At 39.3% G+C, this 144,179-nt stretch overlaps 2 protein-coding genes and 1 long non-coding RNA gene across 5 annotated transcripts in view; 1 reads left to right on the forward strand and 2 right to left on the reverse strand.

Moving 5' to 3' along the window:
* Positions 1 to 12,267: 12,267 nt before the first annotated feature.
* On the reverse strand, positions 12,268 to 72,220 carry SHB (SH2 domain containing adaptor protein B). Its single transcript, XM_015615159.3, has 6 exons — positions 71,323 to 72,220; positions 56,459 to 56,576; positions 34,061 to 34,276; positions 27,809 to 27,980; positions 23,477 to 23,596; positions 12,268 to 15,163 (listed from the first exon to the last, which is right to left on the reverse strand). The coding sequence occupies exons 1-6, from the start codon at positions 71,905 to 71,907 to the stop codon at positions 14,980 to 14,982; spliced, it is 1,395 nt and encodes a 464-aa protein (XP_015470645.1). The 5' UTR covers positions 71,908 to 72,220; the 3' UTR covers positions 12,268 to 14,979.
* Positions 72,221 to 78,841: 6,621 nt separating this feature from the next.
* On the reverse strand, positions 78,842 to 83,337 carry LOC117243700. 2 transcript variants are annotated; one of them, XR_004495510.1, is made up of 3 exons: positions 83,279 to 83,337; positions 82,417 to 82,647; positions 78,842 to 82,249 (listed from the first exon to the last, which is right to left on the reverse strand). It is a non-coding gene; the product is annotated as an uncharacterized LOC117243700 (long non-coding RNA). The 2 variants fall into 2 exon arrangements; XR_004495509.1 differs by having other exon boundaries at positions 82,417 to 83,331.
* Positions 83,338 to 97,229: 13,892 nt separating this feature from the next.
* LNPEP (leucyl and cystinyl aminopeptidase) overlaps positions 97,230 to 144,179 on the forward strand; it is a 55,703-nt gene continuing 8,753 nt past the window's right edge. Inside the window, exons 1-11 of one of the 2 annotated variants that reach the window (XM_015615104.3) lie at positions 97,230 to 97,378; positions 117,587 to 117,693; positions 119,715 to 120,555; positions 122,903 to 123,041; positions 124,515 to 124,646; positions 126,884 to 127,004; positions 127,665 to 127,819; positions 128,571 to 128,684; positions 137,888 to 138,019; positions 141,006 to 141,137; positions 142,249 to 142,409. In XM_015615104.3, the coding sequence (XP_015470590.1) occupies positions 119,738 to 120,555; positions 122,903 to 123,041; positions 124,515 to 124,646; positions 126,884 to 127,004; positions 127,665 to 127,819; positions 128,571 to 128,684; positions 137,888 to 138,019; positions 141,006 to 141,137; positions 142,249 to 142,409 (1,904 nt within the window). In that variant the 5' untranslated portion in view covers positions 97,230 to 97,378; positions 117,587 to 117,693; positions 119,715 to 119,737. The remainder of the gene's footprint in view (positions 97,379 to 117,586; positions 117,694 to 119,714; positions 120,556 to 122,902; positions 123,042 to 124,514; positions 124,647 to 126,883; positions 127,005 to 127,664; positions 127,820 to 128,570; positions 128,685 to 137,887; positions 138,020 to 141,005; positions 141,138 to 142,248; positions 142,410 to 144,179) is intronic. The other variant, XM_015615103.3, reaches the window with a different exon arrangement.

Genomic DNA, 144,179 nt, shown 5'->3' on the forward strand with positions numbered 1-144,179 from the left:
GCTGCCCCCTCTTGATGGCAGCATAAACGTACTTTGCTGTCAGTGGTGGTTTCACTACAAAAGGATAACAAATTGGGAGTGACACCCCCTGCACTGACTGTATGATTCCCCTCTGGAAGGGGTAACCAAGCATGGGCTACTTACTCCTTGTAAAACAGTTAAGTGATAGCCATGCCACTCACAGAAAAACCTAGATGAAGTGGGCTTTCCCTGTAAAAGCGTGCAGTAATTAGGTAGATCCACATACCCTTTCTCCCTCACAACAGGGCATGAAAGGATGAGATGGCTAGAAGCCAAATTTACCTTCCTCAGTTGCTTTCTCTTCAGCTGCCTCTGCAGTTCCAGCAGTGCAATGGGGTTTGATGAAATTACAATAATGTAAATTTGACAAGGTGTTCTCATGTCTATTGGGATGCAGAAGGTTTTATGAGTTTTCCAGACTTGTGAGACATTTAATAGGGCAGGCATCACTCCCAGGAGAAGGTATTTTTAGTTCTGTAGAATAATGCACTACCTCCACTGCTCTGATTTATACCATACTCAAGCTATCTGAACTGTCATGCTTTTCTCTTGCATTATTGTTAACTGCACGACAGACCACATGGCGTTTGTCCAAAGTGCAGCAGCAGATGCACCTCGCCTTGGCCTCTATCTCTGGCTTATTATTTTACATCTGTTAGTTGTCATTCAGAGCTATTTCACATTTAAATGTATGTACTCATCAGGAGCTAATCACCAAAACTTGCCCAGAGTGCCATTCTAAAGAAATGGAAATGTTTGGACATGATACCCTTCCAAACAGATTATTTGCCATATTGCCATGAGGGAAATCTCACAAGGAAAAACTCTTATTTGACTACTCTGCATGAGTTTCAATTTAGTGCAATTTTTAGCTGTCATTTTCAAAATTTTTTGTACCTTTTCCTGTAACATCCCATCTTTGACATTTTCCTTCAAGTGCCAAATCTTGTGAAGCTCTCACAATATCCAGACTTCTCTGTTACATCACTGATGTACCTGCTTTAAAGAAGCTATTCTTAATTAAATCTTACTTTTCTACATCTTCAGTATATATGACTGTAACAATTCTTTGGCATACTGTAGTTTTCTAGGTGGATTCTAGAGTCTGAGTTTTTAAAGTAATATTATGCTGGATCCTTCCTAAATTCACAAAGGTCTCTGCCAAACAGGGAGACCTTGCAACAATCTTTCCTTAAACCACTTTTTCTACCTAACACTTTCAGATGTATATTTTTTATTCAGATTACCTTCCCAATTTTAAAAAGTCATTATTAGAGTTCTTTTATGAATGATTCATCTATTTTGATAGAAAATCTTAAGCTGGATGCTTTTCTATAATTGCAAATAACATTTTCATTGTTCAATATTTCACATCATTTTTTCCCCCATGATGCTTCCAATAATTTAAACTGTAAAAAATATTCCAGCAGAAAATGAACTGCAAGTAGCAGATTTTTGATGAAAAAGGAAAGAACCTATTGCTTTGTGAAAATTTCTTCTTGAAAACAGAATGTAAAAATGAAGACAGTTCCTTTTCCATAAAGAAGGCAACTTTCATCATCTGAACCAAATCACAGTCTTCAGTATGGAACGTATTCTTCATCAATATTTTTTAAATCAGTTCACAGCATCATAAAACCTCCCTAACATAAAGACATGCCCTCCAATATTTTAGTCAGTCACAGGACCAAATTCCACTTAAAATTATCACAGCTCAAAGCAAATCAAATGCATTATTTCTTTTCTTTCTACATGTGATTACATGTGATTTATTTCTACATGTGGGACACGGGCCATATTGAGTATTGAGTATGCCTGCATACTCAATGATTGACTCAAAAATAGATAATATCAAAAGAATTTTCCAATTTAAGATACTGTTGAACTTGAAACAACTGTTCTAAGTATTTCTGCTATGCTTGATGCTATCTGTGTGGAATGCTAGTGTAGAGTTTCCAAAAGATTTTCTGTCTGGAATTGACTCACTATGTAATAATAAAGATCTAATTGTAATTATAATATTGTGACACATTCTAATTCTGCAAAAGATCCTTAAAAGAGCCTGTTCCCATTGCATTGGGTAGCACTAGGTAACAAGGACCACAGGGTGAAATGCCCAACAAAGCAGCTCCAGAACTGGGAAATATTTCTTCCTGGCACAGGAAGTGCTGTCACTCTTTCCTTCTCAGCAGAATTGGAACTGTGAGGTGGGTGATGGAGTCAGCACTGGCACAGGAACCTCAGAGCTTCCTCTTGGGATCCAGGCCCTGAACTTTCAGCATATCCAGGGCTGTATTCCAGGTGAATCACAGCTTTGGAAGGCCCAACTAGCTCTGTAGCATCTCAAAGCAGCTGGGCAGTGGCCCAGGCCAAAGAAGGATGCTTGTTTGGCTTTGTGTATTCGTGTGGAAATGCTGCCTTCACAGGCCTGGTGGCAAAGGCCCCAGAAGAGAGTGGAGAGCAGAGACAGAAGCCCACAGAGGCAGGGCTAAGGTCTGAGCTTCAGGACACTGCCTGGCTGAGCACCCTCACCTGTGCCCGCCTGTGCTTCCTTCCTCAGAGGGAGCCCAGGGCTGTGGAGTATTCCCTGGCACTGGGAGGAGGCAGGTGGAGGCTGCCTGACTGAGAACATCTTCATCAAAGGAGGGATGTCAGGATGTGACTGAGGCAGGTAAGCCTGCCCACAGGAGGCTCACAAACAGCTGCTGGCTGTACCTCAGCAAAGGGCAACAGAGCCTGGGGAGAGAAAATCTGCTGCTTTGTTCTGCAACCTGGCAGCTGCTCCAAGGCACATCTCTGCTGAAAGCCTGGCCAGCTGTGTTTCCCTGGAGCAGAAGCAAAACCTGTAACCCAGTTCTCACTGCTACAGCTGCTGGCAGTCATGAGGGCTGACCTGCTGCAGCCAGTTAGAGAGCCAGGTCCCATCTCTGCTGCAGTCTTTGCATCTTTCAAAAAATGGCCTAGGGACAGAAGGCTCTTGGGCAAGCAGACCTGTGATGAAGACAATTCTAGGCCCTTTAGGAAGCAGAGGAACAAATCTTCATGACTGGGACAGGCAGGTCATAGTGGGTTGCTGCCCTACTCGCTGGGCTTGGGGAGGAAAGCACAGTGGAGAGTGGCCAGCAGTGCCAATTGTCAGCTGTGTGGAATCAAGAAAGGAGGTTTCAATGCCTCCTTCTCTGCTACGAGGAAAGGGAAAGTTTAGTGTGAGGGTCACCCTGGAATGGCAGAGGACAGGGCTTTCTGTAACACTGAAGGGGTGAATTGGAAGGAGATGGGATTCTGATTGCAGCTAGTGACACTGGACTCACAGACAAGCACGGTGAGTGGGTGTGGTTGGGAAAGCTGATTGGAGCCAAATTTCCTGGCAGCATCCCTTATAGGGCTGTTCTCTGTACTTACAGCTACAATGGTGTTGATAGCACACCTGTGTTTTGGTCATGCTGAGCAGGGCTCACACAGCATCAAGGCTCTTTATTCACACTCCATCCAATGGCCAGTAGGCTGGAGGTGGGTCAGAGTTAGGGAGCACACATAGCCAGGACAGCTGACTCAAACTAATCAAAGGAGATATTTCATGTTATATGATGTTGTACTTGGCAAAAAAATAGAAGGTAAGGATCATGGGAGGGATTTGTTATTAAGGCGTTGTCTTCCAAAGTACTCACTATATATAATACTGAGGCCCTCCTTCCCAGGACACCACCTGATGATGAAAAAGAGAGAATAAATATTTTTGCTTCACTATGCTTCCACACACAGCCTTTGGTTTTCTTCATTGAACTGACATTATCTTAACCCAGGAGCTCTTTCATCTTATTTTCTCCCCTGTTCTGTTTGTGGCCACTTAGCATCCAGCCAAGGTCAACCCACCACAATCCTTTTTGGCACCCAGCATGTGGATTGAAACAATGGGAGTTCTGAATGAGCATGTTACAGCTATAGCAGTTATTAATCTGCAGGTTTTTGTGTCTTCAAAGTTGGCTGTCTGCACTGAGTACCTCTTCATTTTGTTCAGCTTTGGAGCTTGTTAATACAATGTTGTGCACTTAACTATGCTGGGGAAGTTGTCTTGAAGAGAGAATGAGAGAATACACCTTCCTGTTTGCTGAGATTGATGTTGGTGGTTTTACTGCATGGGCTTTCAAGGTTCTTGTTCACCCTTATGTGACATATTTAATACTACTAACTGATATTTTTGGGTTTGTGGCAAAAGCACCCTATTCTGGGCAGTCCTGGAGGCCTCACGTATCCTTGGCATAGACTACCTGAGGACAGTGTACTTCAAGGGCCCAAAAGGGTACCAATGAGCTTTTGGTGTAGCCATGGTGAACATGGAGAAGATTAAACAGCTGACTGGCTTGTCTGGCCTCTCAGAACATTGTTCTGTTGTGGCCTTACTATGGGTGGGTGAAGGGCAGGCTGATTGCCACCATGACAGTGCACCAGCAGTGATACTGCAGCTACTGAGATTCTCTGGCTCCCACCTGCAGGCTGATTCACCCATTGCAGACCCAAAGAATGTTCAGCGCCTTTAAAATAGCCTCATACGGCCCATGCAGAAGTCTGGTGGAGGGTGAAAGCTAACAGGGGCTATTGTGTCCTGACTGAAGATGTCATGCTGCTGCTGAGTGCTGCTAGACTTGATAATGCTGGGGTCCCTATGCCAGCTGGAGTCAAGGACAGACAAGTGGTGTGCTGCAACAGATATTATCAATGTTTTTTTCTCAATTCCATTGGCAGAAGAAGCAAAAATTTGCTTTCATGTGACAAGGTGTTAATACACCAGGAATGAACCACACCAGGCTGGAAGCACAGTCCTAACATTTGTCACAGACTAATCAGAATGATGCAGTTACCAGAATGATGCCCCTGAACATTTATCATATGTCGATGATATCAACAGGAGGGATAAAAAAGCATGCTAGGTAAGCATCAGGGTTTATAGGGGTGAGAGTCTCTGATTTCATTTCTAAGGAATTAAGCGGCAGAGTCTCTAGAGTATGTTGAAGAGCTCAAGTCTAGGTTCTTTCAGTGCTGAGAAAAGAGTTTGGACTACCATTTAGAGAAAAGTGGGGCTAGTGAGCAGCAGAGCACCTGGGCTCCTGGAAAACAGCAGGATCTAGCACTCCTTTCCCCAGCCTCACCTTTTACAAGATGCATCTCTGCCAGTTGTACCTGCGCTGAGACTTGTTGGTTATGTCTGCTTCCTTGTTGAAGGTAGTTTTGCAACTATATCTCATTACTTGGCTGAACCTGGAGCCTCAAAGGGCCCTGCTGAAGTCTGCCTCACGAGGGAGCTGTGTTCCCATGAAAACTGAGCGAGCTGATTTCCCCCTGTACATCAGTCCCAGAGACCCAGAACGGGGTTGGAGGAAATCTCCCTTCCCGCTTCCTGCACTCCCTGTCTAAGGAGTGTGTCTCTACACAGTCTGCAGCTGTGTCCCATGGAGACATAGCAGCAGGGAACATGAGTGTTTAAAGTCGTGGGGGACAGGATAGGGGAAGCCTACGGAAAACAGGATCACTGCCTACCTGTGGGATGGATCCACTTCTGGAGCTGTTTCCTTATGCTTTATCTCTGTATTGAACAGGGCCCCACCTCAGGCAAAGCTGGGGTGTGTTCAGGCCTCACAAGGCTGGAGGACCTTCCTTGTCATACGGTAGTGCCTTGACCATCGAGACTTGCACAGTGTTGGGAGTTCTGGGCAGAGAGCACACAGCCCTATCCCCTTCTGCCCCTTCAGAGTCCTAGGGATTGCGCTGTCTGTCTGCCTGCATCAAGAACAAATAAGCTGGGAGTAGCCACAAAATTTAATTTTGCATCAAAATGTTGAAAATTTTTCTCAATTTTCCAAGAGTCAGACCAAAATATTTTATGGATTTCAGCTTTTCAAGTAAGTAGGCAAAAGGAGGAGAGGGAGGGAGGAAGGACGGAAGGACGGAAGGAAGGACAGATGGAAGGAAGGAAGGAAAGGAAGGAAAGGAAGGAAGGAAAGGAAGGAAAGGAAGGAAAGGAAGGAAGGAAAGGAAGGAAAGGAAGGAAAGGAAGGAAAGGAAGGAAAGGAAGGAAAGGAAGGAAAGGAAGGAAAGGAAGGAATCTGTAGAAACAAATATAAAAAGTGAAATGAGCACAAGCAGGCCCAACACATCTTCCATTTTCATTGTTGCTGCTGTAGAAATAACCAAAATTCTAGGATTCAGTAATAAGAAAACTCAATATGGAGAAAAATCATAATATTATGAACATTAAGTTGGGATTTAGCATAGATTTTTTTTAAAAAATTAAGAAATTGTAATAGTCCCCACTATAATTGCTCTGGGTTTGGTTAGCATGTCATTTCTCTAAAAGCAGGAAATTTTTGTTTTTCCCATGAGCCAGCCTCCTTCTCCAGACACTGGGTGGCAACAACTGTAAATGGAAGATGTAAAAACGGAAGGAAGGATGCACATGCAAGCACTCAGTATCTCAATGTGTGAAAAACAGAGCTGTTCAGCAACTTTGGCCATCCAACAATAATATCTCTTGCTGTCAAGCTCCATTTTCACATGATCTCTATAGAAACAAAACCTATGGCTGGAGCAGTATGCAGAGTTTGTCTCTCTGTTTTTTCTGGCGTGATTCTGAGCCAGCAAGTCAGCCTCAGTTCAGCAGTAAAACAGCAGGTGCATAGGGACGTAGAAAACCTGAGACTAAGCTCAAGAACAAAGGTGATGTGTCAGGATTAGGGTCAGAATCAATGCAATACAAGACAATGAATTAAACAAGTGGAGATACTACAGAGTTAACAGAGATAGGGGTCAGTAGTAAAGTCTGAGCTTAAAAGCAGCTTCCAAGTGCAAAAGGGGCATGCTCTCACCTTTAGTTTTCTTCACAAGATCTGTTAGTGACAAAGCAGACACTGGACTCTGCTACCTAAATTCTTTCATTCAGCCCTTTGAATCAGAATTATTCAGACAGTCACATGGTGGCAGCACAAAAGAGAAATAGGGGAAGGGAGTGTTTAATTTGTTTAACAGAGGTGAAGAACAGCCTTAATAGCAGTAAAAGTGGTGCAGCTAATGGCTGGAGGATGTCTGGGCCATAGTAATCATGAAACAATAGAATCAAGGAATGTGATATGGAGACCTACCAGCTTGGACTTCTGTGGGAATACTTTGGTCTAGTTGACAGAATTTCTTGGAAGGCACTTCAAAGTAGTTCAGGTGCTGGGGTGAGTCCAGAGAAGGGCAGTGAAGCTGAAGAAAGGTTTAGATGATAAATCCTATTAGGAGAGGCTGAGGGAGTTATGATTGTTTAGTCTGGAGAAAAGGAGGCTCAGGGTGACCTTACTGCTCTAAAAATCCCTGAAAGTTGTAGCTAGCTGGGGGTTGGCCTGTTCTCCTAGGCAATTAGTTACAGGAAGAGAGGACACAGCCTCAAGCTATGTCAGGGAGGTTCAGGCTGGATATCAGAAGGAATTTCTTTATGGAAAGGGTTGTCAAATATTGGCATAGGCTGCCCAGGCAGGTGCTGGAGTCACCATCCTTGGAGGTGTTCATGAAAGGACTGGACACAGGACATGGTACAATGGTCTAGTTAACAAGGTTGTGATCAGTCAAAGATTGGACTGAATGGTCCAGAGGTCTTTCCCAGACTAAAGCATTTTGTGATTCTGTGCATTGTTGAGGAAAAAAGGAATCTAGGCAGGCTAGAAATTTTTGAATAAAAAAATCTTAAAGGTGCAGAATTACCATCCCTAAATGCCAAAAGACGGAGGGGGATGTAAACCAGCCTGAACAAGAGAGTTTAAACTGTAATTCAGTAAAGAGTTTATGACCTTTGGAAGAAGTGGATCTCCACTCAGGAAGTTCCAAATCTGTATAGACAGAAAATTTAAAGGGCCAAAGCCCAACTAAAACTTAATTTGCTTACCACAGTAAAAGACAAAATGTTTCCATCAATACATCTGGTGAGCTGCACGACACAGATGAAGAACAGGCCTAGTAATCCAAAGGGGGAAAATTAACTATCTGCTACACCACTTAGACACACAGAAGTCTATGAGGCCAAATGGGATCCTCCCAAGGGTACTGAGGGAGTTGGTGGAAGAGCTCATTGAGCTCACTTTTAATCATTTAGCAGCAGTCCTGGCTATCCAGGGAGGTCCCAGGAGATTAGAAGCTGGCTAGCGTGATGCACTTCCACAAGGGCTGTATGGTGCTGGAGCACTATAGGCCAGTCAGCCTGGGGAAGGTCATGGAACAGATCACACTGAGTGCCGTCACACTGCACATATAAGACAACCAGGGATCAGGCCCAGCCAGCAAGGATCTAGGGAAGGCAGGTGCTACCTAACCAACCTGACCTGGTTGACAGGGTGACCCACTTAAAAGATGAGGGAAAGGCTTTGGATGTTGTCTATCTTGACTCCAGCAAAGCCTTTGACATTATCTCCCACAACATTCTCCTAAAGAAACTGGCCACTCATGACTTGGATGGGTACACTGCTTATTGGGTAACAAAGTGGCTGAATGGCCAGGTCCAGAGGGTGGTGGTGAATGGAGCTACATCCAGCCAGCAGTTGGTCACAAATGCTTTTTTTCCAGGGGGTCAGTACTGGAGCCAGTTTTGTTTAACAGCTAATTCACTGACCTGGATGAGGGAACTAAGCATACCTCAGTCATTCTGCAGACAACACCAAGCTGTGTGGGAGTGCTGCTCTGCTGGAGGGCAGGAAGGCTCTGCAGAGGGATCTGGACAGGCTGGATCAATGGGCCAAGGCCAAAGGTGTGAGGTTCAGTAAGGCCAAGTGTCAGGTCTTGCCCTGGGGTCACAACAACTCCACTCAGCACTACAGGCCAGGGCAGAGTGTCTGGAAATCTGCCCAGCAAAGGACCTGGGGGTGATATGGTCCATATCTGGCTGAACACAAAGCATCAGTGTGCCCTGGTGGCCAAGAAGGCCAATGGCACGCTGGCCTGTATCAGCAATAGGGTGACCAGCAGGAGCAGGGCAGGGATTGTCCCCCTGTACTTGGCACTGGTGAGGCCACACCTCAAGTTCTGCATCCAGTTCTGGGCCCCTCACATCAAAAATAACATTGAGGTGCTGGGGTGAGCCCTTCCAGAGAAGGGCAATGGAGCTGCTGGTGAGGGGTCTGGAGAACAAGCACTATGAAGAGCAGCTGATGGGACTGGGTGTGTTAAGCCTGGAGAAAAGGAGACTCAGGAAAACTTCAACTCTGCAACTACTGGGAAAGAGGCTTTAGTGAGGTGGGGGTCAGCCTTTTCTCCCAAAAAATGAGAGAATGAGAAGAAACAGCCTTAAGTTGCACCAGTAGTGGTTTAGACCATGTTAATATGGAAATAATTAGTTACTGAAAGGGCCATCAGTCATAAACCAGGCTGCTCAGTGGTTCACTGTCCTTGGAGATATTTAAAAGACATGGCATTCAAGGACATGGTTTAGTGGTGGATTTTGAAGGGTTAGGCTAAATGTTTGACTTGATAACCTAAATGATTCTATATAGATATGTTTATATGGAAATAAAAATAGCCTTAATGTGTAGACACAACAGACAGATGACAAGATTTTACAGGCTGCCCTCTCTTTGAATGGATCTAATTTCTGGAGGTAAATAATAAGATGATTTCAGAGGACAGTTTACCATATTTGTGCTGAAAGGAGATTATGAACAAACAATAAAAATCAAAGACATTTTTTACATGGCCCTTATTTTCACATAACTGGCAATACTCAGATTGAAACCATGGTCCATCCCGGCCATACAAAGTTATTAACTGGAATCCTTTTATTATAATAATTTAACACAATTTTATCACATAACTTCATATTTGAAAATAATTAGCAGCAATTAATTAATATGATATAGAGAGTTCAGGCCTGATTTCTGCAGTTAAAGTTAAAACAGAAGTGCACAGTTTAAATAAAGTATAAAGTCAGATCCAAAAACATTTTAGGCATGGATATGTGTGATGTCAACAATGAGAAACATGGCCTTCCTGTTCCACAGGGCAGTCCAGAAGTTGGTTTGATCAGCATAGTGGTTCCTAATGTTACTTCTTTGTTCTATGAGGTATACCACACAGTCTGGGAGAGAAGTCAGGAGGGTCAGGGTAGCAGTTCCAGCCTTACCATGTGTAGTCTCTAAGGATGTAGGTCCCTTGTATTTCTACCAGTGTATTCCTGAATTCTCCCTTTTTGCTCCCCCAGGTTTTGTTTGAGGTTTCTTCTGAATCTCTGGATTCTCATCAAGTTTCTTTAGTCTCTCCTCATAATCTCTTCATCTGGGTTACCTCTCGTACATGTCTTCTGTGCCTCTCTTGAGAGACTCTGGACAATATCCATTACAGAGTGCTAGAGAATGCTTGGTTCCTGTATTCAGATTCTCTCAGTATCTCACACTTGGCTCTTGCCTCACTGCCATTCACAGTCTGCCCTTTCTGAAAGTATCTCCACACTTTCTCCATGACACTTTTACAACTTTCACAGCAGTTAACACGCTGTTTACTTGTAAATAGTTACCTTATTCTTCTCTATTCTTTCATAGCTGAATTTCAGTCAGGCTCAGCACACATTACCTGACACAATCTAGCCATTGTTCTATAAACAATCCTGTAACTCTTCCTATATGTTAATTTCATATAATCATCATGTTTCAGTCATCCCCATGGCTTATGCAACTCCGTATCCAACCATCCTGTTGATATTTCTACTGTGGTTAGAACCACTGTTTCTTGGAGGCAGATGTGGGGAACGGGTTAATATAATCAACTTGCCAACAAGCTTCACCAAGCTTGTCGTGGAACTGTCAGCAGCAACAAATGCAGTTCAGGGACCCTGAAAACAAAGGCAATGTTTGGTCTACTCTTATCACTGAACTAAATACAAGGTGCAGAACACTGAAGTCACCACATTATCTCTAGATTGTGTATACCTGGTTCACAGAGGAAGCTCAAGGTTTGAGAGAGGAAATCACATGCTGCAGAAAATTGGATTGTACATGGTCATCCCTTGCAACATTTTTTTTTTCAGTAGGACTTCTATTTGCTTCATTTCAGATCAATAACTTTCTTTGCTTACTTTCTTCTTACCTTCTTACTGGGGCTTCCAGAAATAAGTAACAAAAGAAAGCAATGTGCACTATTTTATGTGGGATCATTGTGGATCATTGCAGATCATTAAAAAGAAAAAAACGTACAGAAACTTGAATCTCCTTTTTATTTCCTTCACCCCTTGCTCAGATCAGGAGTACACAGTTCTGTTCCAAATCGTTTTGTTTTACCCTCTCTATAGGGAGACAGTAGAGTAGTGTGTGGGATGAGGTCTTTAAATAATTAAAATTCTGTTAAGACCTTGCTTGTTTTGCTCAGGCACCACTTGAGGTACCACCTGAGGACAGCATGAATAACTTACATCAGCAGAGGACCGAGTCCACCAGAGCATAGCTTAGCAGAGCAGAAGTGTTGAAATGGAATCAGAGCCTGGATAAGATATCATTTGTGGACTCCACCAGCATTGCCACATGGTGTTTGTGTTGCCAGCTTGATACCAAGTGCAAAACCCAATGGGATGCTGAGGAGAAACACACAAATGTGTCATCCTCCAAGCAGTAACCATTTTCCTCAGGCCATATTCTTTGAGAAGCTGAAAATGTCTCTTTTGTACCTTTGCACTTAATTCAGCCCTGTGCTTTGCATCCTGTCTCTGAAGACTTCATTTCAATGTAAGACAATAATCTGTTATCAAGTACAGAAACCATGGTGATGATTGTACTTCCACAAACCTAAATGATTTTCCAATTATGGAAGGAGCTATGAAATGCAATCTTGGCCACTAAAGCTCTCCTACACATCCTACAGATGTTCACAGCTTTCACCATGCTGTGAGATACTCATCAAAATAGAAGCCTAATTAACACCTTTGACAAAGACTGCAAAAGGTGACTCACCAGTGTTATGCTGTTAGCAGCAATAACTGGATTCCTTGGACACCACCGGCAGTATCATTCACACATGCACCCATGTCAACCCTTGTAAAGGTGCACATTATCAAGAGAATTAGTCAGGGTAGAACTGAGACATATGATTCTCCGTACTCCAATTACAACCTAATGATTACTTTCACAACACAGTTAAGACACACAAACACAAGTTGTTCTGAAAGGCCACTTCAATTACTAGCTGCTCATGACAATCTGAGTACACAAGGACAATCAGAGGAAGAAAAGGGAGAGGTTTATATTTTTTTTTTAAAATAAACTTTTAATGTGCTATATAGGCATGATCACTACAAGATCTTCCACCTATACGCAATTCTACACACTGTTAACACACTGCATTTTCACTGTACATTAAAAAATCTGGGAAGAATATTCCTTCAATGGAAAAATATCATACAATCACTTAAATAAACAAAGACAACATTACAGTGCAAACAAAATCCTGGTTTATTTATTCTGCAATTACTGAGTACTTTCTAAAAGTCTTTTAGAAAAATAATAAAAAAACCTTCCCATGGACAACCAATACGTTCTGAGATGATTTCTTCTTGCTGAACCAAGAACCTTGATCTGATCTTTGAAGCTGTAATAAGCAGTATACTCCTCTGTATGATGCATATTCACATGATTCGTATGAAGCAATGGATCCCAACCAAAAATTTGCAGACAGCAATAAAATGGCACTTGCTGGCTTCGTCTGACTTTTGATCAGACCCATGACAAGAAAGGCCTGGTACAATAGTTATCCCCATGAATTAAAAACAAAGTGCTTAAGGAAGCCAGACAAGGCCTTGGTAAATGATGCTATTGGTTTCTACTAGTAATTGCTGTTAGACAGAGTAGGAGCATACTTTTTTTTTTCCCTTTTAAGAAGAAAAACAGGCCATGGAACAGCAATCATGCCAGATTCAACATGCAAAAGAAGAAATATGACATTTCTGTCCCAAAAGGCATGATAGTGTTGCTTGAGTCCACAAAGGCCAAGACACGAGACAGAGCAGATGTCACCTGATTCCTAATCTGTGTGAACTCTGCCACCTTCATAAGCTCCTACTCTGGTAAGAGAATATAATAACTTAAAAGTGCCTGTATGCTCTTGTCAGTTGGGTGATGTTAAGAGAAAAAATACTTCAGGAAAATAAAAAAAAGCAGGTAGGTGAGCACATGAAAAGGGGATGTTTGTTTTCACTTGGAGAGGAATGTTGTCTCTGTCCTCCATTGTGCCACCCTCCTTGGAAAACTGGAAAATTTTTCATTTCAATGCAGCTTCCAGTTCTGGGTGAGACAGACAGTTTGACCCACTACCACTGCTGCACAGAATGACACTGGGCTCTTCATATACATATGATCAACTTCTGTTCAATCTGCATTGGATGCCGTATAAAGAATAAGGCAGGCTTAAAAGGAAACAGAGTATTTAGCACCAGTGACAGTATATGGGTCATCCTTGAGGTTCTTACCAGATTAGACAATACCATGAAGCACTACTTTTACAGGCAGTAAGTGGTTATTCCATTACAATTTTCAGATTTGCACTTCTTTCTAAGCATACATTAAAAAATAGTAGTAGCTAAGAAAGCTGAATTAAATAGCACACAATTTCACAGTCCTATTGCTGTCTGTAAAATACATAACCTGCATATAACCAGTTTGCTACTATACCAGCTGATGGGTCAATGCACAACATTCTAGACATATGTGGGAGATGGCACAACACGAGGACTATAAGGCTATAGATTCCCGAGTTCCAGCTTGTGTACAATTATAATTTTTCACTTATCTCACTGAATGAGCACACAGAGCATGTAGAAAATATGTCCCAAGTGGATGGGCACTGAGTAGGCAGGACTAAGATACAGAGCAGCTTCCACAGTGCTTCTGGCTGACAGTGCCCGAAATACAGCAGGAGGCAGGCTTCTGCTCAAGGTGAAAAAGAGCACTTGCCAGAAGGTATGTGCCAATGAGGCTGTGTCTTAAGAATGCCTTGGCAGACCAGAAAAACAAATTCTGTTCTGCTACATACTGCAGTTCTCACAGCTGCTAAAGCCATCTTGTGGAAAGGCAGTGTGATACACATGTTAGCCTGCTACATCAGTAGGACAGCTGTTTGATCCAAATGAATGAGCAAGTGAAGATTTTGCCTACTAAAGCTTTATAAAAGCCTTTGACCACCCTCATGCATAAATACTAACCCACATATCAAAATTACTTATCCTAACTACTTAAAACATTATGGTGTAACTGCCCCAAACAGAATTAGCTGCCTGTACCTACAAATGAAACTTGCAAATGAAGACAGTAAACATTAAGAGATTATTGTACCAAAAAGGATAAAAATATATAACAAACTACTGTTTAATTACATCCCCTATTTGTAAGTAATTGACCATGATTTGCTCTCACAAAATTCTTTTAAGATTGTGTGTCTAACAGAAGTTCAATATTTGACTACCCCAAGAAACTGCATTAAAAAACCCCAAACCCATCAAGCTATGCGACCAGAGCCAGAGACTTGCTTGCTAAGCAGCTCCTTTTCAGGTCCATCAAGAACACCCTAGGGTCCCTCAGAGTAAGGTTACTCTTTCTCATGGAGAAGTTTCTCAGGGTAGCAAGAAAATAAAAGTTGTTTTTTTAATGCTGAGAAGAACTTGTTGATTCTTCTCAAAGGAAGAACTTTTGTTGGGAAGCACTTTCATTCACATGGAAGGTCTGGGAAGGTTATCTGCTCTCCCTGCACTAAAATAAGTATTCTTTTTCTTAGGCAGCAATACAGTTCTAGAGGCATGCTGCAGCACAAGTGTATCACACACACAGTCCCATAGACAACTCTGCAGAGAGCCCACATTCACAAGACTAAAGGCTGCCTCTCTCCATCATAGACTCAAGCTCTGAATTCTGTGCAACCCAGCTTATTTCTCACCTCCCATCCACAGGAAGGGGTGAGACTAGGTTATTAGAGAGTCCGTACAGCCACAGGGTAGAGCAAGGACAAGTGTTCTGCTCCTTTGATAGGCAGCTTTTTTGTAGTGTAGTAGTGGATGACTTCAGGAACACTGTCGAAGGGAGGGCTGTTCTGACCCAGGATGTATTTCTCTTTGGTTTTCGTCAGCTTCATATGCATAAAACCTTGACTGCTCCTGCAAGGAAAGCAAAGTGTAAGTTCATGCTTGTGCATAGGGAAGAGGGGCACAGTACCATGACAGGCTCTCCTTATGGAGGGAAAAGTAGGAGAACAAAATGCCAGTAGCTGCTGGATGGCAGGCCAAGACAGAGGCCAGACTCAGAGGTTTCCAACTGCGAGTTGCAAACCCCCATGGACAATTCACCACAAAGGAAGCCTAAGGTAGTATTTAGTTTTCAGCACCTGTGCTGCCTTGATCCACATGCAAGGCTGTCTCACACAAAGTGATCCAGAGGTGTGCCAGGAGACAACCCACTTCCTCCCCATGGCACCTCTCTCCAGACCCTTCAATATTTTCCTATGAACACTTATTTATCCATTACTTCTGGACCCAAATATCTTTGGGCCTCTCAGAATCTTGAGGGTCCCTTCATAGGAACAAGCAGGCCATGAACCTTGCTCAGCTAGACAAGACCTGTCCTGTTCTACCCTGTGGCTAGATGCCTCAGGGCAGATCTTACCCATTCCACCCTTGCTGCAACTGTCCAGACCACATCTCCATGTGTAACCTGGTGGCTTCAGGTGGGAAAACTTCTCCAGGTGATCATGTTCCCAAGGTTCATGGCATAATACTGCACTAGGCTGAGCACTATAATGAGCAAAGGCTGCTGTCCCATGGTCTTTCTGCAGGCACTCTCTTTGAGGGAAGGCTCATGATTAGGCAGGCAGGAGAAGAGTATCAGGGAACTCATGGAACTGCCCTGCCTGCTCTTGGCAAAGCAACCTGTCCAACGTAATTCCACCCAGATGGTAGCACCCACACTGCCGTACAGCACCAGAGGTAAAGCTGGCCTCAGCTCTTCCCAGAAGTGACTCTACAGTGCCTGCTGTCTTAACATAACAAATAGGCTAACACTTTAAAAGTATAGAGTTCAGCCAGGGCAACACAAGCACAAAGAACAGCTCCTACACGTCAACATGTTAAATGAGGGTTGGAAGGTTTTTACAGCTTGTTTGAGTAAATCCCCAACCTTCTGGCTCCAAGCCACTGTTTCTTCTAGGTGTGTCCAGGGATAGAGACAGCAGCGCTAAAACTGGAATTGGTTTGTGTCAGCAAAGAAACACAATTCAAGATGACACAGAAAGCTGCAGCAGGAAAACAAATTATGTTAAAACCATTTTCTCTAAAATCTGCCATATTCTAGTTAGCACGTGCAGTGTTCCCTTTTTAAGTGCCTGTATCATAACCAAGCTCATATCTTTCATGTGTATTCAATTCTCTGATGAAGAGAACCTTTCTGGTGACCAGAAACCACTCCAGGCACTGTAATTATGGCTCTACCTGTCTAAAATCTTGCTTTAAATATCAATTTCTTAGTGGGAAAATATATCTTTCAAGTCATAACTGATCTCTAAATTATTTCCTTTACATAAGAGTGACATCTTTAAATACTTACTATGAGGACAGATGTATTGCTGTCTTTTTTCAGTTCACTATGAATCTCCTTTGCTACAAAATGACTTAGAAGTGTGCAGACACATTAACTGAATCACAGGTGCATGCTAATTTAAGAAGTATGGCAAGGACAGGAGAACAAATTTTTAAGTGCATTTTAGTGCAGAAAAGGAAAAAGCACAAGCCTTTTTGAAGAGGAAGACAATGCACATAGTATGAACAAATTGCTACAAGCCATGTATTCATGACAGACAGCTGTTGCTTCCCCAAGAAGGACCTATGTATATATTCAGGTTTGTGTAGCACATAGTAATTGAGCTTACACAAAAAGAATTTCTGCTACATATCCTGACAGGTGAGCCTTCTGGAAGGCCACACTGTTTGTGAGGGTGAGGGAAGAAAGAATGTGAGTTATGAATAGTAGGCTAAAGGAACGTAGACAAGGCAAATCTATTGCTTCTGCCCTTGGGATGGAACAAACCCAAGCAGCAGTGCAAGGTGGGGCACAAGGGGCCAGAAAAGGAACTGCAGTAGGGAGGGCACATGATGGAAAGGAGAATGATTCAATAACCTGCCCATGAAGGCCTACTGCATCCCTAAGTTCCACAGCAAAGTGCAGCCAGCTGCTGGAAGATAGTGACTACTTCTACAGAGTGCTCATGAGGCTGCATCTGTAACTGGTGAGAGGGGTGTCCCATAATAAAAGAGATGTCAATACTGGAGCATATCCAGAGCAGGACCACTAAATGTGGTCTGGGGATGGGAATACCTCACATAGGAGAATAGACTTGAGGGAATTGTGCCAGTTTAGTCTCCAGGAGAAGAAAAAGTGAAACGGAGGGTGTCAGGTTGGAATCACCCACTGCCTAAAAGGAAGAGTTACAGAGAAAACAGAAATTTCTCAGTCAACAAAGCACAAACTGCAGGGGAGTTCCCACTGGACACAGGGACTTCTTCCTCGTAAGAGTCCTAGAGCCTGGGAACCAGGATAAGGCAGGTGAGAAGAGGTTTTCTAAAGCACTCAGCAACCTTATAAGCATGTACTGCTTGGAGCAGGGGATTGGACTAGACATCTGCAGAGGTCCATTCACACCTGGATCTCCCTGGGCAACTGGAAAGCATGTGAAACTGACTCCCAAGCTTAGCAGGATCTCACACACCACCTTTCTGTTCAGAAAGGAGGAGAACTGAGAGGTGAGAACATTCAGATACTTGTTACTGCTAGTGTTTGCAGCCAATACCACATTGTTAGCGACAGACCTCATTTCTAGCCTGGCTATTTTTCTGGATGTCTAGAAGTCTTTAAACCAAGCATTATTGCAGGCTTACTGGTGGATGAAAGCAAAGATTATGTTTTCAAGTATTTTCTGCCTTCACTCCCTTTCCTCTTTCATTTTCCAAAAATTACACTGTGAATGTACTATCTGCCCTTCCTGTTTCAAATGAACTGTGACTGGTTTCAAGTAGACGTATCAAAACATACAATTCTCATCTTCTATAATGTAGGACAAATTAAGCAGGAAGAAAGTCAACTTAGCAGCTTGAAATCATGCCCTCAAATTAAACACCTTCAACTGTAAACTACTCTGTGAAACTATTCGCATCTACACTAAGGATCCTTCTGTGGTCTCACCTACTCTATTTGTCCTGAAAGCCTGTCTCACAGTCTCCCCTCTTCTGGTATGCCTGGACTCAGATAATCAGTGCCTTTAATAACAGGTAAGGGCAAAATGCATCTGCACTTGACTAACAGCAGTGCTGCTAGGCCAATGACTAGAATTACAGGGACCATTTCAAAAAGGAACCTGGAAGTCATACTCCCACTTTCTCTCCTCCAAACACTTTCAACCTAAGCTCTGATTTTAGTATGCAAAGAGACCACTGAAATTTCAGGTAATGATGGGGAAAAAAGCTTCATGGTAGAAGTGATTGTAAGTAAGTTTCTGCTCAGTGTTTGAAGCACTGTTGGAGTCTACCTGAACAAGTGCCTGACTGAGTAGTCCTGATTTCGGAATGCCTGTTTTTCAGCTCAGCAATAACTATTAGAACCTGCCAGGCCCAAGGTTTTCAAAGAAAAGAACCTAAACAGTGATCCCCAGTTCACATATGTGAACACTGATGACAGCCTATGCCTTGAAGAGACAAGACATACACATTTTGCAAGAGAAGATGCTGGGACCTGAACTAAGGCATGTGGTATTGCTACTGTGTGAATTCTGAATCCCTTTGTGGTTTTTCAAATGTTGCAATAATTGTTCACCACATTTTCATTCAATTGAGGGAAAACAGTGACAAACCAGTGCTACTAGAGACAATATTCTATCTTTTCTTTCCTTTTTGCAACCATTCCCATGAGTTTCAAATACAGAAGAAAATTGCTAATTGCTGATCCCAACACCAAATTTCCTTGCAACTCTCAAGCACGGATGTTTACACAGACACAAACTTGACACATAACTAATAGTCAGACACATCTTGTTTAAAAAGTTTGGCAGCACAACCATAACACCAGGAGACTTTGAATTGCAACCTCCTCACATATTTTTTTTCAGTTTTCAAAACCCAGTGAGGACGGGAAAGGAATTGGGCAGACAGTTAATCAGAACATGCTTTTTTGATCTTACGCATGAAGTGTGATAAAAGCAGGTTTAATAAATATTAATTATATATTAAACCTAGTATTTTTTTCCAGGAAATACTAATGGCTTTGAAACATGATTCAGTGCTCACAATCAGAAAGTTTGGCCAAGTCTTCTGAACCCTGTTTTTGCTGAAGAAAGCTGTTTTTTTTGCTGTTTTGTCAGAACGTATTTTCTGCATTTATTTTGATGAAATGTCACTTGCACAAAGAAAAAAACAACAACTTTGCAAGTGCATCAGAAAAAAAAAATTCTAGCAAGGTAGGAAATATATGTTGTTAGTTTCCCATTCTGAAATGATTTTCCATTTAATAATTTTAACTTGTATTACATGCTGTTATTCTGAACAAAGCCTATAATGTTTCATGTCAATGTACAGCAGCAATAAAATAAAACCTCCTCTAAAAAATAAAGATTCACTACTTAACCCCAGACAATAAGAAAAAAATTGAAAAACCATTTACTGGAGACATTAAGTGACTGGCCTATGAACTGGTTTTTCCTGTTTCAGCTTTGCTTTTTCAAGCACATTATACACAGTACTACCATTCTACACCTGAGGGACACTGTCTCCATGATAAAATAAACAATGTCTCTTCCCCAACAAACAAGGTGTAGAAGTGTTCATTTGCACACAAGATGTGAAGATCACTACTGAGCCCAGGCTCCATTCTCTATAACCAGTTCCTATCTGCTGCTTTGAAGGTAGGGTGAATCTTTAGCTTGTTGGATTTTCCATAGAAGTGACAGAATCCATGGCCTCTGCTAATAGCCAGAACCCTACCATTATGGCCTAGTAGTAATACATTTCTAAATATTTTTATTCAATTGCTAATTTAGAGACATATCAAAAATCCCATGACCTCTTTGTAAAGTGTACTGACAGGAAGAAACTTGTAATTTTTACAGTATTACTAGAGTTACTTCTGAGAACAAAAACCAACAGAAAGGTGCAAGTCCAGCATTTATCCAGAACTATCCAAAGTTTATGTACTCAACTTTGGAAATCAGGATCACTTCTACAGACTGTAATGACAAAAAAACCCAAAAACCAAAAAACCAAAAAAACCACACCAAAAAACAACATAGCTTGCAGTTTCCTTTGCTATTCAGGGAAACCACATGCCTGTTTATGAGTCCGCAGGATCAGGATGTCAAAAGGCACCACCCTCTCTGAATTCAGCTCTGTACTTCCAGTGGCTATGATTGTGCAGAAACTATCTGACAGAACATAAAGCAATCCCTCTTACTGTTTTTGCTCACAGACTGCGCATTTAGTTAACTTGTGAGATAATCCTTATCTAAAATTAATAGTCACATTTCCCAAAAGTGAAATGTGAGTCAGGAAATGAAGTGGTGTGGGCACGGGTGCACGCTGCTGCAAGAGCCTTGGGAGGGGGAAATCCTGACTGAAAGGATTAGCTAGTACAGCCCAGCTGGTGCTTGGACTTCACTGAGCAAGACTGAAACGTGATAACCCCATCCTGAGATCCTGTTCTATTGCTACATCAGGAAGGCACCTCTGTGAGCTTGATGTTCACTGAAGTAATTGCTGGAACATTTACAAGTAAGAAGTGGCTCTCCCTCTGATTTGCACAACTACTTCTATCTTTTTCACCAGTCTGCTTGTCAGTAAAGAACCAATCTCAGACAAGGAATTTGAAACTAGGCATTTCAATAGCAGCCAGGAATTTCTGGTCATAGCACAGTTACCAGGAGTATAGGTCTCTAATTCTTACCCAGCCTTCTGTAATTATAATTGTGTTTAAGGAAAGAGTGGGTGAGTATGAGCGAGCCAAGTATCTACAACCCTGAAGGAGTAGAGAAAAGAGGAAACAAAGGGAAAAATCCAGGGCTGACAGACGAGATTCAAGAGGATGTACAGCTACCCCTCCTGCCTTTGGGATAATTTTGTTCTGGGAAAGCAGATCACATTCTATCCCTCTTCAGCTGTGCAGAATTTAAACAACACTGACAAAGAGGCTTAGCTCTTTGGATCCCAATCCATAGAAAGATGCTTTTAGCTTCAAACACTTGTCACCAACAATACCAATTCCTTGTTTCTAACTGAGATGAACAATATAAATGTGTACTTCAATAAGACCTTCTCTGATGCCCCCAGAGATAGCTAATCCACATGCAATTAAATTTCACTGGGCAAACTACAGCATCTCAAAGTGACAGACATTGACATGAACAATTAAACTACCTCAATAATTGTTTTATCCACAGATGAAGTTTAATTTAGCAATGAAGCTACTTTCATGCTCATTTCATTTTATTTGGAATGATAATTTTTGGAACTTGAATTAGACAAATATTTCACACAAAATTCGCCATGCAAGTTAAGCCTGTCTGGCCCTCTCAATGTCCACAGAACACAAAAAGGTTTCCTGCTACTGGAAAATATGCTCTTCAGAGTTGTCTCCATTATGCAATATTCAGTTACATAAAATGAAAATGAGCAAGTTCTACCATCTTTTCACTTTTCAAACACAGGTAAATATTTGGGTAGATTCTCATTGCTGTATTTTCAGAAACAATCTTTTGCTACAGGAGAAAAGAAAACCCAAAAACTAGAGTGAAGTAGTTTGGGTTTGGTTTTTGTTTTTGTTTTATTTTTAGAAAAAGCTTGTCACATGAAACAGAAGAATAGATTTTAAAGGAATGTTACTTAATCTCAGTACAAAATCAGGGCGTGATTCTTACTTTTCCCCTGAAGCAGAAATGAAACATTTAACCGGAAAAAAAAAAGCTGACTCACACATGGTAGTAAAGGTCCCTGAGAAGCACAAACACACCTAATAGAACATTGCAGTTCTGTGCTAAGAGACCACAAAAGGATACTAAAGGCATGAACTCAGCTGTCCAATACAGCAAAATATAATTTAACTGTCACCTTTCCCTCTGGAAGTTGTGGTCTGGCTGAATAACAAAAATCACTCAAATGATGCAAGACTTAAGTGAAATTATTTTTAAAAAAGGTCATATTCCAAGACTTTGAATTTAAGGGAAAATTTAAGCCTGAGGGAAAATTTATTCCAAAGCTTGTGCCAGTCATGCCTCAGTGTTTGAAAATGTCTAGAGGACCCCAATATTAGAGAATACACAGATCAAATTACAAGAGACAACAGGAACTGAACCACAATTTTAAAGTAGGTATGTTCCAGCTCAAGGCAAACCTCTTTATTACAGAGAGATCCCAAAAATAATAGCAGAGGAATAATGATTTAAAATACATTCCTACAAAATATTTTTCTTCTCAAATCCTAGAATGTAATTTTATACTTATTAAAAAAAGGATCAGCTTTGGTGCTGTTTATAAAACTGTTTGTTATAACCAGTTATCACCATCATCTCAGCAGTAAAATGTATTTTTCAGAACAGACCTGTGAAGAAATGGCATAAAAGCCAAACTGGCAGGAGTAATGCTAGTGAAAAGGGCAAGTCAGCTTGTACCCCAGACCTACTTGGAAGGCTAGGCTCCACATCAGACCCCATCCTTCAGGAAAGACAGAAAGGAAACACTTCTCTTTGCACCTGTATAGCCTATAGCAAGGTCAAGGGGCTTCTTCTACTCCTGCACAGAAAATCTTGACAATCTTCCTCAGCTAGAAAAGGAAATGAATTTATTATCCTGTCATGAGTGGGAGAGCTGGGCTAGATGATCTTTGATCCTCCCTTCCAGCCCCAACTGTTCTGCAAATCAGTTTTGTGGTATGTTGAAGACAACATCTGTAATGTACTCTGCTCAGTCTAAGCTACATAAAGCAAATTCAGAGCAGTGCTAAGACTGGAATACTGCTCATCTCCTAATTCTGTAGATGTTTCATCATTAATCTTGGGTTTTTTACTTCGAAGAACTGTAGCAAAGCTGTACAGCTTTACTCCAGTAAAGTGCACAAAACAAAAGGATTAAAATCTCCAAACAATACTGTTCAGCCTAAAGCAGAAGCAACAGGAGCATTTCAAACTAGAACCAGAAAAAAAACCCCAGTTAATCCAAGTTTATTTATTTAACTGGACACAAAATGAAGACTAAAAATCTCTTAACATTTCCAGATAGGAGGACACTAATTCAGTGACTGTAATTATGCATCATGCAATCCCAAACACTCTGGAGTCCTTCGGAGGTAAAACAGTACAACAACAAATAATGATCATCTTCTTATATGGCACCACAAAAGCTAGGGCATATAAATACATTTACTATGTTTTTCTGACAAGTACTTACTTCAGTGAAAGAGAATAGTCATGCTTGCTTGTTTGACTATTTCTTACAAGGTAGCTACACTCCTTACATAAACGTAACAGGTTTTCTGCATCTGTCCGACTGATTGCTCCATGATACCATCTAGAAAAAAGCAAAGAGGTTAATACACACACAAATATTCCCACATTGATACTGTTTTCACTGCTTAATTTTTTAAGGTATGAATTGTTACCAACAGCACATGGATACCTTTAAAATCTAATATATTATTGATGAAAAGCACTAGATGAAGTTATTACTAATTGTGGAGGCTTATAGTTCCTGTCAGCTGAGGGGAAAAACTCAGATCAGGAAACCACGCAATAGGATTGGTTTACATGCCTATGTAAGAAATTCTCACTTAGGGCAACACATTATAATCTGTTTTGGAAACAGATCCATGATATACACATTTTCTCTATTTCATTATATTGATATATCAGTTTTAAAACTAATAGACAAAATAAAAAACCAACAAAAGCAAAGAAACGGAAGATGGAAAATGGAGAATACAGACAGTTAATAATGAAAAACATTTGCTAAAATAAATCTTTTAAAAAGGAAAAGAGGAATAACATTGAAGATCTATCAAAAAGGCACATTCTAAACACAGCTGTGGCAACTCTGGAGCATTATATAAATCTCTAGTGGATCTGGGGAGTGGATGAGAACAACTGAGGGGGGAAAAAGAAAATTGGGAGAGGAGAGGGGGGTCCTTCATTAAACTAGCCAGTGCAGACAACGAAGCTTCTCAGTCCCTGCTGCTCTGTATCAGCTTTCAAAATCTCAGACTCCACAAGTAAGCACTTTGACCCTTCCCTAAGTTTCCAGAGCAATGAAATGTCTCTGTACTATGTCAAACATGTCTCTGAGGAAGATCTCTACCTCCCTGCAACTGCCAAGTGCACTTTGGAAAACTATTTGACACTACCACATTTGTCTAAGCAAGACAACGAACGCATCAGAAGCACTCTCTGTCTGTTCTTACCAGGAACTGTCGCTTGCTTTGTGTAAAATAATTTTATGCCATTTGCTCTTACTCTAAGAAAGATGCTCCAAGTAAAAGATAGGTGAATAAAGACTAGATAAATCCCTTTGACAGCAATCATGCTCTTAACTACCTTGTGCTGGTGTCTCCATTGTAAAATCCAATGAATGTGCAAAAAAAAATATGTTGGTGCCTAAATTAAAAATTCATTGTGTGCTTGATTAAAACTAAAGTCTGCATAAGAGTGAACTAAAAAGAGCTTATACTTTGTATATTCAAGACAGACTAGAAAGGGAGGCCCTGACAGCTTCATCACTTCACAAATAAGGTGGAGACACAGATGCAAATGATTTCAGGCAGTCTCCTCCTCATCTCCCATTAGATATTTGCTGGTGAAAGATATTTCTTAATAAGCAATTTAGAGACTAGATTGCCTTCTGAGTGTGACAGAATAATAGTAACACAAATGTGAATCAAGAAATGGATTTGGGAGAATTTAAAAACTTTTCCTCTTAGTTGCAATTATCTTTATTTTCTTTTCTCACCAAAGGGCCAAATAAAATAAAAGTGAAATATTACCTTACCAAAATAAAGGAGGTATTCAGAGACTCGGATATTCAGAGAGAAATAGAAAAAGAACACAGGGCTAGTTTGAGGAAGAAAAACCTGCTTTTCAGAGTTCAAAATAGAACAGTTGATAATATCAGATTCAGATGTGATGTCTGGAAGCTGTTGTGGCTACACCTGACAGTAAACAGCAGTATCCAGAAGTGTAATTGTTTGTGAGTCATATGCTCACGTAATTGGGACACTCTGATTGCTCCTGTTCCAGCTACCTAGTGCGATAAGCAAAGTGCAATAATCAGCTTTGAGTTCCTGAGTGATTTGCTGTTCAACTGTATTGGGTCTGTTTGTCCTGGGTGTGCTTATTTTTTAAATGTCAGCATATAAGCATTTGTGAACATCAGTGATGTGGCCTTAAAAAAGTGCAATGACAGCTTGTGAAAGACACCAGTGCAAAAGAACGGGATGTCTTCTAAGATACCCTGGAAAACACAGGCACACAATGTAAACCTGAAAGAAAATTCTAACATAATCACACACTTTGACCCTTAACAGGATCTCCTCCCAGGTTTGTAAGTAATCTGATTGTGGTTTACAGAATTCTCTTCCAGACATCCCTTACTTTGTCAATGGTCAGGTTTCAGCCACTGAGGGGCCACAACTCCACTGAAGACAGGAGAGCAGCAGCAACTATACAGTAAGTATAATAAGTTGTTACAGCTTATATAATACACTATTCTGTTTCTGAGTTAGAGCAAAACAGGAAACCAGATCTTGATTATAAGGCTGGGAGGGATTCACTTTCAATAAGACAATGGAAACAGCAGAACACGCTTTTTCTTTACACTGTTATTGAGGAAATAGAACAAATTACTTTGATTCCCCTGGGTCCATGAGTTAATAAGTTCATAGTTACAGATTCCTCAGTCACAAGTAACTTAAAATATTTTCTTAACATACTAACACACCTTGGTGTTTCTGCCTATTTAGAGAATATCCTAACTTACCCACTCACTTGCCAATTTGTGTGCATCCTTTCCTTTAGATCTTTCTGCAAAAACAGACTCCACTTTTGCAGAAAAAGCAGGAAGAGTTTGGCATATGTTGTGGAGATGTCTCACACTACTAAAACCAGAGTAATTTGAATTATTATGAATAATCAATGGTAAAATAAATGTAAACTCCTGCACTTTCTGATGCATCACTGTTAACTGTGCATGCATTTGAGGTTTGATCCATCATACTGAAGAATCAAAAATAACCTCATGTCATCTGAATACTTAAGAAGGAAAAACTAGACCTGCAGTTTTCAGTTGTAACATTTAATTGCAGTTGTACTACAAGACAGAATGATGCCATAATATATTTATGCATCAAGAATTAGGTAACAGAAACTCACCTTCCTGCAGCTTAAGTGTAAATTTTAAATGTATTTGGGACTGGGCGAGCATTTGGTGAGCTGGAACTTCCCAATTTGGAGAACCAAATTTACAGTCAAATTTACAGCTTTTTAGTTATTTAGTTATTTACCTATTAGCTATTACCTATTTAGTTATTTAGTTATTTACCTAACAACATCACATTCACAATAAAGGTTATTACTTCCTCTACTGGAGATAAACATACAATCAGTCAATGGGCAGATGGTTCAAAGGCTGAGGTTGATTAGATGAAACATAACAATATGCAAATGATATTATTATCTGTTTCAAACTTAAGTTTCCAAATACTGCTTGAAAAATAATATGTCAAAGGAAAGCAATTTCTGGATCTACCTCTTCTCAAACGCTAGGAGAGGATTCCCTCCTACTGAGGATTTGAAGTGAAAAGGATTGTTAATCCTCCCAATACCACTAGCATTAAGGAACAAAGTATTCTCACAAAGTTTATACTCACATCCATGCCATATTATGCCCTCCCTCTCCAGTGCAAATAAAGTCTGCCTCTAACCCACAATGATGGTTTCTGGAGTGGACTGACTTCAGGGACTCAAGACACAGTTTCTTCACTTTACTGCATGAATCCATTGGCTTCTCAATGCCCAGGAATATCAGTATAACTGTTGTAAATTGCTCCACATGAGGATTTTTCTCTGTGTAACAGGAATTCTTGTTCCTTCTCAGAGGCTGCACCTTTGGTATGATACAGGACAGCGGGTCATTCCATCACACAAGCCACTGTCCAAATTGTTCAAAGAAGGGCAAGAATGAGGCAGGATAGGGGCTACTCTTGTGGATACCAGACATTCACTACAGGGAGTTCTCCCAGAACCTGAATTTGGTGCTGATAGAAGTGCATCTAAAATACCACTCTCAAGTTTGACAACACAAGGGTAGAAATAACAATCTCCTTTCTGAAAGCTGTTTAAGTGGTCTGGAGAAGAATCACAGCAAATGCAAGGCAAATCTGATGTACTAGAAACATGCTCTGCAGCCACAAATATATGGAATTCATGCACCTTTAAAGAGAATTTGGTTAAATGTGATATACAACTTCTTTTTCCCTAATGCAGTATAAACAACAAAGTTGAAAATGGAGTAACTGCACACACTTGACAGATAAAATACCCTGTTCCTGAGATGAGTTTCCTGTTTAACACTATTTCGTTCTCCCACAAAAATTACTTACACTCCACGCGATTAGGAAGAGTAGGTCTTTGGGGATATAGAGGAGGGAAGTTGGACACTTCCTGGATCTGGACACTTGCTGCCCCTGTAAGTGGGGAGGCGAAGAGCTAAAGATCAATTACTGTGCTTACTTACATCTGCTTTTCCAGCTGAATAGTTGGATCTATTCTCTCTCCCAGGATCCCACAAAATTCTGGACTGCCATGTTTGATGGGTTTAAATCCTCCTCCGGGTGCTCTTAATTGCCTGTGCTGGTCACTTGAGGGAGAAGGAGATGTTTGCCGTTTCCCACTTCCATTAAACTGGGCTGCAAGACACACAGTAATTACCTTTCCAGGCAAGGTTAGCAAAGACCAAAAGAGTTATAGCAGTTAGAGAGGTTTTCACACCCCACAGAGAATAAACATATGCCCACTAGCATTAAGATGCGTTATCTACAAACTTACATGTATCACATAAAGTGCTTCTTACTATGCAGAGTACACAGTCCTAAAATTCTCTTGCTTTTCCAGTAATAAAATTCACACTCTTTTAAACCTTGTTACAATAACTACTGCTTATCTAGACATTTGATAATTTGATCCTCTAGAGATGATGCTGTTAAACAAGTAGCATTAACAAGCCTTCAGTCACCTGCCGTAATTCCAAAAGCAAGTGAGAACACCAGTTAGCCTCAGGTTATGTGGTATCATCCTAACAGAGATCAGGAGGCAAATCAGGCAGTGAACACCCATCTATCCATATCTGAAATGCTGTCAAGCAGCAAAGAATTAACAGTGCATCCACTCACATGCTACTGGCACAAAGCTTGTGCCTTTAAAGTCTAGGAAACAGAGACCAAAAAGAAATGCAGCCTTTCATAATTTCTCTCACTAACTACATTATTCAAAGAAAAGCAATACAACTTATTTTTCAAAACTGTAACTTATTAGAGCACTGCAACACCTGTAGCCAAGCACATACTAATGATGTCAATATCCTCATTCTACACTTGCAGATTCCACATAGCTACAATTAAAAAAAAATAGAAAATTAAAGGACAGAATGTTGACAGGAACAGTGAAAGAATCTACCCACATTGCTCTCTATGGGTCTATGGTCAAAAACTAACACTCCCAGCTGCAGATTACTGTATCTTAAGGTCACCTAGTGAGGATCAGACAAGAGAACCTTCATTGTCAGGAGGTAAAAATCACAGTGCTCACAAGCACAAACTGCTCAATCAGCCCCTATGTGAGTTTCAACAGCAATACTGGGGAAAAATGTTACAAGGAAAACTGAAGGCACTCCCTACAAAACTTATAGGCCTCATGCATTTAAAAGTGAATATACTGTAACACACAGCCAAGCAGGCACGCGGGTGGCAGCATTAAGTGTTTTAAAGCAGACAGCTGCAATGTTCAAGAAGATAATGCACAGTGATATGTTGGATGAGGAAAGTGTTTTGGAGCTGTTTCTCAAAAATTTATTTATGCTTTTGTCATGAAGCTTAGGACACTTCCACATCCTCCCTCTACTCAGAGAAAGTAGGCACAATTTTTATTATTGCAAACTTTGGGTAACTGTATTCAATCACATTCCTAAGTATCCATGGTGGAAATATGCTGATTCTTTCTTAATATAAACTCAGATTTAGCCTCATTATTGGATAATGAAAGCTGATTAGCGTAACAAAGAGAAACATTGCATGTGGGTACTTGCCTGTGACATATATGAGCAGTATTATTATTTTAACTCTAAGAAAAACACCCAGCTGTAACTTGGGTACTCTCTGAAAACCAGTGTGCTTATTGTCACCTTCTGAATATGAAACATCTTTCAGACTCAAAAAAATTCACAAAACAAACTCAGTTCTGATTGTTAACAGCTATATCTTTACAACACAGAATCACAGAACAGCTTGAGTTGGAAATGACGTTAATGATTATCTAGTTGCAACCCCCTAAGAGCAGGGAGATGCCACCACAGGCAGTGATTTCATCCACTAAACAACACTGTTCAGAGTCCCAACCAACCTGGCTTTGAACACTTCCAGGGAAGGGCCATCTACAATGTCACACAGGGCAACCTGTTCCAGTGCTTTACCATTGCTGACTAAACAATATCCTCCTAACATCTAATCTAAATCTCTCCTCTTTTAGTTTAAAAGCACTTCCTTTTTTTTTTTTTAAGCTCTATATGCTTGTGTAAAAAGTCACTAACATGATGGTAAGAGGCAGGAACTATTCTCCAAAAACAAGATGAAGTTAAACTGCAGATGCTTTTGAATGTTAGGGCTTTTTTCTCTGTTTAAAAAGTTCAGACATGTCTCCGGACTTCTTTTTTTTTTTCTTTTTTCTTTTCTTTTTTCTTTTTTTCCATTTGTTTGTGAATTAATTTGTCAGGAAGAAGCAGTCTTGAAGGGATATCCAGACAGATTAAAGTGACAAATATGATACTCAGCCAGGTACCTGCTCACCCAATGTTGTAATCAGGTCTGAGTTTTGGCTGCTATGAATCTTCTCTTAAACAAAGGTAAAGCATATTCAGCCACTGCAGTTATGGAACCAACTGCAATATCTGACACTTCCACAGTCTCCATGTGGCCTCTCTTCCACTGCTCTGTAATTTCTGCCATACTCCCGTGACAGCAGCATGCCAGAACTCCTTTGCTTTAAGTCCCTCAGGGTCCTAGGCAACACCTTTCCATGCAGAAGCAGTAGAAGTCAGAAAAAGTCTGGCGTTTTTAAGTCCTCCTTCCACGACCCCATCATCAGCGTTGGAAACTACTACCAAATGACACTCTTGACCATTGAGACACTCTTTTTAAGGGAGGGAAATATATATTGTAAAGCAATACTAAGATTTGCTTTACAGACTTCACAGACATATCTTTACCTGAAGGTTTTCTGTGTCCACATGGCAGTTTGAAGAGGGCAGATTTCTCATAAACTCTGTGGAAGCCAGCATCAGTGTGACATTCTTGAATGAGCTCTCCAATACCCATGTTATCTTCTACCTATCCAGTGGGCTCTCCCTGGTGTTATCTCCTTTTCTAGACAGACTTGTGTACCTGGAAGCTACTTTGTTCCTGTTACTTTGCCAGCCTCAATTCTGGGCAAACCAGTCTGCCCAGCTCAGCAGGAGCTCTAACAAGACCTGCTTGCTTCCCATAAAAGCCATCAAAAACACATTTTAGCTGTACAGCCTCCAATAAAACAACCATAAATTTGTTTGTGAAAGAACTCCAGCTGCAGAGAGTCAAAATGCTGCATTCAACTTCTGCTACAGAGTGACACGTCTTTTAGCACAGCAAAATCCATAGGCTACGTTGCTCCATCCACAGTGCCAGCATGACACCAGCTCCAGCCCCATCCTTTGGAGTCAGAGCACAGACACACTCAGCCTCAGCACATTTCAAATCTTGTGCACAGTTTCATTCTGACAAATCTCAAAGTCCAGGTTGGAGATAAACAGGTTTTAGCTCCAGCAACACATCTTGAAATCATGGCAGAAGAACAATTTTTTTCCCTTCAAAGACTGGCATGAGTAATTAGATTCATGGTAATTCCAGTGTTGCTTGCCATTTTGGTTTGTTTCTATGGTCTGTCACCTGACAAATCAAAAACATTTGCTGCATAAGTCTCCACATCTGCAAAAACAAATGTCTGCTGTTCCCTGCAGATGAATTTCTCAAATAGAAAAGTTTCAGCAGAGTTTCTCCATGTAACTGGGAGATGAAAACTGTAAGCCTGTAAAGTGGGACTTACCCATTGCTAAAATTTTTAGTAGTTCAACCAACATTGCACTTTTCAGAAAAACCCACCTCAGCTAAGAACCGAAAAAACCTTTTCCTGGGTTCCACTATGGAACCACCAAGTAAGACAGAAGAGCACTTCATACATCTCAGCATAGGGTCAATACTTCTTCATTGCAAACTTTCCACCATTTCAAACTTCAGACTTTCCTTATTTTAAACATTTACTACTCTTAGGACAAAGACAAATGCTAGAGACACCAGATGAAACAGCAGCTTGCAACTATGCTTGTAGCCAATCCTTAGACTTTTCTTTGTGAAACTAACTAATCTATAATGAATGGCAGATGTAATGAGAGAAATCTAATTAATCTCAAAAAGTGTTTACTCTTGTTTTTTTAAGTAAGAATTCTCCATGCTCAACTTGGAAGTAATCCAACCATATCATAATACCATATAATTAAACCTTTCTTTAGTCTATTAATTCTGTAAAGTAAGATTTTGCTCTGTGTGCTTTTGTAACTGCATAGTACTGAAGTATTACACATAAGCCAATCATAAAATCTTGTATTGAGCTGACCTTGTTAATTTACAATTACATTTAAAAACTGAAAAGTAGATATAAAGAAAAACATTGACAAAACTCAGATTCTTCATTTTAAAACAACTCAGAAACACCCTATTTCAGAATTTACCTGATAAAGACCAAAAAAGTGGACACAAAGATGAATACACAGGACAAACTCCAAAATAATTAAAACTTAATTGATTTCTTACAATATGACCAATATGTGAAGGATAATGTCTACGATTACATATGCACATATACAACATACATGTTTTTATATACATATATTTTTAAGACTGAACTTTTAAAACTAATAATCCCATCTCTCTAGCTGCTGTATTACTATTTGAGAAATTTGTGAAGAGTGATCTCACTGGCAGTAGATGTATACTGGTGCCACAGCTTGTATCTCAGCATCATTAAGCAATGAAGTTGCTGGTTTTTGAATAAAAAAATTACTTCTGGGTAGCACACAATCACCAACCTTGTGTGGGGAGCTACGTGACCAGATCAGGTTGTTTATGCAGTCATTTCTTCCCACAGAATGAAAAAAATATGAAGATGGAGACTGCAAGAGCTCCTTGAATAATTGTTTCCAATGCTTAACTGTTCTTGCAGAGAAAAAAGCAACTTGAGTCAGAACCTTCCCTGATTCATCTTCTATCTCATCTTCCCATCACACACCTGCTTATTTGTGAAGAAACTGGCTCCATCTTATTGAGGATCTCCTCACAGGCATTAGAAAGTGCCCATTAAGTCCCACCCAAAGTCTTCTGTTCTCCAGGCTAAGCAAGCCCAGTTCTCTCTTCACATGTGCTGTCATGTGCTGCAGTTTCTTGTCATTTTGTTGGCTGTGTGCTAACAAAAATGTTTATCAACATCCCTCTTATATCAGAATCCTGCCACAGCACTATGCATAGTGCAAGAAATATGAAGAGGAACAGTCACTTTGTTTGAGGAACAGTCACTTTGTTTCATCCACTAGTTTGCTCCTATTCAGACAGATTAACATGTTCTAGCTTTCATCATGATGAGGAGCATTGCTAGCCACATTTAGGCCACTTTCCCCCAGGACTCCTTAAGCCCCTTCTATCAAAGCTGTATCCCAGCAAGTCAACCAGACCTAGGTCCATATCATTGCAGGGGGTTAGTCTGCTCCCAATGCAAGTCTGTTCTCATTAGGTTTTGTAAGCCTATTGTCAGTCCATTTCTCAAGCCTGTTCAGGTTCCAGAATCTTTGCACACACTCTCCCCTCCCTTGGCTGCTATTCCAAGCTTGATAAGGAGCACTTCCTCTCCTTCTGCTCTTGGTTACTAAAAGGTATGCTACACAGGAAGGGTTCTTGAACATCATACTTGTAACCAGATTCCAGAAAGAGCATGAATCACTAACATTATCCATTGAGGTCAATGACTGATAGGTTTTTGCAGATCTCCTGGTCCACCCATCTGGTCTACAATATTCCAAACACAGCTGATGCCACAGCACAACATGCTGAAAGCTAAAGTCAACACAGATGACACCTACTGCTCTCTTTCCATTAAGAGATCTAGTAGTTTTAACACAGAAAGCAAACAGGTTTGTCAAGCAGGATTTACCCAGGGTAAATGCACACTAACTACTCGGTAATCATTGCTCTCAGGCTTCTTCCATGCTCACTCCCACAGCCACATCTCTTCCTGCCTCACCCCCAACACTTCATCACACTGTCCCTTTGAGAATCGCTCCACAATTTCAGGACCCTGCAAACCAGCTTCCTCATCTTAGAGATACTCAACAATAAACACTATCTACATCCCATCCATTAAAATGAAGTAGGGACAAGGAGTGTGAGAATCTGAAGTTTCAGTTATATGAAACAAATGCTAAGATGATTGACAACTGGTTAGCTGAAGTACCAAACAAACAGTGCAGTGTTCTGTATTTCTGCAGCAGGTAAAGATTTGAGATGACCCACATTTACTTTTCAGATATTTCTTCACACACACATACACATCAAAAGAGCATAAGTATTTGATTTACCCCAAAGTCAAATATGTAACTGTGAGAGAGAATTTTGAGGCTGGGATCTAGGAATCCTACCTGCCAAAGCTGGGATGGTGACTTTGTTCCACTCCCACGGCTGATCGTACTCATCTGCAGGCCTGTCATCATCCTGTGGCAATTTGCTTTCTCGTAAACGGCGACTCACCACACTTTCAGAATCAGATTCCACACCACTGCCTTCTGGTTCATAGGGTGTGTCGTAGAGCTGCATGTTTTTCTGATGGGACTTCATGCCTTCCTGCTGTTGAAATTCTGTTGGCAAGGAGGAAAATTGCATCAGAATCACTACTAACCATGTCTTATCATTACAGTCTATAATTTTAGAGCATTCAACTTCCACCCATTTCTTAATAGCCACATAATTATAGAGATGACAAGCTTGTACAAGACTTCTAAATTCTACCTCTACATTGGTAACTGGCTGGAAGCAAAAGTTTGCTCCAGTTAACAACCACAGCTTCATGCCTCCACCAACATTTCCCAGCTTGTGCAGAGCCAGATTGCAGGAAGCACACAATCCCTGCCAGCTGGTATAAAGCATACTCACAGTAACTCTGCGTAAGTTCACAAGAACACTGAAATTTGTGTATAGTTAGCTCTTCAGGAGGAGATGGTTCTGAAGTGAAATTTGAAGATATAAAGAACATAAAACAATAAATCCTACAGTACAATTGTATATACTGATAAAAAAAAATGGTCTTGCATTTATGTCTACAGAATATCAGCAAAAAATGAAGTAGGACTAGAGTAAGAACACTAAACAAAAGCATTAGAGTTTATGTCACATCAAGAGGGCTGTAACAGCAGCTCTCAGCTGCCTGAAAAGCAGTCAGAACCAAACCTTCTTGAGCAGAATCATAAGAAGCAGTAAGGAGAAACAGGCACAAGAGGTAGCTCAAGAGATCCAAGTGGTACACTGTGGGTTCCTTCTTCCCCTGGTGTGCAGTGCAGCCCTGGGAGAGGTTACCAGGTAGGTCATGGGAGGTATCTCCATTTTTTGGAGTTTACAGAGCCTTGCTCAAAGCCACGGTCCCTCCATCTACTGATACAAAACTAAGCAGAGAGAGTGATAGACCCAGTGGCTGTGCTACCATTCAAAGGGAGCCAGGGACAATGGAAAATGACAGGCTAACAGGCCAGAAAACTACTCAGCAGAGAAGGACTTTGGGATCCTGTATGACAGCAAGTTAAACACAAGGCAGCAATGCACCCTCACAGTAATGAGGCACAACCCAGCCTGGGGAGCATCAGTGTGTGGGACGCAGATTAAGAGATGTGATTCTTCACCTCTACTCAGCGCTGGTGAGGTCACATCTGGTCTGCTGGGTCCAGGTTTCACCTGCCCAGCACAAGAAAGATATAGAATACTGCAGGAAGTTTCAGCAAAAGGTTGCGAAGCTCAATAATGGGACTGAAGCACTTTTCAAATGAGGAGAGACTGAAAGAGTTCAGACTTGCCAGCTGGGAGAAAATAAGTTTTAGTGAGGAGATATTAATGCATATAAATACCTGATGGAGAAGATGATGAAGACAGACTTTTACTGACAGTGCCAAGTGACAGGCCAAGATATAACAAGCACAAAATATATAACAAGTCAAAATGTATTCAATTCCATCTGAACACTAGAAAACACATTTTGATTGTGATAATGGTCACACACCAAAACATATTGTCTGCAGAGGCTGTGAAGGATCCATCTTTGGAAATATTCAAGATCTGACTGGACATAGTTACGGGCAACCCATTCTAGCTGATCCTGCTTGAACAGGATTTTTTAATTTGATAATATCAAGAGGCCCCTTCCAACTTCAGATATTGTATGATTATACTGACCACTGCAACGATAAAATATGAACATCGATAATGTAGCAAATTGCAAAGTTTTGAAAAGACTCAGCGAGAGAACTTTTTAAGCTACAAATGAAGCAAAGATCTAGAGCAGTTCTCACTGTTACTACAACAAAAGTCATAAATCAATTCATTTATCAACAAAAATATTATAATCAAGTAATTTCTCCAAACCACTTCAAAGTGCAGTGTAAAGTCTGCAAAATGACAGTGCCCATACTCCTTGGAAAAAAATCATTTCATTTATACATTAAAAATCTGGTAAATTTGAAGACATACACACAGAAATGGATGGAGATGTAAATACACGCAAGATGATCCTGTTAATTTCTAATTATGAACAACCACATCAAGAAAAATTGAGAATTTTTTGAGAAAGAAATGTAACAGAAAGAACACCCAACTCTCTAGAATACTCTGGATCAAAAAGATAAATGTTTTATTTCCTCTAAAGTCGGAAAAGTGGTAGGTATCTTTTTCTCTTTCACTACTGTGGACCCAGTAAATGCTACACCAACAAATGTGAACTTCTGAGGAACAGAAGTCATGATTCACCCAAATCAGTTGTAAATGCCAAACACAAATTTGTGTGCCAAGTACAGCTATGCAATTGGCTCTTTGTGTGTAAGCACATTTCAATACAAGAACTCTTGCCTGATATTTTTCTTTTACCCAGAAGACCAAAGCATCAGACCATACAGAAAAGTTTACCAGTAAATAGAAGGTGGTTCATGTTCAGGGAGCATAATTAGAAAAATTATGAATATTTGATTCTAAAGCAGAAAAGATTTTCTAGGAAAAGCTACAACCTAGAGGGAGGGAAGTGCAGGGCCAGGAATTGGACTTAATGATCCTTGTGGATCCCTTCCAAATCAGCCTATTCTGTGATATATAAAAACATATGCATGTATGCACATACACTTACACATATCTCCAATCTCTTCTGTAAAGCTTCATATAAATATGCTTGAAAATTCACCTTTGACAGTATTTGTAAATAAAAGTAATTTTACTAAAGGCTAAATCAGAAAAAGTTCCTTTCAATAATGGCAGCACAACTGAATCTGTACCATAAGCAGTATTAGCATTATACACACTTACAGCTCTGTGCAAACTTGATATTCAAGAACCATATAGTAGAAGACAACAGAACATTTGTGATGAAGCATTTCTCATGGTAATTTTATAGCCTCTAACAGTGCCAGTTCTAAGGGCTAAAATAGTCTTCAGAATTATTAGGAAGTCAAAAACTATGTTAATTTAACTTTTCCTTTAGAAATTCATTTTTATGAACTATATAATTTGAATTCTTATTGCTGGTTAAAAGTACATTTGTATACAATTCAGCATTTAAGCTAATTGTTAACAGAAGAAGCAACTGGTGAAGTTTTGAGAGCACTAATTTTGCTAGCAGTCTGGAAGACTCCCACAGGTAATTCTTGTGAGATAATTCTCACAGATCAGAGATAATTACAGAATCAGGCTCCAGAAGTTTGGTCACCTGTGTAAAACCAAGAACCTGACCAGGACAGGTACAGAAACTGAGACAACACTATAAGATACAAGACTCAACTTGACATTGTTCTTCCCACTTGGTTGAACAATTCTGATACTCACATACAGAACAGAGCTCCACAGGACAAGCAGCCACATCAGCCACACCTTAACAGCCCTAAATAATTCAACAGGATTACACACAGATGCACTGTATTCCTGAAAATAGTTTGGAGAGAATTAGGGGATATATCATCAGGGAAGTAGAACAGCTATGAAGCCAACAAAAGGAAATGTTGAAAACATTACTACTTGATTACAGAACCCAACAGGTAAATTTCCAAAAGGACGCAACAGACTAAAACGCAACCAGATCATTCTATAATGGCTCAATGCCAACAGGTATTTCCTTCATCTCAAACTCAAGCATGGAGGAACAAGAGGTCAAACAATGTAGTTATGCTATTAAAAAAAGTTCTGGTAATATAAAAGCCCATTTCCCCGAATCAAGCACATCTGTAAATGTCACCAGGCAGTAATAAAGTCAATTCCATTTTACAGCCCCTTTTTAACATTTCTTTTGATGAAACACTAGACAAGCAAAATGCAGCAGTCCTATTGCCACAATCACGTAAGAAATGTCAGTTATATAATCAAAGACATTCCCTGAAGTTAAGGGCTTGCAAGAGTTTTTGCTCTCCTGCGTGGTGAAAGACAATGAAAAATTACTCTGGGCAGGTTGGGAAGCAAAGACAGGTTCCTGCATCACAGCACATCTTGCTCATCTACATCTAATATGCAGGAAGAGTCTTAACCTGCAAGAGACAAAATCACTAAGTTACATCAATTCCTTGATTTTTTCAACCTCTGCTATTCTATTGGGAAACCTTTTAAACAAATTACATGCAACAAATTACAGCATCAGTGGTAAGACAGACATAGGTGTTTCTTTATCAGTCTGACAGCAATCTGTAATTTATGCATGCTCCACTGAAAACCAGGGAAAACTATAGTGCAATATGATACAGTCACATTAACTTACAGATTGATCAACAGCAGCACAATAAAGCTGTTTTGACTTGTCAGAATGTCGGATTTCAAAGTGCATTGGCCCACACATATCAGGTACAAAAGCAACAAATCAGACCCCTCTCTATCTCAGCTACCACTTTCAAGACTGGTGCCAAATTAAAATGACAGTGCTACCAGCTCCTCAGCTGCTTTCTCTAGCCAAAAGCCTTGTCCTAGTAACACAAATCTGACTATGAAGGTCTCATGCTGGAAACAGTACTAAGATGTGAGGTCATCTAAAATCTAGCACTGAAATTGACTTTTAAGCAACGTAAAAGGGTGAGCAACACCTAAGCCTAGCAAGCCTAAGAGCAATACAGGACAGAGAACAGAATTCTGCTGAAGTGATTATTCAGGGGACATTTAGCTACACTCAGCTCCATTCAACAGCACAGAATTCACAGAGTTTATCCGGATACATTGCTGAATAAAGCTTCATCCTACTTCAGAAACCATGAAACAAAGTACTTGGAAATACTCCTAACTCCGACAAGCAGCTGTTTCTAGAAACCCTTTAATGTAAGTACAATGATTTTCAAGGTCATTTTTGCATGCAGTTGAATTTGTTCAAATACAATTATTTACAGGAAGCACAGTAGTTTCTCCATTCATTTATTTAGCACACATTAACCTGTAAACACTATGCTGGAATAAGATTGTACAGAAGACAGCTGTCAAGCTGTTAGCTTGAAGAATTTCTGTCCTCCTACCTCTGGATTCAGACTACAGGTCTCCTCCAGATGGTTGCTTCTCTTCTGCTCTCTTTCCAGAGGTCAGCATGTAAACAACTTCAGTCCTACTGACCTGGATTTAGTTTCCCACTAACCAAATAAAAACCACAACCTGCTATTAACTACACACCAAAGTGTAACCAGCCTGCAGTGAACACCTAAAACTGTGCTGCTGTTCTCACTGAGTGAATTTGTGTCACTCAGATCTACCAGATAATTCCCATGACAGGGATCTCAACACTAAAGTGACTTTGTCTGGAACTCACAACTTTTCAAGGCACACAGACAGACCAAACAGTTATCATCAGAAAGATAGAGGTATTTAATTAAAGCAAGCAAGCAAACAACTATACCCTGAACAGTCTACTTCTTGCATCTCTTCCCCTTATATACACAAAATTCCCCATAGGGAGAGGGAGAGGTTCTGCAATGAGAGAACAGGCTAACTTGTCTTCAACTAGGATAGTCAGAGCAGAATTATGAACAGCAGAACTTTTGGAATGGGGATTCAAACACTGTATATTCAAAAGCCCTAAAAGGGCAGTCCACAAAGTGTTTGGAGCTCTTGCTATAAACACACTGGCTTTCTGTGGATAAGTCTGGGGAAAATAAAATACCATATTAAAACCAAAAAAGGGTATGTGAGAGCGTAACTCAGGAATAAGGCCTGCTTGTGGACAACAGCCAGTTACAATCCTTGTAATCCCAGCTGTCATTGAAAACCAAAGCTATCAGTGGAAGCAGAAAGAAACTTGAAAATGCTCAGGTTCACATTGAGAGGCACTGGTAAATATCTGATGAATTTCCCACAACATCATCCTGACAGCCTGGCAATCTCTAGCAGGTAAAGGTCACATCAGGGCCAGATCTGATCACAGACAACAAAGTCCCATCTGCAGGAGTTCTTGCTATCAAGGAGTAAGCTTTTCTGAAATGGCCCAAATCTCTGCTCTTGAGGCTTCTAATGGAAAATCACTGAACTGGCAAGTAATCACACTGAAGGGCAGTGAGCAGTTAGCTCCAGGTGTATGGGTAGGCAACACATCAACCAGTAACTTGCCAGTTTGCCACAGGCATAAAACAGATTAATGCAAAGATCACCCTGATATGAACATTTGCTTCCATTGAATTAATTCCCAGATAAACAGGTCAAAATACTCAGTCAGCTGCTTACTTATCCAAGCCTCACTATTAACATTTCTTTCCACATCCATTTTGGAAAGACAGTCTGAAAGTATTTCAGGACTTGTGATGCAGAATTTTCATTTTATTACTGCAAAGGCTATTCACTAGAGAAGCTAAATTTTACCTCTGTTCAAATTTTGCCTCAGGTCACTAGAAATCAAACTGCTTTTTCCTCTGCTTCCAGATCCAGCTGGATGCTTCCAGCTGCTGGGACACAAGGGAACAGCAATTATATTCCAGTGGCAGGGAGGGCTGTTCTGCTTTGAGACTGCAGTAATTGCCACCCAATGGTAATTATCACAGGTTTTGCTGCAGAAAAAGCTGGATATGAGAAGATCTTCCTTCCCTCAACTTTTCTTCCAAACAGAAGCCAAGTGACTCAGAAGTGAGTTACTTTCCAGGAATGAACAGGCGTTTGTTCCCCTGTTCCCTGCGAGGGCTTGGCAAAACCGCATGATGTGAAAACCACCAACATCTTCACATTGCCTGCATCATGCCGGAAATACCACTGAAGTCCAACTATGACTCATTACCCCAGGAAGAAGCATTCAAAGCAACCTTACATTCCAACAAACCTGATAAAGAAAAGTTGTAAGGCCAGTCAGAGCAGGGCCAGGCAGGGAGAAGGCTGTTTATGTTAATTATCAATAAAATAGAAAAAAAATAAATTATATTTTCCGTAGAAGGTATGTACTGAAATAAAACAAGCAACCACTACCCTGCCCAAGAAGACAGGAAGCACACATTTGTCTTTGTGGGTGGGAAGGGTGAGGAAGAGGAGGGGTAGGTGTTGGTGGAGTCAAAGGATGCTGATTAAAAAAACAAAACACACGGGAAGAAAATGAAAATCCTAGCGGCCTGGAAGGACAGCAGTACTGCTTCTAAATGACATGAAAATTATCCTTGGAGATGTATTTCTCTTTTGGCAGAGGTAAATAAATAAAAAGATTAAATTTCATCAGCTCCCTGGAGGCAGAAATTTATTCTACAAAGCCTTCCCCCTCAACACCATATTTTCTGTAAGTAAGCAGTGATTCAGTGATTAAACTGTTTAACTGTCAGTTTAAAATTCTTGATTTCTGCAGACTTTGCCTCTTTGGAGGTGCTTTGATGCTTCTGACCTACTTATTCCTTGCACATTTTTCAGTAAGACACAGAAGAGGAGTAGGGATGCCCTTTTCATTTAGATGAGGGGACAAAGAATCCATAAAACTACCCTAGTCTGTACATTTACTGCTGCTTGACCAAGAGCCAACTCCAGATGCTGCTACAGCCAGTTACATCATACTGCTATAGCCCTGGCTTGTTTTGTAGGTTTTCTTGACCTGTCTGGAGTACTGACCTTTGGGATTCAAGGATCATTGTTTCATGGCCTAAACAGGGCAATCCAAGTGGCAACCAAAAAATTCAAGATCCTCATTCCATACATCAAAACTTCTAAGAAGTGCAAAAGAACATTCATTTCTTGTGGTAAGAGTGAATAGAAGCCCTCTGAGAAGCAGAGTGCTGTGCTGGGATTTCCATGTACACCAGTTAGTACAACGGGTCTCGTCAGCTCAGAACATGAACTACAGCGTCCCAAAAGATTTGCTTTATGATCAGCACAAACAGAATAAATTCTCTTTGAAAGTCATCCTAACACCAGAGTCTAAATGCCTGTTTTAAACAAGCTAAAACTGTCCCATGTCAGGACTGACAAGTTTGTAGAGAATATGACCATTTCCTGCAGTTAGATCAGTCCTGCTGCTCATGACTGCCATTGACAGCCCCCATGCCCTTGCCAGTGCTCTTCACCAACACAATACCTCACCCTCACAGGAATCACCTTGAGGGAGGACAGGAATGGAAGAAAACATTCATGATTTAAGTGTTCTTCAACACTCACACACAAGAAAGATACTTTATTGCATCATGTCTGCCTGTGAGAGTCTCTGTGTGCTGAAAGCTTACTTGAAACAGTATCAAATGAGATAAGCACCGATCATTTTTTTTTTTTTATGAAGTATAAATATATATGTTCATATACTTGGGATGATATTGCAAGGAATAACCAGATGTGAGCAAAAGGGAGTTTATATGACCAGGACAAAATAGGCAACTGTTTCCTGAGAGCAGGAGGTTTAACTATGAGAATTATGCAGAAGGGAGTTACCTTTTCTGCATGTAACTGACTTTGAGCACAGCCTCCTAGGGATGTGGAAGAGGGCAAAGAAGGATAAGCAGATAGAGGCCTCCCTCCAGACTTCCTCCCCACTATGCCTCGTGATACAAACAGTGGGAAGAAGTTCCCTACAGGTACAACTTACGTGGTACAGTAAGACTTCTGTAGCCACAAGAAATGCCGTATCTGATTTAACAAACTCAGATGAGATATATTCTCAGCCAGATGAGACATGTTATCTTCTTTTAGCCACCTGCTAGCATTTGCTGTATAGAAGAAAAGGCAGGGAGAAGAACTGCTATTTAATAATTCCTAGAACAGATTTATTCCACAGTGGAATGGAATGGCTATGTCATTGAGAGGAACATAGAAATGTGAATTGTGCATTGTTTTTGTCCAGTCTGTGAATGATTATGTCACCATGATAAAAAAAAAAACAAAAACCAAAAAACCAAAAAACCACTCAAAGACCCCCAATTGCCAGCTCAAAACACAGCCTAAAACTTCCCTGATGCCCATTATTTTAGTAAATTTTTATTAGCAATTTTTTAAAAGAAAAATGCTAAGAAACCAATGAGAAGCCAAAGTTTTAGAAGCAATGTCTGATGCATTTGCAAGAGCTCTTTCCCTCCATTTTCCCCAACCAGCATTCCGGGAAGAGCAGGAACTATCAGGAACTGTTTCCTCCTTTGGCAGGACTTAAAAGCCACACAGCATCTGCATGCTAAACCATCTGGTTTTTCTCCTGTTCACTGCAAGGAACAGCCACAGTGATTATTTGCCACAGTGATAATTTGCAATTTTCCAAGTGGCAAGTTGGAAGAAGCAGAGATCAGCCACCGTGGTTATTTACAATTTTCCCCACTTTTACATGCTTTCCCCAAGGGAAGTATTGTCCTAGTTGCAATCTTTCTGTTCTGTCATTCAAGCTCAGTTAGAGGGATAATGCAGGAACTCTGATCAGCACCTAAGCACATAATGAAGATGAATCACCACCTCTTGGACATACAAGCTTTCCAAATGTTAAATAACTCCAAATGTTAAACTTCAATGTAAATTTAAGTCCAGCACAGTCCTACACATGCATACCATAAGGATCATTAATGTAGATATAAAACATGGTCTGCAATTGCTGTTCAGCCCTGGGGAAAAAATGGTTTAATTTAGAATTCTACCTTCCCGTGATTAGATGAAGAAAGCCACTCAGTTGTCATTACATGCAACCATAGATTTTACTTATCACAATGCAAGGCCTTGCATGCATTAAGTGACAGCTGACAGCACAGAAAAAGTGAAATGAAAGGATACGAACAGTAAAATTACTGGGAAAATGTTTCAACTAATCCTCTTTGGCCTATCATCTCTTTACTCATTGTGTCAAGTAGAATCCAGCAAGGGACTGATAGGAGAAACTTGTGTCTAGCATTCGTAGCATTTTAAATACTCTGCACTGAGCTGTGCAGCTGCTAATACTCAGTACCTTGCCTGCGTTTGCAGATTCATCTGCAGTTATTATAGTGTCCATTCCTAGTTGAAAGCCCACTTGCAGAGTAACCTGTCAGTTACATGGTGTTGGGTTTTCCCCTCAGACAAGACTTATATAACAGTACAGAACACGCAGCAGTGCTCAAATGTATGCAGTATACAGTCTATCACATCATCACTCAAGAGCATTTGTGCTTACACTGACACATAACAGCAAATAAATCTGGTTAGCATTCAGCACAGGATCATTAAGAACAGGTGCTTTAAGAAAGCAAATGACAGTCATGTGCAATCAGCATCATAAATCAGTACTTTTTTTCAATTCTTGCAATGGAAGTATCACAAATTCAGAAGAGCAATATTTAATATCTTCCAATTAGGTCAAGTCAGAAAACGTCATGTTATAAAAATTCACTGCAATCATGATCCTGATGCATACAACTGAGTCAACACTTTCTGGTAAATTTTCCAGTAACAGTCTTACTTTCCAATAGGCATCTCTAAACCACCAAGCAACGTTTACAATGCACAAAACCACTCCCATGGAGACAAATGTGGAAGGCTGTATTTCTTGCTACATTTTTTGTTATTTGTTTTCAGAGACGGATACAAAAACATCCTTTAAATAACAGTTAGGAGAGGCTGTCTTTTGTTATACTTTATATTCTACCATGATGCCAGGATCTCAGTGATGATGCATGTCACAGCCAAAGGAAAGGGCAATAGTATGTGCTACTCAGCAAAAAATACAATACAAAATTAAGGGTATATATGAAATACATGGCCTTTTTTTAACTTCATCTCACTGTTCCCTTTCTATTTCAACTGAGGCAGCAGCACAGACACCTCCAAGACAATCTCAGGCTGCATTAGAGCCATAACTGCTGCTGCAGAGCTTGCTTAGAAAAAGCTCACACTCTTCTGTTTTGCAGTCCATCCCTGACAAGTTCAACTGTTGTTTGATGGTACAAAAGACAAGAGCCAGAACAGCACAAAACCCACTGCTTCATCACAGTAATTTTCAAATTATCCACTCCACAGAAAATGAATGCAGAACTGAAAGCAAGCCAAGTTCCTTCAGGCAAGCCTGATTTCCCCCAGGTTTACCTGTGCTGCTCTAATTGTTAGTGTAACCTTCCATAGCATCAGTTTTGCATGCCTACATCCTGTTTCATAAAACCAAGATTTATGTGGACTCTCCCACTTCAAGGCACTAACACACAAAACTGAGCAATGCACAACCTTGTTCAAGCTCAGATGAAGACTGAGTATTTCCATCTTCTATTTGCACATTGGTATTATTCAACAAATTTAGTCGTGGTAGCACAACACAGTCCAACCGGAAGCAGAAACTCAAAGAAGGCTTCTTAGCTCTTTACATGAGTAGGGATAACAAAGATTAATGCACATATCAGCACAACAACACATGCCAAAACCAGCTGAGGCTTACCTGACCTCAGCCAGAAAGAACTCCTGCAGACAACTGCCTCTAATTTAGCAGCCAGAATGGTAATGAACAGCTGGGTTTGCATAGATGTTTGAGCTCCTCCAAAAGAGCATTTTCAAGCAGAGTTCTTAATAGCCAGAAATCAGAGAAAGCTGTATGTTTTTTCCACCCAGTAAATAAAATGCAAAGAGCACAAAAATTGTGGTTCTCACCACTTCTCACTGAAGTTTTAAGTTCATTCTATGACACTGCTGTAAAGCCACATAAAACTGTTGGTAAACTTATGTGGGAAGATGTACAGTTTCTGTGGCAAAAGGAGACACAGAACTAACTGGTTGAATCCTCAACTCTTGTTTACTTTAAAGGACAAAAGAGCACTCATCTGGTTTGGGTTCCCTAACTGAAAAAGGAACAGGAGAAACTGTAGCTACTACATTACAGCTGATGTCAAAAACAGGCTTCATTTACTGTAGTAATGAAGTATTATTACTATAATGAATGTAGTAAATTTTGAATTTACTACAAAACGAAGGTTTCACTCATATTTTGCTACTAGGGATTTCCAGAGTCTGTATGCAAAACCAGCAGGCAAAAATTTAATTCATTTACTAGCAAGCTAAGCACAACAAAGAGGACAGAATATCAGAGCTGAAAGGCTATCTTGTTCCCTCAAAGAACTATTCTGTTTGCCTCATGCTTAACTAATACTTCCTGTACCAGCTTTTTTGACTTAACTCTTCTGTACAGTACAGATAAAACACCCAAAGTGATTTAAGTGAGAATAAAATATGAAAGAATTATTGAGAAAATTCTTCTGAAAAAAAATTCTCACTAGCTTTCTAGTGAAAATCTCTCTAGTTTTTTTAGACTCTCACTAATCTCCAAAAAGGACCTTTGAGTTGATCACAGCTAGCTGGGGAAAGGGTAGAAATTCCTTCTGACTTGACAGCACATGCAATGTCTACACTAGTTTCCTTTTAAAAACAATAAATCCAGGTTAGGCTAGAAATATCTCTTCCCAGGGCTGTCATCCAGTCATTAACATGCTGCTCTTAAATATTTTCACATTTCCTTTGGCCAAAAGCCTCTTTGCAAAAGATTAAGAGCAAAGAGAAAAGGAAAACAAAGGATAATTGAAGATACGTACAAGTGTGACAAAGGATTTTTGTATCACATTTTGTCCCAAGTGCATGTCTCATTTTTTCTTTTAGTATCACTATTACAGCTTCATATGACAAATCCCTGTAAAACTCATCAGCAACAGTCTATATCTCTCATACACTGCTGATCCTTCGCGTAACACATTCTCTGCATTCTGCTTTAGAGCAATGTTGCAAGAACCAATAGAGCTGGCACCAGTCTGAGAAGACTGAGAGCTGAACTGATAAGCTGGTAAAATGTATCTCTGATGTCCCCCTGCATAATTAAATTATACTCCATCCAGTCAGGCCCAAAAATGAGTTTACAGTGCTCCCTTCCTTTGCTGTGGCAGACCACAACAGTATCAGTCACCTATGCTTCCATCATACCTCCACCTGGAAAGCACCCAGAATTCCTGCCAGCAGAGTCCAGAAGTGCACAGACAGGCCAAGTGCAGTCTGGAATGCCATCTGTTCAGCCTCTCCTCCTTCCCCCCACAAAGTGAACAGCTGTCAAGAATCACACTCCCTTGCTGCAACAGCATGCTTTCAGCATGGATTCTGCCCATCTAGGGTTACCTCCACTAAACCAGAGTATTTGTGGATAAGCTCCTGCTCAAGCTACATTTCAGCAGACTGTTTTCTTGTGCCTGACAGTCACCTGTCTGGTCTTCCCAGAGATAAAGTTTAAAAGGATTAATATTGGGAACATACTGTCATGGTGGTGAAGATGGAAATCAACTGAGACTAAACTAACACAGGTTCCAATATTCTAGTCTGGGATATGCTGACTCTCACAGCCACTTCTCCCTTTCACAAATCAGTTGCAGGTTCATAAGATAAGCTAATTTAAACAAGATCTCAGGAAGCGGAAGTGATCTTATTCAATGTACTGCTTGAAGCAGGTTTTAGCTATGGAGTCAGACAAGGTTACTCACATTCCAGTTTCTCAGTCCAGTCTTGAAAAATTCCAGAGATGGAGACTACACAATCTCACTAGATAACCACCTCCACAATTTGACGGTCTTCATAGTAAGATTTTTTTTTTCCCTGTATTCAATGAACCTCTTAGTTTGTGTTCACTGCCTCTAAGCCTTTCCAAGCATCGAAAGAACAGATGGAACACTGATTAAATCAGAAGAAATCACAGTCTACAGTGGTCTGATGACAAGGGAAAATGCAGAGCAGTTTTGTTTTTTATTTACTTTGTTCAGTTTAAGGGCTTATACAACTCACACCAATCTCTACAGGACAGGCAGATGATCCCTTCATGGCCATATACATTCATGTTCAGGTGTGTTCTACCTTAAGAGAATCCTTTGCACCAAGATGAAGTACATCTTTTCTATTCCACTAAATGACCAGAGAAGTGACACCTTCAAATTCAACATATATGGTACTAGAGCGTAGGAGTTGGGGGAGGAGGGTAGAAGGGAGATGGGAGGGAGATTAAAAGGACTTGAACGGGTCAGCAAGACACCAAACGAGAAAAGAATAGCTCTTTCCCCTTTGTAACCAAAAGAATACCAATATTCCAATGAGTACTTTACTGAATTCTTTTCACTCTAGAGTCACAATTCTCATTTTTGTATTTCTCAAGAGACAGCTGCTGGAGCTCTAAAATTACAGATCCCCTCGGACCACACAGACCTCAATACTACTCAAACTGCTGCCAGAAGCTTCGCTGTCTTGAAGGGACAGGCAATTCACATCCTATATTAAAAGCACCATTGCTCTTAAGAAAAGCAGTTCAAAATCTTGAATCAGCTTTATCTGGGGACAAGAAGGATGAAGTAGAGCAAAGACCTGTGTTAACTGGTAGGTGAAAACAGACATAGAATCAAAGCAGCATAGTAAGAAACACAAACATAACTCTCTATGCCACAGGCAACACTGCATGCAAAGCAGATGTAGGCACCAAGCAAAAACCACCTGCATACATTACACATGCTGCTTGTATTAGGAAAGGAGAAAGATTTTGTCAAACTAACCATCTTAATCAAAATTTGCTTGAAATTACTTTTTCTTCTCAAGTCTTCCAAACTGCAGGCAAGGGTTAAACAGCATTTTGAGCTCACTGGTTTCTCCTTCCCAAATATCCAAGCATCCATTCCTTCACTTTGCTTTTTATGCAAGTTTATAGGCCAGATTCATCAGACAAGTGAGCAAGTAAATGGAATTAATGAAGTTACAGTCCTTCAACATGCACACTCAAGTAGTCTACTATAATTCTGATGTACCTTTCTAAAGTTTTTGACATCTTGCTTCCATTATTTTGGGCATAAACTTTGTCTTAATGAGAACAAGAGTCAACAAGCTGTGAAAAGCTCAATTTTTGTTCAAGCTTGTGATTCAAGTTTCACATTTAGTCCATTCTCAGACTATATCATATTAAAAGAGCAAGATGAAGGTGTTGAAACAGGGAAGAAACCCCACACACAAAACCAACATTAAATTAAACATGTAGTACTAAAAGTTAGAGAGAACACTTTAAATCTTTAACATAAAGAAAATGTATTAATTTTATGCATAGCTAGTTTCCAGCCCAGTGATGCACCTAGTTACAAAAACCACAACACATTGCAGTCTCTCACCATGAGAAACTAAGCTCTATGCTTTCTGGCTTTATCTTCTCACAATCACTCATGAAGACAGGAAGAGAACTACTGATGATTCTGGCAACTGGACATGCTTCTAAACTGGTAGGGTTTCACAGCACAGCTTTGCTCAGAGAACATAAGGACTTGTGTTGAAGCAGGTCCAGCACTATTTCAAACATCTCTCAATTCATGCACATTAGACCTAATGCCAAGGAAGAAGTTCTCTTCTGTAATTGTTTCTAGACAATTTATTTCCCTTAAATCCTTGCCCAATGGAATGTCTGTCCAAATTCCAAATGAAGTAAGAAACAACTTGAAATAGACGCTGAAGCCCAGGAGGTTTCTAATTAACATTACATCCAGCATACTTTTAAGAAGCACAGCTGTTCAGAGCATATGTCCTCACTTCTCATGAGCTGCAGGGAATTCTGCACTACAGGATAGCAGCGGGTGACAGTAACACTAGCACTTATGCTTCAAATGACAGGAATGCTCAGAACACATCAGACATCCCTCCTTTGTCACTTCTAGGAAGAGGTCCCCAAGATTTCCAGTGCTGCTCTATAGGAAACTCCCAACACATAAATAAAACCATCTCCTTACCAGTCACAAGCTCACTTCTGTGCTACTGATCTTCTTCAAAGCCTACCCAGTGGCTCTCCACATTGCAAATGCTGAGATGAGAGCACATACATACCGAATTTCAAGAGTAAAGCTTACCTTGCACTTTTCCACACTTTTAAAGGAAAAAAAAAAATCTTAAAACTTTTCTATTAGAAAACAGTACTACAGAATGGGGCCTACTCACATAGTCTGGAAACAGGATGATAATAGTGCTAGAGAGGAATTCACAGTACCACATGAGGAGCATTGACAATGGATATATTCTCATTTGGCCCTGATTTCCAGTCATGGCTAGCCTCATGGCTATTGTTATACCCTCAAAGACACACTAAGAATTGAAACACACTAATGTCGGAACAAGCGAGGGTGCTTAAAGTTTTTTGAAAATGATGCCAGCTGTTCAGCTTAGTGGACAAACACACTGCCTCTTCTGTGTTGGCTACAGCTGTTTGCCATGCTCAAGTACAGACAGACAGAAAATTTTGCAGAGTCACTACAGTGCTTAGAGATCTGGTCAGCTAGCTAGGCTCAGTGATTTTCAGTGAGCGAAAAATATTCTTCCTAAACTTCCCATACTGTATGTGCTACTCTAGGCATCCTAATCAAAGCCTTTATCAAAGCAGTTATCATTGATCTTCTTAAACTATTTGCAGTTGTAAACTTGGTGCCAACAAGCAACATGCCAGAGGCCAGCCAGTAAAGAATTTTACAAGATCTGACTCACCACCAATGTGCTGTAGTGACTATTCAGATGAAGTTACATGTCTGAACAAAAAAACAGCCTTTCTAGTTACAAGGGAAACTGACACCCAAGACCTTTTGAAGTAGGTGCAGGTTCATGGGAATGCTGTTTTCTCCATACTCCCAGCATTTCTGTGATAGCTTGCATGAAGACTGAGCTACTTCTCCCAGCATGTCCATGGGAAGTTCCCAATTAAGGTGCACTGTTTTTGCTAGGGTGCCTGTCATGCATTAGAGATTCCACTGTGATGCAACCATGGACTCTTATCTCAAGTCCCTAGAAAGAAGCACTGAAGTGCAGGAAGGCATTTACTCTTCTAGCACTAGGTCTGCACCTAGAGAGGACTCTCAACTGTCTGCATCCTCAGGGAAAGAGGGACAAGCACAAAATCTCTAAGTATGAGCTAGTTAGTTTTGCTCACTGCTGATCTACTGCACAGCCAGGACAATGCATATAGAGACAGGATGATAAATATAGAAAAAGAAGAAAGGAAGAGGATTCTAATGTTGTGAGCTTATGAACAAAGCTGTGATTTTTCTTTTAGAATTCTCTCTAATACCCCCTTGTTTAATTTTAAAAGGGCTCCTGCTGACAAAATGCTCACATTCACTAAAGCCCTTCTAGATGAAAACCCTGCCCTTCCTCATCACACACTTCCCTTAGTTTATCCTCACTTTTGCTAGTAGTGCAAATGCGTAATTGCTCAGTTTGATGAATGCAGTGAACAACACAGGCCAGGCAATAGGTATCCCTGTACCATGATCCTAATGCTCTAGAGCATCCCCAGGAACAGATTCCAGCTCTCCAGGTCCAGTACACACAGATCCTTCTGCCACATCACTCGCCTGCCCTGGAGCATGAACACAAGCCTATCTACCCAGTTTGAAACTTGAATTCAGCTTTCCATTTATGCACAGAAGCCTTTTTGTGACTTACTTAGATTTTCCAGTGTTCAAGCAGTAGTGGCAGCATGCTCCTATGTCGATTTGGGACTTATCAAATGCACAGTGAACACTTTCCCTGATCTCATGGGTTAGCACATCCCACCTACAAGATTTAACATGCCCAGTCCCCAGGACAAATGTGTAACTAGACTCTTATGAGAAATGCATCAATAACAAATGGAATTATTTCCTCCCGTAACACCTACTTCGGCTGTCCAAAAGGAGATATTTTATGCCCTGAGAAACCTCTGGAGTTACCCTGATCAGAACAGAGGCACAGTGTATATTTTATCACTAGAAGGCTATGACAACCTTCTTAAGTCTACACATAACATAGCATTTACTCCACGAAGAATACCACATGGTATGTTACATCTCAGGGAAACAAACTGTTTGCAGAAATGCCACCCATTTGAGTCTTCAGAATTCTGAGACACAAGAAGAGTGTTTTTTCCCTGGCCACCACAGCCTTGAGGCAGATGCATGAACTAGAGGCCAGAACCCCATAAATAGGCTGATGTCTCTGACACAGTTCTAAGTCAGACCTATAAAACCAAGGAAAAATGTGATGTACATCATGACTGTCTGGGTACAGACCTTCCTAGGAGGCATTCCTAGATCTCTAAGAAATCAAGGCACTGATGCACCACATGCTTAATTAGCCCTTCAAATCAATGTCCTAACTCAAGGGCTTAGCCTTCCCTATCTCTCCTTCCCTGACCATTCTACAGAAAAGATGCAATTCTTGAGCCAGAAAAAACAGAAGTGATTTTGCCAACACACATTTCTCAAGCTAGGCATCATATCTCAATAACGCTTTCTATTTTCTCTCCCACCAAACTGCCCCACCTCCACCCCTTACCCAGCCATTTTCCATGACATGGTTTAAAATTACTTTGAGACTTAAAATTACCTTAATTTTACTGTTAAGTAAGCTGAATTTTACACTATAGCATGTATCACGCTAGGTGCTTCATACTCAAGAGATCATAAGCTGTTCTGATCAGGGAAATGTTAGAGGTTACTCAGGGCATAAAATATCTCCTTTTGGAAGCAAGATGCTCTCCTCAAATCCAAGCACCAAGTAGGACAACAGATGCAGATTTATTATCTCATTCTTGTAACCAGTATTCATTATCATACCTTAAAATGACACAGTTCTTTGTGCAACAACTTGCCTACCAGTATATCTCCACCTGAATGATGATCCTAAACTGGATACTTCTCCAGAGGTAAGTTTTAGATGCACTCTATGATGCAGCACACAGAAGGCTGTGGTATAGACAGCGTTGATCTGGCATTTGATTGCAAATGTTTCATGCAATCTGAGCTCAGGTGTTAATTCCTTCTGAAAGGCAGAGATGCCTGGAAGAGCTATGTCAACATGCACAGCTGTCAGGAGAAAGAGGAAAGGCATGCCCATATGGCTATAGCAAGAATAGGGCCTTTATGACTTTTAGGGAATTTTAAAGGCAAAAAAATGCACCCATTTTCCCCAACCATAGCCATAGTCATATCCATGAACTGAGGAAACCTTTTCTTCTCTCAGGGAAAAGGAATTACCACAGGAAACAAACAGACCCCTCTCTGGGGAGATTTGACATTCAGTACAGGCTGATAGGAGAAAATACTCAAGTGGAACCTAACTTCTCTTCCTCTAGCATTCCCTGAGAGGAATGGATGACAGAGAAGCCTGGATGTTATGATCACAGCTTACTGACCTGACAGTGTTTCAGCCATTGACTTCTGTTCAAATGCAGCATCTTCAGCCACTGTTTCTCTGCAGAGGTCTCTCAAGCATAAAGAACATTCTACACCTGATCCAAGCAGTGATGCTTGGTTACAGTCCAGGTAAAGCAGCACAGGCTCCTTTCTGTGACAGGCCAGATGTCACTGCAGCAGCTACAGACTGATACAAGGGGAGAAGTAAGGTCCACCTACTACTCAGAAGCCTTAGAAATCAGAATTATAGCTATCTTTATTGCTGCTATGCATCCTTGATAGCCTAGATAGTCTAGAATCTCACTTCATGAATAGTCCAGGATACTTCACATCATACACCACAGAGAACTTTCCTTGTACTCATATAAGGACAGCAAATCTCCAAATAGGCTGTGGACAAGGCAAAGATACACCTGTTGCTGCGGCTTTGGGTGCACACCCAGCCAAGCTGAGACTCCCACCACACGGCACTTCAGGAACTGGATTACCAGGGATTCTCTCTCAACCTTTGGCATGGATTTCCTGAGGAAAGGACAGACATCTATGAATACCACCAATACGACAGCAGATGTGTTTGGCTGACAAGAGATGATAGCTTCTTATCAACATACATTATCAACACACTCTATCTTGGCCTCAGGTCAAGTCTTTCCTTGAGAAATCTTTCCAAACCTCGTCATAAAGCTTGCTCTTTTTTCCAGTCACCACAACAACAAATGTGGGGAGACAGTACTTTTGGGGGGCACTATCAGCAGAAGAAACTTCAAGCCTGACTGAATTTTAACCACAGATAGCATGGGAACAGATAGACTGTTCAATAATTAATTTAAATAAATCAACTCAGGGACTGCCTTTTCTTTTAAATTAAACATCGGCTCAGAGCAAACTGCCTGATAACTTCAACACCACAGAACTTTTAGGAAGAAAGAATAAACTCTGAATAAAAATATTAGTTACTTCAGACATCGTGAATTTCTCTTCAGATGTAAGTTTACTTTCTCACATTGAAATAATAGGATCTTATTTCATATGGATACCTGCTTTTGCCTAATTCTTTACTAATTCAAGGAGCACATAACACAAAAGTTTTAGGGTCATATTTCAGCTACCCTTACACAGGATTCCCAGAGTTCAAGAGTTAGGGTACACAGGTAAACATGGAATAACTGATAAAAAACTGTTTTATTTTATGTCTCTCCTACAGTGCATTCTGCTGGGTTATGCAAATTCCCCCTCTCTAGGATTAAGCTGCATTAAATGCAATCAGAAGGATTTAATCAGGTTAGTCAGGCTAAACAGATAGCCATCTGACATTCTTCTATTCATCAGACAACAAAAAACTAAGAAAATAACAAAGCAGTAAATATTTTGAAGCAAGTCAAACTTCAGTCAAAAGGTCTTCTTCAGAAGCAGCAGATACCTCATAGAACTCACAGGGTAAATAAAAGCAGAACCTTTAAAAACTCAAACAAGATGCCTTTGGATTTCCATTTATCAAGTAAAATGCAAAGGCAATAACTGAGCAATAAAAAATCCCCACACAGAAAAATATGTGCTTGAATACAGTCAACATAACCTGATGCCATGGAGGTTTATGGGGAGACCCTCTCTACACTAGGACAAGATGACTAGAAACTAAATATCCAGATCTCAAAATAATAAACATCTTTACAGGCATATCAGTCATCTTCTACTAGCTGAGTCACATGAATATTCAGAACACTTGCTCTATCATTATAATCAATTAAACCCTATTTTCAAAAGTGCCTTTAGCATTTTGAGAGCTCCTCATGTTTCCTTTATAATAACATGGAGCATATATAACAGCTTATCAGTTGCACCAAGCACGAATTATGCAAAAGGATGTCTTGTAATTGCAATGGCTCACAGACCTACTGTCCCTAACTGCAGCTAAGCCATCCAGTATCGTCCCCTATATATCTCATTTATTAAGGCTAACATGGAAAAGGAGAGAGAACAAACTCCAGTCCTAAATGCAAGAAGAAACAAGCCAATGCACTGCATACTTAATAGCTTAAATTACAACTGCTCATCACTGCTGTATGAAGAGCAAGAAAATATTTGGACTAATTTTATTTTCTGAGAAATTCCTTGACTTATAATGAATAGATTTACACTAATGAGAAATAATAGTTCCCAGCCTTTCTGTAAGGTACTGAAAACATCCAAAGAACTGTTTCCATGTCATTTCCTGTGTCTCTCTTCAGAAATGCTTTAAGAAAAGAAAAATAGGAACACTTGCATGAAAAAAGGATCTTTGCATCCAACAGCCTCATCTTCCCCCACTGATTAATCTTTCCTGAGGGCCCAAAACAGGAGCTGCCAATAGAAAAGGAAAGCATACAATCAACTTAACTGGGCATAAGAGTGACTTTTACCACAAAATGAGGAAAAACAGGACCTGCTGTACAAATCCAAGAAATGTACATTTGATCTGCACAAAGATATGTGTTGACTGGTCAATTTGTCAAATTAAAAACATATGGCCCCATACCTCAGAACATTTCACAGACTGCACAGCCAACAAGTAGGATATTGATCCTGATGAAGAAAATACACGGAAAATAGAGTTGCATACTGCCAGTACAAGGAGTTCCAACAGTCCAAAGGAGTACAACATCACTAGTAACCACTTCCCTACATAGACAGGAAAGGAAGGACACTACGAAAAACAGCAATTAAAGGCTCACAGGCATCCTATAGTGTCTAATTTTGACTATTGGTAAAAAAACCTCAGAGAAGCAAGGAAGGAAAGAAGGAAGCTACAGCAAGACGTAGCTCTGCAGCCCTCCTCCGACACCAAGAATTCTGAATCTGATTGAGGAAAAATGTCCATAAGCAAGCTGATCAGCTGTTTTTAAGTGGAATAACTCATACACAATGTCATACTTTGGCCATCTCAACCACATACACAGATGACAGCCTTCACGTTGCCAAGAGGAGCAATACACACTCCAACTCCCAGTGCTCTTATTTTTTTTATCTTGTCGCATGACAGTACAAAACTTCTATATTTAAAAGCGAGGTAGAGAGCAGTATCTTTAGGTATAAAGGCACATGCAGGAAAATGCAATGATTCCATGGCACTTGCTGCTGCCTACCTAAGCATCTTCAGAAACAGTTTTCCATGCCAAAGGATATTTCTGTTCCACAGCAGCTATAATATACACATGAGCTGCCATGCAACTGGAGCTCACACATGCAACTGTCTTTTCTTACCAGCCATTATTCTCTGGGCTTCGTATGGTTCCATATAGCCAGTGTTCTCCCCTCTGCCCATTCTGTTCAACTCACTTTTGGCATCAAACGGATCTGAGTAGTCATCAGCTATCAATACCTGAAAGACAGGAAGGTAACTGTTACTGAAGTCTCCAGTCAGATGTGCAAAGCAGAAGGCAATGACATCCTATCAGCAAATTAAAAACAGCTTCACATGGCTGTATCCCATACTGTCTTCAAAGCACAGTCTTTGTTCAGAGGATAAATACACAATTGCCATAGATCAGTTACTAAATGGTACTGAAATAGAAGTGTGCTCCTATTCATACTGGAAACCTCATAAAGGCAGACTCCACGTCAAAAAGATTTCTGACTAGCACAAGGAACAGAATAATCGGGATGGACAAATTAGAAACAGCCAACCAGTCAGCAAATTCAATCCAGTGCAATCTCTTTTTAGAGAAGTCTGCTAATATCCAGGAAAAAAATAGCACTCTTTCCATTGCACATACTTCATCTCCTCTGCTTTTAAGGTTTATGAGCTACAACTGAAAATATTTCTAGAAACTTTTAAAATAAGTATTTTAAGGCTACTCTTTTCACTGCATTAATAAGAAGCCTTTTAATTTTAGGTCTCACTTAAATCCTCGAACCTATCTGTGACACTCTTTCTCTCAAAATAACATTATTTGTACTTATATTTTGTGAACTGAGACAAGACACACCAATAAGAAATCTCACACTTGATCTTGCATTACTTTGCTTTCCTGACCACTGCAAAATCACTGTATGCTATGTAGGTCCTATATATATATTTTTTTTTTTCAGTCAATTAAGTCACAGGAATCATTCCTCCCTATAAAACTGAAGTGGTAGAGCTAATCTTTGTTTCTGGGATGTGACAAGGGGACTGGTGCAAAGGCAGAGATCCTCATGTGAGAAGTACTGCAGAGCACAGAGATGTAATCTACAGCAGGCAAAAGAGTCTGATGCAAACAAAGCAGGCAGAGACAGGCTTCAACATCAGAATCCCTACAAAATCCTAAGATTATTCAGGTGGGAAAGAACCACAAGAGATCACCCTGTCCAACTCATCACTCAAAGCAGGGCAAGCCTAAAGGGTTCTGCCCTGAAGGCTTACTTTATTTATGAGGGATTTTTCAACTGCATTACTGTACATTGTTAAGACCAGCACTAGTAAGACTAACAGCACAGTGCTATTCCAACAGCTTCAATCTTTTTAACAAAGAACCAGGAATACACTGCCAGCTAAGAGACTGAAGCTGCATCTGCTGCTGTCTCCTGCTGCCAGCATATCCCACCAGTCAGAGAAGAAAAACAGGACACACAAGTATTCACAGATCAAACACCTGCACAAGTGCCATGGAATAAATGAACACTCTATTAAGAAAGGCAGAGATCTCCTTTAAGATTAGGCAACAAAACATCTAACACACTTCAGAATCATTACTCGGGCACTATAAAATGGGCACATTGCAATTTTATACTACTTATTTTGCTTATTTTACTACCAAGACTGACGTTTTAATTTTATCTTTTCTGTGTTTTTCTCCACTCAAAGTGACTGGAAGCTTTTTTTTTTTTTTGATCAGAAATCACCAGACTGACATGGATCACACAGAGGGGAAAACATAATTCTTTCTTTCACTTGGCGTCCAAAATTACTCCCTCATTATTTCGAAAAACAGTTAACACAAAGGGGGAGAAAGTCCCCTCCCCCCTGTCTGGCAACATATGCCCAAGCAGCAAATCAAGTGACAGCAGCTGCACGCACTTGAGACAAAGACGACAATGTGCATCACGCAGCAGTAATTTCTCCTAGTCACAAGGGCAGTTTCATTTCCAAAAGTGATGCAGTTGAAATGCCATCTATGTCTTCTGCTCCAACCCTGTCAAGAAAAGAGCTGCTAGGTGCTAGCATGTGCCCTGTGCTGCTCTGCTTTGCAAGTGTTGACAGGTAATACTCGCCAATCCTTTGCATAACTGTACTAGAACATAAAACAGAAAGCGGACTTAGCATTGCTTTTTGACGTTTCTTCTTGCCCATTTGCCCAAAGTATACTAGGAGGAAAACGATACATAAAAGATTCTGTCAAACAAGACCACCCCCTAAAAAAGCCATCCAAGAAACTCCAAACTAAACAATGCTCTGCCACTGCACATCCCAAACAGACTTTTTAGCACTCACTCAGGCAAAAAGAGCAGCCTCTTCACCTTTTCTGAAACTGTGTATCTTATTACAAGTGGATTTACAATGCTGAGCTGTCAGAGGACTCTCCAGCTGACCATTACTCTTTCCATAAATACTACATTCAGTAATTCTCAGGCTAGATGTAGCAGCTGGCTAGTGCCAGAATTTGATTTCTTCTGTACTTGCTAACAGTTATAATTTCTCTATTTCTAGGAAGTTTCAAGTATTTCTACTTCTTTCAAAAAAAACCTCATTGCTTGAAAACCTCAAACGAGTATGATTACTGGTTCTATTGTAACATAGTTACTGTAAAAATGTAAAATTTACTTACTGTAAAATTGAACTCCTTTTGACAACCATATTTCAGAGGATTATTTTTCCTGTTTTCAGAGATCTCAACCAGAAAGAGTTTCTACTCTGCAAGTCTGTTTGCCATCTCCACATAAACTACTTTTACCTTAATGAGCTCACCTTCTAAGCCTCTATGCTTGCTTAGACAAAGTACAGACAAAATCTTTTGATGAAATAGAAGGTTCTGAGTACATGAATTTTCTAGTCATTTACACAATAAACAAAATACTTGCTTCATAACACATGGTATTAATACACTCTCCTCATACCCCTTTCTTGCTGTCCTCAAAAAAAAGCTTCCCAATGTTACATACAAGTTTTCTTCACAAATATCACAGGTGCATGCCTTGCATGTGCAGTGTGGCTTCTGCAGCTCATGATTTTGATCACCTCCATGCCACACAGGTAAGACCCACTGAGAGAACACCATGCTGTCACCTCTTCCCCACAAGCACACAGGAGCAGGTTCATCTGTGCGATAACCAGTGTACCCTTGTGTTCACCAGAGCTCATTAGCTTTCCAGAAAGAGGTATTTGCTGTGCATTTTGTTTTTTTCTATTTCTCCCAACAGCCTTTCAACCACTGCCCAGCAAGCTGGTCTGAGTCAGGCACTTGTTTTCTACAGTCCAGAGGCCAAGGCCAGCCCAGGAGATCCCAGGTTAGGGCAGGCATGCAGTGCCCCTTCCACAGCTTAGATTTAGTACACTTCCAAGGCAAGTGGCTAAACTCGTTCAGCTGGTCTACAAACTGCTCTTTCATGTTACTGACTGACAAACACTGGACAGGAAGTAGAAGATAATAAACAGTATCCATCATCTACCAAAGCATCCCTTCTAGAAGTCTCAGATTATCCAGGATACAAAGCTGTATTTGCCACATCTACCCTGGAGACAATTTGAGGAATAGCTACATGTTGAAATTTTGTAAGTACAACTAAGCTAAAGAGAGCATTCAGACATAGAGGCTGACCTTTGGAGCAGGACACTTTTAATTTGGCTCCCTGCTCTGCCAAATCCAGCCACCTTCCTCAGAGGTCCTATCTATCAAAATTAAAACACAGCTATCAGGAATCCCCAGAAGGCAGTCATTCAGATTCCAAATTAATGTCTAAATCAGCTGCATTTGTCAGGGCTATTGTCAAAGACCTGTGGCTTATCTTTTGACAGAATGCAAGATCTATATTCTGAGTGTGGACTGTGAGCTACCACAGCTACCGATTCCTGCTCTGTTCAAGCCTGTTCTGTGGCATCTCATACACATACGGGATTTGTATGGGAATACTATTTTCTGGTTTTGTACATGTAGTAGTACTATTTTGAGACATCAGTAACATCAAGCAAAAGAAGCTTTAACACAAATAAAAGTGCAATTATCAAAAGAAGTCTGTAAGGATTTAGAGAACACTCACAGGGACTCTTCCTAGCAGGTTGCTAGCTGAAAGTCAGAAGACAGAGAAAAAGAATACAGCTCAGTTACCAGACAAGTTAACAAATTAAAAACCATAACTAACTAAAAAGTTAATCATCAGATACAAGATCAAAAACCCAATAATCACTCCACCCCAAAGAAAATTAAATACAAGTTGAGAATGTGGTTGGTTTATCCCTCTATTATATATTAACTAAGTTGCAAGCTTCACTGTTGATGCATAGTCTTTGTTCTTATAGTCTTAAAAAAAGTCTGACAAATATTATCATATTAAGTACAAGTTTAAATGGGTATTTGCATATACAAAAGCATATTTTGCATATGCAGCCACAGGAAAAAACCAAAGAACACACCTAACTGCATAATTTCACAGGTATCTCTATTTGACTAAACCCAGCATTTTAAAGGGAATGAAATGGAGGGAAACAAATGGGAAGTCACCACACGGAAAAAATAGGGATAATCCCTTTTTTGAATTGAAAGGAAATGTAGAAGATCAAGCTATCTTTAATACAGCAACATCAGCACAGAACTGTTAGCTATTTCAGTAATTTAGTGGCTATTGTGATTAAAGACACACTGCTCTAGAAGAATCCAAGAGGAATTAGAATAAACAACATGTAGCAAAAAATATAAAAGATTTCTCCTGCCCACCAGGCCTTTGGAGAATTTATTAGGGGAGATATATTTTAAAGATTTATTTTTATTATTTCTTTTATTTATATATATTTAGATAATAGAATGGGTTTGGAAGGGACCTTAAAGATCCTCTAGTTGCAACCTCCTTGCCATGGGCAGACACATACTTAAACAACTGTATGAAGGCAGACCTTATATTCCTCTTTCAACTTTTGTGAGTTACAATTAAGCCCACCAGTATCACAGACAACAGCATGTGTCTGTCAGCAAAGATACAGAAGGGCACATAAAAACTGTGAATAGGTCTCTGAGAACATCAAAGTCAACACATTTAACACAATGTAATAAAAATTCTTCATCCTTCCTGAGAATTTGTATTCACAGAAGACCAGTCTCTAGCTACAGTACAAGATACTCTAGAATGGCCTGGGTTGGAAAAGACCTGAAGGACCATCTCGTTCCAACCCTTCTGCTATGGACAGGGACACCTTTAGATAGACCAGGTTGCTCAGAGCCCCATCCAACCTTCCCTTGTACACTTCCAGGGCTGGGGCATCCATAACTTCTCTGGGAAACCCGTGCCTGTGTCTCACCACCTTCACAGTGAAGAACTACTTTCTAAAATGTAATACAAATCTACTCTCATTTCAAAGCCATCCTCCCTTGCCCTATCACTAGATGTCCTTGTTAAAATCCCTCTCCAGATTTCTTGTAGGCTTCTTTCAGATATTGGAAGGCTCCATTTAGGTGACCCCAAAGCCTTCACTTCTCCAGGCTGTACAATCCCACTTCTCTCAGCCTTCCCTACTATGAGAGGTTAACCATCTAGTCATCATGCTGGCCAACAATGATTAATAATATTACATGGAGGGAGTTGTGTTGTTATTTTGTTTGATTGCTGTTATGTTGTATTGATTGGGGGGGTTTTATGGGGCTATGTTTGGTATTTTTTTATAACACTGTTTCATTTCATGGTATTTCTGATAAATGCCAAATTTCTCTCTCTGACCCCAAGCAACCTCCAGGTCCCACATCACAAACATGTCCTAAGCAGATGTTTCCTAAAAAATTGTATTGTCGTCTAATATTCAGGCAACTGCACATCAGAAACGTCACTGATGTTGAAGCCTGGACAAAAGTCAGCCTGCATACAGCAAGACTGTGAAGTTTGGTCTTGATTTGTTTTCCATATTAATGAAGACTTCCACTTAGGTTTTCTTCCATGAAGCACTGAATTCAAGAAAATGTTGGATAATCCTCCCTGTAGCTAAGTACTACTTTTATTAAAAAAAAATTCACAGTCTTGGAAAACTTGCTAACAGAGTGATCTGTACATGGTCGGGTTCCTGAAAGTATCAGGAAAAAATAAATCAAGGACTTTTAATATCTTGCTAACAAGTCAGAAATTTAGGGCATGATTCTAGAGGACTACCCCACAGATCAAGTGTGTACAGAGCCTTTCCTTCTAGTCTTAAATCTGAGTATTGGAAAGATCAGCACTAGCTCTCTGCTGCTGGAAGGAACCACACTTCCAGAGACTGACACACCTCATCTAGAAGGTAACTGATGGGAAATGTGGTGCCTAAGGTTTCTCAGAGAGTTGTGAACTGATCCCTATCAGTATCCGGAGGTACTGCGGGGGAAAAAAACCCAGTATTTAGTAACAGGATTTCAAGAGCTACTCCCCCACATAATACAAGGTTTAGTGCTCAGTGAAGGCGAATTGCTCTTCAGTTTTTACAAGTCCATACACCCACAGGGACAGAACTGAACTGCTAACAAGCTGATATAAATAATAGTTCTTGCTTTCTTGCCCCTCCATGTCTCTCCTCTATTCCCAGGCAGTAACTGAAGTCCCATCCCACATGTGTCACTGGTTCACATAGGGCAATGCAGAGACCACTCTTCACACAGCAGGCAAGGCAGCACTTCCAGCTCCTGATCAAAGTTTAAAAAGGCAGCTGTACCTGCTTTCCCCTCAGAAAGAAATAGGTGCTTCCTTGACTCATCCACTGGAGTATTTCAAATTTGAAAATACACCTTCAAGGATTTTTCAATAGATCTAAGAGTTATTGAAGGAAGGAGAGGCAGAACAATTAACAGGTATTGTTCCCTTCAGAAAACAAAGTTTTAAAAAAAAGTTTTAAAAAAAATTATCCCATCTAATGCCATTAGCAGAATATGTTTTGTAAAACAATTTTCCACACTTCCTGAACAATGCACAACTACTCCAAAACCACACCTTATGTCTGTTTCCGTGTAAACAGAGTGCTTAACAGTAACATTTACAAAAACAGTGACCTATCCAGGAAGATCTGCACCACAGTCCTTTCCTATCTCTTGCTAGAATCCATCATCATTCTGTTTCAACTGTTCAGTCTCATATCACTTCCTCCACCTCCAAACAGTGCCTAGCACACTGTTAGTTAAGGATACAACCACACTGACACGGGGCACCAAAAGAGTGAAAAGTCAAACCATATTCTTCACCAGACCACCAGGCAGTGGTCAGCACAAGAAAGGACACAAAGGTGTTCAGAGACAGAAACATCTCTCCTATCCTTTGTCTGGGGAGTAAAGAATCTTGTAAATACATACATTTCTTCAGTGACCCGAGCAAATACACTGGTAAACTGGCCACAAGAACAGATTGCAAACTAGGAGATTACATGCAAACTTGATGTTTAAAAAGAGAAACACAGCTTCATCTTTTTCCTTTCCAGATCCTCTCTCCTCATTAATCAGGCTAAAAATACGTACATGAGTTCCCATACCCTTTTTGCTGTGCCTAATTTCTCATTTACAGTTAGAATACCCTTTGAATCTCAATAAACTGGATAACCTTATTCAGCCTATAAAAGGTTTTACTTCCATATACACATTACAACAGCCCTAATGCTAACAGCTGGTGTGCAAGTTTACCTAAAGTTGGATATGTAAAATAGTGTAATACAGACCTCTTTCCTCATCTGGACAGTTATGAAGAAAAGTCTGGAAGTAATAGAATGTGTGCTATCGTGCAGTAGTAAGAAAGCTGCATTTATGGTGAGCCCACTATTGTGGCAGAATTGTGTAGTGCTGTTTTAGATGTGCTTGGAGTCTTGGTACTGCTGTGTTCACATGCAAACTTACCTAAACCAGCTCCTGTACCTGCCTATGAACATGTGAAAAATCAGAGGACAATCTACAGAAACAAGTACAATTCACTCCTTCTCGCTGATCCTCACCATCACCAGCTGATCACTCTTGACCAGCCATGCCCAGCTGTGTCCACATGCACTTAATCTAAACAGAGGCCTATTCATTTTTTCATGTTGTTGCAGAAGCTGCTGTACTCATATGCATTAGAGCCTATCATCAGACTAACCCCACATTCACTTAATGCACAAACTCATCTGCAGAATGGAGAAAAGCACTCCAGCATGGCAGATCAAGGTCCTGCACAAATGTCCTTACTGAAATGTGCTATTTTCACATATTAGAAGTCTGTTGCCAGCACAGACTTCATGGTGGTTTTTGAACATCAGTTACATGAAGATTTAGGATCCATGAGATCTCTGAGGACCTGCAGGAACCAGTGTCAGGGAAGGTTTACGTTGAACATTGGGAAAAGGTTCTTCTCTCAGAGGCTGGTTGGGCACTGGAACAGGCCCCAAAGAGACATGGTCACAGCACCCAGCCTGACAGAGCTCAAGAAGCGTTTGGACAACGCTCTCAGGCACATGGAGTGACTCTTGGAGACAGCGCTGTACAGGGCCAGGAGTTTGGCTCAGTGATCCTTGTGAGTCCCTTCCAGCTCAGTATTTTCTGTGAATTAAACCACACTTCTGTTCAAACCAAGGGTACTACCAAAAGTAGACCAAGTTGTCCAGGACCTTGCCCACATGAATTTTCAAAGTCTCCAGAGATGGAATGTCCACAACCTCTTCTTCAGCAATGCATATGTTTATGTATATGAATTAACAAATAATAACAGTAACTAAACATTACATATTCATCATATTTTTTCTATGTACATGTTTGTACATACATATAATGTATATTTCAGAACTTGATAAATAATTTCAACATAGGTAGCAAGAAAACCTAAATTCACTTAAATAAACTTGTAGACTGTTGTAGCAAGTTTGAGATCAGACAGCAGATGTGTACACCAGAGAGATATAAGACACACAGATTAGAGGATGTAATTAAGTAGGCATTTAGAATCCATTCATGGATATTACGGTTCCCATAAGATGGAAGACATTTAAGTGCTACACTGATGGACTACTCTGGACTCAGTTCAATAATTTAGAAAAATCCTTTCATAGGCAATACATGGTATCCATCATACAGTTTTTGCTTTTATTTAAACTCAGAACCTGTTAAGATATGTTGGCATTTTGACTCTTTTCACCTGTCTTCTTCTACCACTCATGAAAACTTCAACACTGCATTCATCTTTAGGTAATTTTTTTTTGTTTCACAATCCTTATCCAACAACAATTCACAAGCCTTATCCAACATTTAGCAATATACAGGTTACTGCTACCTTTTGAGGTTAAACAATACATTTTCTCCTTGCCTCCTACCCTTAGTGGTTTTATCATTCTGAATGCATTAACATAAAAGCACAAGGACAAAGAGCAATTATAGGGACATAGCTCACTGCTACTATTAACATTATTTGTTTAGCTAACACTTTTGTTAAGCTACTGCTTTTTCACAAGTGAAAATTTAATTTTTATAAGGAATCCTGCAGGATGCTCTTATGTGCCATAGCAATCTACAGATGAAAGAGTGATGCAGTAATGTTCTTGATCACTGGGTGACACGTGGGAGTGATTCACAGTGATTAGATACACAAGCTGCATGGAAAGAGGGGGAAAGGGGTGGAAACTGGACAAAGGTCCACCACCCTGCCACATTTCCTTATGGTTACTCACACTTAAGTATTAGCCTTTTTACAGAGTAACACCACAGGAAACGTGATTGGTTACAGTCTGCCAGTAAATAGTTCAATAAGCATATTTTAGTTCAGAACAGCAAGTCTGTCCCCTTGTTTGAACACAGCAGCTAAGGAATTTTCTTTCTTACAGTAAGAGATGCTTACTGTAAAGGTATACACAATACATTTTTCCAGAAGTCTACCTCTCCCTCCTTAAATCTCCATGTCTTCCAACTGCTTCCTGATAGTCTCTCTCTGTTTGGACCTCTTTGTACCCATAACTCTGACAATCTGGATAACTTCCAAAGCTGAGAGTGTTCCAAGCTATGCATACAGTGCAGATGCCGAGCATACTTGTAAGTGAACAGCCTACCACATCATTCCAAGAAAGCCCTGAATTCACTCAGACTCTAAAGGCTCAGGTCAAATCTGAATATCTTCCTGTTCACAAGTCTGCTCTAGTATCTTAATCACGAGACTGACAAAAGTGAAAAAAATTGCATTTCTAGCTGCATTACAGCTGCCCTGTAAGAACACAGATAAGCAGAAAAAACATAACTTGCTGCCTTTACATATAGCCTTGCCTAAGCAGTTCATGCAAGACCAGCAGCCATGACTATTTCTTTAGGTAAAGAGACATATACTAATGGGAACCGCATGCAGAGAAAGACTGTTTCACAGTCCAGCTCTGATCCAACTAGAACCAACTGCATGGAGAGGCAGCTTGACACTCTGCTGCAATGGATTAAACATGGGAATAAGACGCTGAGGTACATCTGTAGTTTAGGATCTCTAGAAATAATATTCTCTGATATAAATAACTGCAACACTGCTTAGATGTCTTTCAAGTGTTTTCTCAGTGCACCTTGAAATACCAGCTGAAAGATTCTGTTGAATCTTGGTATGTGGCTTGTATGATCTTTAACATACTAAAGATCAAATAAAATACAGACCTTCCATATACAGAAATAAGACAAGCATTTGCTCAACCCTAGAACAGTACTTTAACAATCTAAAGATATTAATAATGTTGTATGGAATCTAATCACTTTTATTCAAGATGTTAGAAGTTCAAAAAGCTAGACTACTTTGCTAGTCTAGTGCAAAGGCACTTGTTTCTTACACATAGTTTGTGCTCTCAGAACTTTATACATCAAGTCAGCAACTCCACTGTCCTGAACAGTTGCCTGATTGGTTGAACAGTTGCTTGCTTGATTGCTGCTGCCACACAACATTCACATGATTTTGTACTAGATCCACTCTGACTGCAGAATCAAGTTATTCTCTACTGCATCAGCTATGTCCTGTCTTGTCATTGAAATTTTTGTACTATTTGAAAGTAGCCAAGTGCTTGCTTGACAAAAGTAGCTAGAATGTCAGGCTTTAGGTTGAACTTTAAGCTGTATTTAATTTAAATTTAATTTATTTTAATTTAAACTGTAAGGTTATACTGTGTAAGTTGAACAGAGATTATAGTTATAGGAGGTAACAATAAGTACACTAATAATAATTAAACTGGACAAAGCTCTAATTTTAAATATTACTTAAAAAAATAATAGATCACAGCTTATGGAGTGCAACAACCATATTACAACATGGACTGCAGAACCAACTAAATATACAGCAAGCAGTTGGTAACAAAACAGCAAACCAGAAGTAAGAAGGCTCCAGACCCCAATGCCAGTGTTTGTCCAGACTCTCTTGTGAAGGATAGGGAGCTTGGATTTTAAGTGTATAATTGCCTAGGGATTTATTTGTTCAGAGTCCCTGTTTTGAGGCACTACCAGATACCATAAATGACCTGTGCCAACAAACCTATCTAATGGAGAAGAGAGATTAATGTCAAAAATTTCTTAAACACCTGCGGAAATGGATCTTGCAACTTGCAGCATCTTCTGCATCCGATATACAGAACTGTTGCATTGTTCTGTCTCCACTGAACAGAGATAGTGCAAAATGCTCCTCATTATGAAATACATGTCTTTTAAAGAGCAATATGCTATGAACCCAGCTTTTAAATCTTAACAACTTCCTGCGATGAAGTATGAAACAGCTTGTTTTGGGGAAGCATCCCAGGTTCTTCAGCTGCAAAACCTGGCAGAGAAATGGTTAGGATCAAACATGTCATAGGTAAAAACATATCTGAAGTATCCTCTCACACAGGCACTTCCCACCTTATTATTATTTCATGGATTTACACACACCACAATGCCACATAGAGGACAATCACTCAGGAAGACTTCAGATTATTTCTTTTGATCTCCATTCACAAGTGGTTTGCCTACTGAGTTGGTCTTAAACCATGTCCCACGTTTACTCTTACACAAACACAGGAGATGCCAGACTGATCCAGAATACAACCACAGGTTGTTTCAACTTGCCCACACTCCCTAGCTTCTCTATGGCAAGCAAGTTAAGCTCTCACAAGCCAGCACTAAAGATGGAAGCAAATAATTTCTTTATCCACCATACTGAAGGACTTGAACTGCTTCAGCCATGAATTCTAACTCACCCTGCTCTCCTTTAACTGAAGATAAACACTACAGCTGAAGTCCCTAAACCCACCTAATTGTACTACCTAAATAATAAAAAAAAAAACCTACCTAATAATTTGAATTCAAATTAATCTGGAAAAAGATTACTCTCACTGGGCATCTGTTGTAGAGGTTAGTCACCTCATTACTAAAAGGTGCATGGCAATTTGGGTTTGTCTGCTTCAGCTTTGGTCGGTATTTCTACTGCTGCACATCAAAACTTCCTGAATCCCAGATACATTACATCTCCGTGTTTACTTTACCAGCCTTTGTCTAAAATCTTGCAAAATATAATCATGTCTGCCACTGCTTTAAATCTCCACCCCCTTTATTCCATGAATCAGCTAGTTTACAATTTTCCTTTTCCTCTGGGAATTTCAGCTAACCCATCTGCCACTATCCCTACTTTGCCATTTGCCCTTTTTTAAGTAACCAAACCAAACAAGCACCTTCCTGAATCTCCTTCCCATTCCAGTAACTCTTTCAAGTATGACACACAATTGAGCTGTTAACCAAACTCTTTACAGACGATGAACCACAGAAGATATAAAATTGCTCACTGAATTTGCTGAAACCTCTACTTCTCACTTCTCCATCAACACATAAAGGAAAACAGCACTCTATCCTTGTAAATGAAATCAGGAGAAAAAAACCCAAAATACTGAAAAAGGGATGCTGGAATGAAACACAAACATTTAACAGGCATTACTGGATCATTAAACACTAACTTACCTCTATGAAGACAGAACTATACAGCATTAGTTTACTGATTTAATTCCTAAAGTGGTTACTAGCTTATACTATGTAACGCACAGATTTTTTTTAAATGTTTCAGATTTTTTTAAAATGTTTTTAGCACGTCAGTGAATTCTTTGAAACAGCAGACCTCTAGCTTTGGGGGGTTTTATTCCACCTTTACTGTCTTCCTTATTACATCTCTCTGAGAGAAGTTTATTTTCACTTGCTTTGCTCACTGCTGAAGTACAGACTCTGTTAACTAAACTCCCTATTTTTCTTCCTCACTGAATCACAGGTATAGAAGAGAAGCAGCTCTCTGCCGGACCACAGTGACCCCTGTTCACCTGTCAAACTCTCCATCTCAGGGCTGCGAAATAACAGAGATTTCACATCCATTGCTGGGATAAGATAACACAACTGAACAAAAGGCAAGCTATGTTGTCTCTAACATACAAATGCTGCTGCAGGTAGGCACAGTTGGCTTTTTGAGGCACAGGATGATTTTACTCCTCAAATATATTCAGATTTCCTGCTTGTCACATATAGTTCTCTCTCTCAATAATTGCAAAAAAACCTGAATATGACTGAGAATTTTTTCCTGCAAGTTTCAGAACCTGCTACAAGCGCTTGGGAGCAGCATACAGATTTATGACCATTACAAAGCAGCAGGTAACCTAGCAACAAATATGTATTTTCTGATTTGAAAATTGCTTCAGTAGGATCTAAAATTGAACAGTGATTTTAAAAAAAGAAAAAGAAAGACACATTTTTCCCTAAGCAGTTGCTTTTGCTGAAAGATGTTCCATAAAAGAAGATACCTGGTGTCAATGTGGGAAATTCAATGAAAACTGACTAAATTGTAACATATACTGTAAAACATAACGAGATGCTAACTTCTAATCAATCACTTCCACAAAAGAAGTTGCTTCCAGTCAGGAACACCTACTAAGACAATAGAATAAAATCCTAGACTTTTCAACCTATATCATCACTGTCACAAGCAGATTTCTTTGGAATTCCACCTGGACAGATATAATTTATCAAGTTGTCATGGAAGTGTGGCTCTGCAATCATGTTACACATTTAAACATGTACACACAGATCATTCAGACTGATAACATTCAGCACATACTTGAAATTCCCGTGATGTGACTACTATCCTGGAGTTGAAAATGCCAATTAACAAAATAGAGGAACATTTATTTACAATACATGAGAAAAACTGAACTATACTCACAAGTCCAACACAGGTGGGAGGATGTGCTGTGCTTAAAAAAACAAGCAATGCTATTCCCCTTCTAACCTGAGTTCCAAAGTCCAGCACTTTCCAGTGTTGTTTCTAGAATATTTTGCTAAAATTTTAAGAGAATTACCAGTAAAAGACAGGGTAACATTTGTAAGTGGGCAAGTATCTATGGAGTTTGCTTCACCTGCCAGCCAACACATGTATGGTGGAAGCATCATGGAAGTTGCCATGCCGTTGTAACACGGGACTTTGAACCTCCTCACCTTTGACACTAAACTAGAAGGCAAAAAAGTTTACAAAGAAACGACAAACTGCCTCCAAAAAACCAGTTTATTTTTGATATATGACTACCCCATACCACATGCAGTGGGGATGAGGCCTCAACTTAGGGTCCTAAGCACAAGGTTTTTCAAGGGCCTCTAGCACTCCTCAAACATTCCCCAACTAGTCACGGTCTGTTCTGCTCTGCATGTGTCATACCAAGAGCCTTGGTACCCATCATGAGGCTGGCAGTGAACTGTGCCTCAAAGCAGGGCCAGACACACCTGTGAACCTGCCCCATCAGGAGGAAGGTGAGCTCGAAAGCCAAAAGGCCAGGGCACCATCACTTCACGCGCTACTTCTGCACATGCCCTGCGATATTAAAAAGGGCCAGGCCACCCAATGAAGGATGGCTGAGAACAGCTAGATGTACAGTAGGTGATCCCCTCGCCAAAACCCTTCCAGGTGCTGACGTAGTCCCAGTACCTAGCCTAGAGGGGCGGGAAGGGGAGCACAAGACTTACTTTATCTTTCATGGCAGAGGGGGCAGCAGCCGTCGGCTGCTTGGAGCCCTTGTTGAGCTTCTTGCCCGCGCCGTCGCTGCCTCCACCGCCGCTCTCCACCTTGATCAGCCGGTGCTTGGGGGAGATGTACTTCACCTCGGGTGGCGTCGCCGGGCGGCGCTCGCTGTGGCTGCGGAAGAGGTGCGGGGAGCCGGTGGTGGGAGGCGTGGCGCAGCACGACGAGGAGGAGGAGGAGGAGGAAGCCTTGAGGGCTGCCTCGCCCAGGTCCTCGGGCGCCGAGTAGTCCGGGCGGCACATGGCGCGCAGCTTGCGCAGGGACGAGCCGGGCCCGCTGTAGGGGTCCTCGAAGTCGCGGTCCTTTTGGGCGCGGTAGGCGCGGAGCAGGTCGCTGGTGTCGTCGCGCAGACGGCGCCGCGAAAAGCCGGGCGAGGTGTGGTGGTGGAGGTGGAGGTGCGGCGGCCCCTCGGGGCGGGGCGCGCTGCCGGCACCGTTGCGCTTCTCCCGGTAGTCGGGCCGCGGGGGCTGCGGAGGGCTCTTGGTCTTGCTATTGCCCAGGCTGAAGTACTTGTTCAGCCATTTGGCCATCGTCTCTCCCGGTGGCGGCCTCAGCACCGCTGCGCGCTGCCCCCGGCGCCCCGCGCCCCAGCCCCGCTCGCCGCCCGCATGGAGGAGCGGGGCGGCGGGGCGGGCCGGGCGCCCCGCTCCGCGCACTCGCCGCTCTCCCGCTGCCAGCGGCTGGAAGGGCCCCGCCGAGCCCTCCGGCTTCCCGGCGGGAGGGAGCCGCTCCCGGCCCGAGCCAGGCGCTCGCCGTAGCTCCGCGCCCGCCCCCGCGGCTCCGGGTCTGCCGCGACCTCAGCCCCGCTGCTCCGCGCTGGCAGCGCAGCCCAGCCTGACCTCAGCACGCACCGGAGAGGCGGGGGACGCATCTGCATGCGGGGCCCGCCCACCGCCGCCGCCGGGCGGGGCCGCGCCAGGTGCCCGCGGGGCGGGGCCGAGGGGCCGGCCCTGCGCGGGGCGGTACCGGTGTAGGTACAGGTGCAGGTGTAGGGATAAGGGTAAGGGTAGATGTAGATGTAGATATGCTGGTGTAGGTGCCGGTGTAGGTGCCAGTGTAAGGTGCAGGTGTAGGTGCAGGTGCTGGTGTAGGTGGTGGTGCAGGTGTAGATGCCGGTGTAGGTGCTGGTACAGGTGTAGCCACAGGTGTAGCCACGCTTTGCGTTCCAGGGCTTCCCCGCTGCGCCCTCAAATGGGCTGGGGAGCAGAGCTGTCACCTTGAAGAGGACAGAGGAGCCTTTCCGTTCCTTTCCCAGGTGCCTCCGCCTGTCGTCTGGAGTGGCTGTGGTACCTGTAGCCACCACCTGCACAGTCTGAACGCTGAATTCTCTACTACCGCTACCCATGTGTCCTCCTTCCCATCTGTGGTGGGGTAGGAGGATTCCAGATGGCACCTAAAAAGGAACCAATCCCTGTTTTTGGCTAGGGTTGATGCTAAACAAACAGGATGTTGCATATTTTTTTGGTAGGTACCTTTCCCATGTGTGTTCCTAGGTAAGGGCTACAGTTAATCAAATGCAGAGATGATACTTGTGTGAATCATGCTGCTCAGCTTGTGTGTTGCCAGAAGGATCTGGGCCACCACAGTCACAATCACTTAGTATTGCTCTTCTAATCTTTCTCCATCTTCCCAAAGGTAAACATACACTACAGCAGGTTTTCCCAAGTTCTATCTGCCCAGCTGTGATAGTCTCACCTGTATCTTTACAGGTGAGACTTTATCATCATCCCAGTGCTGACTGGTCTGGTTTTAGGGAATGCTGGAGGCATTGAATGGATGTTCAAGTAAGGATAGGAATACTGGCATGCTGTATGGGAGATGGGCTCTCCAGGCCCATCTCTGGCCTCTGCCACAATCAAAAAGTTAAGCAGACAGAAGAACCACGCAGATAATAGCTTGACTTGTGGTGCTTCAATTGTCCATTATGATCAGTGACAGGAGACGTTTGTTCCAGTTTTGTTCTGTCTACATTGCATAGTGGAATGCAGTTTCAAATGAAGAATGAGGGAACGCCTCACAATTGCATTTTTAGAAATCTCTGCTAATCAGAATTCAGTCCTATCCATAAAAGCAATAAAAAGTTTTTCATTCCCTCAGTGCAGATTTGTGACAGTTTTCCAGAGCTATACCTGAAGCATTGTTTTCCCATTGCTTTATCAGGTCCATCAATGCAGAGAGATGGGCAAGGAGAACCCTTCTCATATAGTTAAAAATCTGCACAAGAACACTGCAGTTTCACTGGGAGCTGTGGACATGTTCCTAATATGATGTGCTGGTTTTGGCTCAGGAACAGTTAATTTTCTTCACAACAGCTGTAACAGAATTATTTGTGCTGGAAACAGCATTATTAATATGGGGGGGAGGGGGTTGTTACTGATGAGCAGTGCTTACACAGAGCCAAGGCCTTGTCTTCTCACGTTGCCCCAGCAGCAAGCAGACTGGGGGTGCACAAAAGCTTGGGATGACACAAGCCAGGACAGCTGACCTCAGTCAACTAGATGGATATTCCATATCATATGGCATCATGCTCAGCACATAAAACTGGAGGGAGAAGAAGGATGGGGGGGAGGGGGGGGTGTGATGTTCGAAGTGTTAATGTCTGTCTTCCCTGACGTGCTTTCTGCACAGAAGGGTGACCCAAAATTGGACTTGAGATGCAACCCTGTTTTGAAGATGAGAAAGGCAATATCATGTACTGTTTGGAGAAAGGTGTGAAGATGTCAGGCACAGTCATGTTTTGCACTGTTGTTTTTAATCATTTGGGAGTTAGAGCTCTTTTAACCTTTTTATAATCAGAATAGTGGAGGAAACAGAAGAGGAAACTTTTATCTACTTACCACTACAAGTCATCTGTGTATTGCCCTGTTGCATTTTGGCAAACACCTATTGGATCTCTGTTGGCTTTGTTGAAGCCCAACGTCAGTCTGTAGTGCATTTACACACCCACCGCCAGACATGAATTATGAGGGCAAAATGGACTTAGTTATACTCATGAGTTAATTGTCTTCATGAAATAAAGATGGAATGGATTTACATAGGAAGTTTTTATCTGGTTTTATTGACCCTTTCAACCTCACTCTAGGCTATACATTCCCTATAAGAAGACTCATTCTCTCTGAGTTTGGGCGCTATCCTTACATTTTGCTCAATGTAAGCATGTCTGTATGTTTTAATGAGCTCCTGAGAACAAACCTCCTCCCCTGTGAGTACAGGCTTGAATTGTAATTCCTTCCTGCAGCATTTTCATCAGCTTGTGTGGAAAGAAGGGTTGCAGGTCCCTTTACTATCATCAGCAAATTTTTCTTTTGACGCCCTTAGTGCTGGTCTCCTGTCTCTGCTCAGCATATTCATCCTGTCTGACTATAGTTTTGTGGGGTTTTTTTCCTCAGCCTGAGCCTGAGCAGTGTCGTGTTTCTTGACTGGCTAGTACCTCAGGATCTCTCAGGGGGTTGCAAGACTCCCAGTAGATGCTGATTCAGGAATGGTATATTCTAGACCCTTTGTATGAGAGCGATTTTTTGCCCTGAAGCAGATGAGTCCCAATTTCTTTAAAACTTCTCCTTACCCAGAAGTCTAGCAGTTCCCTAATTCCTGTTCTGCCAGTCATGGGAGGGGCAGGAAAGCCCCAGGAGAGCTCTAAACGCAGCCTGATAGTGTCCCTTGTGGCTCAGTGAGGAACCACGTTCTCTTCCCTGCATTGACAGGCAGTTTGTGAGGTGACAAGTCAGCAAAAGCACATCGATGCAGGGGAGCTTCTCTAATACTTCAGAATCTCTCTTAAGTTGCCTCCCAGCAGTGTGGGAGGATAGGAACTATAGATGTACTAGATAAACCTAGGAAAACCCAAACCTGGATAAATATCTACGAATGAGTACAGAATAATCTGTAAAACAGGCATAGCAGAGAAGTAAAATCAAGAATTGCATTGTCTCTCTAATCTCAGTGATTGTTCCAATATAAATCTGCAAGGTCCACAACACTTTTGCGTGTGCACAAGCTGTTTTCCAATCTGTCTGCTCAGGCAGGTTACATCTACACCTGTAGGACTCCCAAGTCCCTGCTCTTTGTCATGTCTTCTCATGTCATTTTCACATGGATTTCTGAAGGAATCAGGCTTTGTCTTTTTTGGAACTCTGATCACATTTTTGAGTTCTGGTTGGCAAGTTTCCAGCATATCTTTTTACCAAACGTAAGGATAAAATCGTGATAGTGAAAGTGAACTTTACCTGAGAAATAACAAATCATAAAATGTTATGATCTGAACAGAACATCTACTTCTTCTCAACCTGCATCTCTTGAAGTTCTTTTGCTAATTATTTTACTAATTCCCTAAGTTTGTTTCAGCTTAGGGAATTAGCAAAAAAGAGACTCTTACCTTTTGATAGAGGCATTTTATTGCACACAAGGCACTAATTTGTGCTAAGTGTTCATACTCCTTATCATATTAATTTAATTAAATAAGGAAGTTAAGGAGCATCTACTCTGGAATTTATAAGGTCTTGTTTCCTCTCATACTGATTTCCATGTGTAGTACAGGTTGCAGTGCATATCAAATTAGGATAAAGAAGAAAAAGTAGCAAGTAACATGTAAAGCAAAGTATTTTCTGTATTAATAAATACTCAAGCAGTGCTGCCAAGTCTAAATTTGCAGTTATCTTGCAGGAAAACAAGTCTAAAATTTTTACTATTGATCAACCCTTCACACTAAGGTATCCACAAGAAAGACAGAAAGCAGATAATGCTTCTGGTTAATACGGCTTTAGGCTAGGCAAAAAAATAAATCAAATGCATTCACCATGTTAAGAACAGCCATCACAAAACAGAGAAGTGTTCTCTTTCTTGAGGCACTTCTTTCTTGGTCACTGTTGTCGGGTAATTCAGAAAGGGTATGTATCATCCAGGACATATTTGGATTCCTCCTATTTGTGTATGTTGGATCGCACAAACCATACCCAGGTAATGATTAGAGATCCATTTGTTGTCTACAGGCTATCAAAATGCTGAATGTTTTCCTTCTTGTGCATACGTATGACTAAATATAGGATTATTAGGAAGTTCTGATTTTTCCTGTTTTCCAGTGTGACATCTTCCTGGAATTAGTTTATTCCCGAGTAAGGAGAAATTCTTATACTGTGAGCATGTGTTTGTTACTTAAGTCCAACCAATTTGTCCCATATTCTCATGCTGCAGGAAAAAAAACCTAACCAGGTTCCTCTTGAATTATACTTTTGTGATGATCTCTTTGCCTACTAGAACAAGTTCATATCAATCATCTTTAGTTTTCTTACATCACATGGGCTGTTCAAAATCAGATTTTGAAGGGTTTTGTCACCTACAGATATCCTGCAGAATTTGCAAAAGCAGCTTCATTAAGCCAGCTGGATTTAGAGTACAGGGTGCCTGCAGACATTCCGTTTGTCATTTGCTTGCATTTTTCAGTGGCTCTCTGGAAAGCTCTGGCTGAAGTAACCACTATGATCTGCATTACAGATTTGCTTTGAGCACAGGTTATGTGTTGTCATTGGAATGATGTAGTTCAGTGACAGCTACTCTTTGGACAATGGCAAATTCTGGCAAAGATACAGCTGTAACAGCACTGAGTTCCATGATCCCATGATCCATGGGTTTCAGATTTTGTCAAAGACCTTGAATTAGCCTGAGCTCAGCTGGATAAATGGGAGCTCTGTCATTTTGGTGCAAGCACTTTTCCTCGTTGTTTTTTGGTTGTGGGGGTTTTTTTTGTTTGTTTTTTCCTGCAATTGCACATGGCAATGTGCAACTATCTCAGGATTCTGACCTGTTTTCTCTGTGTTTCAGTGCAACACAGAACCTTTGGGTAGTAACAGGGGCTCTGCACAGTGAGGAGAAGTTGATCACTGGTACAGAGCAGTAATGAGATCTCCATTTTCAGAAATTGAGATCTCAAATAGAGAGGGCCCTGAATACCCCGATTTCGACTGGCCCAGCTTTCAGCAAGACAGTGGTCCAGAGATATCTGGAGGTTCTGTTCAACCTAAGGTGAAGCTGCTCCCCTATCCATATTCTTTCTAGTCCTTGTGTTCCTGTGCTGCATCAGGCAGGACACTGACCAAAAGCCCTCACTGGTGCTACAGGAGAATTTTCCATATGGATATGCCTGATTGCTATCCTACTGAGATGCCACTATTCAACATTAAATGGAGAATGGTTGTTCCATAATTCTTCTTATCAACTGCAACTGTAGGGACAAACAGACCCATTTGGAGAACCTCAGCAGAATGATGGAACTGGATTGTAATTACAATTAAAGAACTGTTTTTTAAAAACATCATTTTGTGATCAGAATAGTATAGAATTTTATGATCACAGTAGTGCAGGATTTTTTTTAACTGGTATCAGTGTAGCAAGATTTTATAAGTATCATAGCACCAAAATTGAAACCACATCTTAACTGATGTTTCCCAATCACCCGGACTCTCTGCAGACTGGGTGGTTGGCTTGCAGTGTAAATAAAACAATCATAATCTATAGTCAATCTTCAGAGGAAGCAGACAACAGAGGAGGAGTCCCTCACCACTAGAGGATTGTGGGTTTTGTTGTCCAGCAGCAGCTGTGGGCCAAGTCACACTTAGAGCTTGTACTTCTCCATTTACAGAGTGCTCTCTCTGTGTGATGTTACGTTTCATTTTTCTGTGATTGGGTCATCACAAGTTGTTTGTCCAGGTGCCTGAGACCTTCAAGGCTGTAAGGAGGTGAGAAGGTGGGCTGGAAGTTCCCAGGAAACTTGGGGATGAAATGGTAGTGGATAAGTCTGCCTGGTGTGTGGTATCTTCAAGACCTGATAAAGGGGAAGAAGGGAGCTGACACATGACTACTCAGTCACAGGAACAGCTCTTTGCCATATTAAATGGCATTAGTTGTGCTAATCATATTGCCATGTACCAGGAGCACAGAAATGCTGCACCAGAAACTGTGCAGGGAAAGAACAGACCCCTAGATTCAATAATGAGGGACATTTCTGATATAACACAGGAAAAGGTGCAAGATCCTGCTGGCAGTGGTCTTGTTGCATTGCTTTAGGTCCTTTTTTCAGGAACCATGATTTTGAAATCATTGCAGTTAAATTCCAGAGCCTTCTGATAATAAAATTTAAATTAATTAATAAAAAAAAATCCCCTTCGTTCTGAACTTATTTCTAGTTTCTGTGGATTAAATAGGTTTTCTAATTAGGAAACACATATGGTTTAAAGGGTTTCACATCATATTTTTGGAATGTGTGGAAAAAGCAATTTGGAGTCTCACAAAGAGCTCCCAGATTTGCTGAAAAATTGGAAAAAAATTCTCCATTCCTTTTAACTCTGGTTCCCACTAGGCTTGGGATACCTAATTACTTTTTCAAGATGATAATGAAGAAGAAATAATACTTTACAGGCATCAACCTGTGTACTTCTCAAGAAAATTTTCAGAATAATATCAGAACATGAGGATAATTCCTCATCATTTATTAATGACCAGCTTTCACTGGTCAGAGATTGGAAAGATTTCTTCATAATGAGCTTCTCAGCAGAGAAGTAGAACAGAAGCACAGACAGTTCTGCATGCTAAAAATCATTTCACTTCCTTAATAAATTGCAGGGAATTGAGGTATAACTCAAGTACAGAGACATCAGGAAACTAACACGTGCAGCCATAAACATTCCTCTGAAAAGCTGAAACAGACACTGCAGCACAATGAATACAGCCTCAGCAAATGGGCAAGTAATCAGACCTCTGAAATACATTAGTGGCAACTACCAGGACAAGAGATGTGAGAAATTTCATAATCTTCTTTTCAAACTGGTCTGTATGAAGTAGGAAGGAAGGTGATATTGAACACAGGCTTCCAACAAGCCATCCATATATCTGGTGTAGTAATTTAGTCTGGATTCTATGAAAACACAAAGCATCATTCTGTAATTAAAGGCTAAATCATAGCAAATGCAAGATATTAAGTTTCTGCATGCAACTTTGACTTTAACATTTCCAAATCTACAGTGCAGGCAGACTATTATGTTATCAGTTATGTTTTAACATTTCCCTGGTTCAAGCAGAACAACAAATTAATGACTCTCAGAAGTCTTGTCCTACCTCATTTTGATGAGGTTTTAGTTATCATAGAAAGAGGAACAGTTCTGCAGTTTTATTTTTCACATTGGCCATAAGTGTACTACTATTAGAAGATGGGCCTGCAGATTTTGCTGTTAATTTCTTGCTGTTTGTGGATCTAATGAAGAAGAACGCTATTCCAGATAATCTGTGTCAGGTGTTGCTTCATGCCTCTGAGATTCAGCAACAGTAATTTTCAACATGTTTGTCTGTCTTGGTGCTCTTCTGTGCAGTAAACAGCTCCTATGGTCCTTCTCTGGCCTACAAGTTCCCTGATTCACAGCTTTCCTGTCAGGTTCTGAATATCCATCAGGAACACAAACCGTGTTTGTAGCTCCTGATTGCAAACTGTATTGACAAAAAGGACTTTGTCTCTCTAACACCTGCATTTTCTACAAGTACATTTTGTAGGTTATTTTTCTTCTGTATCTTGTACAAAAGAGGAGAATGATCACTAACCAAATCAAATACTGAGGAGTTTCATATTAATCAAGCTCCTACAATGGAAACATACACACAATAGTTGCTGGAGCCTGAAATTCTCATTGTACAGAGGGAGATAGTTTGGTGACTTGTACACCAGCGCATGCTGCAAGACAACCAAGACAGCTCTGATTCTTTAATAAATTACTCCTATGCCTCGAGTCACTGTCCTCCTCTCTGACATTTCATCCCATTGGACTCAATGTAGGCTTAATTGCTCCCAATTAATGTCTACTGGCTTATGGATCTCCAAACGTGGCCATTTTACATAATGAGAGATTTTGCAATTGCCTTGTGAGTAATCCAGACACAGATTTGCATTTTAGCATGCTTGGAAACCATAAAAGGAGCTTTAAACAAAATCAGATTGTTCAAATGCAGTCCGATGGCTGACTTCTCAATTAGGATAATGTAACTCACACAAATAATATAACTCACCCAAATGCCAGGGATTTTTCTGCACACACCTATTATAGCCTTTACACTTGTATTTGGTCTGGCTGAGGTGGAGTTCATTTTCCCACAGCAGCCCTCCCGGTGCTGTGCTTTGCTTTAGGAGCTGAAAAGGTGTTGACAACACAGCATTGCCTTGGCTGCTGCTGAGCAGTGCTGGCACAGCACCAGCCTCTCTCTCCAGCACTCCACCCCACAGAGGCCAAAGGCTGGGGGTGGGCAGGATCCTGGGAGGGCATGTAGCTGGGACAGCCAACCCCAACTGAACAAAGGGGTATTCCACATCATAGGATGTCTGTCCAGGTACAAAACCTAAGGGGAAGGAGAAGGAAGGTGTGGCCTTCGTTGTTTGTGGTGTTTGTATTCTGGAGCATCTGCTGTGTTGAAGCCCTGCTTCTCAGGAAGAGGCTGGATATCATTCACTGGTGGGAAATAAAGAATAAAATCTTTCAGGTTTTCTTCCCCCCTTGCTTGCACATGTGCAAAATTCTCTTTTGCTTTATTAAACTGACTTTATCTTAGCTCATGAGCGTTTGTTTCCCATCTTCTTTTCTTTATGCTCCCACTGTGCTGAAGAGAATCATAGAGAAGGTTAGTTGGCTCCTGGGTCCCAGACAAGGTCAATCCACCATATCACTGTCCCCTTGAAGCCCCCAGAGTTCACCAAGTTTTTGAATATTCATAACCACAAAGAGACAAGAGACTGCTGATTATCCACTGAGGACTTCTTAACAATCCATCTTTGGCAAAGAAACCTTTTTCCTTTTTTTGAGAAAAAGTGTTGGTTAAAACATTCATTGTAAATTCAAATGGAGGATGTCTGTCAGCTGGTGTCTGTGATCGCTTTTAATAAAGAATAATGAAATGCAGTGTCCTTTTAAATATAAAAAAGTATTTTTAGGGTGTTGTATACTTTTCCACTGAAACATAAATGAAACTTTGGAAGAATTCAGATTAGACTTTCTTCTTCAACAGCAAAACATGAGGTATTGAATCATTTGAATAGTTTAGATTTGAAGGAACATTTAAAGGTTATCTAGTCCAACTCAGCCCTGCAACACACCTGAGCAGGGACATTCTTCAACTAGATCAAGCTGCTCAGAGCTCTGTCCAACCTGACCACTTCTGGAATGGACCAAAGCAAAAAAAGCAGAATTTGCAAAAAATTTCCTGAGGACTGCATCTCTTTAACTATCCCAATCCCCTATAAATTTTTATGTGGAACAGTAAGAAATGAGTACTACATCAGCTATTATAACTCAGCAAAATTCCATCTGTCAGTGCCACCATGCGCTTTGAAGGAACAGACCTACCAAAACTAGAGTTTATCTATATCTGCCTGTTGCTAGCCATAAGACATAATGCTCTGTGGAGAGAAACAATAAGAGTGTACATGCACTCTGCATTGCTCAAAAGCAAATAGTTTACTCATTCTTAGTTTCTCAAAGAATCGGTCGTTCATCTTCTTGAAGTGGAGAGTAGGTGCAACAGAAACTTTCGAGGTGAACTGACAGAGAAACTTTCTCTGCAGGCTGTGAATCTCATGGAGCCTTATGTGCACCACTGGTTCTGACATTACTAGATGTCTGCTGGCAAAAAGAAACAAAGAAAAATAGACTTTGCTACTGTTCCCACGTGTTGTTGCCCAGAGGAGACATTGTCACAACTGTGGCCATAATGCAGCTGCCTGGAAGAGGGGATCTCAAGTGCATACAGATGCTTCCTCACTTTTCAGTAGCCAGTGTGGTGGGTTGACTCTGGATGGATGCCGAGTGCCCATCAAAGCCACTCTATCATTTCCCAACTTCTCAACTGAAAAGAGAAGAGGGAACAGAACCAAAGGCTCATGTGTCAAGATAAGGTCAGGGAGAGATTACTCACTAATTACCATCAGAGATAAAATTGATTTGAGGAGATTTGTTTAAATAAAGACCTTAGAAACACCTTCCCTTGCACACCTCCCTCCCTACCAGCCCTACCTTCTCCCACTCAGCAGCACAAGGGAATGGGTGTTGTGGTCAGTTCAGCACATGTTTCTGCTGCTGCTCAGGGACAGGCATCCTTCCTCTGCTCCACTCTGATGCCCCCTCACAGAAGATAGCTCTCCATGAGCTTACCCAATGTGAGTCCATCTCACAGGCAACAGCTCTCCACAAACCACTTCCACAGGATGTAATCCTTCAGGCACAGCCTGCTACAACGTGGGTCTCCTACAGGATCGAAAGTCCTTCTAGGAAACCTGCTCCAGCACTGGATCTCCTCTCCACTGGTCTGGAGCTCCTTGCCAGGATGCTGTTCCAGCTGGGGCATCCCACAGAGTCACAGCCTGCTCTCAGGCATTCACCTGCACCAGCATGGGGCCCCTTCATGGGGTACAGGTGGATCTTTACATCCCCATGGATCTCCATGGGGTGCATGGGAACAGCTGATTTACCATGGTCTTCACCATGGCTTGCAGGAGAATGTCAGCCTTCTACCCTTCCATCTCCACCAACTTCAGTGCTTTCAGAATGGTTCCTCCTACATATTCTCATTCCTCTCACATATTCTCACCCCTCTCTTCTCTGTCCACAGTTACATCTGCACAATAACTTTTTTTTCCCTTCTTAAATATGTTATCAAAGAGGCATTACCACCATTTCTTATTGGCACAGCCTTGGTGAGCAGTGGGTCTGTCTTGGAGACATATGGCATTGGATCTGCCACACACAGGGGAAACTTCCAGCAGCATCTCACAGAAGTGATTGTACCTCCTGACTATCAAAGCTTGGCCACACAAACCCAGTACACGAGCATTAATTCATGAATCAAAACCAACGCATGCCTTTCCGTATCTCTTACCTTAGAGGTTTGGTGAAACACAGTCTCATGAAAATTCACTTGGAAAGGCTGGCCTTCTGTTATAAGGTAAACTGAACTTTACCATAGTGGTTACAGTACAAAGAACTGACGTTTTGGTTAATATTTAATAACAGTTTGTCCTTAGGTATAGTCTTTATTTTGTCCCATCTGCTGCTTGTCAGCTGCAATAATGTCAAACAAGGACACTTCCAAAGTAACACATCTCTGTAATTTGCAGTTCTTATGCTTGCCATGTAATGGGAATGCAAATGCCTTCATTGACCTTTCTTATTCCTTGATTCTTCCAGCTGGTACATTTATATAGTACAGTGTAGCACTTCTGCTCCCTGGTGAGTGATGAAAAGCTCTCAGGTATTTTCTTCTATCGGCCACTCTTTTTATGGACCAGAACACTGTACCTTGCCTCTGTGATCTCATGTTCTGAGAGGCTTTAGCTCGTGGGTTAATATGAGCTACCCCAGCTCAGCAGTGAGTGCCATAGTTGGTTAACAATTAGCTTGCTCAGGAAGAACAGATTGTCAGAAAGGCAGAGTGATAAATAGCCGGTGAAATCATCTCTGTCTTGTATATTGGGCAGATTTCCAGCTGCTTGAAAATAAGCAGTATGTGTGTTCATTCAGCTGTTAACTTGAACTGGAATTGTTAGCTTCTAACATGAAAATCTGGCTGCCTTTTGTATTAGCCAAGTGTAAATTCATTGGAGGATTAATAATGAGTGAAAATACTACCTCGTTATATGCATGTGAAATATTTACATTGCAGATTTAAAATTCTGAGTATTTTCTTTAGTTTTTATAAAACCCATATTATATTCATGAAAAACTCCACAAAATCATGGACAGTCATCTCACTGCAAGCTATTTTCTGAATTCAAACACAGACTTTTATAATACTTAACCACTAAGTCAATATGAGAGAAAAATATCAAGTACATTAAAGTGCATTAAACAAAATCACAGCAAATATTATGTAAGATGGCTGTTGCAGAGACACTTGACCCCCACCCATACCTTTGTTCATACTGACTAAGGAGAAACAGGCCTCATGCCCTATGGTGTGTGCTCTTAAGCTCCTGGCTCCTGTATAAAGGAGTGAAAACATCTCATAAAAACATTTAGAGAGACAGTTTCAAAACCCAAAAGTACAAGATAACTAAAGCACAGAACAAGACAGTACAGCTGAAATGAACACATCTGTCTTGTCTTTACTACTGATTAGCAGCCAACTACTTCACTCTGTAAATATGACTGTCAAAATGTGCCCAATTTGAGCTCTCCCTGAACTGCAGCTGAACTGCATGCCAGGTGACTCCCCCATTCAGCACCAATGCCTCCTGAGGTTTGAAATTCCTTACCTGAGATTAGGATAGCCTTCCTTACCCAACATGGAGAGATCCCTTATATTTGACAGATCCTCGGTAATTATTGAAATAATGCTGATTTAATAGTAATGAAAGATTACTAATACATGATGATGATGATGATGATGATGATGATGATGATGATGATGATGACTGTTATTATTATTTTGTTGTTATTGTTGTTGTTGTATAGGTTAATTTCATTGCACAAAACCCCAACACTAAGATTGGACTTAGCCCTCCCTAGGATTCCTAAGGAATTTAGAAAGGAAGGTGGCCTATTCTGAATGTTGTGACTTAACAAGGGGGTCTACCTCTTTCTTTGTGTCTCTGGTCTCTGTGTGACTTGTTCTAACTGAATTCACTTATATTTTAGTAAAAACATTTTTTTGCTTCCTGAAATGTTCTACTGTAATACTGTATGGTTCTTGTTCCTTCAGCTCAAGAGAGTTAAAAATGCTGGAGATGACTAGTACCAACAAGCAGCCTGTTCTTTGAACTGCTCAGTAAGTAGTCCTCAATGGCATGTGTTCTCACCTGATTTAAGTGATTTGCAGCTCTTTGAACCTTCAAAGGAAAAATACACTTGCAAATGCAGAATGATGTCAAATCTCTAAAATCCTGTCAACATGGTAATACTCTGATTATCACAGATGGTGTTCATATCACCAGCAAAACTCTGAGGAAGCTGTAGGTGCTTCTCTTCTCCTTCGATTACCTCTGACAAGCAATGTAGTGCTATTCAAGTTGCATCAGCCTTCTGGGACAGCCGGATAGCTACAGTTATCTACTAGCCAGATTTACTACTGCGAAGTGCTTCCCAATGTGATTCTAGCTTTATTATTTTTTTTTTGGTCGTAAATCAGGTTTTAATAAACTGTATTTTCTTCTTTTTTTCTTTTCTTTTGCACTTTTTAAAATATCAGTTATTCATAATGTAAACAGCTGTCAGGACCAAGGAACCATCTCTTTCAGAGACAGAGAGAAACAAAATAGAAACGATAGTTGATTATCTACTGCAACTGCAGAAGAAATGTAAGCATTAAGTTCATATATTCTTCTGAGAAATCAACAAAGAACTAGATAAAGGCAACAGTTTTAACTTAATTTACAGAGTGATTAAACTGAGTCATTCTTCTAATAGCAACAAATTAATTTTACAAAAATTTTGTCTAACAAGTCACTCTTACTGGCTGTCACAGTAAAGAAGTGATTTTAATTGGAATGATGTTGTTGTACATAAAAGGAAATGAAAAAGAAACTCAATTACAAGAAACACAGCATGGATACAGTTCCAATATTGTAACTATTGCTGAAAAATATTTATATTCATCTTCACACATTTGAATCAGCTTTTTTCTCTTTTAGAACTAGTTATTCTGGGAGTGTATTTTACTTTTTCTGGGGGTAAGTTAGAAGATGTTTAGACATAACAACAAACTGAAAGCATAGAATACCTCAATTAATCCCATTAAACTTGTGTTTTTGAGTATTGGAACATGACTGGATGATTAGAGGAAAGAAGACGAAGTAAAGTTTGGATATTTAGCTAATCAAGGTTAGCAGTTTTGCCCAATGTCTGTGTTAGTTCAGTCTTCATCTATACAGTATGATATGGGCTAATGTCCTCCAAATGTATTGCCATAGCAAATATTTCCTACTACTGCAGTATGTGTAGCTGTAACTGTATTTGTGTTCAGGCTTTAATTTGGAAAACATACATAGCTCACAAAACAGACATGCATATCATCAATAATCACTGTGTCACACAAGTTTTCTGGAAGCTAAGTTGTGTTTGTTTTTCTTCTTTAGTTTCCTACACTTATTTATTAAGCAGTGGGCTATTTAGGGACCACAAACTGTGCCAAAGGATTTAAAACCGAATGCAATTTTTACTCTAGTAAGCTCTTATTAAAATAAAAGTGAATATCTTATTGAGGAAACTGCCCTAGAAGAAGTTATTTTAGTCCCTATTAAAAAGTTCTACAAAATTTGGTAGGTGCTCTATTGCATGGTACAGTAACTTCCTCTGTTCCTTGATATAAAACCTATCTCAAGAAAGATGTGGTCAAAAGACATGAGCAGAACTTATATAAATTAGAGCCATAATGGGCTGGAGCATTGCTTTGCAGAAAAACAAACTCATCTTACTCCTGTAACCTTACAAATTTTCACAGGTCACTGGTAAGGAAGATGCAGCCTCTCCTCATGCACCGCCTTAGAAGTCAGGATAATAAAAACTCACAATTCACTAGTGTGGTTACATAGTTTAAAGTCACGGTTTACCTTGTCTACTGTATTTGATAGAAAATATTCTTCTGATAGAGATGCTTGACTAAAGCTGACCCAGATCAGGCACTGACTGATAAGTCTTTATTTAGTTGTCTGTAAGCCTCTGGATAACTATGGACTGTGACTGTAAACCAGCGGGATTGTGTCAGATGCTTTTCATTAGAAGCATCAGACAGCTAGGCAAAAATATCAACAGCCTCAGACTGGCTGCTGAATCCAGGTTAAAAATTATTGATATGATGTCTAATATATATGATCTAAGCACTGTATCTCAGTAACATCTTGATGGATCAGATGACTCTTTAGATTTAGGATGAGCTACTTTCTTATGAGTATTTTACAGGCAGGTGCTAAGCCAAAGAACATGGCTGATCCAACTTTGACAATTCTCTGTCTCCAGTCACCCTGCTCCCCAGTTTCTGCCCCTAGTGATACGACAGAAAGAACAACAGAGTGGACAGTCTAACAGGGACAGAGCAAATCATTGGTACCTCTTATTCAGCACAGGCAATGATTGTCCTCCTCAGGCTGAGTTAAAGATCCAATGTAGACATACCTTAAGATATCTGCATTTTAGAAGACTACTGTAATTAATTATTATTAATTAGATTATTTTCTCTTTCAATCCATCTAGGAATTCCACATCTGATGTCAAAATGCTTTGCCAATTACCATTTTATTGCTAATGGCACATTTCTGGGGAAAAATTGCAGTTTGGCAAGCAATACTTTTCCAAACAGTATACCTTACTCTGAAACCTCTTAAATGGTTCTAGGAAGTGTCCAAGTTTTCCTGGAATATTTTGCAATTTCTCACTCCCAGTATTTCCAAGCATAAATGTACAAGATGTATGTCAAAGTATCTCCGATTTTTAACAGCTGAAGCCTACATTTGTTCTGTAGCTTAAATACATTGTCCAAAAGATGAAATATACCAAATAACTGGATCTCAAAAGTAGTTAAGTGCGTAGAAATATTTCAATATTATCAGGCACATGACACCTTAAATTTATTGTAAGAATATTGTACTCCTGGCCTGTTATTGATCAGTTGGCATTTGAAAAGGGGATATAGAAAAACCCTAATGTGGCATCATCTCATCTTGGTGGTATAGCCTCAGGGTTGTTTTTTTTTTAACTTTTTTAAATCTAACTTCTTGCTGGTATCTTATCACAACTGAATGAAGAAATAGTTATTTTCCTTAGCTTGGCACCTGTTTTTCAGTAGGATGGTATTTTCTGGTGCTTATAGGAACAGAAATTGAAGCAAAATTAAATAAAGCTAAATATATTCAAATCTGAAACAAACACACACTTTGTAAAACCAACTAACATCACACATAAACAGTACATGCATAAAACCATATCATCATATGTAGAGAGTTTATACCTTTCACGTGCCTAAGCACTTTTTGTCTTTCTACTTGATTTCTTTTTCACTTGGATTTGTAAGAAGCTAAGCACCTGCATTTGCAAGACTCTTTTGAAGGGGAATATGGATGCAAGAAAGTTCCTTTCCAGAAGACTCCAGTGTCTTCTGAGGAATTTAGTCCAAGCATTTAATGCAGCTCAGGTGCCACATTAGTGCCATAAAGCTAACTGTCTGGGGGAGGCAGTATGCTCCCGTTGCTTTCCAGCCCCAGCTCTGCTTGTTTATGATCAGCTCAGATTTCTCCTCATGAGGGTGTGCCCAGAAACCTTTGCCATAGAAAGAGATTGTCTGAGGCAATGCTATTATTAGATACCAGCGTCCTTCAGGCACACGCTCGTCTCGCACAATTTTTTTGTTAAATATGGAAGTGACATCTTGTCTGCTGCCTGTGGAGATTTTTATCTCTTAGTAGCCTTCTCATATTAATGTAGCTGATTTTGTTTGCAGTTTGTCTTCTCATTTGGCAGTTGCAAAGCATTACCTATGCTTGGAACATACTGCTGTGAATCAGAGCGAAGTGATTCGAGGCAGTATTTGGATGTTAAGTTGACTACCCCCCTGCATTGTTATGCGCTGATTATATTGCATATTCCTAGTATTATATCCCTTCATAGAACAGTGGTGTTTCAAAATGCATGCTCTCCATTCCCGACAGACATCCTATCAGCATTATTCTGTTCTAATACTGTGTGCATCTCCTGGTATTCAAGAGGGTTTTGTAAGATTCCCTCCAGACAGGAAAAGTACTTTGGAAGTTTCACCTACAGCATAGTCTTACAAGCCTTCTTATAACCTCTACACAGTTCTCTTCCTTCAAGATACTGATATTTTTCCAAGGTAGCACCAGTGAGTGCCAAACTTCTCAGAACAGTGGCCACAAACAGGCTGCTGCATGCATAATCCAAGTCACGTGAACTCCTAAGAAACAGAACTGCAAGACTCTTGGATATTATTCACAACCATCTATTTATTTTCAATAGATATGGCCTTCCTAAGACTGCTGAAGTAACTATAACCACTATTTGGTCACTGTTGTTGCTGTGTCCCTGTGGATGGCTGTGGGTTAGGGTTCATAATTGTAGCCTTCAAGTGAGCAGTCCTCCATATACCATTTTTGGGAGCTAGGTCCAAGGTTTCTGAACAGTAGCTTAGGTTTTCTGCCTAGGTTTCCTATACTATTGAGGTTAATGAAGTGGTTGGAGAGGGTAGGATAGAAAGAATGCCATTTTAATTATGAAAGGGACTGATAAGTGCAGACATGTTGTGGGTATTTTGGAAAACAAGCTATGATGTTACAACATCAAGCTAGTAATTGCATAAGCATACTTGCAGTTAATTCTAAAGAATTATTGCCTTGCCTTGCCTTGCCTTCGTCTGAGTTGGAAATGTACAGGTGCAATGGAGTATCCTAGTTCACCAAATCATGACAATTAAACTACTGTGAAATGCAGAGCTCTGTTTCTCCTCTCACTGGCTGGCAGCTATGCTGGAGATATGTTATTGCATCATACTGGTATCATGTTTTATTTCCATGGTTTCACTTTCAGGAAAGAGAGCGATTTTTTCACTCTCTCATACCAGTCTATGGGAAAGCTAGTCATCAGTCTGGAAATCATGTAGTTAAATTATTAGCTTTTGGAATTAATTGAAAAACTTCTGAAGGCCAATAGAGCTACATCAGTCTACTCATTCATATCCGCAGTGTGGCCCATTAACACTATAATATACACATAGTCTTGAGAACTGGGGTCTATGTAAAACGTTTTCAAAAATTGATGCATTTAAAGTATTGTGTAAAGGAATAAAAGCAGACAGGACTAGTTAACTCTGAGTCCTTAGGCTGACATTTAATATTATTTGATTCTTACATGTTATGCTCTATTTCTTTCTTGTGTATTTTTTTTCCCTCTGAGACAATATCTTATTTTACTGTATGACTCAGTCCTGAAGGAATTACAACAGTGAAAGATGTCAAGAAAATAAAGGGAGCACCAGCCCCTCTTTAGTTCATGAGAACTTCAGATAAATCCCCTCAGGAAAGCTGAACTACAAAATTACTTGTTTTTTTTTAGTTCAAGGGCTTGTCAATACTTGAAAGGTATTGCAGATAAAACATTACTATCCAGTACTGTGTCTTATGCCCAGAAACAGTTTTGTACATTAATGGTGCTTTCATTGCTGGTAATTACTCCCTGCATTTGGAGGCAGAGGTGGGAGGATTATGAGTTTCTAATCCATACCAAGTTTTGCTAACTGATAGTGATGCCTATCTGGTAAATGTTGTTGCTTTTCAGCTATTTGGATTGTCTATCGGTTGACATCTATAGAATCTACTGGGTCAAAGTTAGCCTGACCAAATAGCCAGTTGATTTTAAATTTATGTTTTTGTACACCACCCAGAACTATCTTTCCCATCAGCCATTAGCTGAAAATTTCACATACCTGTGTGTGTGATCATATTTCTTACCCAAGAGTATTCATGCTACTATTCTGTGACTCAAGCTGCATTTACTTTCTCTGCAGAAGTCTTGTAAATATACTGTTACTCTAATAAGAAGAAAAACATGAAATCATGAATGTGGTTGTGGACCAAATGTATGAACAGAGAGTTTACAAAGGACAGATGTAGACTATAATTTTAATATCAGCAACAATTCTATAACTAGTTTCTCACAAAAGAACATAGTTAGCATCAAGCAGCAGCAAAAAGTCCCCATTAACTTCAATCTACTGCTTAGAATGGATAACAGGAATAAAAAGGAGCTAAAAGCATTACAATTTAAGCATTAGGATTAGCATTTAGTATTAAAGCATTACCATTCAAGCATTATTCCTTAAAAGAAAGAAAATAAAAGGATTGTATTAATACCTGATTTTTTTTTATTAAAAAACTTTGTAAAATAATTACAATGTTTGATCAGAAGCAAGAATATGTCTCTTCAACACGATGTTATTCAAGTAATTTGCTACCTGTCTTTCTCAAAGATTTGTTTTTAAAGGAACACTGCCAACATATGGATAGACTTTCAGTGAAATAAATACACCACTGAAAAATTCACCACAGGCAAGTCGAAAGAACTCTAGTTTCTGAATATATACTTGAATTAGAGCTCAAACACACTGGCCAGACTTTATGCTTTCTTGTTGTCTTGAGATGTTTTAAGTTATATTACCTTTGCTTAATAGATGCCACTGGCATGGGCACCGTATTTAGCATATGGTACATTCTCTATCCTTTAACATATGTGATCTGACCGAGGGCTACAATTTTGCTGCAAATAAAAGCTCTACAGTTTACTAAATAATTTAAGACTGAGAGCATCACTGAAGTAGACTATTTTGCTACAGAAGTATTAGTCATGATGTCTTTGCACTGTTTTCTTTTATAATCTTTTTAATGGGTGCAAGGGGTTTTGTCCTCGTTGCCCTGTGCAAATAGAATCCAACTAGGGGTGTCAACACTGAACACTTCAGAGAAGTATGTGTAATAATACACATGTGTTACATGGTGTTACGCTGACCATTCGACTACACCTGGTGCTTACTTCTGCTTTATGGAAGATCGAGGACACATCAACCAGCTTAGTATCTTATGGTAGGCATGTTCACAGAACTCAGCATATCAGGAGCAAAGTAACCCTGGATGGTTCATCAGTCTCATATTTCTCATATTCAATACTTGCCTGATTCACGTCTCTTAACTTTGTAGAACTAGACAAAGATTAACAAGTACATTAATAAAAATACATTAAATAAATCATGCTAGGTTTTTCATGACATCTGATAAGTGGCTGATAATTTCAGATCACAGCTCTTCAAGAGCTCTCCATTTTGAAAAAGAGAAAATAATACTATTCAGTTGCTTAATGGGATACTTTGGAGATGAGCCATGAACATGGATGACTTAAATTCCAGTTTTATTCTGGCTATGGGGTACTTCTGTTTGTATCTTATTTATTAAGCATCTTGTTTATATCTTAATCATTCATTAAGAGCAGTAATTGAAGTTCTAAAAATCCATAACCATTGTTGCTTTACTACTGTTGATGTCATTTATTGTTGATTTTAAGAAAAAATAAGTCTTGTCGATATTAAGTCCTTTTAAAATGCTCACTGTGGATTTATTCTGGGCAGATTTCCTACTTTACAAAACTTCTGTCTTAGTGAAGCAATTTACTACCATTTTTTTCTCAGTATTTAAGAATGGATATTTTCAATGCTACATAGCTTCAGTTTATGGTGGATAAGAGAAAGTGACTGCTTCCTGAGCTGAGTTGAGAATGGAATCAGTGGAAAGAGAGACAAATCTAGGGATGATCTGTGGATCAGCTGAAGACCAGAACCCTAGGGGGCAGACTGGCACAGACAGTTTATTACTGGAAGCAGAGGAGAATTCTGAGCTGAGGTCACTTAGCTGCATATTTATGAGCTCTCTTGTTGCTACTGTTATCCAAACACTTTGCAGATTCTGACAAAACTCTGTGACCCAAAATGAAATTACCCACTGTTTGGTGAACTAGTTTTCTGCCAGGTCAGGCAGCTGAAGAATTAAAATCAGCCTTTAGAGGAATATAACAAGCACTAGAGTTAGTGTAAGGTAAGCAGTGAAACATGAGGCAAGAACTGAGCAGGGAAAAGGACACTGCCATTTTGGAAAGTGGCAAGCTGTTAGATCTGCCTAAACCATCACACTTAATTGTATCCTAATTTCTCCTATGGAAGAAACAACTTTTGAATCATGTCCCATAGCATGCCACAAAAACTGGTAAATTACTTCTGGGCTACCTGGTGGATATATTTATAGTACGTGATAGTTTCTAGCTAGTACATGAATTTTTAAAGAAATGAAACACTAGATGGAGGTCTTTAGAAGTTAATTATAAATATACTAGCAATATGCCAAGAGAAAGAGAAAATTACACTGGTTTAATTGAAAGTTCTTACAGTAGTTTATTTATTTTTTTTGAATTAAACAAAATCAGCAAAACATGAAAAGCATTTATGGCAAAGTGACTATACTGCAATAAATTGTTCCACTGTTCTATCCCTGTTATGACTCTTCCTTACAATAGCTTGGGGTTTTTTATCTGTAATGTAGCACTGTAACCTACCCAAAGGCTCATGTGCCACAGGTGTTTATTTCTACATGACTATTGAGAATGGGACTGCAACTGTGGCTGGACACCATGTCAAATCCTTGTTCTAGGCCACAGAGAACAAAAGCTTTCTGGATTCAAAGAAAATACACAGTGGACTAAATGTTTCTGAAAGAGACATGGAGAGAGGCAGGGTAACAGTGGTAACTTAACCACACTCTGTTATAATGAGGAACATAGATCTAGGAAGTATTGCTGAAAGGTAGGTTGTAATATAAATAAAAAGCAGATAGCAATGACACTTCTGTGGAAGCAGCTGCTTCTTCTAGTGAGAATTTGCATTGAGTTAAGGTATGTAAAAACAACCATGCCTCATTTATCTCCATTGTTCACAAAATTATTTACTTTAATTATTTAACTGGCTACACCTGTAGAAATAGATAGACACGTAGATAAGGGTATTTATTTTGCCAACACAGTGCTATGGATTGCTTGGGACAGTACCCTGTGCAAAAAGTGCCAACAAGGGGCTGTAGTTCCTGCTGGCAGGGGATGAGGGTCTCAGATTTGTTCAGAACGGTGCACACAACAAAGAAACAAAAACCCAAAACCTCACATTCAGGAAGAAGTTAACGTATTAATCAATAGTACTAACCACTTCAGTCAATGAATGAAAAGAACTTCCCTATTCCTTATCTCGCAGTTCAAGCTTTAGGCACAAGTATTTGTTGGGACAATTTTTTCATCTTATTTTAAGGTTGTCAGCCAAATGATTCACCAGTTCCACACCTGAGTCTGGGCTACTTCTGACATGTTTCAGCAAGACTGATGAACCTTCACCATCCAGCCCCTGGAGGCTTGGCAACTTCTCAGCTACAAAGCTTTACTGTGTGTAGTTGCTTTCTACGTGCAGATCCGGTTGAAAACAAGTGAAGACTTTTCACTGTGTCAAAGCACCCAAGTGTCTGCTGACACTTGTACTGTTCATGAAACATCTGTGCCTTTCACAAGAAAAATAAACCAGAAAAAGACAGTCTGAGTTATGTTTTCATGTGCCTAAAAGCTGGACAATCTAAAGCATTCTTTAGAGATGGCTTGTCTTCAAAGTTAACAGAAAGTGCAGGGTTGCTGCACAATATAAACATACTTTAACCCATGAAAAAATCTTAATTTAGGTATTTTTGAATGAATGCTACCAAACTATGGCACGATATAGGTTATTGCACATGCTGTAAGGATATATTTAGGGCTTTAAGCAATCACAGGAAGGTTTTACTCTGCATCTTTAAAAAAATAAATATTGCGGTAATAGTTGACTTAAAATTTTAAAAAATAAACAATTTAAAATTCTTAATTTCTACAAACTCACAAGCTATAACTTGAAACTGTATTTATTTTATATTGGAAAGGACCTATAACTTTTAGGCACTTTTAAAAATTATATTGTAGAAATTCTAGCTTTTTACCAACACAAGCAAAGATTGACTTTTAAATACATTCAATTTTTTTCCTAAATGATGTTATACAATACTACAGTGAAACCCTTATTCTTCTACTACAGTACAAATGGTGCTACAGTGAAATGAGCTCTATAACTGACTAATTCTGTATGACTAGTTCCCATTGTATTATCTTAAAACTTGATGTTAATAGGAAAATCTGGATATAGAAATCTCTGCACATGTAACAGAGCATGATCTTATTTTAGCTTTTTAGCTTCCTAAAGTTGTGTTATACTAATTAAGGATTTTTGATTGGCAGAAATTAAGAATGGTGAATGCAAGTGATGAGCAAGCTCAAAACACTCCATGCAGGCCTCCCAGCAGCCTCTGCATGACACTTTGTAGAATCTGTGCATAGTTAGCTACACAGGTATTGGTTCTTTAATTTATTTAAATATAGGCCAGCCAGGGTCAGTGCTTTGAAAAGAAAGCTCTAGCGACCTGTCATCCTATTAAAATAAATTATTTGATGATTCAATAATGTAAAGAAGCCTTTATTTCGAGGATGAGCTGTTGTGATTTGTTAAGGGGTGTCTGAGAATATGTAAATGGTTATTAAAACTCACTAAGGTCTGTGCCAACATTAAGGGCCAGTGTTAAACTCCAAGGACTTAGAGTGAAACATGACTTTGACCTACATTGTGCTACAAGGTTGTCACCATAACTAAGTCTGTGAAACATGATCATGTGTGAAAAAGTGCACTTCTAGATTTATGAAACATAGAGAAGAGGTGCAGGGCTGCACTAGCGCCTGGGCTCTTGTGGACCCCTGGCCCTTGCCACTTCCTTTACCCAAAGAACAATTAACTTCAGGGGTTTTTTAATTTTTAAAATAAATATGGGACAATAAAATTGTGTTCTTTGGGAGGAATCAATTTCCATTTTCTTCTTTCCCTAAGAAAAAGTAAATCAGATGATAGCAAAAGCATAGCTGTCAGGGAGCAGGGGCCAGGCAAGTCAATAATGAGGCCAGGTATTGAATGCATGTAATTTATATACATTCCTTTTCCAGGTTAAGTGTAGATGGCCTGTCCACCTTAATCAACATCAGGGAAAGTTTGTCCCAAATTGATGATATGTGACATATCACAGCATGATTCCTTTGTCATCTCTACACATAATCCCTCCCTGATGCCAAGAGGATTGCAGCAGCTTTAGGTTCATGGTGTTTGCCTTCAATCTTACGGCTCTTTGTTGATGTTCAGCCATAATCACAAGTTTTGTCTCTTGTGCCCCAAATCCTCTGGGGATGCAGGAGCTGGCAGCAGGTATTACTGTCACCTATCAGTATTTCATTATACGTATTACAGTAATAAACACAGTAGTACAAGATGTTATGCAGATATTAAATATTATGTAAGTTAAGATGATACAGTACTACATGCTTTACTAGCAAACATGTACACAATGTCCAAAGAAGTAAAAAGTGCCTTGAAAACCAAAGCATGGGTAATCTCTCCTCAAACTGGAGAGACCCACGGCCTTCAAAAGTTCACAGTTGCCATGACGCCACTTCCCATGTGTGCCAGGTGTAAAAGCCATAAATATAATATTTGTAGCATGTTCTAGTTTTGGATTTGTTCCTGAAGATGTTTCTACTTTTCTACTTTTCCCACAGAAGACACTTCTAATGATGTTTTAATACTTTCATCCTTTCTGGTGATATCCACCATGGATTCCTGGTTCTCTTTAACAAATACCAGGTCCCGTTTGTGTAATTCATTGTTTTGATCTCCTGTGTTTGGTTCCTGGAACACTGTCCAGTCTTTCTTTGTAGCATCATTTGATCACATTTCACACAGTTGGTTATGCCTTTTGATTTCTGTGTCTCGCACAGCAGAACACTACCGGATGATAAGGGAATAATTTGTTTATTTGTTTAAATAAAAAGTAAGGTTAAATTGCGACGAAGAGGCACGGCAAGGAGATGCAGGCAAAGCCGGCCGGACGGCACCGCCATGGCCTGCGCGACTACTGCACCTCGGGCCCGGGCGCCGCCGCGGCCGAGCCCCCCCCAGCCCGGCAGAGCGGCCCAAGGGCCGCCACATTCCGACACTCGCTCCCTCGGGTCCGGAGCCCGCCCCGGCATCCCCGGCGTGAGGCGGGCCCATGCGGGAAGGAGGCGGTGCCGCGGGGCCCAGCCAGGGGCGAGAAGGAAGCGAGCGCTGAGGCAGCGGCGGGTGGTGGCTGGCGGGAGCTGGCTCTCCTGAGGAAGCTGCCGAGCAGGGAGGGAGCCGCGGGCCGATAGCGCTGCGGCCCCGGTGGGGCGGTGCTGGCGGTGGGCAGGGACTGAGCCCGTCCTGGGAGCATGCGGCGGCAGGAGGAGGAGGAGTGAAAAGCTGTGGTAGCGCCTCCGCTGAGAGCGGACTCCGGGAGGAAGATGGAGCCCTTTCCCAGCGGTGAGTACCCGGGCGGCCGCCGGAGCCCGGGACGGGGCCCCGGGGCCTCCCGGCGGAGCCGCGTCCAGCGGGTGCTGCTTGCCCAGAGGAAACGAGAGGCTTCGTAGTCTTGCTGCCGCTGTGGTCTGCGGCTTGAAAATTGTCTCAGGTTAATTAGGAATAGGTGTCTTGAACGCCAGAGGTGAGAGGAGCTCCCTCGCTTTTCGGCGCTGTTGCGCTTCTCGCTGCCCGGCCGGGGTCTCACTGACGCTGGGAAGCCGGGGCTACTTGTACACCAGCTGTACATTAGCCGTGTGTGGCACCAATGAAGGAGCCTCATAGGTGTCTGGGGTTCCAAAGCCATAGGAACCAGACCCGCTGTTCATAGCATTTTCCCGATCGGGGCATTCTCACCAGAGCGTGCCTCCCCCACCACCCCCCCCTCCCCCCGCCCCCCCGAGCAAAAGGAGAAGTAAAATACAGAACTATTAGCGGTGTACGAAATAGTGTTTCAGGTTGTTCATGAAAGCCAGAAGGCTTTCAGAGCTGCCCGTGCATTGACAGAAGTGCTTGGAATACCGACGTGGTTTGCATATGCTTAGACATAAGCATACGGGAGCGTTTGCTGGCATCGTGATACAGCAGTGTGTATGCATCCTGTGCTTGTGCCTGAAATGAAGCCATGAAAAGTCCGTGTTGCTACTGCCTCTACTAATAGTAACACATTCTACCCGTCCAGGACAGAGGAGGAAATGCAGCTCTCAGATCAAACTGAAACTGAAGTATGTTTGGTTAGATTCACCATGGCCAAATATGGAATTAGACAGTGGGTAAAAAACTAGCCTTCCTGCTCAAAACGCAGCACTTTTGTTGCAGGTGGGATTTGGTCTGTTAAATGACATGTTGGATAGCCATCGATAGAGTACCAAGTAGTGTTTGCTGCATCATATTTTAACTCCTCAGTGACCTGCCAAGTCAGAGTATGAAATTTGTGTCAAATTCAGAGACAACCCCATGCACTAAAAAATAAATTTTCTGTCTCATGGCAAGGGGGTTGGATGATCTTTAAGGTTCCTTCCAATACGTTCTGTGGTTCTATGAACCATGTTATGAATCTGAAAATACATCGTCATTGCTTTGCATTTCCCTTTTTTCAAACACATGAAATATCTCCTATAATTTGATGTTGCTGTTTAGAATCTGAAAGAAACTGAAGGTTATGAGCTCTGGGCATTTTTTGGTGGCATAACTAGCAAGAGAGACCTTTTCCCTCTTTCTTCGCTTTGTATTGTCATGTTAAAATTACAGTTTGTACAGTTGATGTTTTGGCTCTGTAGTTAATCTTGGCCTTGGTACAAGGTCTTTCAACTACAGCCTATTTCAGTCACAGGATTGTAGTCTGCATTCTTGTATGCATAGTATAAAGAGCTTGTCTTTAATAGTAATGCAGTTGGGGGAGAATTTTATTTTGAAGTCATCTTGCTAAGGCCAAGCCCTTTGAAAGAGATGAAATGTTGCTTAAAAGGTCTGTTTGGCATAATACTATTGCTGCACTGTGCAACAAAACATTTTAAAAAGTCTCCTCCATGCAAATGGAAGAAATGGACCTGTGGGCTTGAGCATGTACTGAAAAGCAGTCTTTCATGCGCTGAGCTTCCTAATTTTGTTCCCTGAAATGAAAAGCCTGCAGATGGTTAGAAGACTGGAAGGAAATATGGACCTGAAGTTGGTCAATAAATTTCTTTCTGAAAGCTCTGCTGAAAAGGACACCACAGAGAATATGCAAATATTAGAGCAAAGATGTTGCTCCGTATTTCTGATGATCTTGAAGCATGTCTGGTGCTCAACAGCAGCTGCAAAAATCTGAAGTGAAGAGGATGCTTTCATTATTGGCTTTTTGAATAGAATTTTCATTTTCATACCTGGAAAGCTTTTGGAAGCTTTTGTGGGCATCAAATTTTTCAAATAAACCGTGTTTTTGTTTTGTCTTTTACAATAGTTACGAATTTTGTTTGTGAGTCTATGCTGACTTGCAAAGTGCTGTTTAAATTCAGAAGAAAGGATGCCTATCACCGAAAGCTTACAATATTATACTTGTTGATCTCCCAGTTCTTTGGGGCTTTTAGCCTTGTAAAACACAGAGAAAAGACTGAATCTTAAGATTTTGCAAAAGCATTTTAGTTGGATTCAGAACTCTGATGCCCACTGGGCAAACTAGCAATGAGACAGTTTCTCGTTTCACTTTTTGGAAGTAGAGCTGTGTCAGAATGAGTATGTATCTTAAAATAGATTTTAAGGCAGCAAATGCACTATAGTGGATATAAAGCCTGGTTTCTCTAGTCCAGTATTTGGTGGGATATTTTTTTTCTTTTCCCTAAATAAAAGGAAAAACCACAGCCATTTCAAAAGTCAAAGAAACCCTTATCCTTTCTTTGAAATCCTAGTGGATGTGCTAAACTCTTTACTGTTTGAATAGCTTCTCCAGTGGAAATGCTCTGATAAACTAAATTTTTTTGTTTTTTTACTTCACCCCTTACCCCTGTACTGTAGACTTAGTTTTGGACCTCTTTGAAGAGATCTAGGCTGTGTCTTCCCCCCTGCCTAGGAATTTAGGCGGAGATAATGTATGAGGTCTGTAGCTCTAGAAGAACTGTTAATTGCATATTTATTTTTAGCACCTGGAATAGCTGAGTTAATCATAGAATATCTCAAGTTGGAAGGCAACTATAAGGATCATTAAGTGCAACTCCCTGATCCTCTTAAGACTACCTAAAACGAAACCATATAACTAAGTGTGGCATCTAGTTCCATGATCTCTGGCTGGCGTGATGCCGTAACCACATCCCTGTTCCAGTGACCAGCCACCCTCTCAATGAACAGCATTTTCCTGATGTCCCATTTGCACTTCCCCTTGAAAGTTATGAATGCTATAAATTAGTACATATTCTAGAAATGGTTACTGGTGGGATTTTTTATGAGATGGATTCCTCTGTTTTGCATGACTGTTCTTAATTTGAGATTTTTTCCTCAAAAATGAGTAATCAAAGTTTAATTAAAAGTTCATTAAAGGCTTCCTTATTGTTGCACATAATTAAGTTATATGGTCTCACATTCCTTTGAATTCTGCTCTGAATCAATGAGCAGAATTTATTTATTTTGACTAGTCACTTGTTACCTAAGCAGTTTCACTAAAATTTAAAGAAACAAATAAAAACAAGTGAATGAAGTGAAATACAGACTAAAGGGAATATGTAATGTAGTTTTGGACATATCTATTTTGGCCATCAATGCAAATTATTTAGCTTTAAGTCTTTTGCTTATTTTTAAGATTGTATGTGTTTCTGAAAGGTCATTTAGTCATTTCCTGTTGAATATATTAAATATGTAAGTTTTCTGCTTGAGATAGAAAAAAGAGGTACAAATGAGCTATTACTGAGTTTCTCATTTAAGACAAGTGACATGCATAAACTTGCAACTGCAGCTGGGATAACTTGTGATGATCTGTTGAAGTGCAAATAATGCTCACTTTCACTGACATTCCTGAATTATTTTTATCCTTTTCATGCACAACAGATGCAATCTTTGATACTAATTACATTACTAAATTTATGAACAAAATAAAAAGACTTATGGGAAGAAGTGTGGGGTTCTTTTGGAAAGTAAAAATAAATTGAGTTAGGTAATGCTCTTTACAAAATGAAAATGTTATTTGCAAAGTCTAGTTATTTCAGGTAGTTCCTGTCAATTCTAAAATGTTCTTGGTCTTTGTGTTAATTTTGTTCAGTACAGAAATGTATTGGAGGTTGCAGAAGTGTGTTCCTGTGTTGATAGCTTTAGTTGTATTGGGGGCAGAAGGCATAGCCTTGACTGCCAATGTTTTACACTGTTGTGTCATGAAGCAGAAGGGTTCCTGTTTGTTTTAAATTGTTACTCAGTCCTAAACAACAGGTTGAGTAATCTTTTTTTGGTAAGAGGTCAGTTCTTAATGTATTTATTTCTGACCTGTGTTTTGCCTATCCTATAAATTATTACTAGGAAAAAAATGCTGGTTTAATCTGTTGATAAGTGTGAATTTTATGTTGAGTGCATGGTGCTGGGTAGTAGTTTTCCACAAAGCCATGTTGTAGTATCTGCTCTTGTGCTCCTGTGTCAGCTCAGCTGAACAGGAACCTGTTTTTTTAAAGTGTTGGGGATGTGTTTGCTTTTACTGCTTCACTGTGAACTCCCTGCCAAGCAGTGGATGTTCAGAAGGGGAATTCAGTAACTTAAAGAATGTCTAAAGATGAGAGTATAGGTGCTAACATTTGTATTTTTCCACTAAGTTAGTATTTCACTTGCAGAATTAAACCATGGAGTATTTATGTGTGTTTATCTCATAAGTAAAAAAAATGATGAATGCTTATGTTGACCACAGTATCTACCTGTAAAAGTATTCCAGGACTGTCTTGTGATCTTTTTTTGGAAGATAATGTAAAGTTGAGTAAGCCACATTGTTGAGGCTATGTCAATGTGTGGACAAAGCCCTGTAATGACTGCCATAAAAAATGGTAGAAACAAATAAAAGCAAGGATAAAACCGCCTCTGTTTGTTTCACTAGTCAGAATACTTTTTTCATATCAGATGTGCATTGGTGTAACAATTGCATTCAAAGAGGCTGAATTTTTCTTTATTTAAAGCATCATCTGATTTCAGTAGTGATGAATTCAGAGAATTCAGGTTTCTCTTTTTCATCTTTTCTTAAACCCATTGGTTTAAGAAAGTTCAGTGAATTTCCAGTTCTCCAGCACAATTTCTTTTTCATGAAGTACAAAAGTAAAGATTGTATAGAAGAGCAAAAACATTAAGATTTCTTTATGATAGGGAACAGTATTATTCCCTTGTCTATCAAGAAATGTATGCATGGCAGCTGCTACTTAGACTTCTTTCCAACAGTACCTTAAAATAAGACCATACTAACTTTTAAAATAAACCAGGATTTTGTGTGATCTGTGTTTTAATTGCCTCAAAGTATTAAAGAGTACATATGTACCTTTTGAAGTTGTGTTTTGACTACTTATGATACTGCTTTAAATAATGGAAGTATATTAACCTTAAACTGTAATAATCAAAAAAAGATTTGTGATTTGTGCCTTTTTGTACACAGAAATATCGATATTCCTGAAGGAAATTTGAAGTAAGGAGGGGAGGGAAAATGTCTGGAAAACTTATCTAGTGGATCAGAGACAGGAATTTCAGGGTAATACAGTGTGCTGGGTTCTGCGCAGTTTGTGTCTATGGGGCACAGCTGATTCTTTATTGCTTCATGAGTGTTGTCTTAAAATAGATGTTCAAGAAAGACCTCAGAGTCTTCTTATGGATTTTTCAGGGCGTGTAGTAGTCTACTGAAGCAGTGGTGTACTTTACTACATCTGGTGGAGAGTGCAGAAGTGGAATCCTGATTCCACTGAAACATGAGATGCTTTCAATCACCCGTTTGTTCATGTGGAAATAAAGTGAGTTGTGATTTTGGGATTTGTTTTTTTATTCCAATCAAAACTCCCGCCAAGATGTTTGGAGGAATGTTTCAGTGTGCTTTATTAAGTATAACTGTATGTAGAGAGCTTTCCTTTGTTTGTAATCGCTCTAACATTGAAGGATTATATAACGTATATTCTGTTAACTGGAGTTCTTGTGTAACAATACTTCTACCAGACTGCCATTGACTTTTATGGAGAATCAATTGTGTTCAAAACTCAAAATTCAAAGAACGTGCCTAATTCACCTACTATTCTAGAGACTAATAGTGGTTTTTATTTAAGCCTTTTTTTTTGTATAAAAACTGTCAGTTTCTTCAGTAACAGTGAGTTGGTAGCGCATTAGTAGAACCACTTTTACTATTTTTCATGCGTGAAAAACAAAAGTTCTGGACATAGCAAGACTTGTGTTATTGGGAGATCAAAACATTTTGATATGCTTTAGAGGCCTCATACTTCTGACCTGTAAACCATTACAAGAGAAAAACAAAGAGTAGGTTTTTAGAAAATGGGACTGTGAATACAGTATGTGTAAACTGTGAGTTGCCATAAAAACTTGTGCTTTTTATCATTGATGGAGATATTAATGAGGCTTTAGTATCTTGTGTGGCACAAATGAATAATCATAAATGTGAATCATTGAATGATTTAGTTTGCAAGGGACCTTCTGAAAAGTGTCTGGTATCTGAGCTGCCCACACCCCCATGGTGATGGTTGTTATGATGATAATTTCAAAGCTGATATATGATATCTGGATAGGGTTTTAGAGCAATTTACATCTGAGTATGTCCTAAGCTAGCAGGCAGACACACTGCCACTTCTTTCTTTATCAATACCTTTGTCTCGTTATATCATGAGACTGAGAAAAATGTAGGTAGGTATATTTTTGCTCTGTTAAGATGATACAAAACTTACTCTGTCAAGAATCATAGGCAGTAACCTCTAGATATTGTTGAGTCTTGCTTTCTGTGAACTGGACTGCCGGTTGCAGAGCAGTGAATGCATAATGTTTGCTTGTGACCTACAAATGGTTGGCACAGTTGGAATTGTCAAGTGTGTATTAAGCTACAGTAGTAATCCAGAAGGCACATTGGGTTGCTTCAATAGAGAGTGTTTAAGACAAGAGGATGTGATTCTACCCATTTATTGCTAAAAGCAAACAAAAGAACAAAAAGATTAGTCAAGCGTGAGTTTGTGTACAGTCTACCAGATTCTATACCTAACTGTTAGATGTTTCAGAAAACTCTCAAATTTTTTCTTCTGAACAACTGGTACCAGCAGAGAGATGTTTTGTATCCTTAGCTGTGATGAGCCTGGTATTTATCAGTCATGAAATTTATGGACAGATGTTGTGAAGAGGATGGTCATGAGTTCTGAATATGGGAGTGGAGTAGCTCAAGAAATTTGAGACACAACTTCCTGGGTGTGTCTTAAGATTCAGGACCTTTTTGTTAGATTGTGGTTAAACATTTTATGTGATTTGAATTGCAAAACATGCCTTTGGTAAGATTGGAAACAGGAAACTAAAACAGCCATATTCTATAATTAAAGCCAGAAGCTTCTTTCCTATCCATTTTTTTGTTCAACCAATGGCTGAGGATTGAACACTGCCTCAACCTTGTAGAAGGTTTTCCTTCTCAGTAGTTTACAAAGAGGAAAGTGTAATTTAAAACCACTTACTCTTTCCTTCCCTCCACTTCCCCACATTTTCTCATAGGAAATGTAACTAGTACCAGATTTAAACTTGAAAATATGTAGTTAAATGTGAATGGATGTGATAGATATCTGTTGGATATCAAAATCTAGGCTAAACTTGGTTTGGTTAGCCTTAAGTTCTCTTATTTCCTCTTAGCTGCAGATGAATAATTATGACAAAAATAAGTCACAATTTTTTGCCAGTTGTATAGGTGGAGTACTCAGTAAATGATCCAGTCACATCTTCCCTTCCTATGACACTTACTTTTTATTGATAACATAAAAATGAAAATTTGAGAAGAAGTCTCAATAGTAGCTTGGATATTTACATGTAAATGTAATTGGTAAATGGTGATACGTAATTGGTCAAAGTGGTTCTTCAGCCTGAGGTCCTGCTGAAGAAAAAGCAATGGTACGTTGCTTAAAAATCAGGAAGAGACTTTCAGAGAACCATTCAGAAGCACCCAAGACTAATAAACAGTGACTTCCTTGAAATTACACTCCTTGCTCATGTTACTTATGGCAACTTTAGATAAGAGAGGGTCTTAAAATACACAATCACACATTGCTTTAATTTCCATGATACAGTGAATTGGAAGGGGTTTGCACCAGTCTATGTGCAGAAGCTTGTTGTTGAAGTATTAATCTCACATTCATTTTAAAAACTCACATGAACAAGTAAACGGCAGAAGTAGACCTTGCAGGATAGCTTGAAGGGGCAAGTGACCTTGTAAGACTTGGAACTGGAGTTCCCTTGCACATTTTGGAGTGGAAAGCAAAATTTCTCCTCCTTTGCAATACAGGAAAATCTATTAATTTTCAAGTTAGGTTTTTTGTTGTTTTTTTTTTGAGAAAGAAGTTTGGGTTTTTTTTTTTCCCCCCAAAACAAGCAGCTGTTTTGAAGACCTTTTGTCTTTCCAGTGGAAGCCATGATGTATGATTAACTATGCAGATTCTTGTAAACCTCTACCAGTTATTTGTATTTTGAAATCAAACCCTTGCAGAGTGGTTCAAGTTGTGAGCATATATTAGGTATTGTCTGCCTTTTGATAAGAATATTCATTAAAATCACAGAGTCATCCCATCTGTTTGCATGTAGATGTTGACACTACAAAAAGCAGCAGACCCTCTTGTTTTACTGGAGTCTTTGTGCCTTATTTTTTTAAATTATTATATTTAATTATTTTTAAAAACTATTATTATTTTTTGTTGTTGCATTCAGCACACAGAAGTCTATATAAGCATATATATATGTCCTAATTCAGTCTATTAAAAATATGCAATGGATATATAATTTTGCTGCATAGTGGGAATTAAGAACATGCTTTTAGCTTACCTGTTGCTTCTGTTGTGTATCTAAAATGCCGGCACATCTCATGGATGATTCAGATTCTCATACCAATGCTTCATATTGCCTAATACTTCTTCATTTTATTTTTTTTTTCTATTGGATTATTAATTTTTTTTAACTGAATTCAGTAATTTGAGAGAGAAAAATGGTGACATCTATCTTGCAGCCTAACTTTTTTTTTTTTTTTCCCACAGAAATGTTGTTAGCCTGTAAAAGTTCTTAAAGTAAGGTTTAACACATTCAAAATAACTGCAGGCATGAAAGTTTTTGTTCCTAAATGTGCTTTCCTGTAAGTGGATGTATATTAACCCTTTACATTGACTGTACCATGGAACCATGGTGAAATGAAGGCAAAGGTTTCCAGTAAGACTTGTGATTTCCTTGACATTCCAGTGGCTTGTTGTGTCTTTGTTATCTGAGTAAAGGTTATAACTATTTTCGTATTGCAGATAGATGCAAATTTGAAATTACATGAATGACATTGTGTACTGTCCTGCTTTAATAAGAGCAAATAATTTTTCTGTGTATGGAATTATTTTCTGGCTCAGAAGGAACTTAAAATGTATGGAATGATTAGGGAGACACAGTAAAGAAGGAGGAAATCTTTAGTCAGAATCTTAGCATAACTAACATGTTTGTGGACATGGGCTTTGTTTGCTGAACAAGCTTGTTGGAAAAGATAAGATAAGCTTTTCTTCATTCCCTCCAAACACAGAATTTTAATGGATGATTGGAGACAGCCCAGAGCGTAACAGTGCAGGAAGTAATCTGCATTATAGAAGGAAGAACTAAATTGATATGACAGGGAATAACAATCATAAACAAACAGGTTTTTAGAGCATGCTGAAAAGAGTAAAAAATCAATGCTTTCTTCAATTCAGTAATTTTTAATGTCTGGTTTGATGTATCTATTGATACTTACAAGAAGGAAAAGTGTAATGTAATATTTAAGTGTTAATACAGTGACCTTAATCACTGCTTTTACAAGACAAAATTTTGCAGAAAGAATTTTGAAAATATGAAGATTTTTACTTGTTTTACTCTTCACTTATGTTTCACTTACACACTGTTCCATTAAAAAAGTACAGTATCTTTCAAAAATTAGATTTAATTTTTCAAGTAAATCTTCAGGGGGTTCTTTTGCCTGTAAATGTGTGAACTCAAATTTTAGAATGTCTTGAGTTTAAGGAGTAGTGCCTGTCTCCTATAAGATCCATGCAGTCAATTTTCAGAGCTTTTATGTTGAGTTCTGGCTCCAGAAATGGCATAAGGTGAGTAATTTGCTTACATTAAGACTTTGAATAAATGTAGCTCTCTGCTTGACATTCTTCCTCACACTTTCTTTCCTCTGGGGGTGGATAGAACCAGAAGCATCACTGCTTACCTGACCCACAAAAGCTTGAGGTTTTACTTAGGATTTCAGATAGATTTCCCAATATACTGAGACATTTGGCATGTGATCATCAAGATCTTGTGCCAGTACCCTTGTACTCTTTCTGCAAGTGAATTTCTGTGTCCCAAAGAGCAAGCAGGTGGTGATAGGGATCTTTTACTGCCTATGCTGTAAATCAATTGTCTACGAGCAAAATTCAGCAAAACTGATATAACTTCTGTAAGGTGATATTTTAGAAGAACAGAAAAGCAGTTTTTAAAATTAGTATTTGTTAGTCAAGTTTTTTTTTCCCCTTAAAAGTTGTTTGTTTTAATTGCTTCCTCCAAAATTTTGAGGCATTTCTTTCTAAGTTATGACCATACAAGACACACAGTGAGAGAGCAGGGAGAGCTGGCAATTAGAAATGCTGATTGAGTACTATATCTTTGCATGGAAACCAAGGTAAGGAAGGAGGTAGTTAAGAGTTCATGACTGTCCCAAAGTTTCAGAATAAGTAAGTACAATAATTCCTATGTTAACTGCTCCTGGAAATAGGCATACAGTCCTACAGTGGATCAGTGAATGTAGTGCTCAGAGGAGAAGTAGGAAGAGCTTGCTCACATTTTTAATTATTTAATCTTCTGCTGGATAGGAGCAGCTGGATGTCCAGAACTGTTACTCTGAAAGGAGAAAAAGAACAAAGAGGAGGATGGAAAACAAGACAGTGTTTGCATTATCCTGAGCACAGGTGTCTGGGAAAGGATAGTGGGATGTGGTGAGGGGGGTAATGTACCTTCTGTTAGAGAAAGTGGTAAGCTGGGTCGGGGAATAGGCCAAACAATGTTCAGGGTGATGTTCTTCCAGTTTTAACAGCTAGGAGTACAGGATGGCATCAGCAAATAAATTGAGATAGTCTACACATTTTGCAATTTACTTAATTAGGTAAGATTTATAAAATTTATACTTAATATTAGAAGTCCCCATGCTAAGCAATTATTTATTGAATCACAGAATCATTTAGTTTGGAAAAGACCTTTAGGATCATGGAGTACAACCATTAACCTAACGCTGGCAAGTCCACCACTAAACCATGTTCCTAAGTGCCACTTCCACATTTTCTTGAATACCTCCAGTGATGATGACTCCATCACTTCCCTGGCCAGTCTGTTCCAAATCTTGATAATCCTTTTGGTGAAGAAATCTTTCCTAATATCCAATCAAAACCACTCTTGATGAACTTGAGGCCATTTCCTCTTGTCCTGTCACTTACTACCTGAGAGAAAAGACCAACACCCACCTCACTAACCTCCTTTCAGGTAGTTGGAGAGAAACTAAGTAACTTGGAAAATTCCTATCCTACTTAACTGTGGTTTGTTTTTGTATTTTGATGTGGTTTTTGTTTTTTTCCAGAATGTGTAATTGTAATTTTGTATAAAAATGTGAATTCTCTGTCTTGTATGGAAATTGACATACAGTTAAGAACTTAACTCAGCATTTTGGCTTGTAGTTTTTCCTTGTTATTTCAACTCACTTAGATTTAGACTAATTTACCAGTTGATAGAAAATGAAATGAAAAAGAAATACCCAAAACCAGATTTAACCAAATAAGAATTAAATTTCTGGATAGAAGACATGAAATTTATATACTCACCTGAGTTCCTTCATCATGAACATTTAGCAGTGGCTCTGTGAGTTGATGAGGTAATAACTTCAACCAAAGTTCTGCTTTATTTTAATCCCTCTGAAGAGAAACTGCTTACTGATCACCATTTTTTTCCCAGAAGACTTTTCACAACAGTAACTGAATGGTAAAGTTACACTTGTTCAGATGTTTTGACCCCACGCCCATACAGTAACTCAGACTCTCTGAGAACTTGGTATGGAAATGCAAATGGCAAAGTTGCCTGTCAAGCCTCCAAATTGGGGCTTTTGTTTTTCAGCAAGAGATTATTTTTAGGCTTCTGTTTGCTTGTTTCTTTTTTCTTTTAAATAACCCAGTCTTTAACCATATTTGCTGTATTTGAACTGCAGAAATCTTTAAAACACAGCCTGGGTACTTTCACACAAGTTTTAATTGAACAGCTACAAAAGCAGAACAGTTGAAAAGTGGAAATGTCAGTAATAAATAATTTTCTGAGTATTTTTGTTGGTCTTAGTTGGAGTTTACATATAATGAAATCACAAAAAATGGCTTTAGAGGCCAGGAAAAAAGGATTGACGAACACAAGACACTGTGTGACTGTTCCTGGAGAAATTTGAGGACATCAGAATATCTGGTGCATAGAGGAGCGCACAGATGAGATGCTGTTTTCACTTGGACTGCTGAGATTCAAAGTAATTCATCTCAGAGATCATTGATGAACTATCAAGTAACACCTTCATCTCTATTTTAGGCCTCTATTTTATAAAAGAGGAGAGAGGCCTACGCCTTGAAGACCTGGTATTGTTGAGCATAGCCTTTGATTTTATTTTTCTGTTGTCTGCATCAGCAATTTCAGAAATCAGACTCTCAACACCTATGTGATAACAAGTTTTTAGTACTTACTCTACAACTTCAAGACTTGTTGAGCCACTAGAAGTCTTTTGTGTTCAGTTAACTGATGCCCAAACCTCTAAGTGCTGCATCTGACTGTCACTGTCAGATCAGCTGTCACTGAAGGTGTCTACTCTCACTGCAGCCTAACCTACAGACCAAATGAAACCTTTAGGCCAAGGATTCCCTTGGAGCAACTTAATCTAAATGCAGATAAAATGTCTTTAGAGGAATTATCTCAATTCTAAATAGATTGGAGAGTTTGTAAACTAGGGGAACTATTTTAAACCTGTCAGAATTTTATTTTCCAAAATTTTATACTCTTGGGCGTAGATTTATAGAATGCTGCTTGCTCAGACTGTCCAAAAGAGCTTATCAGGAAGCAATGAGCAAAGAATTTAAGATGAAATCATATAGCAGTTCTCCTAACTGTTAATAAGCACAGGTCTGATCAACTGTTACTACCATTTTCTGGTAAAGGTATAAAATGTCTGCTTTTTTTTTCCTCAGTTTCAACTCTTCTGTTCCTCTTTTCTTTTTTTTTTTTTTGTAATCAATCTACAGCAACCACTGTGTGCTGATTTTGACTATCATGGTGTACACAATTCATCAAGGAAGAATAAGACACTAGATCCCAGCAATTAACAGTTCATATAAAAGGCAAATCTAATCCTTAAAGAATGGTTGCTGGGCAGTAATGGGCAACCTGCAGTTTTGGGAATAATTCCATTCTGAGTGTGGAATATTGCTAGCAAATAAACTGCAGAAACTTTGCAGTACTATCTGTAGCATTAGTGATACAATTGAGTGTTTATTTTTAAGTGCACCTTTTTTTTGTATGCTGAAGACTTTTTTCCTTGAGGTAGTTAAGTAATCAGTGAAATAGACAGAAGGTAGTGCTAAGGCACTGTAAAGGATTGTGGGATCAGCTTCAGATTCATATATTGTCACTTTTTTGGGGGGGAATGGAATTTCCTGTAACATCTGTCTGGATTGACCATCAGCTGTTTTGTGTGTCTGTGACAACAGCAGCAACTGTATTGCATAGCTCCAGTCTGGATCCAGTCAGTACTGTACTCCTACTGTTAACTTCTCTGATTGAGCAGAGACAGGAGCCAATTTTGCTTCAGAAGTGACTTTGGAGTTGGTCTCCTTTCAGATTCCAACAGGTAGTGGAGCTTCTATGTATTCATACTCAGTGTTCAGGTGGATGGAGAGAGAGGCTCCAGCCATAGTTCTGGTCTGGCCATAAACATTAATATGACAGGTACTTCTGCATATGAGTGGGTCTGTTTGTTTATCTGTTTGCTTAACTACCTTTAAAAATCAAGGCATCATATTTATACTCTATGGTGAGAAAGCCTTGCTTTCCTTCCCTAGCTGCTGATGCTTCAACCACAGTGAATTGCAGTTTAAAGGTTACATTCCAGTATGGTTGCTTTTAGTCAGTTGATTTAAGTGTCTCTTGTATAATTTTTGTTCAGATTTTGAAGTGCTTGCCTGAGCAAGCAACCTGTTACAAGCCTTATTACAGAGCTGAGGTTATTTCTGATTTGATCAGTAGGTTTTGAAATAGCAGTAACACAGAAAGCATTTCTGAATCTGCATCCTAACATAGTAGAAGGCTTTTGATACCAGGAGGGTTTTTTGTCTTTTTGTAATTTTATTTGTATACTGAGAATTTACTGGCATATGCTGCCAGAGATCAGTCAATGCTGATGATTTGTATTCAAGAATGTTGAATACATTGAGAATGTTATGAGAAAAAATTAGATTCACCTAGTGATGAGATAATGTCATTTATGTGTTAAAATCCTGTGCCAAATATCTTATAATTTGGCATATAAATAGGACATAATAGATATGTATGGATTTGAATGATGCCTAAATAAATAGGGAAGTGGGATTGTGAAAAACAAAAAACCCTATTGCCTCAGTCATCTGTTGAGAGTTTTAGTCTTAAAATATTCATAGAAAATACTTTCAGTTTTTAAAGTTGTCATTTCTGTTTATTGATCTTAGTTTTTTCTTACTTCATTTGCTGAAATGGTTAAGTAGGGTAGAATGTTGATTCCTTCTCTGCTGAGTTTTTGAAACTCATTTCTATAATATTAGGTTATACAATTTGTAAACAGCACTAGGTAAAGTTTCCAGCCTTCTTTCATGTTTAGTTTTAGAAAAATTTATGTCTAAGAAAATGTTAACAATGTTTTAAGTGCACATTTTCAAAGTCTACCAATGCAGCTGTCAATTTAACCTCTTCCTTACTGGCCATTTTACTGTTGGGAAAAAAAAAAATCTGATAGACAATTGTATTTTATCTATACCCCTAGCTGTTCTTTTTTTCTGTTTACTTAAACTGTAATGGTGATTTGCACTAATAAAAACCCTTAACTAGTGATGTTTGGAGGTAGTGATTTTTAGTCTGCATTAAGGAAGTGATTGCTCTTTCTGAAATATTTCTCAACTTTTGGATTTCCAGTTAGTATTCAGAATCAAAATTTTCTTCAAAATGTATGCCAGTTTGAGTATCTGTGATAATGAATCTGTTTTGGCACTCTCCTTTGGGTTGCAAATCTCTCATCTCTCCTCTCAGACAATATAGAAACAATAACCAGGACAATGATTTGGGGTGGGAATAAGATCTAAGATTTGGAGCACATCTTAAGCAATTGAGTCTGGCATGAGGCGCACAAGTAAGAGTGAATGTTCCCTTCTGTCTTCTATAAAAACATTAATGTTTGGGAGTTCAGAATTGGGGTGTTTGCTGCTTCCTATTAAGTAGAATTAGTGAACTGCCATTATTAAGAACAGAGCCTAAGTATATAGTTTTAATTTTTGCAATTGTGTTAAAATTATATTTTCACTAAGTAACTTGGCATAAATAAATAGATTTATGGCTTTTATTACTTAGGTATGTTTAGTTTGGCCTGTGATATATTTAATTTTAAAATCCCCCAAACTTAGAAAAGGTGATTGAATACCAGGTGCTATGTTGCTTTTCCATAGTAGCGCTTCTGAAATTTTAGATAGGGCAATCCAAAGAGATTTGGTGTAGTAAACATTTCTGTCTCTACCATCCCCCTATTTGAGGCTGAAGATTTGCATCAGACAGTTCAAGAAGAAAAGTGTAAAGCTTTAATAGTGTTTCCAAATCCTTAGTGCCTCAGATGGCCTTAAACACACTTTAGGTGACTCTTTAAAGTGAAAAATCATGGTTTTGTTTTTACAGTCAAGTCGAGCCTTTCTAGGAGAGAAAGGAGTATCCAGATTTTTTTTTTTTATAGTGACAGCCTTAGTGGTTTGTGCATTTAAAATGTTGAGTTATTTTAAATTTAAATTGAAAGTAATAATAGAAACACATAACATTTCTGAAAGCTTGCTGAATATCCAATATACTGTTCTCCTATAGCTTGTTTTGTTCCTTCTTGCATGCAAACTGTACAATGCAAATGCATCTGGTTTTAATTGTGTTTCATATTCAATCTTGTTCTGGTCACTAGCTTGGGATGAGTGAAAATGTAAAATTTGTGTGAGCAATTTCACTAAGTAGGTATATTTTTGGTTTCCTCTTTCATAAATATAAATGAGTACTGTACTGTGAGTGATGTGTTCATCTTTTCCCTAAAATAACAGATTCTATGGCAGGTTCACCTATTATTTGCAAACTTTCTAGAGCCATGTCTGCACAAATCATATTACCTCTTAAAGGCAGTGCAATTGTAGCAGAAAAATTCAATACATTTGTCATGACTAATAGGTTGTTCTAAATTTGTGTAGTGTCTTGAATTTTTTTTCCCTGATACAATGAGAAATTATTATTTCACTAAGCAAAGTATAAATTTTGATTTTTTTTTTTCTAATATCTGATTTTCACTTTTCAACCTCTTTTTTTTCCTTCTTTTTCTGGGAAATAGTTAAACTGAGTGCAGTGCTTTTGATATGAGAGAGGGCAGTGACTCCATATGTGTCATTATTTCTGCAAAATTATTTCATTGGCTTTTCCATGTGATACAATGTTAGTTACTGGCAAGGACTAAATAACTGAAAGAGAGTAGATTTGTACAGTTTTCTATCCATGGCTATGTATCAGTGACCTGCTTTAGTTGTAACTGTCACGTTCCTTTCCTTTACTGCTTGTCCCAAAGACCAAGTAAAGGAGAGAAGGTCAGGTTCCATGAACTCTAACCAGTCTTACTATTTTTAAAGTTGAGTTAGACATACATACAAGCATGTATCTCTGTGCTTGGAGCGGGCTTACATGCCATACACAAAATATTTGAATTAGTCATAAGTGCTTCAAATAATTCCTCAGAGTCTTGGAAACAAGGAATTTTATGCTGTTTGCTAAACCTTAACAGGGTAGAAATAATTCTCCAATTATTAAGTAATAGTGGAACCTTTGTTCTTTTAGTTTTAGACTGTGTGATACAATATTTGTGCCCAATACCATCTTCTCCTCCAATTCACTTTACCATCCTGGTAGCAAGATCATTCATGTATTAGGAATGATATACTCTGATCTTAGTTCCTGTACTGAGCTCTTGCAAATGTTTCACTGCTACTTCTAGCTGAGGTGGCATTTAGACAGTTACATGAAGATAAAATATATCTTTAGAGGGGAAAATAATCCATCTGAAGTTGCATTTTGCCCTGCTGGATGGCCTTAGCCAAAGCAACCAGGCTTTTAATAGGAGCAAATTTATGTGGTTTGTCTGTGGAATTTGCTGTTTTGTCAGCAGTTGCTTCTGCCAAGAAAAGGGCCAATGCTTTCAAATTTGGACATAAAAATTAGGTATACAGAACAGTATTATGGCTCCTAATTATTAATGGCATTGTTAAACTTATGTTCCTGAAATCACTGGACAAAATTATTCTTTGACATAATATCAGTGAGTTGCCTCCTAGCAAAACAGGTAGCTTGGCTCACAGTTTTTCTGTTGTTTCCTGAGCCACCAGGCGTAGGCGTCTGGTTTTGGGCAGGCTTAACTCTGCACCTTCTCTCCCATTATTTATATGCAGCTGCAGTAGTTTGCGTTCACTGGGAATCAGTTTTTATTCCCGTTGGTTCCCACACTTCATACTGCTTTACACGTTTGGTCTGGCCTTGTGTTTTGCTACGTTTGCTGATACATGCTATCCGATAGTTGTTTTGCTCCTAGGTTATTCCTGAATTACAGAAAGGTTCTCACTTATCTGCAGTGAGAGTTTGGTTGCTACAACATGTAAGTTGTTACTGTAATTCCTCTAACATTTTTTTCAGTTAAAATATTGTATGATATCTACTCTCTATTTAAATATTGTATTGTGCTGAATTTCAGTCTCAGCAGCAACAATCAGGACGACTTGGATAGGATTGAATAGGATTTTCAGGTGTTTTTAGTTTTAGCATTTTAATCAGAATTGAGAAATTGAAAAATAAAATGCCTTTGAGCATTTTCTGCATATCTTTTAAAAAGGAATGAACTCAATTAATGGGTAACGTAGATTCATGTAAGAATTTTGAGTGGTGAGATTTCTGCTCTGAGGTAGAATACCCAGACATGATAGACATAGACAAGAGACTACTGATTTTGTTTTGCAAGGGAAAAGTACCTACGTCTAGAACTGAAAAGGTATCAATAGCATTACAGGAAGATACTGTCTCTGAAATATAAAGGAATAATTTCTTTTTGTAGTCTACAGAATATTTATAATCGATTTCAAAAACCAAACATCATGAGATACTTTGTTGTTGCACACACTAAGATGTAAAATATTGTGTTGCCTGTTAAACTTCAAGGAAAAGCTTACATTCTTCTCCTTAATGCAATTGGACCTCTTCAGACAAAATAAATTCTTGGAGCAAATGCTAGATTACTGTTTTACTCCAACACCTGATTGTTCCCATAGGATCATGTTTCATACTGAACTTGAGTAGTGTGATAAAGTTGCTTTAAAAATTTAAAGACTAACTTGTGAAAGTGTGTACAAGTGCAGAATGTATGTCTTGTAGGAACAAGCTGTGTGCCTAATTAATGGCTTGCCTTTGTGTCCTTAAGTCATGCCGCTCTGTACCACCTAGGTCACATTACCAAAACCTATGGAGATTATATTGTCAAAGACTGCAGTACATATAGCAAGTTTATTGTACTGTTGTCTTGGTGCAGACTGCATTTGAAGTTCACATCTAATCATTCTGTGTCTTCACAGAAAATAATAGACCCAGCTTGTTATGATCCCTGAATATTGTAATGAGGAGATAACTTGCAGTGGGGTTTTGGGAATCTGTTATGCAGGAGGCAGCTCTAAAGAAGCTTTCAGAGCCATTCAATTTTGAGAAAATGTCTGCCTTCCTTCGGTTTTTCAGTATGAGGAAGATTAGTTTTCTGGATTTGTCGATCATATAGTAGTTAACCTCACATCTTTTCTCAGAATTGTTTCTAACTGTGAGTATTTGTATTATTCACCATTAAATGTGATGCTAGATCATGTATTGGGGAAGGTGTTTAAAATGTTTTGCTTTCAGAATAAAAATTTGTAGAATTGTGTAAAATCACTTCTGTTTGGGTGTGTTCAAGCTTTTAGCTGATATAGCTGAAAGCTTAAGCTTTAACCTTTAGGATCTTAGCATTTCATTAGTGCTATTTAGAGAGCAACAAGACTTGTCTCCAAGACTTTTTTCTTTTACCTCCTTGTTTACTCTCACACTAACTTGTGTTCAGCAAAGATTTAGATTTAAATTGCCATGCTTGATGGCAGATAGCTTTTGTAGTGCATTTTAGTAGCTCAGATCAGTACTTCCATTTTTGTGGACTGCGTAACCACGAATGTCTCTAGTGTACCAGCAACCTCTGGCATGACAGTGGTAGTTCGCTGGAATCAAGCAGCTTCTTTCCAGGTTAATTTTCCTACTCTTGTGTTTATACTAATTTGTCCTGTGTTTTATTTGGAATCTGAATTTATCAGCTTTGTATGTGTTTTAAAATGGGATTGTTTGCTGCTTGGCCATATGTGGTGTGAGAGATGGCAGTGAAAAGTGATGCTTGCAATCATGCTCCTCAAGCTTCTCCTTACTCCTTGTGGCATGTTTCAGTTTAAGAAAACTTTTTTTCCCCTTCATGTGGCTGTTCAGCTCATGTAACAGCTCAAGGGTTAAAATTGAAATGTCATTAAAGTTCAGTGCACTCACACTATCATGTTATCAGTGTCAGTGAACTAGCAGGAAGCAAAGAATTCAGAGTTTATCTGAGTGTCAAACAGATTTTCCATGGTTCATCTCCAAAAAATGTATTCTGTGAATAAAGAAAATGATAAAAAGACTTTTATGTCAGCATAAATAGCTCTAGTAAGCTTTTGATAACTTGGTCTATGTTCTTTCCAGTGAAAAGTAGTAGTCTGGTGATGCTTTTGATATGCAGTAAAGTTTTGATCTTACAGATTTTGATTACTTCCAATTTCTGCAAATATTTCTGTAGAAACTGTCTGTAACTGTTGTTTTCCTAGAAATTGATGTCTCTAGGTATTAAAACTGTGACTTGTCTTGAAGCTAACTTCTAGTTTAACTTTTCTATCTTAGTTTAGTTTGAGACTTCTTAGTATAATAGTTCTTTTTGACTATAAAAGTTGTTAGTACCTGCATGTGACTTTGAAAATATTGTCTTTAGATGAAGCTATTAGAGAAAAAGCTCTTTGAAAAGCAAACTATTTTCTAAGCATCAGAGCTGATGAAACCTACTTTCTGCTAGATTTATGCACTTTATCTTTCTCCTCCTTCCCTCTGCAGTGCCTCCCCTGTCTTCTACCTCTTTTGCTGGCCATGCAGCTGCACATGCCATGGCTGGGGTTGGAGCTGTGTACTGATTGACTGCTACCTTTTGGAGTGGTTAAGATGTGAGTCTTAATACCTGCCTTTTCTACATAGCAGATACGGATTTGGGTGTCTTCCACCAACAGTTGGTTGTTTTGGGGTGGGATTACCTTGGGATTTGAAGAAATTTGGTCTTGAGTCTGTTTTCAAATTTGATCAAAGCTTGTCAGACTTCAAAAGTGAACAGCTAAGGGTAGTAATCAAGAACTTCTGTTAGAAGTAGTATAGTGAATTCCTGATAAACTGTTCTTGGGGAATTGTAAAAGAGTTTCTGCTGCACAATACTTTATTGCCATGTTTTTCCTCCACTAGTTCGCCTATGTGTTTTCACTTGTAACTTGGTTTTCTGTCGTCTCTATCCTGTGTGGCCCCCAATTTGACATGTAAGTGCTCATGCTCCAGTGTAGAGATCATAGTACTAGACTTGTATGCAACTGCAGCCTGAAGGCTGCATGAGCACTGTGCTGGGAAATGCCATAAGAATAGAAAATTCTGCAAACTGCTTTTGCCTCGAGGTTGGAGCAGATGACCTCCTGAAGTCCCTTCCAGCCTCAGATATCTTGTGACCCTCTGATCCTATTCCTTCTTAGAGCAGGTAGATCCAAATTTCACCAAACTCCCTGCTTTCATACCTCGTTGTATCTCCTGTTCAGGTTGACTAGTTCACCTTTCTCCTACTAAATTTTCTGGGGAAAGATTTTTTATTTTCTTTTCACCCTATTTTAAGGCCTTTTTGTTGCTACAGCTACTGGCACTCCCGTTTTTGAGTTTGTGGCCTTCAGCCAGGAAGTCTTGATACGTTTAGACTGAATGTTGAGGAATTTAGTATATCTGGTTTGAAAACATTCTTGCTATATTTTCTTTAAAGTGTTCCATTTTCACTTTTGAGTTTTTCAGACATATAGAAACTTGACTTTAATAAAATGAAAAATAAAATAAATAATACATAATAATACTAGGATGTTTATAGATTGCCTAATGTACATTCTTGCCAGAAATTAATAAAAGTTACCCTACTTTACAGTATGTTTACATCCAGAACAAAAATCAACTTTCTTTTTCTGGAAACAAATAATGTGGAAGGTAGAGGTGTGATGTGAATATTTTTCAGTTGACAATAGACATGAATGTCTGAAAGAGATTAGGTTCATTTCTGAACCCTTGCAGTTGGGCAAAAGTATTACTTAGTCCCTTGGATAGAACCTGTGATAGGAGACTAATTAGCTAAGAGATAACCTTTTAAATAAACTGTGATAGATATGATCAGAAGTGTCATTAAAATGTAACTGCATGCTATAAAAATGTGATTTTACAATTGGTTATGAATTTCAATTCCTGATTTATATTCAGTGGTCCATTATCTATTAAGGACAAATTTTATGGAGGCAAACAGTCTATTGGCACAGATTTAACTTTTTAGATGCGTGGATTGTTTCAACAGTTCTATGAGCTAAATCCTACATGAAGATGTCAATTGGAACTATAATTTTTATACTGATATTTTTACATGAGAAATAGTTTTATCTTTTTGCAATGTTTGTGAGAAATTAAGTTTAAAAAAATGTCAAATGGATGCTTTATTTGTGTGGCTGCCATTGGCAGATTTTCTTGTTTGCTAAAGAACTCAAAAAAGTAGTATATGTGAAACACTTCTAGAGCTGTATTGGCTGCTGTGCTTTACTGTGCAACATAAGAAATAATCCTACTTAAAGAATTTAGTTGAATACAAATATAGTTTACTGGAGTAGATGAAATGCAGCGAAGCCAGTGACATCAGTGGACTGGGAGAGCAGTGCAGTGGTATAGCTGACTTCCAGTTACAGTATAAGATGCTTTTGATTACGCACAAAGAAAGCATCCTTTTGAAGATACTGAAAGCAAAATTACAGTCAGCAGAAAAGCATAAAAATATTTCTGGGAAACAAACTTAGGAGAGGACAAGGAAGACATCTTGATGGTATATATATATGTACTGGAATTCAGTAAAATGTCTTAGAGGTGTTAAACTCAAGCCTGTTGTTTATGATGGTCATTTCTTTTTCAGATCGAATCCAGTTACCCAGGAATATGATTGAAAACAGTATGTTTGAAGAGGAGCCTGATGTGGTTGACTTGGCAAAAGAGCCTTGTTTACATCCACTGGAGCCTGATGAAGTGGAATATGAGCCAAGGAGCTCCCGTCTCTTAGTACGTGGCCTTGGAGAGCATGAAATGGATGATGATGAAGAGGATTATGAGTCATCAGCAAAATTGTTGGGGATGTCCTTCATGAACAGAAGCTCGGGTCTGCAGAATAACATGTCTGCATATAGACAAAATACAAATGGACCATGCTCAGTGCCCTCTACGAGGACCATGGTAGTTTGCACAGTTGTTTTTGTGATTGCATTTTCATTAATAATAGTGATTTATCTTCTTCCCAAGTGTACATTTACCAAAGAAGGCTGCCATAAAAAAAATCATACAATGGAACTAATATATCCTTTGGCAACCAATGGAAAACTATTTCCATGGGCAAAAATTAGACTTCCTCCTGATGTTGTGCCACTGCACTATGATCTTGTCTTGCAGCCAAATTTAACTACTCTGAAATTTGCAGGCTCTGTAAAAATAGTTGTCAACATCCTCCATGTAACTCAGAAGATTGTACTTCACAGCTCAGGACTTAATATCACCAAGGCAACAATTAGTTCAGCACAAGGGCATCAAGCAAAGCCAGTTGAATTCCTGGAATATCCATTGCATGACCAGATTGCACTCATGGCTCCAGAGGCTCTCCTTGCAGGACAGAATTATACTGTCAACATGGAATATTCATCTAATTTATCAGACACCTACTACGGCTTCTACAAAATTTCTTACAAGGATGAGAACTCTAAGCAAAGGTATGCCCACTAATACCACTTCTCTGTTCTGTCATTTCTAGATTGTGCTTTGATAACAGAAGTAAAAAGGTTGTTTTTTCAATTGGACATTTTATGCAAGTTATTCCTGTTGAGAAAAATAAGTCTTTAATTCTCTTGATTAATCTACCTGAAAAATGTCTTTCATGGATGAGTTCCTTAAATCAGGGCAGCCTCTCCCACTGTGAAATGTACTTCAGTGTGGAGGTTGTAGGTAGCCGTAGTGCGGCTTTTTTATTAAAAAATTTTGTTAAATTTTTAATTTCTCTCTTTGGAAATTCTTCCCACATTTCTTGAGCCTTTGAGCTTCAAGACAGGGACTGAGGAAATGAAGTCCCGTCGTCATAAAAAGAGGTCAGGTTCAGGACCACCAGAGGAACTCTGTGGGGCCCAAAGGGATGCATCACACAGTCCTAGGGGAACTGGGAGATGTTATTGCCACGAAGCTCTCAATCGTATATGAAGAAGTCATAGCAGACAGGCAAAGTCTCAGGTGACTGGAGAAGAGGGAAGCATCACACTTACTTTTACAAAGAGTAAATTAGTGCTTTTTATTAAGGAGATTATTAAAAAATGGCCCTCCCTCCCCACTTCAAATGGGCCTTATGCTGATCATGTAATTAACAGGGTTCATACCTTTGTGGGCAAGTAACTATCCACACAAGTCTTCTAGAAACAGTATGGTGCAGTAAAAAAAGTGTGGGTCAGATAAGCTATTATTGGAAGCACTGAAAACATGCATTCCCATGAAGTAAGCAGGCATACGAGTGCTGTGGGTGTAGAAGGCAAAAATCACCTAAATGGTTGAAACTCAGTTTTTTCCTATTCTGATGTAGCTGCAGCTTTTTTTGTATTTACTGTAGTAGAAAGATAATGCATAATTGTTACAGAGAAAAAATGTGATCTTTGAGTAATTTTTTGAGGTTTTCTCGCCTTCAGTCCCATGCTACCTGCGTTTGTTCAGGAGCAAAATGGTAACAGATGTTTTAACCCGTGTGTTTTTCAGTAAATACTTTTCAGATAACTCTTCAGTTAGATTTAATCATTTCCATTGCCTTGCCTGCCTCTTCTTTTTGCAGGGGCATTATCTCTGTGTGTCTGTTGTCTGTAGTTCTAACAAAAATGCAGATTACTCTGATAACCTCTGTTGTTACTGCACTTTCTGTATAAAACTCAAATTATCAAGTTGATTTTGCAAGAAAATACATTTTCTTTAGTTTAGTTTTGCTTTCTTTTGGATATTTTTTATATCATCACAAAAATATCAAATTACCAAATGACAAAATAACTCACTTAGCTTGTTGCCAAAAGCAAAATAAAAATATATATAAATTTGGCCTTACTTATATTTTTATCCAGAATGGTTCTTTATTCTTTGTTTTTCTTCTGCACAATCTTGGGGTGAAACTACATTAATTTGTCAGGGTGGAGAAAAGAGTTGTAAGTTGAAAGTGGGCATGCAGTTTAATCTAGCGAGTTGTCAGCACTGTGCCTTTTCAGAAATGCTGTATATTCAAAAATGGTTGAATCGTGGTGCAGAAAAAATAAACCCCTCAAACACTTGTGGGTAGCTTGGCAGGTTAAAAAAAAAAAGCAAGGAAAAAAAAAGCACAATGTGTACCATCTTCTCCATTTAGCTCCAGTAAATAGTTTAATTAAAAACTTGTTGAACTTTTGTTGTCTGCAGGTGCAGAAGTCAGAGATGCTCTCTGTCAAAAGCTGTAATTTCTGTGGCTAGTTAGTATAAAAGTAGTGGAGAAGTCCTGAGAAGTTTTCTTGTGGTATGAACAGCTGTTGAATTAGAGACAGGACAGTACATGAACTTGGACAGAATCCATTTACTAGCCAGCACAGGGAGCAGGCATACAGATAGATGACCTGTGGGAACATCTGCAGGAAATGGCCTGGCAATTAGATGAAGAAGCTTCCTTGCAGTCCTATCTACTGCAGAGGCTTCCAAACTCTTATTTAGTAGGCATGCTTGCTAATTTAATTTTTCAATCTTCCTTTTGTTCCCTCTCTCTGGAAACTGGCTGGCTTGTATTTTGGCGATTGTTTTGTAAGTGTGTTACTCCAGGTGCATTCTTCTTTGTTCGGGAAGCAAAAAATAGCCAAGAAGATTACTTCTCAGTTAAGTGTGTTATTGGGTTTTAAGGAAAAAATTGTGAATGAAACATGTATTCTGACTGGCCCAGCCTTGTCATCTGCTGTTCAGAAAGCTATTCCCATAATAAGCTCTTAGAATGTTTGGGAGGAAAATTACTTTTCTTTCCTAAATAAACTGACATTTAATAATTCTTATTTTCCTCTTCTCCACTCTTCCCATTAGGTGGTTTGCAGCAACTCAGTTTGAACCTCTGGCAGCAAGGTCTGCTTTTCCATGCTTTGATGAACCAGCATTTAAAGCTACTTTTTTAATCAAGATCAAAAGGGATGAGAAACTTTCCACTCTGTCAAATATGCCAAAGGTACCTGCTTTTGTAGGGAAATTTTGGTAGAGCTGCTGCCTAGGTAATCTGTTTCAGTGTTTTTGTCTGTGTTTTTACTGCATTAATGTCCAGGGGATTAACCTGAGTGGGTAAGCTGCAAACGATATTACTTTATCAACTGTTTTGTTTTCGAAGACCTGAACTTTGCAGGGAAAACAGCTGTTCAATGCATTGCACTGTGTAAGATGTTACTGACAGGCAGTTGAATGATTGAAGGATTCCTGTTGAAATTTAATTTTTAAATTTTTTTATTTTTAAAATTTAATTTCTTAAATGGATTGTCACCTCCTTACAAAACAAAAGCTGTAATAAAGGCAGAAATTTATTAATTCACTGGAGAAATTCAAATATGGCATTCTGCTCTTATATAATGGTCAGAATAAATTATTATGGTGGTTATATCTTCAGGTTTAAAAACCCATTTTTCTTTAAGGCTGACAGTTAAGTTTTCAGTGACAGTTAAACATCAAAACATTGTTTGGTTTCAAATGATCTTGTCTAAAACTAAGGTTATTGTTGTTGGTTTTTAAATGCTTGTGGGTTCTGAAAATAAAATCATATATGAAGTTTCAGAACTTATGAACTATCTCTCTCTGCAAACCTTTAGAATTCTGCACTGTAGTGGTTTTAAACGTTTTGTGTTATTCTTTTTGTATTTTATGTTTTTGAGGGAATACATAGAAAAGTACTTTAAGGCATATAGCATGCTTTTCTAGGAGTAGTATTAAAGATGACTGCACAAAAAGTAAGTTGAGGTATGGTACAGTATCTTGGTTCTGTATGGTATCTTATTGTGTGCTCAGAAAACTGGGCAGGCAGTTACTTTTGTCAGTGTGTTTAAGCTGGGCGTGTTTTTGCTTTAAAATTATTAAGATCTTAGGTTTTCATCAGTTTTCAAAATGTGTTCTCGATTTTGATTTGTAAAAGTGCTTCTGAGGAATATTTTGTTCGGTTTTAAAATAGTAAGCATGTCTGGTTATCTAGTTTTGCTGAGACTTATGGAAAGAGACAGATATTTAACTCATGTAACACCACTATTTTTAGTAGGCTGTGCTGAACTGTGTCTTTGATGTAGCCTAATGCTCCCTTGAATTAGTGCTGATCTATATGTTGACTTTAGATTATACTGGGACTTTAAATGTGAACCAAATTAGATTAGTTTTTTGTTATTTGTATTAGTTATTTGGTAACAAACAGAGTTATTTGGTAATAATTCATAATAAAACTTGACAAATACTTTTTGTGTATGTAAATGTAAATGTTTCATGTATTCTTAAGTTTGTTACATTGTTGTCAGCATCATCAATCTCACTGAAATACACCAAAAATACAAAGATACTATGTAAGCTTGCCTATAAACTGTTCATAGCATGAAATAATTCTTTAACATTTATTTATTTTATCTCTTAGTGTTCTTTTGTCTGCATTAACAATCCTTTATTTCCCCTGCAGAAAGCCACAACACCTGTGACGAATGGAATTGTTGAGGATGAGTTTTTTGTGAGTTTGAAGATGAGCACCTATCTAGTAGCTTTTGTTGTTGCAGACTTGAAAAACATCAGCAGGGAAACTAATGGGACTCTGGTATGTGTGTTTCACTTTAAGTTCTCCTTCACTCTTCCCAAGCTGACCAGACTACTAAACAAAACAGGAAGATCCCCAAAACAACAAGCAAACTGTATCTTTTAAATTTATTTATCTTCTTGGTTTGATTATACACATCATAGGTAAGGGACAAAAGCCATTCTCTGTAAAGTGGACTGTGGTCATACCAGACTGCATATACTTTTACAGCAAGGAACTCTGCATCAGGTCTTGTTAACAGTGGAAATTTACAAAATATAAAATTCCTAAGAGCTTTCAGAGCTGGGAGCCTTCAACTCTTCACTGCTTCATCTGTGAACAGTAATTACATGCAAACCAGGAGATGTTCTGAGGATGTGAATAAATGTGAGAAGTTTCCAGGAACACCTACACTGCTTGTGGTTTCCAGCAGTGCTACAAAAATTTTCTGTACCTGGCAAGATAACATATCTAAAAAACTCATGCCCTACAGTAAAGCAAATTTAGGCTGACTTTAAATCTGCATTTAGTCACTTAAATACAATTATTTAATTCTGTTTTTCCAAAGGTTACAAACATCACACAGTGGGTCCTGCTTGAGCTTTGTCCTTTGCAAGTATGGCCTCTTTATACAATGTGTGCCGTTAGAGCAACTAAAGAATAAACATGGTAACATTAGTAGTTGTTCCTTAATCTTACATTAGAAAGCGCAGAAGTTGCATGTAAGCAATGACTTCCATGAATCTTAAGCCGAAACTGCCCCTTTGTGGTGAGATGTCAGAACTGCCTATGAAATGTGCTATTTCTATGTGCTACTAGAAAAAGCCAGAGGGAATGGTGCCAGTAGCACTGTAGAAGGAGAAGCCCTCTCTAATCCAATAAACAAACCCAAGTAAGGATACTAGACAGGTTTTGATTCTGATCTAGACAAGTTTTTCTAATGAAAGCTGAATAGAACAGATTGTTACACTTTCTTGTTTCGCCTTGTGGCTTTTATTCAGGTCTGTGTTTGAACTGTATTCTGGTAAAACCATACAGTCAGTTCTTTGAGGCAGGTAACTTTTCAATTTAATAAGAATACTTCCTACTTATCTTTAACGTTTTATTTTCAGATTCTTATTTTTTTAAAATTAGTATTTTAATCTTATTAAGAGTACTTGCTACCTTGAAGGGAGAAAGCATAAGAATACCAAGTAAGGCCAGAGTTTTATTAAGTCTAAAGTACTCTCATCAGTGTTTACAGGCCAATGAAGTCAGTAAAAAGGAAGCATATATTGATATCTTCCAGGAAATACTGGCACAGAATGCACAGAACAATTTGTGACTGGGAGATCGAAAGAATTGGAGCTTCACAAAGAAAAAGTTTGTCATGAAAGCTTTAAGATAATATGGAGTTGAAATAACGTTGCTTCATGCTTGTAATTCAAGTTGAGATTTTTCTCAACTCCAGATGATGCTGGGAGCCTTTTATGTTTTGGTTTTGAGCTTAAAATTTGCAGCAAATAATACTTTTGTATTCCAGGAGCACTAGACTAGATTATTATTTACGTGCGCTTCATTCAAACTCAAAAATTAAGAGGTGACCTTTTCCATCTGTTTGAAATGTTGTTTGTTGAACTAATTTACAGCACAGGAAGAGGGACTCCTTTTTAATAGAACTGGAATATGGTTTCCCATATATTTTTTTGTTTGTGTAGGAAAGGGTATCCGAAATGTGAATCTACCTGTAACCTAATCAAAGATGTTTTCTTGATACAGATAACTCAACATGAATAGAGAGATATTGTAACCTCTCAGTTTTCCTTCTTACATCATGTCTAATGTGGCCATACCTTAACAGGATTGAGCTTTATGCCAGTTATTATTTTTTGAGAGAATTTCCTGCAGATTATACTCCTGCTATCATACTATAAATGCTATCATAGCCTAAAGATTGAGGTGTAACAGGAGGGTCACTTAATAACTCATAAGGGATTTTAAAATTTGTGTTATGTAGACCCTTCTTAAACACATTCCTTAAAGTTTTCATCCTTGAATTGTTCTTCCATACACAGAGTCTGTATTTTGACTAGTTAATAAGTTCTAGTAAGAAAAATCAGCTTTTTATGAGCAGCTTCATAAATACCATCTGTAATTTGTGTATGTACTCACAAAAATATGTCTTATCTGTTTCAGGAACTCCTGTGAGGTCCTTCTTCAGTTCTAAATCTTTTGTAGCTATAAGTTCCAAAATACTTTCTCTTCTCTGTTTGGACTAGGTATCTGTCTATGCCATACCGCAGCATCTAAACCAAGTTGGATATGCCCTAGACACAGCAGTGAAGCTTCTGGAATTTTACCAAAAATACTTTTTAATGAAATATCCTCTTGAAAAATTAGGTAAGTTCTTTAGGACTTTTTTTTGTAAAAAAAAACCCAACAAACAGAAGAAGCTCAGATCTGAAAAATGCATGGGAATTTTCATATTTAAAAGAAGTATTACAATTACTAAATTATTTTTAAAACTAATTACATGTTTGTCTGAGTGCAAATATTAAGTGAGTCCCAAATTGGAAAGTTTTTGTAAGCTTTTGGAACCACATTGCTTATATTTTCATTGTAAATTTACACAGAAGAACTTCTTTAGTGGTACTCAGCTTGGTAGTGAGGAAATTCTGTCTGTGAACCATGTTCACAGCTGCAAGATCTGTAGCCTGACTCTTCTACATGCATTAGTTTGAGTGGAAAGATAGTGAAATGCAGTCTTCTTAGACACTACTTTTCATTGGTGTACTTTTCAGGCCATCTCATTTCCATGTTACTTTTGTTCATGTAGGATCTATAGGCAGGGTCTCTTTAAAGTTGTTTGTATCAGAGTTCTGCTAGAGAAACATGATCATAAATCTATGGGGCTTCTGTACTTGAGATTTGAGTGTATGTCCACATCACAGGGTTTAAATAATGAATTTTTTTAATGATTATATCATAGAATAGCGAGGCTTGAAATACAGGATTGCTTTAACTAGCAATTTTCAAAATCTTTTTTCAAATCTTTTCCAGATCTGGTAGCAATTCCTGATTTTCAGTCTGGTGCAATGGAAAACTGGGGTTTGATCACCTTCCGAGAAACAACACTCTTATTTGACAATAATACTTCTTCAGCAAGGGATAAAAAGCTAATAACTGCAGTGATAGCACATGAGCTTGCCCATCAGGTAGTAGTCTGGGAAGGTTATTGTTTTCTTTTTTAATTTCTTGGTTTTTTTAAGTGCAATTCTGTCCTTAAATTCACCCCTCCCCTCACTGTTACTGATGCCTTGGGAGGCTACCTAGAAGAGAGGCTAGAGAGTGTTAAAAGAACAAAGTAGGTATTTATTAAAATATCCTTCAAAGGATACACCTTGGGCAGTACAAGAGCCCAGCCATGGCTACACCCGAGATGGACGACGGGTCACACGTCTTCACACTTTTATAAGTTTTGGTCCATTTCCATATTGGGGTTAATTGTCCAATTACAGCTTCAGGGTATGAAGTTCCATCCTCCCAAATGACTCTCCTCAATTCACTGTTTATACTTTTTGGGCCTGAAAACGCAATGGTGTCCTTGGTTCTCGAGCTGGAAAAGGAATATTTTGTCTACACTGTGAAGAGAACTTGCTAATGCTCTATATGAAGTTCAGAGTATATACTAATGGAGTACAGAATCTGGAAAATATGAAAGCTAAAACTTGAGGCGTCATGACTGGGTTGTGTATTGTATCTGTTCAGAAAACCTGCAGGTGTGTTTTCTACAGCACAACAGGCAGAGTGCAACTCTGATGCCATGCTTAAGGAGTTGTTGCTGCAAAGGCTTTACTGTGATTTTAACTGACCTTCATTTTACCACAAGATAAGGCAGAGGATGGATTGAGTACTTCTCATTTGATTTTAATTCTAAGAAAATAATGATGTTTTGGTCTTTTGTAGTGGTTTGGCAATCTAGTAACTATGGAGTGGTGGAATGATCTCTGGCTGAATGAGGGATTTGCCACATTCATGGAATACTTCGCCATGGAGGAGGTTTTTCCAGAATTACATTCAGTAAGTAATTTCTGTAATTACATTTACTATTTTCTGTATTACCTTCACTATTACCTGATTTTAGTGCTGCCTATAAATGACTGATACTTACTGATACTTCAACTGATATTGAAGTTAATTTTGGGCACCACTGAGATCATGCTACATCTCTGATTTGGCAGTTTATTATATTGGAAGTGTCTTTGAGAAGGGTACATTGTTTCTGTGGGGTTTAAATTTTTTTTTCTCTGGTAGTAAGCTACATGCAGTTTACTGTGTTTTGTGAAGGTTATATTCTGTGCAAAATGGCAGGTGTTAAGACATGTAGATGTCTATATATAAAATTATAACTTAAAATCTTTCTAGAACAAGTCCAGACGTGTTGTTGAACAAGTTTGTCTACTTCTGCTTTTCCTAATGGACCTAGGAAACTTTAGGTTATTAAGTATACCTGAGGTTGCAAGCACATGAAAGAAGCCTGGTCTGCAGTCATGGTATAATTTATTATTATAAATACGTTTATGTATTTATAAATACGTAACATTTATTAGAAGTGCACATAGTTTTTATAATATTTACACTATTGGGTTGAAATAGTGTCAGGCTGGAAAGCCAATGTTGTAATTGTTAGTAAGCTTGCTAAGCAGTAATATTCCTGATGAATTCCCTAATAGTAACATCAGACTTTGCTCTTAAAAGATAAATGCTTATAGTTCTTTCTGCAAGCTGCTGTGTACCTGTTACTTTTTACATTTTTAAAAACTTTGTTACATCTCTACTGCCTCGTCTGAATAGTCTTTTCTTTCTATCTAAATGCTTTTTGTTCTCCCGATTACAAGTTCCCTTTGTTTTCTTTCCCTATATATCCCCCTTTCTTTTTTTAGTAAGTATAGCAAAGCTATAAAGTGCATAAGCATTACCTGCTTTACATTTTGATGGATAAGCCATTGAATATGAGAAAATACACATGGTAAACATAATATAATTATCAAAAGTGCTATGAGTCCTACTAGAGCAAAACCAGCTACATGTTTGACCCAAGGTCCAAAGTGAAATCTTCCCAGCCTGAAGAACAGGCCGAAAGGATCCCATCCCTGATTTGACTGCAGTTCTCCAGACAGCTCCTTCAATTCCTCAATGCTTTTGTGAGTGGGTTTGGGGTGGTCACTCAGGTTCAGATAGCACATTCTCTTGAAGTCTTCACAACCATGTCCTTGGGCTAACAGTAAAAAGTCTATTGCTGCAATATTTTGCAATATTGCTTGACGTATTCAGTTGACATCTGTTAACAATCCTGTTAAAGCATTACTAATAGCATTCTTTTCTTTTGCAAGCCAACAACCTAGTTTATTAATTGTGTTCAAGGCATGTGCAATATCAGTAGAGTTAGCTAAGGAATTAAAAAATCTCTTTGCTCTATTCCAGAATTCAAACTCAGAGTCACAGTCAGACTAAATGACTCAGCATCATGTTTATTTCGTCTGTGTCCTTGTGTCCAATTAGAGTTTTGAGACTGGGGTGAAACACAGTCAAATGACCAAAAGTACATGAACCTCCCACTGCTTTACTTGGAATGCCTTTCTATGCTCTGTTACCACATATTGAAAATATGTTATCAGGCAGGCTTATTGCACTGGTCTCTGTTGAGATTTGTGAGGGAGTAGTAAAATTGCACCAGGCAGAAGCATTACAATAAATGCCAGTGCCACTTAGGTCAACCCCTGTGTTGTCTGCTTTTGGATCATTTTTAGATAATTAAGGTAAAAGCACACAGGAGCTTTTATAGAGCCTAGTATGTCCAGCTCTTGAGGCTACAGTGAGAGAGCAGGGAAGTTACTTTTCTCATGCCTTCATCAGTATTGCCCAGGTACCATCCCACAGACTCTCCAGCATTAGCCTGCCATGATCCAAATTACCACAACGATCTACAATTACCTGGAGTTATACAATCACGTTAAGCTGATTGTAAAACTTGCTCCATTCATCCTTCTTCAAAGAAATGCCAACCAGACATGCCTGAAGTGGATCACTAGGACTGGTCATGGATATATGAAGGGTAGATTGGTTAATTGCTTGGCTAATGTGAGCCAAACATTGGTCTTTGGTCAATGTTTTGTTCACATTCATTGAGAATATGCAGAGGGTGCTAAAAAAGGTCACATATGTTGTGTCCAAACCCATTGCAACTGATTACCAAGCCAAAATTGTGATCCCTTCCAGTCCCCATTCCTGCTGTGGTGGGTTTTATGTTCTTCACAGGTAGCCAGTGAGCTCCTGTGGATAGAGAAACACAGCTATAACCGCACCCCCATGTTAGCAAAAGCACAGGGCCTAGCCATTGTCCACTCTGCAAGTCTTTGTAATAGACAGGTGGCTGAGAATCCATTAAAGCACCATGGGAAAACCTGCTTTCATTTGCTGTTTTCTTATCAAATCTGGAAATATTTAAGAAATTGAAAGCAACTGTTACTTTGTCCAGTTGTTCCTGAGGCATTGTACCAAGGGCATCCCCCCTCTTTTGTTTAATAAGCATATTCTTTAAAAGGGCATGCCTTTGTTCCACAACAGCTTGACCTGTTGAGGAATGAGGTAAACCAGTTAAGTGACACATATACCCCAACAATGAAAAAAGGTTTTCATTGATTGTGAAACATATGCTGCACCATTATCAGTTTTCACTACTTTCAGGACTTTTAAGGTAGCAATAATTCGCAACATGTGTTTAATGACATCTCCTGCCTTTTCCCCTTTATGAGTGCAGGCAACAAAAAATTTGGAATATGTGTCAACTGATACATGCACATATTTTAGGGTGCCAAAAGAGGAAATGTGCGTAGCATCCATTTTCCAGGCTTCATTGACATCCAAACCTCTTGGATTTGTACCTACTGTGGCAGGTAAGAGTATTAAATGAGCACAATCAGGACAAGAATGAACAATTTATCTGGCTTGAGAAATGGTAAGATCAAATTGTTTACTCAAAGATTTTGCATTCTGGTGATAAAAGTCATGTGACAACTTTGCTTGTATGATTTAATTCGGAACTGTTGCCATCATTGTCAGAGCATCAGTAGCTGCAATGCCTTCCACCAGAGGTCCAGGCAATGATGAGTGAGTTCTGAGATGCATAACATAAAAAAAGATGAGATGATATGACATCTAACGTAATCATACAGAGTAGGTAACAGCATAAACAAATCCTTGTTGAGTACCTGCTTTAAAAGGTAATGTTCAATATGGTTTAAAATACCTACTACATGCAAGGAATCTGATATTAAGCTGAAAGGTTGAAACATATATAGTCACTAGAAGTGGCTTCTAAACCTACTAATTGTGTTGACCTTGGCTGAAAAATCACAGTTTTCCCAATCCCCTACGGAGTTTTTCCAAACAAAAACTACTTTCTGAGTTTTACCAGATTTATCGATGAAAACTGTCTTTGCTCCAGACAGGGACTGTGACGATGTTAGAAAATGTGTCTGTGATGAAAGATCTTTTAAAGATTGCAAAAGGGTTTTTTTTTTTGCAAAAAATTAACAAGGTTTCCCAAAAAGTGTGTCAGGGCCGCCTGTAAAGATAATGATTCTCAGAACACACCCTGAAAAGAGATAAAGGAATGTGACAAAGGAATGTGGATGTGAGAAGGATCTTCCCCACTAGGGTCTGGCATAATTTTTGTGCTGTGGAAACAAGTCTAACAATCACATCAAGCAGTGTAGTTACTGTTTTTGAAAATGTGTGAGGTAAAAATACCCACTCTATCATCCACAGTTGTTGCTTATACAGCACTGTGCAATTAGTTTGCATATGGTTGGAATTGAGCCAGGCTAAGAAAAAGCCTCAGTGGTAACTCTGCTTGTCCTCTGGATACAAAAGAGGTCTGAATTTCATCTGTTACAAGTTGCAATGCTTCAGGGGCTTCTGCATCCAGCTTGTGAGGAGAGGAGATAGTAAATCTGTGTCTCCCTTAAGTAAATTAAACAGGTGACAGTTCCTCAGTGAACATACCAAGGGTAGGTCTGAGCCAAATAATAGTTTCTAATCATTTTTGCAAATCATTTAGTGTTGTAATAGAGGTCTTCAGCACAATGGACTGAGGAACAATTTTCTGTTTAAGTAATAGAAACCCAAGGTATTTCCATGGTGGGACAGTTTGAACCTTGCCTGCTGCAATACAAAGACCAAATTTATCAAGAGAAAGGCACAAAAACAGAAAACATTTTTGCAATACTACAGAGTCACCTTTTGCTAGCAGTATATCATCCATATAATGATACAACAGAACCTTTGAAAAGTGCTTTTGCACTGGTTGTAAAGCACTTGCACCACAAACTGGCATATCGTAGGACTGGTTTTCATTCCTATTGATAACAAAACCCAGTGATACCTTTGCATAAGTTCAGTGTTGTTCAAGGATAATAATGAAAAAGCAAAATGAGGTGCAGCATCAGGGTGTAATGCAATTGTGAAAAAACAAGCTTTTAAGTCAACGATTTACAGTTCCCATGTTTCAGGGATCATTGCTAGATTAGGAATTCTGGGTGTCCATCAGGGCTATTAGTGCACTGTCAGCCCTCAGATCTTGTGAGAGTCTCCATTTGCCAATCTTTTATGGAATCACAAATATTGGGGTGTTCCACGAGGTTCCAGTAGAAACTGTATTTCCCAGATCCAGCTGTTCTTTGACCAATTTTTGTGCTTGTTGCAGCCTATCTTTTTGAGGGGCCATTGAGGGACCCACATTGGAGTATTCATGTTCCTTGTGAGTTTAAGTCTTGGCTGCACATCAGTGAGCCCTTTTCAAAATTTGTTGTCAGTCCCCACTGTGATAACAGATCTCTAGCCCACAGTGTGCATGTAGTAGAAAGTACATATACATGGTTTGAGCTGCACTTGTTTCCCTTCTGGCCCATATACCATGAGCTCCTTAGCTGGCTGCTGGGGCATCTGCTGACCTCTGATGCCTGTGACAATCACTGATGGCATTGACAAGGGCCAGGTAGGTGGCCATTCACATTCACTGATGATGGGTTTGTCGGCTCTGGTATCTATTAATCCTGTAAGAGACTTGCCATCTACAACACAGGTTAGAAAAGGTTGCTGTACAGAATGAGTTTAGACCAGTAAATGTGAGGAGTGCCTGTGCTCCCAAAACCTCCAGTGCCCCTGTCAGCACTGACAGATGGTATCACCTGATCAGTTGATGGTATCAGTTGATCAGTGCATGATCCTGCTGGAATAGTACAAGGTGGATTAGGAGTCCAAGCCATGATTTTTATTTTGCCCCTAGAATCAGAGCCAGTGATTCCTGGTGAAATAAAAAGTCCACCTTTAGATGATGATGATCTCCCTAGTAACAATACATGACATTCAAAAGGAAGGGGTCCATTTAAACCTGTAGGTATAAAGTGAGCCGATGTGTCATTTACTGGCTGTGGTGGAAACTGCCAAGTCCATACCAGCACTGCCTGGGGTTCCCTGATGTTCCTCAAGCTTGAGCTGTGTGGGTTTGCTGTAGTTGTTTTGTTGCAGGGCAAAGGATTCTGAGCCTGTCTTTGAGTTTCTCTGCTGCAACAGAAGTTTTCCATTTTGTTATACTTAGAAATGGCATTCATTCCTCCAGTGGTAACCTTTCTTGCATCTAGGGCACAGTTTACTAGGTTTTTTATTCCCTTGTTTATTCTTTTTCAGATGACCTTCCTCTCCACAGTAAAAACATTTGACTATTGCCCTAGCAACATGTAGCTGTTGAGCTAAGGTGGTTGTTAGTAAGTCTACTTTGTATTGTTCTGTACCAACACATGCACAAGCTTTGATAAAGTCATGTAAGGAAACATCAGGTTTGTATTTAACTAGATCAAGGGCCTTGCGACAGTCAGTATTTTCATAAGCTAAGGATTTGAGTAAAACTTCTGCTGCATCTGGTAAATCAATTTGCCTTGTCACAGCTGTCTGCAAACGATCAATAAAAGTAATGTGGGGCTCTTGAGGTTCCTGCCTTATAGTAGAGAAGCCAGGTTCAGTTTTATTAACATCCAGCACTCTTTTCAGAGCTCTTATAGCCAGCTCCCTTGCTTGGTTATATGTTTCTGGGGGCATCCTTAACTGTTCTCTTCTTATTATCTGATCTCCAGTCCCTGTCAAATGATCCTTTCTTAGCACAGTGTTAGCAGTCTTTGTTAGCCCACACTTGATCTTCAGAAAGCCCATTGTGCTCTGTTCACCTTATAGAATATTGTGCTGCTGTCATAATTGATTTAAATAAAGCTTTCCAGTCAACAGGCAACATAACATAGCTATCTGTGATACCTTCTATGTATAGGAAGATTGCAAACCATTCTCTTGCACAGATTTTCTTAATTCTTTAACCATTTCATAGGAAACTTGCTTGTGTTGAGGCAGATTGCCTTGATAAACCATAGGCAAGGGGTGGAGCAATTCAACATCCCCTTGAAGCAAAGGTGTTTTTCTACAGGTATCTAAAAGGTATTTTGGTCTTTTGGCTCAGGGAGCAGCAAACTATCAAAAAATTAAAAAAAATAAAAAATTCACTATCAGTCACAAAGGGTTGTTTTGGCACCTTTGTGTTAGTAGATGGTGCTGCAGCCATAATTTTTAGCTGTTGCAATGGTATTTTAGAATGCGAATCATAGCTTTTTCCTACAAGTTTGCTTTCTTTTTCCTCTCCAGTGGTCCCCTCCACATGCAAAGGAAGTGAATTAGAACATGAAAGCGTTGGTGTGGATGCAGGAGAGGCATCTGCAGGAGAATTTACTGTTTCAGACTTATGAAAAGCTTGCAATACAGAATATATAATTTTCCATGTTATGAATTCACCTGAGTTAATCTCAGGTGTTTGTGTTTGATGTGCTTTTAAAGCATCCCCTGCTCACTTCCAGTGATTGAGGTCATAGGACTCTTCAGGGCAGGTACCAGGAACTGTTAGTTTTCACCCATACAAGAAGTTGTGTTAGTTTATTTTCCTGAATTTTAAGATTTTGCTCCTTTGCCGTACATAATAAGAAGTCTTTATAGAAGGCTTCTAGTTTAGAGATATTTTATGAGGGAATTACCCAACAGTGTAGCTAACCTGTTTATTAGCCAGCAACGGAAGGAGGTCCTCTGTGATCCTTGGAGCTCACCAGTGCTCAGGATGCACTGCCAGTCCAGGATTGCCTTAGGAGATTGTCTGTACCTGTTCAAGGAGCCATGTGCAAGTGCTTGAAGGAAGCCCAGTCCCCAGTTGTGGTATAGCCAGAGACATTTATTAAAAGTGCACATAGCTTTTATGATATTTTCACCATTGGGTTAGAGTAGCATGAGCCTGGATAGCCATTGTTATAGTTGTTAATAAGCTTGCTAACTAATAACATTCGTGATCATTTCCCCAGTTGCAACATCAGACTTTTCTCAAAGATAAATGCTTATAATAATAGGACCTTCTGCAAACTGCTTGTACCTGCAACTTGTTACATTTTTAAAACCTTCATTACATCTCTGCTGCCTTGAGTGAATAGTCTTTTCTTTCTAACTAAATGTTCTTTGTTCTCTCAATAACAAGTTCCCTTTGTTTTCTTTCCCTACAAGAGGTAACTTTGGTCTTCCCATCATCATGGTACTTGCTTGTGTCTTAATCAGTTCCGGTTTCACAGATGAGCTGACCTGGCATAAAAGAATCAAATGGCCCACCACAAAGGATTCTGATAGCACTGAGTTACACTTAATACAAAGCACTGCTCGCACAGGCACTTCTATTTACATATATGGCTGAAGGATAGAATCTTTCTGATATAATAATGTACTGATTATTTACAAACTCACTTGGATACTAAGTGACCTAGCTTTTTAGACACTGGAAAACATGATGGATTCAAATTTGGTCTCTCTTCTCCAATGAAAGGATTTATAGCTACTGCTAGAAAACTTTCTTGTCACTGAGAATGACAGACTGATAAACAAAGGGTAGGGGAATTAAATGTAGGGGGTAGTGTTGCATCCAGGATAACGATATCTCCAAGGAGAAGACATACCTGAGTCCTGAAATCAACTTCTAGGAGTGTTTATGTGATTTGCCTTAGTCGTGGGATTAAAAACCTGATTTGTACTAACTCTTTCCTGCCTGGATAGATTGTGTTCTTCTCAGCATTCTGGAGAAGTGTGAGTTTTGTGTTCTTAAATCACTCTTAGTAGTATTAAGAAACTTGAGTTGCTAACCTGGTACAGTAGAATTCTTTTACAGCACTGGATGTTTCAAAACTTCATCATTTGGCCTAGCTTGGTTGCTCAGTTGGATTGTCACCAAAAGTATGTAGCCATTCTGCTTGTTGGGTGCATATGTGCTGAGTGTGAGAGCCAAAAGTAGTGTCCTTTTTTAACAAGGACACATCTAATATCTGTGTACTTCATTCCAAAAGCTGTCTGACAAGCTGCCTTGACCAATATCTCATTTAATTGTTTGATGGTGCCAGAATGTGTTTTGGTAAAAATAAAAGACATTGTCTTGAACCTCTCCACTCAAGAAGAATAGCCTTCTACTTCAACTTCTGGTTTAACCAGCAGTTATTTTTATTGTATTTCACAGAGGGTTTTCATGGATTTGTTTTGTTGTTGTTGTTATTGTTGGGTTTTTTTGTGGTTTTTTTTTTTTTAATTCTACTGTATAGAGAATTATTTGCTTGCCTTGATGAAATGAAATAGACAAATACCGATATGATCAGCTTCTTTTCAGTGTTTGAGGTTTTCTTTTTCTGGTACCAATGTATTAAAGTCAAATATCTTCATTCTAGAGGAAAATAATTAAGAGACTGGTAATACTAGATAAGGTGGTGCTTATAATCTCCCGAACATTACAGTAGTGAATAATTTCTCTAGACTTCATGTTTGAAGTACATGAAGGTCGTATTTTTGTATTCCCTGCCTCTTGTAAATGAACTGAAAACAGCGGTGAGCCAAATGTGAAATTAGGCACACACTTAGAGGATGCATTTTTGTCCACTGACACGCTTGCCTGAGACAGGGGCTTAAGGGTCTGTATAATGATGCAAACTCAAAAGTGAGATTCCACTGCTAAAATGTGGCTGGGAAATCGTAGCTTTTATAAATGATACCTTGACAATTCTTTTGTTGCCTAGAGCAATGGAGGAGCAAAGCAGAGAGAGCTTTTACTTTTCTGCTTAACACGTATGTTTCAGCTTCCTAAACAGTTACAAATGTTTCTCTTCTAGGATGAAGATTTTCTTACTCTAATTTTCAAGGCTATGATGAAGGATGCCTTGAATTCTTCACATCCAGTCTCTTCTGCTGTTCAGTCTTCAGAGCAAATCGAAGAAATGTTTGATGCTCTTTCTTACATCAAGGTAACTAAAAATATTCCAGAATATTTGGAAAATTATACATTAGCTATTGAAAATATGAATGTGGAATTGCAACTAAATAGGCATGTATTGACAAACCTTTGGAGGTTATTTACACCAAATTCAATGCAGGATTTCTCAATGTTTTTGAGAATCTATAATTGAGAGACCACCAGCTATTCACAACTCTTCACGGAAGTAAATGTGAACGCCATTTATTTCTACCTTTAGCACACTTATATAGGGTTTTACAGGGTCTGGGGGCCAAGCAAGTTACTGTTGGCTAATACACATAGGTTTACATTTTTTCTCCTGTACACAAGGATATTGTTTTGCTTTACTCTCTATTCTGCAGAAAGGTTTCAAGGACTTTAGCCTTTAATATCACGACTTATTTCAAAGACTGGTTTGTGCAGACAGGCCTTTACTAATATATAAAATATAGCAACAATCTATATAGCATTTTATTAGGAAAATATTATGTATATGTATTTGTGGCATTACTTACCACCTTGTTGAATGCTTGAGCACAAAATACAGTACTCATGAAGATGTAAGAGGGGAACCAATAAATGAAGCAACATAACCAGTTATGCATATATTCTTCTGATAGCAGACTGTAACAAGTGATGGAAAAAAGAGTAAAAACAAAACACCACACAGTAATCACTCAACTTTATACTCTTGCTGATTTAAAAACCCGCAGTATTTTAGAGATATCCTGAACTGGAGGTTTACCTCTGAATGCAGATTATTATACTGCATATCCTGATGGTCTGAAATTGGATTATTTCTAATGTCTAGTGAGAGTTGTGTGTGAGGCTTATGTTATTAAAACATCTCAGTGCCTTGCTTAAAAATGCATGAAAGAAATATCTGTATTTGCAAAAATTTTATTCACATTGTCTCAGGTTTTAGATACCAGATTTTGGTAGTGTTGGAGGACAGACTTTTGTTTGTTTATTTTGGATTAGCTGAGACTTTTTTCTATCACTGTCTTGTACTTTCATCTAATTGGAAATCATGACAACAGCTATTTTCTGCTAGAAAATAGTCAAATACTACATCTTCCTCTGCTTAGTGGAATGCAGTTCCTATAACAGTCTTGGTTTGTTTCCTCTGACTTCTTTTTGCAAGTCTCAGCATGTTATCTGGCATCCTTGAATAATATGGGATGCCAAATAGACCTACGGTAGTGATGTGCTTCCATTTATTTTGAGCTCTGTTTTCTCAACTGCAAGAACAGATAGGTGAGATTTTCAGGTTACCTTGGTTGCCAAATGAATTTGGACTCTCTCCTTTTATCAAAAGGCATAGCTGTTGTTTCATGCTTCAGAGGTGCTGTCTCAAGTAATTCCCTTTTTGGAGAGCTTCTGGAAGCTATGCATTTGGCATGATCATGTCTTTAGCCAACTTTAGAGATACAAATTCTGTCAGTCTTTGACTGATTGAAACTTCTCTATATAATTTTACTGGAAAAGTTCAGCAAGTGATTGGATTGGAGTTTCAGTCAATTAGTATAACATTATATTTGGAGAATTATTTTTTTATTTCATTGCTACTAATAAGTATGTGCACATTTTGAATAGAATTGTACCAGCCTACACCTATAAAAACTGACCAAAAGAGGTTTTGCACATTGTCAGAAATAGTGTTTTCACAGTTGCTTTCTATGTTTCAGAGGATTTCATTGCGTATCTTTTCATTCATGCATGAAGTTTTTGTATTCTACTGCTCTTGTCCCTATAACTTACGTGAGGTTCTTGGCAATTCACATGAGAAGACACTTGAAGTGTAGTCCCTAATAAGCAAAGAGTTGTCTGTTATTGAATTGTTCGGCATAATTTGTTTTACTGGTCTGACACAGATTAATAGGTGACCTCTACATTGTACTGTCTGGAATAGAAATAATTGTACAGTATTCTTTTTAGTCTGACAGTTTTGCAGACTGTTACTAACACCCATGGGTGGGACAAGATCCACCTGTAACAACAGAGTGTATGGAGGGATATGACAGTAGGAAAAAAAAAGGAACAGAGCTGTAGGTTAAGTATGGATACATACAGGAGAGGAAATTGCAGCCATATTATTAAAACCTGTAGTAAAGGCTGTTCCTGATGTTTGATGAGTAGTGAATAACCAGGCAGCCTTCAGTTACTCAAATTCCAGAACTTGAGTTTGGAATACATGAGAACAATGCATTATCTCTTGAATATTTTGTCCTTTACTTCTTGTTTTTTTCCTAGAAGTAGTACCAAAAAATAAAAGTGCACCTTTAAACTATTCTTGATCTATGGCTGCTCCTCTGTGTTCAGTTCTACAGTATGCAAGTTCTCAGTAAATTTACTTATTGGTGGCTTTGACAAAGAAGCATTCACAGCCCTATTGATACTAAAACTACTCAGTTACTACTTTTTTTTTTCTTTACAAGACATGGCTGTATTTAAACACATGAAAGCGTTCTTGTTCTTCTGCAGTCAGTTCCAGTCTACCAAGTGTATCTCATCTTTTTCCTGTATTTTTAGGTTTTTGATATAACTTCACATCATAAGACTGTTAAACACTGATTCACAAGTGCAGTTCTGTAGCATACAGATGAGCATTGGTAATGAAAAATGGTAGCCAGAAGAGACAGTAAGAAGACAATATTTTTCAGATTATGTTAATAGGAAAAATTGTCAAATTCTACTTGTCCATTTCGTAATTGTAGTTTGAGCCTTTAAATTTTTTTTTTCCAAAACAACTGAGAAAAGTTTTCAAACTCCATTAACCTTTTCTATAACTGTATTTGAGTTTATAAAATAGTAAAAGAATATTTTTCCAGGGTAGCTAAGTGTAAAAGTAATTATTTGTAGGATAATATTTGGAATAAAATCTGCTAGCTTCTCACTTACTCCTGTACTGTGTAAGAGCTGTAATATGCATATACTTAAAAAAGTTCTGTAACTTCAATTTACTGATTCATTTTCCTCTTTTTTTCTCCCTAAAGGGGGCTTCACTTCTTTTGATGCTGAAGCATTATCTCTCTAAGGATGTTTTCCAAGCTGGCATTGAGGTGTACTTGCATAATCACAACTACAGAACTGCCCATAGCGATGACCTGTGGGACAGCATGAATGAGGTATCAATCCTTGATTCACTGTTCTTTTCTTTTTTTTTTTTTATCTGCACTTCTTTAAGAGTATCATGTTTTTATTTATTTCCTTGTTTATGAAAAAAATAGGATAATGGACTGCAGGTAAATACTCTGAATTTTTTGCTCATCCTATTCCATATGCGTAGGGAGACTACTGAAGCTTCTAGAGGTACATTGAGTATCATCCCAAAAAAGCCCTGTGAGTGGGTATGTACTGCCATGCATGTCCATCCAGTGCAGATGTCCTCTCTAGAATTACATGGGTGGTGTGTTAAGACCAGGATGAAAGTAATAAATTTCAGGATAAAATTTACACTCAAGGAATAGCTAAATCCTTGCAGAGGGTTACTCTATACTACTGTAATTTTTTTTTGTGATAGCTTCTGTTTTAATAAATGTGATGAAATTTTAGGAAAGCAGACTGTACAAGCAGCTCTCAAATTAGAAGGCAGGCATAAGTCTGTGTCTAGTTTTAAAGGGGGTGTGAAGGGCTCAAGAAAGCAAGGGTTTGGGCAGAAGAGAGTGAAGGCTAGAGACAGGAAGGCTGTGGGAGTCAGAGAGGCCAGGGAAAGGAGGGTGGAGAGACAGCAGGAAGTATAGGGGAAGGACTGAGGGTCCAGAGAACTACAGGTCTGCTGGCCTGAGCTGAGTGCCAGGGAAGGTCATGGAGCAGATCATCTTTAGTACCATTACACAGCACATACAGGACAACCAGGGATCAGGCCCAGCCAGCATGGATTTAGGAGGGACAAGTCCTGCCTAACCAACCTGGTCTCCTTTTAAGATCAGGTGACTTGCCTGGTGGATGAAGGAGGGGCTGTTGATGTTGCCTTCCTGTCCTTCAGCAAAGACTTTGATACTGTCTCCCAAAGCATTTTCCTGGAAAAACTGGCACCTCACAGCCTGGACCGGTGCCCTCCTTGTTGGGTTAAAAACAGTCTGCACAGCCAAGCCCAGAAAGTAGAGGGAAATGTACAAGTTCATTGTCAAAGTGATTGTTTATAGATGCAAAATCGTGCTACCACTTAATTGGTAACTTAAGAAGAAAATTAAGTGTTCTCCATTTGCTATTTTCTTGTTATAATTGTTTTTACAGATTACTAATGGAACACTAGATGTAAAGAAAATGATGAAGACTTGGATTGTGCATAAAGGATTTCCTTTAGTCACTGTTGTCCGAAAGGGAAAGATTATTTCAGTGCAACAGGAGAAATTTTTGTATCGTGTAGAACCAGAAAACTGGACATCAGATGCAAGGTTATTACCTTCTTAATACCTTTTATCTGTTAAAAGAAAGGTGCTGTCTTAAACCTTGTACATCTTTCTCACTTGTATTCAGGCCTCTTAGTGTTTCCTTTGAAGGCAGGTCGTAATAGAGAATTCGGCACAGAAATGCACACATATAGTATCTGCCTGATACTGATACTGATGTCTGTTTCCACTGAATCAACTGGTAAAAATCAGTGACACCCTTTGTAGTCTGAATTTCTTACGTGCATTGTTTTCCTGAAGCTTTTAAGCTTGACACCATGAGTTGGTTTTCAATACCAAAAGGCAGATCTCGTAAGTAAAGGTTTCTTTACATTTGAGAAAGTTTTGTGTATCTAACAAGACTGTAGAAAGTCAGATTGAGTAAGTTTTACAGAAGTTACAGATGCATGTATGCTACTTCAGAGTCTCTGCTTCTTACTTCCTAATTTCAAGTGTATACCTTGGGCTTTGCTACAAGGATATAGAGAAGCTAGAATCAATGCTGCCTTGGCTTCAAAATTATAAGATGACACTACTGCATGACAACAGGTGACTGAATATATAACAATACAATATCCATTGTACCAAAACCTAAAAGGAATTACATATGCAAATACTGAAGAAGCAAAGATGTGGCAATTGATAATTTTAAAATTTTGTTTACTGCAAATGTAACTTACGTTATGACCCTCAACAGTGTCTTCTAACAAAAATATGTAAGTGTGAATTCTTTTGAGATTTTGCTGGTTTTATTTAGTTATTTGGAGTTTTAACAGGAACTGAGTCTATTGCATCTTCTTTCAGAAAATTAGGTCTGTAAAAGAAATTTATCTCTTGAAACATAGAAATTTAGAGGGCTCTGTTTTGTTTTTATTATGTGGAGAAAAAAAAACCAATGTGGGGTTGAAAGGTAAGGGAAGAAGGGAAGGATTTTTAAGATACATAATTTCTGTTTCTAGTTGATGCAGATTTGGGGCATGCATGAAAAGGTTTTGAAAAAGAGCACTCTTTTTCAAAAAGAATTTTCTTTTTTACATGTGAGTCATATGTACATACAGAGGGGGTCCCTGTCAAAATCAGATTAATATGTTCAGTGTCTTTGATCCCACCCAGATTTATGTTTTTCTCTAAATAGCCAAGTTCTTACCATCATCATGAGCCTACTTATAATTTATTCTTCCAGCTGACAGTTCACTTAAGAAGGTCTTCATGGTATACAATTAATTATGATTTCTATACCATGATTTGGAATTTGAGTCTTGTACTTGGATAATATTTTATTTTTATTTAAAACTTGTAAAAGATCAGAAAAACAATGTTGGACTCAGGTAAAAATAATACTGGATGAATTTCTGATGCAGCCAGAGATTTACTGTGTAAGATTTTATACAAGCTACCTAGTATGCTGTAACTGGGAAAGAAGTACAAGGAAAAGTGGAGTCCATCAGGGACTGGTGTGGTTTAAGGTCTTCATCAGTGACGTACACAGTTGGATCAGGTGCCCCTGCAGAGAATTGGTAGATGACACCAAGCAGAGCGGAGCAGTTGGTGTGCCTGGGGGAAGGGATGCCGTCCAGAGGAACCTGGACAAACACGAGCAGTGGGCCCATGGTCAGGGCAGCCTCTGGTATCAACACAGGCTGGGGGATGAACAAATCAAGAGCAGCCTTGCAAAGGAGGACTGGGGGGAGGGGCATGATGGTACTAGACACAGACCAGCAGTGTGCATTCACAGCCCAGAATTCCAGTTGTATCTTGGGCTGCATCCAAAGCAGC

This window comes from Parus major, chromosome Z, assembly GCF_001522545.3.
Source record: "Parus major isolate Abel chromosome Z, Parus_major1.1, whole genome shotgun sequence".
Classification (NCBI taxonomy): Eukaryota; Metazoa; Chordata; class Aves; order Passeriformes; family Paridae; genus Parus; species Parus major.

Excerpts from the sequence above, each read along its gene's own strand:
- SHB (XM_015615159.3), bottom strand. The coding sequence starts at position 71,907 with ATGGCCAAATGGCTGAACAAGTACTTCAGCCTGGGCAATAGCAAGACC. Across the intron at positions 23,597-27,808 it reads ATTCAGCTGGAAAAGCAGAT|ATGGTATCATGGAGCAATCA; the intron begins GTAAGTAAGCAC and ends GCTTTTTTCTAG. Across the intron at positions 15,164-23,476 it reads GACTATTCTCTTTCACTGAA|GAGCAGTCAAGGTTTTATGC; the intron begins GTAAGTACTTGT and ends CTTTCCTTGCAG.